Here is a 108,147-nt window from a genome sequence, read left to right on the forward strand (position 1 = left end):
AAATTTTCTTAACACTTTTCTCAGCAACTACAAATCACAACTGCTTAATATTTGGTACCGAGCTTCAGCTTGGGGTTCTATACCGTATATACCGTTTTCAGGTCTGTTGCACATTGACTTCCTGTTTTACCGACTGAATGTATTTATGAAACATTATAGGGTGGATTTCCAAAACTTTCGTTACACTTTTCTCAGCAACTACAAATCACAACTGCTTGATATTTGGTACCGAGCTTCAGCTTGGGGTTCTATGCCGTGTATTTCATTTTCAGGTCTGTTGCACATCGACTTCCTGTTTACCGACTAAATGTATTTACGAAACATATAGGGTGTATTTTGATGCTATTTCAAGAAGCAAAATGCTATTTCAAAATGACAGTTTCCCAGGATGCTTTTTGAAATCCCTGGGAAGAGACACTGGTCTTTACTTACTTGTTTCAGGGTTCATTATTTGTTGAAGTCAACGTTCATAATAAGTGTCGTATTCCTTTGATTGCTTGCATTCTGATATAAGCGAGAGCGGGGGGATACGCAAGTGAGCAGTAGGTCACAGTTGCTCTTGTTTTCACTGATTTACAAATCCGTTCATACAGAGGTATGGTTATAGATTTTACCCAGAGACATGAAAAGCAGGTGACGAGAGCATTCAGTTCCATTTATTCATTTCTGAAATGCTTTTTATCCAAACAAGACGGAATACAATCCACAGTGAGGGGAAGAGACTTGCTCAAGGGCCCAACAGTGGCGTTTTGTCAGTCATGAGATTAAAATGCACAACCTGCCAGTTACAAAGCTCCTAATGTCATTCCTTCCTATCACTGCGCAGCTATCAACAGCGATGATGAGGTCAGATATAGGTGAGTAGTTTTTTCCCCCCCCCCATTCAATTCAGACCTCTCGATATTCAGGCATTGATGATGGGCTTCTGGCCAACAGGAAATGCTTAATATCCTTTGATTTGAATTTTAATTTGACAGATGGAACGGGGGAAGGTGGAAACATGGTGGCGTATGCAGCCATTATTGGGTTTATTCATCAAGGAAAGCTTTGTGGTTGGTGCAAAAGACAGATGGCGAAAGGAATGAATGAATCTGTTGAGAAAAAAACTCTCAGGCTTTGATATTGAAGGGAATCGTGTAACTAAGGTTATTGCTGATGCTGCCGTTATCAATTTTAGCTTTTTGGATGAGATTTTTGGATTTCACCTTGTAATGTGCAAGATTCTTGCCTGTAGATATTTCTCACCTCCTCCAGTTCACATGTTCACTTGATGACACATGAGAAATTCATCTGACCTCCAGAATTATTGGCGCCCTTGGTAGGCTATGCAGGAGGTGTCTTTAGCTTGAGCAATGAAAATATGAGACATTGTACCATTTTATCGCAGTACGCTTATTGTAAGAAAATGGAAAAACCCTTATATCGTAAAAATGTGTCCGTATTTTGGTATTTAGTACTTTGTCAAACCTCGCAAACCGCCAACACAGCAGCACTAAGCCTTCTCCTGGAATGCTTGATGAAATTGGAAAATACAGAGTAAAGACAAAGACACTGAGAAGTCTTCAGTACAGAATCCTCTCCAAATCATCCAGCATCCGAGGTCCTCTCTTGTGGACTGTCCGTCTCGGCTCTCCTCACAAGTTTTAAAGGGGTTTAGCTCTGGATACCGTGATTGCCAAGTCAAAAGCTGTTGTCACTGAATAACTTTTTGTAGTTTGGACATTGTTCTGGACCTTTCAGAAGGATGAAGGTTGAAAAAAATATATATATGGAAGGAATCTGAGACCATTATCCAATACAGAACCTCTCCAAATCCTCCATGGACCTAGGTCTTCGCTTGTGAACTCATCTCTCTTCAGTTTATTCCACAGGTTTTTCAATGGAGTTTCGGTCACGGGACCAGGATGGCAATCTGAAAAGCTTGATTCTGTGGTCGCGGAACCATTTTTAGTGACCCATGTTTCAGATCATTGTCCTGTTATCAGATCCAATACAGAGTAAGGAATCTGACACACCTCAATACTGAATCTCTTCAAATCATTCAGCATGCTATGCGCTACCTTATTGTGACCTTGATTATTCAGCAAAGCTCACAGGTTTTCAGTGGGGTTTATGTCAGGGGACTGGAATGGCCATGCCAGAAGCTTGATTCTGTGGTTGCTAAACATTTTAAGGAGAATTTGGACATATCTTTTGGATTGTCTTGCTGGAAGATCGAGCCGCAAACAAGTACTAACTTCAGAGCAGAGAGAACTAGGTTTTTTGAAGAAAAAGAGGCATTTATTTGTCACATGCACACTCAAGCACAGTGAAATTCGTCCTCTACATTTAAAGGGGAACTGAAGGCAAATTTTTTATCGTCAAAATTCTATTACCTCTCATTTTATTAAATATCGGAATGCATTTCTGATCGCTATTTTGTCGCTGCTATAGCAAGTTCTGAGTGTTTGAAATATGCTCTGTAATATATGTCAAAGCAACGGCCGTAAACGAGATTCGTTAAGACCTGTGCGAGACATCGTAGGACGGAAGTAAAAACGTACAGCGGAAATCAAAGTGACCGACATCTGCCAACGTTGTCAAAAGACGTGCACGCCCTCTTTCGAATGCTGATGTAATCAAGCCGGAAGTTTTGTTTTGTTTTGATAGCAATCAGGAACGTTTGAAAAAAGTAGGCCGTACTCGTCATTTAAACTCGATTTTGTGCAATGTTTCATTTGGAAAGCAGTTTTCAAACTGACATCTGGCTGACACTTCACATTTCGAAGTCTCGCACAAGTCTTGTGAAGATTGCGCGGATAAGCGACGCCTGCCGTGGACCAAACGAACTAAATTCAAACACGGCTAAAAACCGAATAGGCCGATAAGTATAATATTTAATTGCAATTAGTTGCCAATACAAGTCACGATATAAGGTTACTTAAACCAAAAACGTAATTTAACAACACGTTAATTAAGAAATAAAGCAAGTTTAAAAATGACTTCAGTTCTCTTTTAACCCATCTGAAGGAGTGAATACACAGAGCAGTGGGAAGCTATGCTACAGGGCCCAGGGAGCAGTCAGGGGTTCGGTACCTTGCTCAAGGGCACTTCAGCCCAAGGCCGCCCCATGTTAACCTAACCTGCATGTCTTTGGACTGTGGGGGAAACCGGAGCACCCGGAGGAAACCCACGCAGACACGGGGAGAACATGCAAACTCCACACAGAAAGGCCCTCGCCAGCCACGGGGCTCGAACCCAGAACCTTCTTGCTGTGAAGCGACAGTGCTAACCGCTACACTATCGTTTCATTGAACATTTCTTGGTACTTCATGGAGTTCATGTTCCCATGTATCCTAAAGGCCTGGTCCTACAACACCAATAGCTATAACTATACCTGTAACTACACCTCTGCCTGAATTTAGTTCCAGTCTGGAGCAGTCACACCACAACTATAATCCCCACTATAATATCGCTTGGTCCTGCCACTCAGGGAAATAAATGCGTACAACATAGGAATCATCATGGAAGTTTTTTCCACGTCATCCTGTACAGCTTGGTCTTCAAGACAACCCATGTACACACTCTGGTGGTTGACAAAATACGGATAGGTCACGGATTACGGAAATATAATAAAAAAGGATACAAAATACGGAGTGGTTACGGATTTTAATACGGATGCTAATAACTTACGGATTGGTCACGGACCTTTCAGTATATTACAGATTGGTTACCAATTTCATACGGATAATGCATCATGGATAAAACATTAAGAAGTCTAAAACGAATGTTTGGACTGCTGAAGTTATAATTAAAATGTCGTCTTACCTGCATTTAAATTATTAAACAAGTGAGCAAATTCAAATACCTGTGATACATGCTAACATCGGATGGGAAATGTATCTCCGAGGTGAAAAGGAGACTCGCAATGGCAAAGGAAACCTTCAAGAAATTAGAGTCCATAATGACAAACATCTCATCTCATTATCTCTAGCCGCTTTATCCTGTTCTACAGGGTCGCAGGCAAGCTGGAGCCTATCCCAGCTGACTATGGGCGAAAGGCGGGGTACACCCTGGACAAGTCGCCAGGTCATCACAGGGCTGACACATAGACACAGACAACCATTCACACTCACATTCACACCTACGGTCAATTTAGAGTCACCAGTTAACCTAACCTGCATGTCTTTGGACTGTGGGGGAAACCGGAGCACCCGGAGGAAACCCACGCGGACACGGGGAGAACATGCAAACTCCGCACAGAAAGGCCCTCGCCGGCCACGGGGCTTGAACCCGGACCTTCTTGCTGTGAGGCGACAGCGCTAACCACTGCATCACCATGCCGCCCTAATGACAAACAGAAACATCAAAATACGAGTTTTAAAGGCATATGTCTGGTCAGTAGTTCTATATGGATGTGTGTGCTGGACAATTACTAAGGACATCAAAAAGAAATTAGAAGCAGCAGAGATGTGGCTCCTCAGAAGAATCAGGAAAATATCCTGGAAGGACATGAAGACGAACCAAGAAGTCCTTGCAGGAATCAATGAAAAAGGAGCTTAATTGAAACAGTAAGGAAGAGACAAATGAAAAACAGAAAAGGAGGATTAGATTAGAACAACTCAGTGCGGCGGGTAAGATCCATGGAAAGAAAAGCAGAACAAGGCAAAGAATAAAATATATCCAGAGTCTTAACAATAGCATCGACACGAACACATTCATCAGGACCTCAAATGACCTAGAAAAATGGAGGATCACGACCACCAATGTCCGCTCCAGACAAGGCAAACAAAGAAGAAGAAGAGACCTGCATTTATATGTTGACTTTTTTTAATTTACTATTGATATTTCATGGAAAATCACGTATCCGTGAATAAAAGATCCGTGCTTTGTATTATATATATTTTTTTATTTTCCGTGAATCCGTATTCCGTGACTTCATGATGCAACAAGGATGAAGAAAGATGCCCAGGAAATATAGCACGTGCTCCGACAACGTCACATTGGTCAGATGTTTTATCGGATCAGATTTTTCCAGGCCTGGAAAAATTGCTCCAGAAACAATCTCGGCGATATGGATAAACCCAGGCCTGGGCTATAGGAATCATTATCGGGCTGGTGTGAGCACCGACCACATAAACTGCAGGAGACCGATTTATTTACAGTTATCATTATGGTTGTAGTTATATGTATTGTGAGACTGGGCCTTAACAAGGTTCCAAGGACATTTGGAAGAAAAACAGCACCATAACTAACAATATCGATTAGGTTCTTTTTTTTTCTTTTCTTTTTATGTCAAATTCACATTGTTTGAATCCAAACTGCTGTACATTATTGGATATATTCTCTTATCTCACCATGAAACCCAGTCTCCAAAAGGGCTGACTGATATTTTAAAAAAGTTTGTTGTTGTTGTTGTTTTCCTTTGAGGGAACCGTGACAACAAACACAAAGTTGAACCTCTTTTGAAACCTATTACACCTTCAAAGATCCTCCAAACAACCCATTTTCTTTTCCTAAAAGCGTGACCTGTCTGAAAATTTGATGGTCATACTAACGATCAAACACGAGTGGGACAACATCCTGTTAAAGCATGCTGGGAATTTTCCACCACGCTGATGTTCTTTTACAGTTTACGCTTGTTATGGTCTTTTTCACGCATCAATGAAAAAATAACTTTCCGCGCGTGTGAATCAATATGCCAGTGCGTTTCAAGGAGTCGGTCAAATTGAGCAATTTATGCTTGAATCACTTGTCTTCATCATCAGTGCGAGAGCTTACTGGTGCCCCAAGTTCTAAAGTAATGATTCAGCATTAAGCAGATAGAGGAGGAAGTGTCCTTGTACAGGAGGAGCCTCATTAAAATTAGCTCATACAGATATCACAGTCTGTCACAGTACCAAACCCTGAGCCAGCATAACAATATACTCACTCATTATAGCGCATGTGGCCTCTTACAGAACTCAAGCAAATAATGTTTCGGTCAAATCCAGTAACAAAGGTTAATTATATTTCATACTTCTGGTGTCTTTTAGGGCGGCACGGTGGTGTAGTGGTTAGCGCTGTCGCCTCACAGCAAGAAGGTCTGGGTTCGAGCCCCGTGGCCGGCGAGGGCCTTTCTGTGTGGAGTTTGCATGTTCTCCCCATGTCCGTGTGGGTTTCCTCCGGGTGCTCCGGTTTCCCCCACAGTCCAAAGACATGCAGGTTAGGTTAACTGGTGACTCTAAATTGACCGTAGGTGTGAATGTGAGTGTGAATGGTTGTCTGTGTCTATGTGTCAGCCCTGTGATGACCTGGCGACTTGTCCAGGGTGTACCCCGCCTTTCGCCCGTAGTCAGCTGGGATAGGCTCCAGCTTGCCTGCGACCCTGTAGAAGGATAAAGCGGCTAGAGATAATGAGATGAGATGAGATATTTATATCTACATAAATTTTTGTACTAATTTCGTGTAAGAGTATCACACCTGCGCACCTTGGGGTGTGCATCAGATAGACTCTCACGCCGTAAACGACTCGCACCTGCACGGGATTAAGGCACAATCAGTGTGCATATATAAAATCTCTGAAAACACACTTGTCTTGCGAAGTATTGAGTTGCATCGCTGATACATTACCGAGCCGTATTTCCTTGTTTGGTTTCCTGATCCCTGATTTCCTGTTTCTCATCTTTGATTCTGTCGAGTCTACGATAGCCTGTTTGTGCCTCGCTCGACCTATTGCTTGTTTTACGGTTTTGGCTGACACACCTTCGGCACTTCCATCCGTCTCCCAACTATCTCTGACAGAATACTTCACACTCCCTGATAAAGAGGAGCACATTCACCTGTTCAGGAACAAACTAATGTTAATGGCGCTAAAACAGCCACCGTCAAATGGTGTAGTTGGAGTCTTGTTCTCGGACTCGACTCGAAAATTTTTTAATGACTTGGACTTGACTCGGATTTGAACACTGGGGACTCGAGACTGGACTTGGACTCGAGGTTTAGTGACTCGACTACAACACTGCCTTAACACATTTCACATAATGACCCTATTACTGTGAAAAGATCTCTCTTCTTGTCCTGTCCGTTTAAAATGGACATACATTAAAGTAGACAGACGTAGAAAAGAAATAACCCCCCTCCCATCTTTAGATCAGAGATTTGTACTGTTCAGACGCCTTACATGCAATTTTAATGTCTTCAATCTGAAAACAATGAAAGCGCATACGGTGCTTTGAACTTTTGTAAAAGAACTGCTCAGTCTCATTATTGAATATTTTGGGGGCTTTTTTTCTGTCGATTAATGAAAAGGAACATAAAATGTGTATGAAGGCATGGGTCAAATTGTCTGGTTTTATGATCAGAGTCTACAAATGAGCCAGGGCCTGAATATTGTGTGTATATATTGTTTACGTTGTATATACATTCTCTGGTCGCATACACTAATATTTAATTAGACCATCTTTAGCTTTGATTATGGCATGCGTTTTCTGAGGGATTGTTTTGCCAACCTTATGGAATGGAATGTCACAACATTTTATTTCCATCCAGAGTTGCATTAATTTTTCACCGAGATCTTGTATTGATGATGGGAATAGCAGAGATGTCCACAAGCGCCGACGACTGGCAGTTTTCTCCGCCTACGCAGACGGTCTGCGCCGGCTACTCGATCCCAGAAAAATATAACAACTTGCCTTTCAATGTTCAAGCGATTTATATCTGCTGCCCATAATTTGTTGCAAATCCAATTACACTACCGTTCAAAAGTTTGGGGTCACCCAGACAATTTTGTGTTTTCCATGAAAAGTCACACTTTTATTTCCCACCATAAGTTGTAAAATGAATAGAAAATATAGTCGAGACATTTTTCTGGCCATTTTGAGCATTTAATCGACCCCACAAATGTGATGCTCCAGAAACTCAATCTGCTCAAAGGAAGGTCAGTTTTATAGCTTCTCTAAAGAGCTCAACTGTTTTCAGCTGTGCTAACATGATTGTACAAGGGTTTTCTAATCATCCATTAGCCTTCTGAGGCAATGAGCAAACACATTGTACCATTAGAACACTGGAGTGATAGTTGCTGGAAATGGGCCTCTATACACCTATGGAGATATTGCACCAAAAACCAGACATTTGCAGCTAGAATAGTCATTTACCACATTAGCAATGTATAGAGTGGATTTCTGATTAGTTTAAAGTGATCTTCATTGAAAAGAACAGCGCTTTTCTTTCAAAAATAAGGACATTTCAAAGTGACCCCAAACTTTTGAACGGTAGTGTATTTCACCAAGAAATTGTGTTCGATGTGGGGTCTAGCATGACTGGAAACGACGCCATATTTGTTGATTGATTCTGGTGCTCTGATTGGCTGAGCCAGACCACGTGACCACGCCGTTGTGTATGTAGTTATGTTACACCATGTAGTTATGCTACAGAGTCAGGCAGCGGACTACAGATGGTAACTGAGAAAGCCAAGCGCGCACACACATCCGGAGGGAAATTTCGTACATATTTTGCAAAGGAAATGTTAGTAATTTTTTTCGCTGGGAATGCACCCGCAGGCATGTAAATTTCAAAAATTTCTAGGGGGCATGCCCCCAAACCCCTCTACCATTAATGCACCTTTGGCGTGCCGCTGCAAATTCCAGAGCTGCCTACTACTTTTTTAGCCGGCTACTTCAGATTTTCTGGAGAATCCTTGACTAGTCGAACCACTCCATAAAGTCTTCTCCAGCACTTCACAAAGACTTTCAACAGGGTTAAGGTTGGGACTCTGTAGTGGCCAGTTCATGTGTGAAAATAATTCCTCATGCTCCCTGAACCACTCTTTCACAATTTAAGCCTGAATAACCCTGGCATTATGGTCTTGGAATACACTTGCTCCATCAGGGAGGAAAAAAATCCATTGATGTGATGATAACCTGGTCATTCAGTCCATTCAGGTTGTCAGCTGACTTCATTTTATTGCCCCATAATGTTGCTGAGTCTCGACCTGACCAACTGAAGCAACCACAGATCATAACCCTGCCTCCAGAGGCTTGTACAGTGGCCACTATGGATGATGGATGCATCACTTCATGCGCTTCCCTTCTTACCCTGACACGCCCATCACTCAGGAATAGGGTCAGTCTGAGATCATCAGACCACATGACCTTTTCTCATTGCTCCAGAGTCCAATCTTTTTATGCTTCAGATTTGTTTTTCTGATTTCCACACAGCTGTTTAGTCCTAATCCTTTGAGTTTTCATCACACCGTGCATGTGGAAATACTTTTACTTCCACCATGAAACATAACTCTGAGTTTTGTCAAGTTTTTTAATGATTCGACTTCAAGTGTTTAAGTGATCACGGTCAGTTGGGAGTTTTTTAGGGGTTTTTTTTCTGCCTGTATTTCTTCCTTGAAGTTGATGATCCACTACTATCCTTCCAGGTTTTAATAATGCGTTGAACAGTTCTGAAAGGTGACACGTTGTACCCCTTTTCTACAAGTTGACACCGTTCCCTGAGGTCTTAATGAAATGTCTGTGACATTCTTTAGTCAGGATGCACCTAGGATAAAGCAGCACAGCACCGTCTTATCCTGTCTAAACAGCCATGTTCAAAACGCCTGATTTGAGTTCCTGTTCCTTTAAACGATGATCGCTAGTAGGTATTGCCCGTGAACCTGATTTCCTCCGGATGGTGCTCTTCACAAGGGCTGTGTTGGTCGGAGGATTTGGTCATACAGCTGCTTGGAATTGGGCAGTCTACCCGAGCACTTTAGGTCTCGCACAATCAAAACTGTCAGGCTAGTCGGGGAGGGGATTCCCTGCTGAGGCTGCGCGCAGTGTGTTATTGTGAGCATGTAGCCTACGGGAAATGGTATCTGTTTTTTTAGCACAAAGTCTTTTTGCACAAATCTAAAGTCTCTTAGCATAACTCTATATTCTTTAGCATAACTCTGGATTATGGTCACCAGTAATCGGAAAAAAACAAACAAAAAAAACCCTCATCTTGATATCGGAAGGGGGATATTATGAGTGCTTAGGGACCGGAAGCTGGAATTTCTGCTGCTGTCCATGTTAAGGATCAGTTGTTGATCCCTGAAACATGGACTGGAAATCCGATTCTTTGGTGTCTTTGGATATTTGCAGAGGTGGACAAAGTACCCAACTTCATTACTTAAGTCAAAGTACAGATCCCACTGGTCAAATGTTACTCCGATACAAGTGAAAGTTGTCCAGTCAAGTTTTTACTTAAGTTAAAGTACTGAAGTATTTGCTTTTAAAACTACTTAAGTATTAAAAGTACATTTTCTGTCAACGTATCCACTGGCGCAGGAACCGGGGGTGCGGGGGGTGCGGCAGCACCCCCTGGTGGTGGACCCTCAAAACTGACATGAACATAAAACAAAACTTACGTGAAAATATATTTGTTTATTTATTTGTTTTCATTTGGCTCTGCTGATTTTATATGCCATGTTTTAGATGTAGGATGATGAGGGCTACATTTTAGTTATTTAAAAAAGGATTTAATTAAAACTTATAACTTAATATGTAGCCTAGTGGACCATCAGAATTTTTTTTGTCGTGACGTTGACGTTCAGCTTTTCAGCGCGCGAAATTACAACAGGAAGCGAGTACAAGTCGACCGTCTGTAGAGAAGAGTAAGAGTTAGTTAGTTAGTTAGTTAGTTAGTTAGTTAGTTAGTTAGTTAGTTAGTTAGTTGATACTTAATAGTTACTATGTCTCAGAAGAGAATTACATCCTTTTTTCAATCCCCCCCTCCCAAACACCTGAGGATTGATACTAGCCCTCACGATCAGGCCTATAAGTAGTAGGCAGTTTAACGAAATATTGCAATTGCAAGCTTAAAAGGATTTCAGACGCCTGATTGGTTAAAATTCAGGAAATTGCATCTAAGAAATACAAAATTTTCTGGGGGAGGACCCCCAGACCCCCCTTCAAAAAAATGTCCCAGGTCATGTCACAGCACCCCCTGCCGACAATGTCTTCCCACGCCGCTGAACGTATCGTTGTATTATTGCCGCAACGCTTACAAAACCTAATGCCGTTACCAACGTGAATTCACAAAATGAACAAATGCTGTGCCATCATGGTGGTTTAACATTAAGCTAGCTAGTCAGTGAAGCTCCATCTGACATGCCAGCAAACTCTTTTCAAACTCAAAATCATATTGAGTAGCTAACGCTACTAGAAAAGAAAGATTTCTACATTCTGTTTATTTGGCAAGATTATGCTAAAACATATTTCTGAAAGGACTTCAGATAAGTTAACGTTATTCATGTTAGCGTAACTCTGTTTTTACATGCTAACTAACACCGTCCAAGTTAACTAGCTATGTGTAAACGTTAGCCATGGACAAAGCGATGGCAACTTGGCGGGCAAATCCATAAAGTCATTTGACTAACCGGACTGCATAGCTATTGCAACGTTATCGCTAGCTCTAAAAGCACAAACAACTTCGTTGCAAGCTTTCTCTCGGAATAAAACGTTTATATTCCTCAATATGCCTCCGCAGGTTGGATGGCGAGTTTTTGTAGGCTGTGATGTGGTTTGTTTTTGGCAAACATTTAAAACGAAACGAATCTTTAATCCTTTCAGAAAACTGAAACATGGGTTCTAGCTATAGCCATGGGTGCATTCATTCCCCAGAAGAACCGCCTCCTTCCATTCTGATCGTGTTAAATAACACTGCTGAGAAATTGAACTTGATTTTATACAGTCTGTGGATGAGACGTGACCCTAATGATTACTGATCGGCTGTCTCAGTGTCACCTGCGAAAAAAACAATCACGTTTTAGAAAAAAAATCCACTTTCAAAGCTGCTTCATAGCAGCTTAGAAAGTGATGACCTTGATAGAAATGTAGTGGAGTAAAAAGCATTATATTTGCCTTTCAAATGTAGTGAAGTTAAAGTCATAAGTTTAAAAAAAAAAATACTCAAGTAAAGTACAGATACTCAAAAAGTGTAGTTAAAGTAGATACACAGAACCTTTATTTTTAAATAAATTTCTGAGTGGATAGTATCTCCATCCTTGACTCTTGTATGCTGCATAAATGGGAATTAAAAAATATATTTTTGAGAGTTAAAATCGACTGCAAAGTTGGCATTCGAGCTGCCCCGCTGAGCCAGCCAGCCCTGAGCGCGTGACGTCACAGCAGGAACCGGTTTTAAGGCCGAGGCCTTTTACAGCTATAGACCCAAGTCATATAAATAAAAATTTATGGTGAAAGTAAGAAATACCATGACCGATTTGCTCAACTAAGACTGATTTGAGTTCACTGATTGTGGGTTGACTCTCATTAAAACAGGATAGGTCAAGTCAAGTCGATTTCTATAGCGCTTTTAATAAATAACATTGTCGCAAAGCAGCTTTACAGAATTTGAACGACTTAAAACATGAGCTAATTTTATCCCTAATCTATCCCCGATGAGCAAGCCTGTGGCGATGGTGGCAAGGAAAAACTCCGTCAGACGACATGAGGAAGAAACCTCGAGAGGAACCAGACTCAAAAGGGAACCCATCCTCATTTGGGCAACAACAGACAGCCTGACTATAACATTAACAGTTTTAACATGAAGTCAGTTTTGTTGATGTTATAAACTCTTCACTGATGGAAACTTGAGTGCAAAACTGTTCATGACAACTGCAGTCCTAAAGTTAGCAAGTCAACTGTAGTCCTCAGCCATAAAAGCATTACTGTAAGAGTCCAGAGCGTCCTCCAGGTGTGACTTTCAACTGTCCTCATGGGGCCGTCCTCTACAGGGGCGATGCGATGAGACTCCAACCAGACACAGGGCACCAGGATGGATCAGGCAGGTTTGAGGAGCAGAAGAGGTCAGCATCTCAATCCCAGGACCGACATGTAACTCAGAGGGACAGATTTGGGGGGAGGGGGGAGAGAGAGAGGGAGAGAAAACACAGGTGGTTAGGTATGCCCAATGTCACCTGAATAAGTAGGAACAGTATACATATTGCACTGAGTACAAGCAGGGACTCCAGCAACTAACTATGACAGCATAACTAAAAGGGGAGAGTCAGAAGGTAACACAGGCATGAGGGAGCCCCGGGACATAAAGCAGCAGCCACTACACCATCAACAAACTCGAGTGAGCAAGCGAGTGGGGACTGACAGCATCCATACATCCCAGTTTACCAAAACACTCTATGTCTGAGGACCCTCCAGATCTACACCTTTACCTCATAAACACCATTAACAAAAGGCTTGACTAAACAAGTTAGTGCTATAACTTATGTACATGCATGCGTTTTCACTGATAAAACGTAAAAGGCTAATTAAATAATCAGATGAACTGAGACAATCACATTCTGAAGCAAATTAAATAATCTTATACCAGTAACTTAAACACACAATACAAGTTACATGTATTACTCTAAATGCAGGTAAACAACGTGTTTTTGTTATTTTATATCCAAATGAGAGCAAGAACACCCGTCTGTGTTCTCGCTTCTTGAAGGCCGATCTTGTGGCCGATTGTTTTGAAACAATCTGACTTTCAGTTGTTCGTTCAGTTCTCCGTTCATTCATTTCTTCCACGTAAGGGCGAGATGGCAGCAATATCCAGTTTAGAAATCAGATGGCTGCTCCACTCGTTCTCTCCATACTGTGTACTCCGCCATTACTGCTCGGCTCAGGCAATTACTAAAACCCGGGACGGAACGGGATGTCACTGGTTTTAGCAACAACCGCGGGGAGGTCACTGCCTGAGCGATATGTCCCGTCCCATTCCGTCCTGGGTTCTACCGACAACCCTCGGCTCACTCTCTGGGAGGACTGGTGCAACTGAACTTACTTTCCTTTTAAAAAATAAATAAAATAAATGCTTTCCTTTTCTTGTAGGTTAATTTAATTGTTGATACTGCACCCTCTTTCAATACGGGCTTATAGCCAACGCTCCTCAACAGATCAGAGGTTTCGTACAAGTCTTCAGTAAAATGTGCAGAGCAGAGGAGAGACCACTTCATAGCTGCCCAATGTGTCCGTGAACTTCGACCAAAACACGTCCAAATCTTTGCAGTTTGAACATTCTTGGGCCATGAATGCAACGTAAATCCACCTTCTGTCGTGTTGCTGGCACATCTACGTGGCATGGCGATAAATTAGCTCAAAATGGAGGATTGGTGTTGCAGTCAGCTTTGTGTTTTAGTATAGCGGAAATAGCGATGAGACCAATAGACTTCCTGCTGTGACGTTACGGACGTCAAGGTCATTCACTCAGACCGCTACCTATATAAATTACTTTAATCGGAAAAATTACTATATTAGTTATTGTTAGCGCTTAAAACTATTCCTGTGCCATTCTTGAGGTCTCAAGGCATCTATAAACGAAAGTGAGGCCATGGTTCTGCGTACATGCTTTAAGTACAGTACTCAAGTAAATGTACTTCGATCCTGTCCACCTCTGAATATTTGTAGTTAAGCCATAACAAACCTTGAATTGTGGAACTTTCATCGATAACTTCAGTCACTTCTGATCGTATCACAAATTCAACTGACCGTCAATAATTGCGCATTTGCCGAATTAATTAACCGGAGGATTATGTCTCTTGTCCTGCTTGACAACGTGTTTTGCCAACTAAGAATGAGATCGTTTCCAAAAAAAAAGAAATTAATGTCTTCCGACTTCTTAAATCGTGTCCATTTTTAGTGGCACCTGCAGTTTAATTGATTATCAAAGTTTTTTTTCTGTTTCAAGTTTAATTATTTCACTTTCTTGCATTTAGAAGTCACAGCAATTATTGGAAATGTAAATAGCTTAATAAAATAATCGAAATAGCTCTACGTAGTTTTCCTTTCTTTTGACCTTTTTTCTTTTGTAAAAAATGAAAAGACCGAACAAAAAGCTTTCTTTAAACTCTTATCATCTTGTAAATTTCAAGTGACTTTTCATTCTTTATCGAATTAGCAAGTTGTAAATAATGAATATGATATAATTTAAGCTTGGCGCTTTCATAAAGACAAGACAAACCTCGGAGTTGGCTGTCGCGGTGTACTGTGTCAGGGTACGTGCTGTGTTTAAATAATTTGGATGGAGGATTGGTGACTAACATATGGGCTACATCAAACATGGCGGTTTCAAGATGGCGGAGTGGAGGAATCCAATCAGAATCTCGGCAACTTTCATAAAAAAAATCCACCAAACGTCTTTAAACATGATCAGTAAGTATTCATAATAAAAATGAAGTGTTCTTGGATCTTGTGCTAAAGAACTTGGAGTTGTGCTAAGAGACTTTCGAACTTGTGCTAAAAGATTTTGGATTTGTGCTAAAAGACTTTTGTGCTAAATAACCGTAAACCGTTTTGGGCCCCTCTGGGGTGCCACCAATTCATGTGCAAAGTATGGAGTATGTGCGTCCAGCCGTGTCAATTTTCACAGGTGAACAGACAGTCAGACAGCCTTCCTTTAGTCGTATACAGTAAATGAACCACTGCTCACCCCACCCATCTCTTCTGCTGGCCAATCAGGTAGCAATTTCTTCATGAATTTTAATTCACAAAGGCAATTCTCAAGCCATGAGTGAAGATGAGGGGCGGTATGATTCTATCAAGCTCTCTTTGTGACATAGAAAGAGGAACCAAATCTGAACAGTTTGTTGACGCGCATGTTTTCTGAAATGGGCAGAACAAAAGAAACTGACTGAATTTTTCCTAATATTAAATTCCTTTAACCCAATTCCAGTAATTTCAGCAATCTTTTAAGTTGTTTTCTTTGCTTGATCCAGGCCAATAATTTGACTCTTCTGTAACACAGTAACATCTTTTCCACATCCACGGGATACCTCTTCCGACATGTTTGTTGAAGAGATGTGAAGCTACTCACTGCATCAGTTAGGGTTAAAAGAAGCTTTGCCAGCTGAAGCATACTGTATTAATCACTGCAGTAATTTTCCAATCAAGGGCTCTTCAGTATGGGTGGCATAGTGGTTAGCACTGTCGCCTCACAGCAAGAAGGTCCTGGGTTCGAGCCCAGTGGCCAACGAGGGCCTTTCTCTGTGGAGTTTACATGTTCTCCCCGTGTCTGCATGGGTTTCCACTGGGTGCTCTGGTTTCCCCCACAGTCCAAAGGCATGCAGGTTAGGCTAATTGGTGGCTCTAAATTGACCGTAGGTGTGAGGGTGTGTGAGTGGTCGTTTGTTTCTATGTGTCAGCCCTGTGATGATCTGGTGACTTGTCCAGGGTGTACCCCATCTCTCACCCATAGTCAGCTGGGATAGGCTCCAGCTTGCCTGCGACCCTGCACAGGATAAGCAGTTATGGATAATGGATGGATATCATTATATCAAAAATGTCCTATATAGGACATGCAATTAAAATGTCGTTAAATCAAGAATATAACTAAATGCAATTTAATTTCATATTTGCACAATGTGTCACTAGTAAGATTCATTTATGGTGCTCTTAAACTTGATTATAGAATCAAGATGTCTCGGTTCTGTAGGTACACTGTTCCACATCTGAGTCACCAGATACGTAAATGATATGTGAGTCCATTTGCTGTTCAATGTTGGTTGTGCTAGTCTGAGGTTACCCCTCTTAAACTGTAATGGCTTTGTTGTATTTGAAAGAGTTCCTTTATGCAGTTCGGACCACAGGTAGAAACTAAGGCTTGATAAACCAGTGTACTAATGTACAAAGTAGACACAGATGTACTTTTCGTATACATGAAGAAAAACAAAATTGTATGGAAATAGTTTATAGAAATATACCCTCATCTCATCTCATTATCTGTAGCCGCTTTATCCTGTTCTACAGGGTCGCAGGCAAGCTGGAGCCTATCCCAGCTGACTACGGGCGAAAGGCGGGGTACACCCTGGACAAGTCGCCAGGTCATCACAGGGCTGACACATAGACACAGACAACCATTCACACTCACATTCACACCTACGCTCAATTTAGAGTCACCAGTTAACCTAACCTGCATGTCTTTGGACTGTGGGGGAAACCGGAGCACTCGGAGGAAACCCACACGGACACGGGGAGAACATGCAAACTCTGCACAGAAAGGCCCTCGTCGGCCCCGGGGCTCGAACCCAGAACCTTCTTGCTGTGAGGCGACAGCGCTAACCACTACACCACCGTGCCGCCCCAATATAATGATATATATCTGATATTTACCTATATATTTTTAACCCTTTGATGCAAAACATATGCACACCCCTTCTAATGCACAACATGGGTCAAAAATGACCCGCATTCATTTCCCAGGTTATTTCATGCTGACTGAGTTTTTCTTTGCTCTGTCTTTTGAAATCAATTTATTTTATGATTGAATATTCCAAGTATTCTTTAAATATCTTGTTTTTAATTACCACAAATCGTTAATTTAATTTTTTCTTTCCTACTTTATGAACAAAATTACTTTTTATATTACTACACATGGGTCATCCAAGTGTGATTTAAAATTAAATGTCTTAATACTATAATAATAATTTGTTTCAAGTAATTACTTTAGCAGTGAACGGGGCCAGTTATTTATTTATTAACTATGTCGTTAGCTAAGCCAACTACAATAAAATTAGCTAACTAAAGTAGAATATGTCAACAGCTCGGTAGCTAATAGTAATTACTTGTAACTTTCTGACAAGTAATCTACTCACTCTCAAGGGAACCTAAACATAATCAATTTTTTTCTAAGGTAATGTTAGAACAATTGAAAAACATTACTTGCATGTATTAGATGGGCAAAGGGTGCTGTGCTGAGCTGTGAAATGTCTGACACAAGCACAATTCACAGTTCCCACCAAACGCTGGAGTAAATGCATGCGGCTCGGTTCTGACCCATGTGTGTAAACTTGATGTAGAATTACAAAAGCTGTGCTTGTTCATAACTTAAGAAAGGAAAAATAAAAATGATGATTTGTGCAAAACAAAAACAAGATATTTACTGCATATTTGGAAAAGTAAATGACAAAATAAATTTATTTCAAAAGTATATCATAGAAACACTCAGCCATACATGAAATAACCTGGAAAATAAATGCAGGTCGTTTTTGACCCATGTTGTGCATTAGAAGGGTAGTGATACAAAAAGGGTTTTTATTCAAAAAGTAAGAAAGGAAAAAATAAAATAAGGATGTATGATGATCAAAAACAAGTTAATTGAGGAATACCTTGAATACTGAATGATGGAATTAATTTATTGCAAAGATATAGAAGATAAAAACTCAGCTGGGTCACTTTTGACCCATGTTTTGCATCAAAGGGTTAATTTACATACAACCCCGATTCCAAAAAAGTTGGGACAAAGTACAAATTGTAAATAAAAACGGAATGCAATAATTTACAAATCTCAAAAACTGATATTGTATTCACAATAGAACATAGACAACATATCAAATGTCGAGAGTGAGACATTTTGAAATTTCATGCCAAATATTGGCTCATTTGAAATTTCATGACAGCAACACATCTCAAAAAAGTTGGGACAGGGGCAATAAGAGGCTGGAAAAGTTAAAGGTACAAAAAAGGAACAGCTGGAGGACCAAATTGCAACTCATTAGGTCAATTGGCAATAGGTCATTAACATGACTGGGTATAAAAAGAGCATCTTGGAGTGGCAGCGGCTCTCAGAAGTAAAGATGGGAAGAGGATCACCAATCCCCCTAATTCTGCGCTGACAAATGGAGCAATATCAGAAAGGAGTTTGACAGTGTAAAATTGCAAAGAGTTTGAGCATATCATCATCTACAGTGCATAATATCATCAAAAGATTCAGAGAATCTGGAAGAATCTCTATGCGTAAGGGTCAAGGCCGGAAAACCATACTGGGTGCCCGTGATCTTCGGGCCCTTAGACGGCACTGCATCACATACAGGCATGCTTCTGTATTGGAAATCACAAAATGGGCTCAGGAATATTTCCAGAGAACATTATCTGTGAACACAATTCACCGTGCCATCCGCCGTTGCCAGCTAAAACTCTATAGTTCAGAGAAGAAGCCGTATCTAAACATGATCCAGAAGCGCAAACGTCTTCTCTGGGCCAAGGCTCATTTAAAATGGACTGTGGCAAAGTGGAAAACTGTTCTGTGGTCAGACGAATCAAAATTTGAAGTTCTTTATGGAAATCAGGGACGCCGTGTCATTCGGACTAAAGAGGAGAAGGACGACCCGAGTTGTTGTCAGCGCTCAGTTCAGAAGCCTGCATCTCTGATGGTATGGGGTTGCATTAGTGCGTGTGGCATGGGCAGCTTACACATCTGGAAAGACACCATCAATGCTGAAAGTATATCCAGGTTCTAGAGCAACATATGCTCCCATCCAGACGACGTCTCTTTCAGGGAAGACCTTGCATTTTCCAACATGACAATGCCAAACCACATACTGCATCAATTACAGCATCATGGCTGCGTAGAAGAAGGGTCAGGGTACTGAACTGGCCAGCCTGCAGTCCAGATCTTTCACCCATAGAAAACATTTGGCGCATCATAAAACGGAAGATACGACAAAAAAGACCTAAGACAGTTGAGCAACTAGAATCCTACATTAGACAAGAATAGGTTAACATTCCTATCCCTAAACTTGAGCAACTTGTCTCCTCAGTCCCCAGACGTTTACAGACTGTTGTAAAGAGAAAAGGGGATGTCTCACAGTGGTGAACATGGCCTTGTCCCAACTTTTTTGAGATGTGTTGTTGTCATGAAATTTAAAATCACCTAATTTTTCTCTTTAAATGATACATTTTCTCAGTTTAAACATTTGATATGTCATCTATGTTCTATTCTGAATAAAATATGGAATTTTGAAACTTCCACATCATTGCATTCTGTATTTATTTACAATTTGTACTTTGTCCCAACTTTTTTGGAATCGGGGTTGTATTTTATTAGTTTGAATAAAGCTTCACAGTGGTGTTGTGGTTAGCACTGTTGCCTTACAGCAAGATGGTTCTGGGTTCGAGCCCAGCACCTGACGAGGGCCTTTCTGTGTGGAGTTTGCATGTTCTCTCCATGTGTGCGTGGGTTTCCTCCGGGTGCTCTGGTTTCCCCCACAGTCCAAAGACATACAGTTTAGGCTAACTGGTGTGTGATGGAGCACCCGTCACTACAGTTGAGTATGTGCTCTGACTGCCATACCAACAAGCCTGGTTCAGGGTGCCGGTTTGATATCCTGTAGACCTGGGTTCAAAGCAGGATAAGGTGACTGTTCTCTCTCCCTTCGCTACAGATGGTGTCAGAAGTGGGATGGCTTGCTGGGAGGCCATCGGAGGTGTGCCCTGTGTGTGAGCTGTACGAGAGACCCCCAGGATAGGTGGCCCCTGTGTGAGGGATCCTAGAGTTGGGTGAAGCACGAGTGTGTGGGGCACCCTAGTATGGGAGAAGTACGGCTGGGGGGATGTGTGAGGGATACCCGTCACACGGTTGCGCTTCCTGAAGGGGAGGGCAATGTGACGGAGTGCCCATCACTACAGTTGAGTACCGGTATGTGCTCTGACGGCCACACCAATGAGCCTGGCTCTTTGGTGTTGTGGTCAGGGTGCAGGTTTGGCATCTTGTAGACCTGGGTTCAAGGCAGGATAAGGTGATTGTTCTCTCGCTTCACTACATGGTGGCTCTAAATTGACTATAGATGTGAATTGTTGTTTGTTTCTATGTGTCAGCCCTGTGATGATCTGGCGACGTGTCCAGGGTGTACCCCGCCTCTCACCCACAGTCAGCTGGGATAGGATCCAGGTTGCATGGGATAAGCAGTCATGGATAATGAATGGATGGATGGATATTAGTTCGAATGTGTCTGTTTATCGAAGATAAATACACTGGCAGTCAATGAAAAAGTCCAGGTCAATAATTCAACATATTATGCAATACGGAGTTGGGGAAATGTTTGTTTTGAGATGTTTCTATTGAATAGCGTGCACAGAAGTCATTAATGAGTTCTCCTCAATCCAAACATTTTTCAATAGTCTTCAGGGAGTGGTCTTTAGGAATCAGCTCAAAGTGCTGTTTTGGAGAAAAACAAAAATTTGTACACCGTTGAAAGGATGGGTTGGATAGCCTTTATTAAGGCCATGAAAAAGCCGACTTTTGTATTCCTTATGTCCAAGATGCCACGGTTAAATCCAGATGACAGATGGCGGGCCCTCGGCATGGTGCAAGCCGGCCTAAGTTTTTCAGAAGTTGGGCGTCGATTGAATGTCCAAACCCTGCCATGGCTTGCGTATTCACCTGATCTCAATCCCATTGAGCATTTATGGGATCACCTTGGTGTTCAGATCCAGAACCGTGTTCCTCGTCCCACGAACAGAGGTCAACTGTTCCAGGCTCTTCAAGAGGAGTGGCAGGCCATTCCACAAGACAGGATTCGCCGTTTGATACGCAGTATGCGTCGCAGACTGACGGCTTGTATTGCTGTTGGTGGGGACAATACTCGGTACTGAAGCTGCAACTTTCCAATTACAGGGTATCCATTTTGTTCAGACTGTACATTATCAAAGCTCACAACAATTGTGATTTTTTTTTTATTCATCTCGAGTTAAATGTCAGTATATTGATCTGTAAGCTTCTAGTACATGATTTCATAGCTTATGAATAAAATTATTTTCATAAATGTCACCTGGACATTTTCATTGACTGTCAGTGTACATCTATGATTGATTGATTTGTAGATTTTCCCCCAAAATGTCCTTTTGCATTTTCTTAAAAGCCAGTCCAGTGTTAGAACTTTAATTATCACTTGTGAACGCCTCATCAGTGTCCAACGTCATCAACAAATCTCAGTTCCCCATCCAAGAAGCTACTTATGTTTTGTAAGAATGAATGTTTCTGGCTTATGTGTCACCCTGAACCAATAAACCCCAGTGATTTAATGCTGATTCTGAAATATGCCATAAAATGGGACTCCGAGCAGAAATGTACAGTTCTGTTCATTATTTTGACAGCTACTCCAGGCTTGCCACAAGCAGTTATGGGAACCATTAAACCTTCAGCAACAAAATAAATGCCCTAACATACCTCTTCCTTCAAAAAAAAAATATTTCATGCACTAAAAACGGCATAAGATTTAGATGCTGTGTGTGTGTGTGTGTCAAAATATCTGATATCTTCTCCTCCTGGAAAAAAAAAAAGACATAAAGCTTTGATTCACTTCTCAAACAGGCTTTCCTCCTCCTTTGACTCATTTCCAAGAGTGCTGCGGCACAAAGACGCTGACATCAATAAAAGTGCAAAGAGAAGTGGGGAAAATTAATTTGCTGTGAACTCTCCGCACCAGGCTTTCCCAAGGAAGCTGTTATTGTACCTTGTGCCCATTGATATCAGCACTTCATGGACTGAATTATTCAGGGGTCACAGACGGTAGGCACCGAAAATTGGGAGATACCGGCTTCTTAAAGCACTTCCTGCTGATTCATCTCCAACACACCTGCTCTGAAATAACCCAAGAGTGATTTCACCCTATTTTTGTATTAAATGGGAAACCGTATTCAAATTAACGTTCGGGTTCACAATGGCATATTTAAAGTTTATTTCCTTTTCAGTACTGAAATGGCAACAAGGCAAAAGTAATCTCGGAGAAACACCATGTGGAAATAGGAAACATCTGACATAAGCACTTCATGGCATCCCATATGACTAAGAAAGTAATGCCTTCCTCAGGGAAAGAAAAAAAAAACAAAAACGCACAGTTAGTTATTGTAAGAGTCCTATCTCTTCGGTTATTTTTGAAATTTCAGTTTTACAGTGACTTCGGAGAAAAAAACAAAACACTTGAGAACAGTTCACCCGTGAGATAAACCATTTTTGACCTGTAAACGTTCAGACTGTACAGTGGTTCAATACAGAATGTTGACAGAAGGGACATGAGGCCTGCCGTGTCAGCATTTCATGAGCCGCTCCCCTGCTGCCCGGACTTTCTCACTGACATGGTGTGGATGGACACATGGTGTGGTCACATTTACAGATAAATGAATTAAACATGAAGGTCAATGTGTGACAGGTTGACTCAGAGACAAAGCTGTATTGTAAAGGTACAGATAATTTTTTTTTTTTTTTTTAGTATCTGCAATATTGCAGCAAATTCTCATTATAGCTATCAATTGTTATCAACAATCCGATCCAGATTTCGTCCTATGCACCAAAACAGAAATTGTGCTTTTCTTCCAGTCAGACAAGACCATTAAAACATTGACGCTTTGTGCTTTTTGACCTTCCAAGTCCACGTTGATAAGGCAGCTCATGTCATTTTGCTCATACAGTGGTTACTCTCATGACCAGTTCTCTGGGCTGATGGCTGCTGGTGTTGCTGGTGTTTCCTGACTGGCTGCGTAGCTCGTTTGGCCGAAGGTGACTGAAGAGATGAAAAAAGCTATAAGGACAGTGATGGTCAGTCCCTGTAGTGTCATTACTGTGGTTGTGTGAAGAGTCCTCTGTAGTGAGACCTGCTGCTGCTCCTGCTGCTGCTCCTGCTGCTGTGGTGTTTGGTGTATCGGGAGCTGCTGCAGCAGCCATTAACGAGGAGGTTGACGGTGATATACCGGCTCCCGCCTGTTCCTGCTGGTGGAGCAGAGAGAGAGTCCACTCGCCTTCACTGGCCTTAAGCTCCTCGCTGTCTCTCTTTTTATCATAGTTCAGAACTTTCCACTTCTGGTTTACCGCCTGCCAGCGATTGAATATGCGGAAGACGGAAGGGCCCTCGTGGACAATCAGAGCTGAGAGCACAGAAAACAGAGCTGTGATGTTATTTCATTGTTTTTGGTTACTTTAAAGTGTAGCCTGCAAAATGAAGGTACAGGCAAGCATGTCACGTTTTAGCCAAAGAAATAAGGATATAACAGTTTTCACAAATATATTCCAAAACTAATTGACAACATATATTCATTCCACGCTTAAAGGAGAACTGAAGGCAAATTTCCTATCATCAGAATTCTATTTCTCATTTTATTAAATATCGGAATGCATTTTTGATCGCTATTTTGTCGCTGCTATAGCAAGTTATGAGTGTTTGAAATATGCTCTGTAATATATCAGTCCATATGTCAAAGCGATGGCCGTAAACGAGATTCGTTGAGACCTGTGCGAGACATCGCAGGACGGAAGTAAAACGTACAGCGGAAATCAAAGTGACCGACATCTGCCAACGTTGTGAAAAGACGCGCACGCCCTCTTTCGAATGCTGATGTAATCAAGCTGGAAGATTTGTTTGTTTTGATAGCAATCAGGAAAGTTTGAAAAAAGTAGGCAGTAATCGTCATTTAAACTCATTTTTGCGCGATATTTAGTTTGGAAAACAGTTTTCAAAATGGCGGCACTGACACCTGGCCGACACGTCACATTTCGAAGTCTCGCACAAGTCTCGTGAAGATCGCGCGGATAAGCGACGCCTGCCGTGGACCAAATGAACTAAATTCAACATGGCTAAAAACCGAAAAGGTTGATAAGTATAATATTTAATTGCAATTAGTTGCTCACGATATAAGGTAACTAAAACTGAAAACGTAATTGAATAACACGTTAATTAAGAAATAAAGCAAGTTTAAAAATAACTTCAGTTCTCCTTTAAATAACAGGTCTGAAACTGCAAAACAACACTACTGACATTTATCATTTTGCAGCATGAGAATGTCATGTCAATCACTTTTTTTTTTTCAAAATCCAATACATGAACTCACACAATGTTGACTGTTTTTACATCGACATATATTTCAGTGTGACCAATGGAAGGGTGGCACTAATCACTGGAAGAGGATCTTCATTCCAAACACAGATTTGTTCAATTCTGCCCGGTAACATTGAAAATAAAGGCCAACATCCACTGACTGTTTCTCTAACCCAAACACCCAGATGCTAATTTAATTATACTTGATGTGTTGGTGTCAGTTTGATGTATGAAATCAACTGCAAAGCTTTGGGGTTTACTGCTAGTTTTTAATTCCTAAAATCAGGGAATCAACATTTTGGGTTCGACTCCCAGCAACCTTGGATTTGATGACTTGACACCTAGCAAATATTTAAATAATATTGGCTGGCGTTGAGTGGTATATCAGATATATTCCATTCAGCTAGCATGATACTGTCTGTGTGTTACTGAGAGTCCTTATATGTATGCGCTGTGATTGCACTCTAATCAGGAACAGGTGCAAGGTAATTAGTCCTAATGGCGCCGTGTGCGTGTTGTAGTCTGTGTCTATGTGCTCTTATTATTCTATTTAGGTTGATTTTGTGCCCTTGCAAATACATGTATTTTGTTCATGCACTCATCAGGAGCTCCGCTTTTAGACAGTTCCTAAATATATATAAAAACTTTTCCGGATTACTCAGGCCTAGGAATGTAATAACTTACAACACTGATCAAATTCAACAACAAAAATAACTTACAACAAATGTCATTGACAGTTAATAATTGGACGCTAACTGAACCAATTTTCCTCACACAATAATGCAATATCATTTTATTATTATTCATACAGGACACTTTTTCAATGGAATAAAAACATGTTCTATTCCCTTCTAGTGGATTTCATTAATTTGGTTTGACAGCATGCAATATTGTGAGCATATAGCTTATCCTACATGTATTACGTCACTCTACCCAATGGAGAATGAGCGTTGAATATGGTTTACGATCTTGCATGTGGATGGCATGGTGGTGTAGTGGTTAGCGCTGTCGTCTCACAGCAAGAAGGTCCGGGTTCGAGCCCCGGGGCCGACGAGGGCCTTTCTGTGCGGAGTTTGCATGTTCTCCCCGTGTCCACGTGGGTTTCCTCCGGGTGCTCCGGTTTCCCCCACAGTCCAAAGACATGCAGGTTAGGTTAACTGGTGACTCTAAATTGACCGTAGGTGTGAATGTGAGTGTGAATGGTTGTCTGTGTCTATGTGTCAGCCCTGTGATGACCTGGCGACTTGTCCAGGGTGTACCCCGCCTTTCGCCCGTAGTCAGCTGGGATAGGCTCCAGCTTGCCTGCGACCCTGTAGAACAGGATAAAGCGGCTAGAGATAATGAGATGAGATCTTGCATGGTTGTCAAGAAAACATGACGTCACATGTCAGAGGTGTAAAACTTCCGTGCTAGCGAGTGACTGGGACAATTTGTAAACAAACATGGCCGCCAGGTTTGCGTCGTTAAATACAGAAGATTTTGAGAGAATTTTGAAAGAGAAAGACGCGTTGAACACCCGAAAGGAATGTGTATGTGTAATAATATTGGCTGGATTTTTTTTGTGATATATCAGATATTATATTCCATTCAACTACTCATCTTCGACTCATTCAGTATCATGCTAGCTGAATGGAATCTCATCTCATCTCATCTCATTATCTCTAGCCACTTTATCCTTCTACAGGGTCGCAGGCAAGCTGGATCCTATCCCAGCTGACTACGGGTGAAAGGCGGGGTACACCCTGGACAAGTCGCCAGGTCATCACAGGGCTGACACATAGACACAGACAACCATTCACACTCACATTCACACCTACGGTCAATTTAGAGTCACCAGTTAACCTAACCTGCATGTCTTTGGACTGTGGGGGAAACCGGAGCACCCGGAGGAAACCCACGTGGACACGGGGAGAACATGCAAACTCCACACAGAAAGGCCCTCGCCGGCCCCGGGGCTCGAACCTGGACCTTCTTGCTGTGAGGCGACAGCGCTAACCACTACACCACCGTGCCGCCCGCTGAATGGAATATATCTGATATACCACTCATTCATTCATTATCTCTAGCCGCTTTATCCTTCTACAGGGTCGCAGGCAAGCTGGAGCCTATCCCAGCTGACTACGGGCGAAAGGCGGGGTACACCCTGGACAAGTCGCCAGGTCATCACAGGGCTGACACATAGACACAGACAACCATTCACACTCATATTCACACCTACGGTCAATTTAGAGTCACCAGTTAACCTAACCTGCATGTCTTTGGACTGTGGGGGAAACCGGAGCACCCGGAGGAAACCCACGCGGACACAGGGAGAACATGCAAACTCCGCACAGAAAGGCCCTCGCCGGCCCCGGGGCTCGAACCCAGGACCTTCTTGCTGTGAGGCGACAGCGCTAACCACTACACCACCGTGCTGCCATATACCACTCAATGCCAGCCAATATTATTTAAATATTTGCTATGTGTCAAGTCATCAAATCCAAGGTTGCTGAGAGTCGAACCCAAAATGTTGATTCCCTGATTCTAGGAATTAAAAACTAGCAGTAAACCCCAAAGCTTTGCAGTTGATTTCATACATGAAACTGACACCAACACATCAAGTATAATTAAATTAGCATCTGGGTGTTTGGGTTAGAGAAACAGTCAGTGGATGTTGGCCTTTATTTTCAATGTTACCGGGCAGAATTGAACAAATCTGCGTTTGGAATGAAGATCCTATTCCAGTGATTAGTGCCACCCTTCCGTTGGTCACACTGAAATATATGTCGATGTAAAAACAGTTAACATTGTGAGAGTTCATGTATTGGATTTTGAAAAAAAAAAAAAAGATCGACATGACATTCTCATGCCACAAAATGATAAATGTCAGTAGTGTTGTTTTGCAGTTTCGGACCTGTTATTTAAAGGAGAACTGAAGTTATTTTTAAACTTGCTTTATTTCTTAATTAACGCGTTATTCAGTTACGTTTTCGGTTTTAGTAACCTTATATCGTGACTCGTATTGGCAACTAATTGCAATTAAATATTATACTTATCGGCCTATTCGGTTTTTAGCCATGTTGAATTTAGTTTGTTTGGTCCACGGCAGGCGTCGCTTATCCGCGCGATCTTCACGAGACTTGTGCGAGACTTCGAAGTGTGACGTGTCAGTGCCGCCATTTTGAAAACTGTTTTCCAAACGAAATATTGCACAAAAATGAGTTTAAATGACGATTACTGCCTACTCTTTTCAAACTTTCCTGATTGCTATCAAAACAAACAAAACTTCCGGCTTGATTACGTCAGCATTCAAAAGAGGGCGCGTGCGTCTTTTCACAACGTTGGCAGATGTTGGTCACTTTGATTTCCGCTGTATGTTTTACTTCCGTCCTACAATGTCTCGCACAGGTCTCAACGAATCTCGTTTACGGTCGTCGCTTTGACATATGGACTGATATATTACAGAGCATATTTCAAACACTCGTAACTTGCTATAGCAGCGACAAAATAGCGATCAAAAATGCATTCCGATATTTAATAAAATGAGATAAATAGAATTTTGATAATAAAAAATTTGCCTTCAGTTCTCCTTTAATTAGCCGTAGTTAAGAGTTCTTCAAGTATTTTCTTAAAGTGTTACTGTATTTTCACCTGGAATGCTTTTCAGTTAACAGGTCTGCCTTGTCGAAAGTTAATTAGTGGAAATTCTTGCCTTCTTAATGTAGTTGAGATCAAACAGTAAACAGTAAATAACAAAAAATACTGTAAATGGCCCTATTCAACACCACAACTGTAGTAATCCATATTATGTCAACAACTGCTCAACTACGTAAAGAGAAACGACATCCATCATTACTTTAATATATGAAGTGTCTTTAAATTGATAAAAAATACAAAAAACCCCATTGAAAAGCTGTGTCCAAACATTTGATTGGTACTGTAAGTATTTAGTATATATTTTTAAGTAGAACCGACGTAATTGATTGACAATCAGATTAGTCAATTATCAAAACGAGACTGTCAATGATGGCGTAGCTCAATCCGGCCCCATCTAGTCCAGAAGGAATGATCTAAAGTGGGCCACCTTGAGCAATAAATGTTGCAAGCTATTGTATATATAGAAGGTATATCCACCCTAGGACTACCGATCTATTTGCCAGAAAGAATCCAAAATGGCAAGGAATTGACTGAGAAGAAGCGATTTTTGTTGAACTGCTGTTGAACATTAAAGCTTAATTAGTCCATAACTTCATTAATAATTGTAATTAAGCAAATCTGGGTAGAAGTTATATGCACCCTAGGTACCCTTACCTTCATGCCAGAAAGAATCAAAATCAGTGAAGAACTGAGGGCAAAGAAGCAATTTGTGTAGAAACTGCTCGTTAGGGATTGATTAATTACTCCATATCTTCATTATTAATTGCAATTATGCAAATTTGGGTAGAAGCTACAGTATATGCACCCCAGGCAGACCTACCTTCCTGCCAAAAAGGATAAAAATCAGTGAAGAATTGAGAGAGACGAAGCAATTTTCGTGAAATGTGGACAACGCCGGATGGACGACGGACAACACATGATGATGGCATAAACTCATCACCTGTCGGGCAGATGAGCTAATAGTCTTTCATTCCAGGCCTTATTTGAGTCATAGATAGATAGATTGATTGATTTGCTTCATTGATCCCAAGCTGGGAAAGAGTCATCATTACAGGATTGTTTCAGACTATCATATTCACTCTAAATTAAAGCTTGATTAATGATATCCTGCCTTCTTCTATGTGCGTAGAGTTTCACATATTCTTGCTGTGTCATTTTTGTGGCTACTGCCTCATAGAGGCGGAGCCACTATGTCATCGTGTTGTAAGAATGAGTGTAACAATAGCGAAACTTCGTAACCAATCAGCACTTAACCTGATCAAGAATACGTCTACTCGCCCCAAGACCAAACAATCCCAATCTTATCTGCTTTTGGCTCCCTCAGACAGCACTGGCCTTGGCCAAGGCTGTTGCTGGAACAAAAACTCCCCCTGAAGATCACTGCAGTGAGACGCTCTTGGATTCCTTCCCCCACTTCCCGCGGTCGCCGCTTTTACCCCCAGTGTGACAAGCGGGTGCGCGACCAGCGCCGTTATGGCTGCAGGAACGGACGGCTGCTTGCTTGCGCTGGGTTACCTTAACCTTCCCCCCCCAGTCCCGAGTTTTCATGTTGTAAAGTGTACTTGTGTATTTTGTGCTTATGTGCTGAGGTGTTTTTTTTTAATGTTCCCACACTGTACTCCTCAAGGAGCATAGTGTGGGGGTTGCTTTTTTTCCTCCTCCCCTCTCCTCATGTTACTCTGTATTTTTTTTCTTTTTCATCCCTGTCTTCCTGTCCTGTCTACTCCCCCCTCTGTCAATTGTATGTACCGTATGTGTATATCAGTGGCGGCTGCTGGTTTTTAAAACAGGGGAAGCCCATTTTACGCATTCATCATAAAACCTGTAGGCCGGATATCAAAGCATAGAAAGGTGTGCCCCATTAGCATAGTGAACTAGACAACCCTACCTAGTGGCAGAAAGTATTTTTGCTTGTACATTTCATGTTGTAGTCTGGCTTGCCAGGCTAGTGCCTCATATCCTTAATCAAAAATATCAAACATCCAAAAATCACTGGCTATTCAACGAAGAGCCTTGAACATCATACCCTGATATGCAACACAGAGTCTTTAACACAACACCCAGCTGTGCAACACATCCTTGAACATCTTCTGCAACACAGTCTGGAAATTCATAACCAGGTAGGCTATGCAACACACAGAACCTTGAATATTATACCCAGGTATAACCTATAACACAGAGCCCACCATTCTCTTAACATTACTGAACAATATACACACTTCAGATTCATGAACATTATATGATGCACACTATTTATACACAAATTCTGCCCTCCGCTCCTTTTCCAGAAAATGGTCTGTGACCCTGTCATACTAGCTGGTTGTGCTTTCCAGAGACTTCACCAATTTCTGTTAGCAGCTAGCACTGCAGATCCCAATCAGGCTCAAGCTAGCCTACAACCAGATTGAACTACAAATGAAATAAACGAGTGAATTCACGAATGATCAAACTGATAGAATGGATGAAAGTTAACGGAGCACAACGAGTAATATTTACATTTATTTACAGAGTAATGTACAGAGACATCAATGAGAAGAAATGTTTATATGAAAAGAAAGTTGGACAGCACTTTGGCACATGACTACACTTTCTCGACATCCGCTGGGGACTGACTGATCATACTTCCGTGTTCCTCGCCGACGCCGAAGTACAGAGCCCGCCCTCCTCACTACCTCCAATAATCCTTCATCAGCCCGGCTTCTTGTCCCTCCCACTGTCTCGTTTAGTCCCAGAGAAGCCCGGCTTCCCTGGAAGTGACGATTTTGTCGATTTTAACCAATAACAACTAGCCAAAATTGGCTGTTCAGAGCCCTCTCATAGACTGCAACGGATACCCGGCTGCCAGCCATAGAGCCCATTGAAATAAGAAAGGTTACAGCCAGTGTTGCCAGATTGGGCGGTTTTAAGTGCATTTTGGCGGGTTTTGAACATATTTTGGCTGGAAAACGTCAGCAGTATCTGGCAACGCTGGTTACAGCCTGGCAGCAAAGGTGATTCTCGTCTGCAAGTTCGTCAGACATCACTCAAATAAGTTACAGGATAGTTATGAATGTAAATACAATCTTGGGCATATATTATGTTATGCAAGTTATTGTTTTAATGAGAATTCAACGTCGTAGATGCCGCAGTTTGGGGAGAGAATTTTAGGGGAAGCTCGGCTTCCCTTGTTGTCTCTGAGAAATCGCCCCTGGTGTATATGTAAGGACGGGTTGATGGTCAATTTCGCTGGCACTTGTGGCTAGTGACAATAAAGGGTTCATTCATTCATTCATTCATTCATTCATTCATCAAGTTTGATTACCCATTCTACTTCTTGATAAACTTCGGAACCAATCAGAACCAGAAACAAAATAAGAGAAACCTCGTTATAACTTCATAGTATCAGAAGATAATTGGCAGATAAAAAGATAAATGAAATTCACCTCGTGGTTCGCCAAGGCTATGGTGTTTATTTTAAGAAAATTGACCTTTTGATGATCACAGCTTTTGTTTAGTCCTTCTGAAAGGTCAAATGATAGGTTTTGTAGTTTTTTTTTTTTTAGCTTTTTGGCAGATATTTGAGCCAAGAATTCCAGCCGTTCAACAAAAACTCAAGAAGGCAGCGAAGACAACATTGGAATCTTCTGAGCAATCCGCTCGGTTTGCAATTACGAAAGTCCCATGTGAGAATAAATCAGCTCCTTTGTGAAAACTAAAAGTTAAAAGTATAATCGGTCAAATTTCTCCTATTTGCTTTAATTTTTAAATTTTATTTTTTATTTTATTGTCTTTACACTACACTTGTGAAACAAAATGTGCTCATTACTACTAAATAATGCTTCTAAGACGATTCATGAACAAGTGCTTTCTTACCATTTTGAAAATGGATATAGTTCACAGCACTGTATTTTGAACAAAACACAGTAAACAAAATTGATAACCAAAATACTACAAGCCCTGATGCTTGCAAGAGATGAGACTAATATAATTGATAATATATACAGTTATGGTCAGAAGTTTACATACAGTGACATGAATGTCATCTTGGATATGAATGTCATGGCAATATTTGCACTTTCAGTAATTTCTTTGAACTGTTTTTTTCTGTGGCAGAATGATTGTACAGCATACGTCTTTAATATAAAAAGAAAACACGAGAATTTAGTGCACAAGTTTTAATTTTCTTTAGGTTTTCTGAAATTAACACAGGGCCAAAATTATACATACAGGGTCAAAAATTTACATATGCTCACTTAGATTATTCATTCAGAGGTGCTGAAACTTCCAAACCGTCTCTTATCTTGCCAAGACTGAGGTCTCTTAACTTCCTGTTAGTGATCATGATTGACTACAGTTGGTAGCTTCTCTGTGCCTTCATACAAAGGGTTTGTTTACAGCACTCATCGGATTGACAACACACAGTAAAATGGGAAAGTCCAAGGAGCTCAGTGCAGATCTGAGAAAGAGGATCACAGATGTATACAACTCCGGAATGTCTCTTGGAGCCATTTCTAAACAACTGCAAATTCCAAGATCAGTTCAACCAATTGTATCCAAGTTATTGTGTTATTAAACAAATTTAATTGAACTCTACCAATTCTACTATAAAGAGTTATGAAATATCCAACCAGAATTCTGCCAGAAGCTTGTTCATGGTAAACAAAAAATGTTTGGTCAAGGTGACTCTTGCAAAGAGACATTTTACCCAAATTTTAGGTGTGCTGTATGTATATTTTTGATCCTGTACGTATAATTTTGACCGTGTTGATTTCAGAAAACCCAAAGAAAATTAAAACTTGTGCACCAAATTCTAATTTTATTATTTTTTAATTAAAGATATATGCTGTACAATCTGCCACAGAAAAGGAACAGTTCAAAGATATCACTGAAAGCCCAAATATTGCCATGACATTCATATCCAAGATGAAATTCATGTCACTGTATGTAAACTTCTGACCACAACTGTATATATGCTATATTTACTGCATGGACATGGTACCAGAAAACAATTTTATTTATAAGCAGTAGCCACATGTACCCATAGGGTACCTATTTTTCCAAAGAGTTGTAGTCTCGGGCGGCACGGTGGTGTAGTGGTTAGCGCTGTCGCCTCACAGCAAGAAGGTCCGGGTTCGAGCCCCGTGGCCGGTGAGGGTCTTTCTGTGTGGAGTTTGCATGTTCTCCCCGTGTCCGCGTGGGTTTCCTCCGGGTGCTCCGGTTTCCCCCACAGTCCAAAGACATGCAGGTTAGGTTAACTGGTGACTCTAAATTGACCGTAGGTGTGAATGTGAGTGTGAATGGTTTTCTGTGTCTATGTGTCAGCCCTGTGATGACCTGGCGACTTGTCCAGGGTGTACCCCGCCTTTCGCCCGTAGTCAGCTGGGATAGGCTCCAGCTTGCCTGCGACCCTGTAGAACAGGGGTCACCAAACTTTTTTCTCTGGGGGCCACATTGTCGTTCCTGACTGTCATGGGGGCCGGGGTCAGGTCAGCTATATCACATAGAATTGTATGACCCAGACAAATATGACCACCAGCAGGCCTCATTGTGTAGTAGAGATTACTAGCCTGGCACGGCCATCTCCACTACTATATCCACACTACTATATCAACACTTGATTCCTGGCACATATTTGTTTATCTTTACTACTGGTTTGCAAAAGTAGTAATCGAGTCTTCACACTTTGTTTTAATTTGAAATACCACTGATATTCCATTTATTTATTTTCTAATAAAAATAATATCAAAGCTGTCAAGGTAAGAAACATCTGCCTATTTGAGGTGACTGACACTGGCAAAGGTGAGTGGAAAATTATAAATTGTAGGTAGGCCTGTTGATATTATTAATAATATAAATAATAATTGTATGCAGCACTTAATAAAGGTCAAATAAATAGGCCTATAAAATAAATACATTTTAAAAGACAGTGAAATTATAATAATATGAGCAATAGATCAATAGATCACAGCAGTTGTGCTGTGTCCTGCACGTCATTGCTCTCATCCATGGCCAAAGCAAAAAACTCGAATTCTGACGCTCTCTCATTCAGCTGGTCATACACGTTGTCCCCCAAATCTTCGGTTCGCCTGGTCATAGTAGGTGCGGAGAGACTCACCGCGTCGAGCACATCCTTCTTGTCGGGACACACCTCCTCGGCCACAGCAAGCATGCATACTTTAACAAAGTCCCCATCAGTAAACGGCTTTCCATGGGCAGCTAGTAGGTGAGCTACCTTATAGCGAGCTCGGACAGCAGCCTGGTTGATCTGGGTTTGGGGAAGGAATACATTCTGTTGTGCAGCCAGTCCGCATTTCATCCTCCGAATCCTATCTTCTCTTGTTTGCCCTCGCAAACTAGCATACTCTTTGTGGTGGGTTTCATAGTGACGATGCAGATTATATTCTTTGAAAACCGGCACACTTTCTTTACATACAAGATAAACTGCACGGTCCTTACACTGAACGAAAAAATAATCGGTGGTCCACTGTTCTTTAAAAACTCTGCACTCTCCGTCAGCTTTTCACTTACCGCTAGCCATTTTGCTGTCCTGAACACTGACAGTTCTCTGCGCGTGCGCTGCCTGTCACTGCTTGATCGCGAGCATATGACGAAAATTCGGAAAATATGAATAGTTCATTTTATAACTAAATATCAATTTTAATTGATAAAATCAACAAAATACAAGATGCAGACATGTTATTATTTGCCAAAAAGCAATTAAAAAAAAATAGGCCATGACCACTTTTGGGGATTGCCTCATAGGGCCGGTTCAAGTGATGGGGGGCAGAGGGGCTGGGGGGCCGGTCAAAGGGGGGTGGCGGGCCGGATATGGCCCGCGGGCCGTAGTTTGGTGACCCCTGCTGTAGAAGGATAAAGCGGCTAGAGATAATGAGATGAGATGAGTTGTAGTCTCCTGCGTTTGAATGTTGTTGTTGCTCCATATACTGAGAAGCCACGACAGTACATCTCTTCTGCAGAGCATTACATGACTTTCCTTTCTCTGTCATTGTAAAACTTGAAACAGGAAGTCACATGACAAGTTTGGCCAATCGTGTTACAATATTTTGTTGCACAGAGTTCACTTAAATAAACCGGAGATCGGTCTTCTGGTGTGTGCTTATATGAGGAACTAGCTTTCAGTTTTCTCAACAAGCTGAGATTCAGAAAAAGAAAAAAAAAACTTCAGTGTTAAAACGTGCTAACCCTAAACCGTTTAACTAGAACAACTGATGAAATAAGACCCGTAGTTCAGCTCGAATACAATTCACTTTATCGGCTAATATTCAAGGCTGGGAGTTGAATCAGATACAGTGGGGCAAAAAAGTATTTAGTCAGTCACCAATTGTGCAAGTTCTCCCACTTAAAAAGATGAAAGAGGCCTGCAATTTTCATCATAGGTATACCTCGACTATGAGAGACAAAATGAGAAAAAAAATCCAGAAAATCACATTGTCTGATTTTTAAAGAATTTATTTGCAAATTATGGTGGAAAATAAGTATTTGGTCAATAACAAAAGTTCATCTCAATACTTTGTTATATACCCTTTGTTGGCAATGACAGAGGTCAAACGTTTTCTGTAAGTCTTCACAAGGTTTTCACACACTGTTGCTGGTATTTTGGCCCATTCCTCCATGCAGATCTCCTCTAGAGCAGTGATGTTTTGGGGCTGTCGCTGGGCAACATGGACTTTCAACTCCTTCCAAAGATTTTCTATGGGGTTGAGATCTGGAGACTGGCTAGGCCACTCCAGGACCTTAAAATGCTTCTTACGAAGCCACTCCTTCGTTGCCCGGGCGGTGTGTTTGGGATCATTGTCATGCTGAAAGACCCAGCCACGTTTCATCTTCAATGCCCTTGCTGATGGAAGGAGGTTTTCACTCAAAATCTCACGAAACATGGCCCCATTCATTCTTTCCTTTACACAGATCAGTCGTCCTGGTCCCTTTGCAGAAAAACAGCCCCAAAGCATGATGTTTCCACCCCCATGCTTCACAGTAGGTATGGTGTTCTTTGGATGCAACTCAGCATTCTTTCTCCTCCAAACACGACAAGTTGAGTTTTTACCAAAAAGTTCTATTTTGGTTTCATCTGATCATATGACATTCTCCCAATCCTCTTCTGGATCATCCAAATGCTCTCTAGCAAACTTCAGACGGGCCTGGACATGTACTGGCTTAAGCAGGGGGACACGTCTGGCACTGCAGGATTTGAGTCCCTGGCAGCGTAGTGTGTTACTGATGGTAGCCTTTGTTACTTTGGTCCCAGCTCTCTGTAGGTCATTCACTGGGTCCCCCCGTGTGGTTCTGGGATTTTTGCTCACCGTTCTTGTGATCATTTTGACCCAACGGGGTGAGATCTTGCGTGGAGCCCCAGATCGAGGGAGATTATCAGTGGTCTTGTATGTCTTCCATTTTCTAATAATTGCTCCCACAGTTGATTTCTTCACACCAAACTGCTTACCTATTGCAGATTCAGTCTTCCCAGCCTGGTGCAGGTTTACAATTTTGTTTCTGGTGTCCTTTGACAGCTCTTTGGTCTTGGCCATAGTGGAGTTTGGAGTGTGACTGTTTGAGGTTGTGGACAGGTGTCTTTTATACTGATAACCAGTTCAAACAGGTGCCATTAATACAGGTAACGAGTGGAGGACAGAGGAGCCTCTTAAAGAAGAAGTTACAGGTCTGTGAGAGCGAGAAATATTGCTTGTTTGTAGGTGACCAAATACTTATTTTACAGAGGAATTTGCCAATTAATTCATTAAAAATCCTACAATGTGATTTCCTGGATTCTTTCCCCCCATTCTGTCTCTCATAGTTGAAGTGTACCTATGATGAAAATTATAGGCCTCTCTCATCTTTTTAAGTGGGAGAACTTGCACAATTGGTGGCTGACTAAATACTTTTTTGCCCCACTGTATATACAGTAAGAGCAGAAACCTGATCCAGTGCAGGCACGTTCGCTGAGCTAGAGTGCTCGATCTCCTGCTGCTCTCCATTAAGCTTTCCACAAAGCAGAAATATTTGGGTTGTTTCGAGGAACCTTTCAGTTGGAGTTGGATAAGAGCTGATGTTTATGATCTCAAACATACTTTGATACCCAAAGTTGAGTTCACTAATATATATATATATTTAGGTGCTGCCTAAATGCAGAGCTCCTGATGAGTGTATGAGGAAAATATTTGCAAGGCACAAAATCATCCTGAATAGAACAATTGTCAATAAATTGCTGCATTGTTTTGTCACAGTGAGACCAATAATGACACACACATCGCGGTTGCGATACACATTTATTCTTTTCTTTGACACGGCACGCCGTGCACCAGAAACAATACCACAACATTTATTATGGTTTGACTACTGGGTGCCTGGTGGACAGCAAGGACAAGCACTTTCACGTTATAGCATTACTATATAGTTACGATAGAATATTATCAGACTTAAGAACTAACCGATATCGATACGCGGCAGTTTTAGATTATCTACAACGAAGGAAAGATGCTCATAACTGCTATTGAACTATACAATAATTATGTTTATACGAGTGTGCACAGCAGAATAAGAAACTGTTCAGGAAAAAAAGTATTCAGTGCAAAGATAGAGTGGTGTTTGAAAGTTTGTGAACCCTTTAGATTTTTCTATCTTTCTGCATAAATTTGACCTAAAACATCATCAGATTTTCACACAAGTCCTAAAAGTAGATAAAGAGAACCAAGTTAAACAAATGAGACAAAAATATTATACTTGCTCATTTATTTATTGAGGAAAATGATCCAATATTACATATCTGTGAGTGGCAAAAGTATGTGAACCTCTAGGATTAGCAGTTAATTTGAAGGTGAAATTAGAGTCAGGTGTTTCCAATCAATGGGATGACAATCAGGTGTGAGTGGGCACCCTGTTTTATTTAAAGAACAGGGATCTATCAAAGTCTGATCTTCACAACACATGTTTGTGGAAGTGTATCATGCCACGAACAAAGGAGATTTCTGAGGACCTCAAAAAAAGCGTTGTTGATGCTAATCAGGCTGGAAAAGGTTACAAAACCATCTCTAAAGAGTTTGGACTCCACCAATCCACAGTTAGACAGATTGTGTACAAATGGAGGAAATCCAAGACCATTGTTACCCTCCCCAGGAGTGGTCGACCAACAAAGATCACTCCAAGAGCAAGGCATGTAATAGTCGATGAGGTCACAAAGGACCCCAGGGTAACTTCTAAGCAACTGAAGGCCTCTCTTGCATTGGCTAATGTTAATGTTCATGAGTCCACCATCAGGAGAACACTGAACAACAATGGTGTGCATGGCAGGGTTGCAAGGAGAAAGCCACTGCTCTCCAAAAAGAACATTGCTGCTCATCTGCAGTTTGCTAAAGATCACGTGGACAAGCCAGAAGGCTATTGGAAAAATGTTTTGTGGACGGATGAGACCAAAATAGAACTTTTTGGTATAAATGAGAAGCATTATGTTTGGAGAAAGGAAAACACTGCATTCCAGCATGAGAACCTTATCCCATCTGTGAAACATGGTGGTGGTAGTATCATGGTTTGGGCCTGTTTTGCTGCATCTGGGCCAGGACGGTTTGCCATCATTGATGGAACAATGAATTCTGAATGATACCAGCGAATTCTAAAGGAAAATGTCAGGACATCTGTCCATGAACTGAATCTCAAGAGAAGGTGGGTCATGCAGCAAGACAACGACCCTAAGCACACAAGTCGTTCTATCAAAGAATGGTTAAAGAAGAATAAAGTTAATGTTTTGGAATGGCCAAGTCAAACTCCTGACCTTAATCCAATCGAAATGTTGTGGAAGGACCTGAAGCGAGCAGTTCATGTGAGGAAACCCACCAACACCCCAGAGTTGAAGCTGTTCTGTACGGAGGAATGGGCTAAAATTCCTCCAAGCCGGTGTGCAGGACTGATCAACAGTTACCGGAAACGTTTAGTTGCAGTTATTGCTGCACAAGGGGGTCACACCAGATACTGAATGCAAAGGTTCACATACTTTTGCCACTCACAGATATGTAATATTGGATCATTTTCCTCAATAAATAAATGACCAAGTATAATATTTTTGTCTCATTTGTTTAACTGGGTTCTCTTTATCTACTTTTAGGACTTGTGTGAAAATCTGATGATGTTTTAGGTCCTATTTATGCAGAAATATTGAAAATTCTAAAGGGTTCACAAAATTTCAAGCACCACTGTACATTGCCTGCTATGAAAAAAACAGTAGGATAAAAACCTTCAGGGGAAAAAAACGACTGGAAAACAAACTCCTCAACCGAATGCAGCGTGTGAGCTCCGAGGGTTCGAGCTGCGAACTTGATATTTCAAACTTGATGTCAAACAGTTGTCTGGTTCCAACAAGTTAGTGGACGAAGAAAACTGTTTTAACTAGTTTTATAGGAAACTGTCGTGAATATTTTCTGTAAAACGTGTTTGTAAATAATCCCATATTATTTTTTCAAAAGCAAATTAAAAATAAGTGCTGGATAAAAACCTATCTATCTTATGTAAATAAATATATGTATTTCATTGTCTGGTGGTCGAGTGTTTATGAGATACGGTGCCTTGCATTCACAATCGGTTTTCCTGTGGTGGTACATGGACATCGTTCATACGGTCACTAAAGCCATCAAAAATCAGGTCGATGTATTACCATATTCTCTGAAGTATGAAGGTTTGCTTTGCATGCTTCGTGCACATGGAGTCCCGCTAAAAGAGTGTTCCTAGGAAACCATTTTAAACAGCGTATAATTTTGTAAACCTGCTCAAGGGTAAAATTAGGCATTGTTCTGACAGGGAGGCACTCCTTTTTCCCCTACTGTCATGCTGCAAAAATGGCATCTTAGCAAGGGACAAAGCTTGAGAAATTTATCTCAAATTTCCAAACCAAATATAACATTATGAAACCTATTTCTAGACATTTATTTGTACTAATTTCAAGTTTGAAACAGTCTTGTTCGATTGGCAGATATTTGAGTTAATTTTACGCATTTGATGAAAGTACAGTTGTGATCAGAAGTTTACATACAGTGACCTGAATGTCATCTTGGATATGAATGTCATGGCAGTATTTGAGCTTTCAGTAATTTCTTTGAACTGTTCTTTTTCTGTGGCAGAATGATTGTACAGCGTACAGCTTTAATAAAAAAAAAAAACACTAGAATTTGGTGCACAAGTTTTAATTTTCTTTGGGTTTTCTGAAATCAACACACGGTCAAAATTATACATACAGGGTCAAAGATTTACATATGCTCACTTAGATTATTCATTCAGAGGTGCTGAAACTTCCAAACCGTCTCTTATCTTGCCAAGGCCAAGGTCTCTTAACTTCCTGTTAGTGATCATTATTGACTACTGCTGGTAGCTTCTCTGTGCCTTCATAAAAAGGGTTTGTTTACAGCACTCACTGGATTGACCAACACACAGTAAAATGGGAAAGTCCAAGGAGCTCAGTGCAGATCTGAGAAAAAGGATCACAGATATATACAACTCTGGAATGTCTCTTGGAGCCATTTCTAAACAACTGCAAATTCCAAGATCAGTTCAAACAATTGTATGCAAGTTATTGTAAGGTGTAGTCACTTTGCCAAGCCACTTTGCTTCAAGAAAACCCAAATTGTCACCCTCAGCTGAAAAGAAATTGGTTTGAATGGTCAGGAACAACCCGGGAACCACCATGGCACAGCCCTGCCATGAACTGGAAGCTGATGGATCACTGTCTACAGTTCAGATCACCATGGACTAAGAGGCTGCTATCCAAGAAATAATCCCCTGCTCCAAAATTGACACCTTCAAGCTTAACTAAAGTTTGAAGCTGGCCACACAGACAAAGAAAAAGCCTTCGGGAGGAAAGCTGTATGGTCAGATGAGACAAAGATTGAGTTGTTTGGCCACAATGACCACAATGTACAGAGAGGCACTGTACCAGCTGGTGGTGGTGGTAGGATCATCATGCTCTGGGGCTGTTTTGCTGCCAGTGGAACTGGTTCATTGCACAAAGTGGATAGAATAATGAAGGAGGACTACCTCAGAATTCTTCAGCATAAACCATCAGAAACTTGAACACGACTTGGGACTTGAGAGTTACAACAGGACAATGAAACCAAACATGCATCAGAGCTGGTTGTGGAGGATAAAGCAGGCTAACATTAGGCTTAAAACAAGTCCTGACTTCAACCCTATTGAAAATATATGGCCCGTGCTTATAAGTCGAGTCCATGCCAAGAAAAAAAAATTAATTGAACTCTACCAATTCTACCATGAAGTGTTGTGAAATATCCAACCAGAATTTTGCCAGAAGCTTGTTCATGGTAAACAAAAACATTTGGTCAAAGTGAATCTTGCGAAGAGACATTTTACCTAAATATTAGGTGTGCTGTATGCACAATTTTGACCCTGTATGTATAATTTTGACCCTGTGTTGATTTCAGAAAGCCCAAAGAAAATTAAAACTTGTGCACCAAATTTTAGAGTTTTTTTTTTTTTAAATTAAAGATATATCCTGTAAAATCTACCACGGAAAAAGAACAGTTCAAAGAAATTACTGAAAGCCCAAATATTGCCATGACATTCATATCCAACATGACATTCATGTCACTGTATGCAAACTTCTGACCACAACTGTATATTCAAGATATACCATATAGCTCAAACCAAAACGTGGTTACAAAAAAAGGGAAAATTACTTAAAGGTAGGCTACTTTTCAGATTTTTTTAAGTGTAGGTCATAAAAAAGAATTTTCCACGACACCCAATTATTTTTCTTTAGTGGACCAAAAGCTACTGAATTCGAATCACAGTCTTCCAATTTTATTATTATTTTTTAAAGTAGAACAATTAATGAATTTAGAGCCATGTGGCCCTAAATACTCCGCTATTTTTTCCTGCTTCACCATGACGCAATACAAGATATTACATCATGCATCACGTGATGGGCTTTCCCCGTTCGTGCAAGGCATTGTGGGATACAAATTTGAAACAGGAGAGAAAAATGGAGGACGTGAGTGTACGAATGAAATGTGAAAGACCGACTACAGTAACGGAAAGTGAGAAGAAAAGATGTTAGGTTATGTACAAAGGAAAGGAAACGCAGGACCAAACTAATAAATATCGGCGCTCAGCGAGCATCTCGGTGCGATCGATTGTTCATTTAGCGACAGAATGATGGAACTGTCAGTGTACGGTCAAAGGTAAACCTGCGCATGCGCGCGCACACGGACTTCCTCTGTCTGCGCGAAACGAGTGATTTCTTGCACATTATTTGCTTTAATCCCCTCAAATGAAATAACTTTCCAGCCACAGAATGGCCTGATATTTTGTGAGCTATTACAGAAATAAGCATATTTCACAATGACCAAATTTCAAAGGGAACTAAATTTCACCGATTTTATGAAATCGAAAGGCTGGCTAGCTTTAAACTTAAAAGAGGTGGAGAATAAGTGATTGACAAATAAGTATTTTAGGCAGACTTTCTGAAGTATTTTGAGTAATAAAATTCAGGCAGGGGCGGCACGGTGGTGTAGTGGTTAGCGCTGTCGCCTCACAGCAAGAAGGTCTGGGTTCGAGCCCTGTGGCCGGCGAGGGCCTTTCTGTGTGGAGTTTGCATGTTCTCCCCGTGTCTGCGTGGGTTTCCTCCGGGTGCTCCGGTTTCCCCCACAGTCCAAAGACATGCAGGTTAGGTTAACTGGTGACTCTAAATTGAGCGTAGGTGTGAATGTGAGTGTGAATGGTTGTCTGTGTCTATGTGTCAGCCCTGTGATGACCTGGTGACTTGTCCAGGGTGTACCCCGCCTTTCGCCCGTAGTCAGCTGGGATAGGCTCCAGCTTGCCTGCGACCCTGTAGAACAGGATAAAGTGGCTAGAGATAATGAGATAAGATGAAAATTCAGGCACGAAACATTAAAGTCATTCTCACCCCCCCAAAAATCCGTTAAAGTGAAAGAGTCAAGTCGAGAATTCGCCATTCACTCTTTTTGGCTCAGCCTTTTGGTTGAAGCCTCTAGAGGCGCCTGTCTGTATGTGTTTGTTTAACTGAGTTTGAGCGTGTTTAAGAATGTAATTAGTGTGCCAGCCTCAGGTAGTAACTCCACAGTTGCGGTGTGGTGCCACTGCATACTGACTATGTAAGTGCCATATTACATAACCTCCATTTCTGATGTAATTGTCTGTGGCTGAATGGTCTGGAGCACTGCTTGGAAAAGATGTATATTTTGCAACATCGGTTCAAATCCTGGTATTGATGTTTTTCATTGCAGGCTATTTTTTCTATTTATGTACCGTAGCTTCTATCTCCCAGTCAGACAAAGGCTGAGCTCAGACTTGCACAGGTCTCTAGTTCCTTTACTTGATGGAATAAATAAAATGTTTTGGTTTTTTTTCAAAAAAGAAAGAAGAGAGTCTTGGATATCATTAGTCAATTAATCAGAAATATTAACACACATCTTATTATCTCATCTCATCTCATTATCTCTAGCCGCTTTATCCTGTTCTACAGGGTCGCAGGCAAGCTGGAGCCTATCCCAGCTGACTATGGGCGAAAGGCAGGGTACACCCTGGACAAGTCGCCAGGTCATCACAGGGCTGACACATAGACACAGACAACCATTCACACTCACACCTACGCTCAATTTAGAGTCACCAGTTAACCTAACCTTCAATTTCTTTGGACTGTGGGGGAAACCGGAGCACCCGGAGGAAACCCACGCAGACACGGGGAGAACATGCAAACTCCACACAAAAAGGCCCTCGCCAGCCCCGGGGCTCGAACCCAGGACCTTCTTGCTGTGAGGCGACAGCGCTAACCACTACACCACCGTGCCGCCCCACATCTTATTATTTTTTTTTAAATTGGCCCGAATAATTAAGGAAGCAAAAAAGTTTAAGATTAAAAGAAGTAGTCGTCTTTGTCACATGTACACTCAAGCACAGCAAAATTCATCCTCTGCATTTAACCCATCTGAAGCAGTGAACACACACATGCACACACAAGTGAGCAATGAGCACACACCAGTGTTGTAGTCGAGTCACTAAACCTTGAGTCCGAGTCCAGTCTCAAGGCCCCAGTGTTCAAGTCCAAGTCATTTAAAGAACATTTCGAGTCGAGTCCGAGTCAGGTCCGAGAACAAGACTCCATCCGCACCATGTGACGGTGGCTGTTGCTGCCTTTATCGCTCAGCAAGCCCCGCCCACTATCAACAGGGCAAATAACATGAGAGAGGGTTAACACTAGCTAGTTCATCGCTTAGCAAGCAAACCCCGCCCACTATCAACAGAGCAATGAACATAGCGTGTCACTTCCTTCTCTGGGTGGAGTCTTGCCAAATGACGATTGAAGTTCGAGGTTGTCTCTGTCGTCTCCTCGATAGTTCTTCTACATATGGAACACATAGCAGTGCATTTTTTTCCCACTGCACGAGAAGTCTGTATAAGCAAAGCGGACAATCCCAATCCTAGGGGCGTTCTCTCCAGGCATTTTAGCGCCATTAAAGTTAGTTTGTTCCTGAACATGACGTATTAACAGGTGAATGTGCATTCTCTTGCATGAAATTAGTATAAAAATTAATGTAGATATAAATATCTTATGCCAAATTATTATGGCATGTTACAAAAAATAAAGAAAAATCCGAGTCCTCGTCTCCAATTTATGAGTCCGAATGCAGTTAATACACGAGTCCGAGTCATCAGTGCTCAAGTCCAAGTCAAGTCAAGTCAAGTCACGAATCCTTAAAATTAGGGCACGAGTCGGACTCAAGTACTACAAGCCTGGCACACACACATACCCAGAGCAGTGGGCAGCTATACTACAGCACCCAGGGAGCAGTTGGGGGTTTGGTGCCTTGCTCAAGGGCACTTCAGCCATGATACAGAGGGAGGGGTAAGTGCTGTTCATTCACTCAACTCCCCTCACATTTTTCACAGAAGGTCCAGATTCATTGATGTTTATGTTAATGCATTAAATTCCTCTACCAATTAACTACCTCTTTACCAGAGAAATAATCCAAAAAAAAACCCAGGCTCCTCCCTGATCCTGATCCAGTCTGCAGTTTAACAAGATGGAAGTAGAATTTTATCCAACGAAAAGCCCCTTTTATTTGGTTGCCAGAAATTTACAAAGTTATTCTTCAAATGATGGTTCTATCCACAGTGGCTTGGACAAAAGCAGTGAAGATTATTTACAATTCCTTCACTGCATACCCTCTCTGAACGTCCATTTTCCTCTGAGCCGTCTTGCCCTTTTTTTTTTTTTTAAACATTGTGCCGGCAGTCTGCAAAGTTGATCCCAGCAGACTAACATTAATGATCATCCACCGTCAGGCATATCACTGCTGATATTTCAACACTCGTCTTCTTGTTTGCTCTCTCACTCTCCTTTCTTCTCAATCCTTGTTTATTCTGAGAATTAGCCTGCTACTACAGTGTCTTGCAAAAGTATTCATCCCCCTTGGTGTTTGTCCTGTTTTGTTGCATTACAAGCTGGAATAAAAATGGATTTTTGGAGGGTTAGCACCATTTGATTTACACCACATGCCTACCACTTTAAAGGTGCAAATTGTTGTTTTATTGGGACACAAACAATAATTTAGATGAAAAAACAGAAATCACAAGTGCATAAGTATTCACCCCCTTTCGTATGAAATCCCTAAATAAGAGCTGGTCCAACCAATTCACTTCGTAAGTCATATAATTAGTTGATTAAGATCCATCTGTGTGCAATCAAAGTATCACATGATCTGTCACATGATGTCTGTATAAATCAACCTGTTCTGGAAGGACCCTGATTCTGCTACACTACTAAGCAAGCAACATGAAACCCAAGGAGCCTCCAAACAGGTCAGAGACAAAGTTGTGGAGAAGCATAGATCAGGGTTGGGTTATAAAAAATATCCCAAACTTTTAATATCCCACGGAGCACCATTAAATCCATTATAGCAAAATGGAAAGAATATGTCACCACTACAAACCTGACAAGAGAAGACCGCCCACCAAAACTCACAGACCAGGCAAGGAGGGCATTAATCAGAGATGCAACAAAGATACCAAAGATAACACTGAAGGAGCTGCAAAGATCCACAGTGGAGATGGGAGTATCTGTCCATAGGACCACTTTAAGCTGTTCATGCCACAGAGCGGGGCTTTATGGAAAAGTGGCCAGAAAAAAGCCATTGCTTAAGAAAACACGTTTGGAGTTTGCCCAACAGCATGTGGCAGACTCCCCAAACACATGGAAGAAGATTCTCTGGTCAAATAAGACTAAAACTGATCTCTTTGGCCATCATGGGAAATACCACTTGTGGCGCAAACCCAACACCCTGAGAACACCGTTCCTACAGTGAAGCATGGTGGTGGCAGCATCATGCTGTGGGGATATTTTTCATCTGCAGGGATAGGAAAGCTGGTCAGGACTGAAGGAAAGATGGATTGCACTAAATACAGGGCAATTCTGGAGGAAAACCTGTTTGAGTCAGCCAGAGGTTTGAGATTGGGACAAAGGTTCACGTTCCAGCAGGACAATGACTCTAAACATACTGCTAAAGCTACACTGGAGTGGTTTAAAGGGAAACATTTAAATGTCTTGGAATGGCCTAATCAAAGCCCAGACCTCAATCCAATTGAGAATCTGTGGCATAACTTGAAGATTGCTGAACACCGACACAACCCATCTAACTTGAAGGAGTTGGAGCAGTTTTGCCTTGAGGAATGGGCAAAAATCCCAGTGGCTAGATGTGCTAAGCTAATAGAGACATACCCCAAGAGACTTGCAGCTGCAATTGTAGCAAAAGGTGGCTCTACAAAGTATTGACTTGGGGGGGTTTGAATACCTATGCACACTCCAGATTTCTGGTTTTTCATCTTAATTATTGTTTGCGTCACAATAAAACAATTTGCACCTTTAAAGTGGTAGGCATGTTGTGTAAATGAAATGGTGCTAACCCTCAAAAAATCCATTTTAATTCCAGCTTGTAATGTGACAAAACAGGACAAACACCAAGGGGGATGAATACTTTTGCAAGACACTGTACATAGCATCATATCATCTCAATCCTTCTTTCTGGTTTGCTTGACTAAATAACTATGTCTCTTTCCCTCTATTTGTGTTTGTATTTGGGAACAGCAAGAATCCCCACCTCTTATCCATTTATGCAAGTGTGTATATGTGTGTGTGTGTATTTAGTATTCTGTGAAATTGGTATTTGGCTTGAGCCGAATATATCAAGAGCCTGGAGACTCTCCGAGCTCATTTCTAATTTACGCCACTGGTTCAGAATCATTGGAGTGAGTCTGTTCGGTGATGATGCAGATGTTATATCAATTAGGTTTCAATTCTGGGTTTGTCACTGTTACCTTTTTTTTATGATAACTGATTTGGTTAACTTGTAATTAATGTTTTATAGATTCAGAAGAAGCCAGGTTGCATTAAGGATTTGTAATATCTCTCTCTCTCTCTCTCTCTCTCTCTGCTTATGCACAGCTGAGTACAGCTGAACGCCAACCTCAACCTCATTTAGCTGTTTCATTCCACATCCACACACATATTTATGGATGACACAAAATTGTGTCAAAACACTCCATTTTCAAATTCTTTGCTTACGCACACTGCAAACATCCCCCATGTTCATTCACACTTACTGTCTTGACATAACGCCAGCTGGGAACAAGACATTAATTCAGTAATGAATTCAATATCTCTGTGTTTTAAAATATGACAGAGGAATCAGAGCTACATCCTTGTTTCACTATTTTCACATCCCGACAGTGACTCAGGATTGGGCTCTGCTGGTGGTATCACTTTACCTCTAACCTCAATTTCTTCCTAATGTTCTCTTTGCTGAAATTCAATTTTACTCTTTGACCCAAGGTCCCTCACACATAATCTATCTCTGTCTCTGTACACACACACACACACACACACACACACACACACACACACACACACACACGATCTCTCATGTTGTCTCTCTACTCTTTACACACACACACTCTTTCTCTGTAGAAGAAACGAGTGATGTAGTACTTGAGCCCTTGGCATTTTTCATAAATCGCTTATCGATTACTTGAACTTGACTCCAGATCTTAGAGCAGATCTGGAGGGTCCTCAGGCATAGAGTGTTTTGGTAAACTGGGATGTATGGATGCTGTCAGTCCCCCACTCACTTGCTCATTCGGGTTTGGTGATGGTGTCCTTACTAGAACTCGAAGATATGACCACATCACCCCTGTCTTATCCACAATGCATTGACTCCCAATCAAATTTCGTATTGATTATAAAATACTACTCCTGACCTTTAAAGTACTAAATGGTCTCGCGCCACAGTACCTGAACAAAATTCTATCCTTTATGATCCACCACGGCTACTTAGATCAAAAGGTGCAGGCTATCTATTGGTACCTCATATAGTGAAGGCTACATCAGGGGGCAGAGCCTTTTCTTACAAAGCCCCACAGTTATGGAACAGCCTTCCAAGTAGTGTTCGGGAATCAGACATAGTCTCAGCGTTTACGTCTTGGCTGAAAACATATCTGTTTAGTCAAGCTTTTTGTTAATAGTTTTATTAGGTAAAGGTGTAGATCTGGAGGGTCCTCAGACATAGTGTGTTGGTAAACTGGGATGTATGGATGCCGTCGCCCCCCATTCACTCGCTCACTCGGGTTTGTTGACAGTGTAGTAGGTGGCTGCTTTATGTCCCGGGGCGCCCTCATGCCTGTGTTACCTTCTGGCTCTCCCCTTTTAGTTATGCTTTCATAGTTAGTTTTGCCAGAGTCCCTGCTTGCACTCAGCGCAAAATGTATACCATTCCTACTCATCAGGTGACATTGGGCATACCTAACAACCTGTGTTTTCTCTCTCTTTCTCTTTTTCTCCCCTCCCCCACTCTGTCTGTCCCTCTGAGTTACATGTCAATCCTGAGATCGAGATGCTGACCTCTTCTGCTCCTCAGACCTGCCTGATCCATCCTGGTGCCCTACATCTGGCTGGAGTCTCATCACATTGCTCCTGTGGAGGACGGCCCCATATGGACAGTCGAAAGTCACACCTGGAGGACGCTCTGGACACTTACAGTAATGCTTTTATGGCTGAGGACTACAGCTGACTTGCGAACTTTAGGACTGCAGTTGTCATGAACAGTTTTGCTCTCAAGTTTCCATCAGTGAAGAGTTATAACATCAGCGAAACAGACTTCATGTTAAAACTGTTAAAAATGTTATAATCACATTGTCTGTCTGTTATCACCCAAATGAGGATGGGTTCCCTTTTGAGTCTGGTTCCTCTCGAGGTTTCTTCCTCATATTGTCTGAAGGAGTTTTCCTTGCCACCGTCGCCACAGGCTTGCTCATTGGGGATAGATTAGGGATAAAATTAGCACTTGTTTAAAGTCATTAAAATTCTGCAAAGCTGCTTTGCGACAATGTGTATTGTTAAAAGTGCTATAAAAATAAACCTGACTCGAAGTATGAATCTCAGATTTTGACTTGGATTTGGAGTTTCTCCAGACCAAAAAAAAAAAAAGTCACATAATTTCTTTCCTAATACTTACTTACTTACACCATCCCTGACCATATTAGCAGCATCGTTCCTGTCAGAAAAAGATGGCAAGATTGTTCTGAGGTCCTGTCAATTTTAGCCCGTTATTCCGCTGACTGGGTGCAATTCAGCCAGAGTTTGTGGTGTTTCACCAGCTGTTCCAAATTATCCCACAAACTTTTTTTTTTTGAACTGTCTCAGTTCCATCCTGCTTGTCAAACAAGTCACACACACATTCAGGACTATACACTCTACACTTGTCATCCTGGAAAGTATTGTATTCTGCTTGGACATGAAGCTCAGAGATCGAACTGAACACCTGGCCAACGACTGACCATCTGGTTTTATACCAAGTTAAATCTGCCCTGGTGCATCACCTATGACATTGTACAATAAGGCACTGCCTTATTTATTTACAGACATTTTTTTGTCTAATGAGCTTATTATCCAAAATAACATGAATAAAAAAAGCTACATTTCATGAAATAGCATTCCTCAAACGACACAATGATGCCCTCGCTCAGTTTCCAAGGACATCGTAAGGTAATGTTCATCTCATTTGGATTCAGATGACTAATAGCACATTTCCACCAAAGAGTGTATCAAATGTGATTTCAGATTTTGCTCTTTCCATAATATAAACCAAGTCAAAGTCCCTCCCATGCCAGGGCCTGGTCTTCCCAGGCTTCCTGTCCCAGTACTAACCAGTCCCTTAAAGCGATTAACCAGGAAATTTAGAAATGACGGGGTTATGAAATGTCATCATTATACATTAATATGTACAGTGGGGCAAAAAAGTATTTAGTCAGCCACCATTTGTGCAAGTTCTCCCACTTAAAAAGATGAGAGAGGCCTGTAATTTTCATCATAGGTATACCTCAACTATGAGAGACAGAATGGGGGAAAGAATCCAGGAAATCACATTGTAGGATTTTTAATGAATTAATTGGTAAATTCCTCGGTAAAATAAGTATTTGGTCACCTACAAACAAGCAAGATTTCTGGCTCTCACAGACCTGTAACTTCTTCTTTAAGAGGCTCCTCTGTCCTCCACTCATTACCTGTATTAATGGCACCTGTTTGAACTCGTTATCAGTATAAAAGACACCTGTCCACAACCTCAAACAGTCACACTCCAAACTCCACTATGGCCAAGACCAAAGAGCTGTCAAAGGACACCAGAAACAAAATTGTAAACCTGCACCAGGCTGGGAAGACTGAATCTGCAATAGGTAAGCAGCTTGGTGTGAAGAAATCAACTGTGGGAGCAATTATTAGAAAATGGAAAGACATACAAGACCACTGATAATCTCCCTCGATCTGGGGCTCCACGCAAGATCTCACCCCGTGGGGTCAAAATGATCACAAGAACGGTGAGCAAAAATCCCAGAATCACACGGGGGGACCTAGTGAATGACCTGCAGAGAGCTGGGACCAAAGTAACAAAGGCTACCATCAGTAACACACTACGCTGCCAGGGACTCAAATCCTGCAGTGCCAGACGTGTCCCCCTGCTTAAGCCAGTACATGTCCAGGCCCGTCTGAAGTTTGCTAGAGAGCATTTGGATGATCCAGAAGAGGATTGGGAGAATGTCATATGGTCAGATGAAACCAAAATAGAACTTTTTGGTAAAAACTCAACTTGTCGTGTTTGGAGGAGAAAGAATGCTGAGTTGCATCCAAAGAACACCATACCTACTGTGAAGCATGGGGGTGGAAACATCATGCTTTGGGGCTGTTTTTCTGCAAAGGGACCAGGACGACTGATCCGTGTAAAGGAAAGAATGAATGGGGCCATGTATCGTGAGATTTTGAGTGAAAACCTCCTTCCATCAGCAAGGGCATTGAAGATGAAACGTGGCTGGGTCTTTCAGCATGACAATGATCCCAAACACACCGCCCGGGCAACGAAGGAGTGGCTTCGTAAGAATCATTTCAAGGTCCTGGAGTGGCCTAGCCAGTCTACAGATCTCAACCCCAGAGAAAATCTTTGGAGGGAGTTGAAAGTCCGTGTTGCCCAGCGACAGCCCCAAAACATCACTGCTCTAGAGGAGATCTGCATGGAGGAATGGGCCAAAATACCAGCAACAGTGTGTGAAAACCTTGTGAAGACTTACAGAAAACGTTTGACCTCTGTCATTGCCAACAAAGGGTATATAACAAAGTATTGAGATGAACTTTTGTTATTGACCAAATACTTATTTTCCACCATAATTTGCAAATAAATTCTTTAAAAATCAGACAATGTGATTTTCTGGATTTTTTTTCTCATTCTGTCTCTCATAGTTGAGGTATACCTATGATGAAAATTACAGGCCTCTCTCATCTTTTTAAGTGGGAGACCTTGCACAATCGGTGACTGACTAAATACTTTTTTTTGCCCCACTGTATAATATGAACAAGATGTTCCAGATGAAAAAAATTCAGTGGACTTTAGCTTAAAAAACATGTTAAAGTTGTAACATCAGTCCGTTGGGCCATTTCCTTAGGTGCGGTCACACTGGATTAGCCAGATATATGGATGTGTTAGGAGACGAAAATGAGCATGGCGCTGTGTGACATAGGATTTCGCACGACAGCACAGTGTGTCATGCATCAAACAAATAGAAGATAAGCAGGTAAATATCTATATTTTTTAAATAAACAGGCAATAAACTAGCCACTACTTTATTTGGGTTCCTTTTCTAATCCTGCATTGGCATAATTTTGTTGAAGAAATGCAAACAAATTGACTGAGAAGTCACGCCAGACCATATTATTATACTATAGTCTAGCTGTCACAACAGAAGGACTCTCAGGCTCGCTCTGGACAGTGTGCGCTCTGAACTGACTCACGTGCTCACTGTGAATGACACACACCTGCACAGGATTAAGGCGCAATCAGCACTCCTATATAAAGGACTCAGAATGCAGACTTACTTTGCGAAGTATTGTGTTGTTGTGACACATTACCGAGCCGTGTTTCCTGACTCATTTCCTGATTCCTGTTCCTCGCTTTTTGACCCTGCTTCTGTCTACGATATTCTGTTTGTACCTCACTTGACCTTTTGCCTGTTTTACTGTTCACGATATACTGTACGCCTGCCGATTTGGACCGTTTGCCTGTTTGCACTTTTCTTTATAATAAAGATATTCTGCACTTACATCCGTCTCCAACCATCCCTGATAGAATACTTCGCCCCGCTGTACTATACTATAGTCGAGTACAGCATGCACTCGTACACCTCTGTTGTGCTCGTGGAAAATGACATTACGTGCGATGGAGTTATGGCGGCCTCCCTGACAAAAAAATAGACCCGTCAGTTTTCATCACTTTAGTGGTTATATCGTTAAGAACAAATTCAACATGCAGCTTTTTTATAAAGGACTGACATAAAGACTGACTTTTAGCTCAATTTGTTTACTCATCTCATCTCATTATCTCTAGCTGCTTTATCCTGTTCTACAGGGTCGCAGGCAAGCTGGAGCCTATCCCAGCTGACTACGGGCGAAAGGCGGGGTACATCCTGGACAAGTCGCCAGGTCATCACAGGGCTGACACATAGACACAGACAACCATTCACACCCACATTCACACCTACGGTCAATTTAGAGTCACCAGTTAACCTAACCTGCATGTCTTTGGACTGTGGGGGAAACCGGAGCACCCGGAGGAAACCCACGCGGACACGGGGAGAACATGCAAACTCCGCACAGAAAGGCCCTCGCCGGCCACGGGGCTCGAACCCGGACCTTCTTGCTGTGAGGTGACAGCGCTAACCACTACACCACCGTGCCGCCCCCAATTTGTTTACTTGCGTGATATTTTCTTTAAGGTGCACTGGGTGGCGCCACTCTACATTTCAATAGCCCTCGGCCTCTCGCCTATTACATAGCTAGGGTTACAGTGGGGGGGGGCAGTCCTCCAGTAACCACAACAATTTGACTCCTTACTCACATCTGTATTACGGTGTGCCTCACCAGATGGCAGTAGATACCATTTTTATGATGACCTGACCTCGAGTAGAACTCACAAGCTCCTGGTTGAGAGGCGGACACACTAACCACTAAGCCAACTCGTGAACATAACCAAATACTCATGTCGAATTTGCTTACACTTCTTGCCATAGTATCAACCATTCTGAACAGGGAAGCGTTGGCTGAGCTAGAAACAGTAACATCACTATTCATCATTCGAACCCAACAACCTCTAAAAGAATCCAACCAGGGACGCATCCCAATGTGCATACTATCATATTTAACAGTTATTCCACAAACTCGTGTCGTACATGAGCTGAAAGCTGATGAGGCGCATAGCACCGAGTCAGCTATAAGCCATGTACGATGAGATTGAGTGGAATAACTGTTTTATTCTATCCACATTCACTGGATTTTGAGAAACAGAGCATTTTTATTTTATTTATTTTTTTGCAAATTCGATAAATAAAAACTTCATACAAAATGTCCGACAAAATCATTTCCGCTTAGAATACAAAACAAACCAGCGAAATGACAGTAGCAATTTGTGAAAAAAGCTCTGAAAATAATTCCTGAAAGAAAAAGATATGTTCTTACCATCAAATAGTTTCATTCCATATTTTGTTGCTTTTTTTTTGTATTTTTTGGGGTTTTGTTTTCGAGTAGAGTTTTTATTTCATCCTCGGTTGGTTCAGCAACACGTGCCACCATTTTGTTTTTCTCTACTCACGGTGTCCGTAATAGCGCTGAAAATCCGGGTTCGGTGCGGCCTCCAAATATGGCTGCTTTACATTTCCCAAATGCCACAGCACCCCTCATCTCCTGAATTCTAGGAAGTGCACCTGTTATCCAACATCTCACTAATCACTGCTCTATATAAGCCCAGCATTGACAAATGGTCACTGCGAAGTATTGTTCTATGTCTCGTACCTGAATATACCGAGCCTTCTGACTTCCTGTCTGACTTCTAGCGCCTGTTGACTTTGTTTACGTTTATTTTGACTTTGATTCCTCACTTGCCCTTTGACATACTGCTTGCTGATTGACCGACTCTCACCCGAACCGGATTACAGCTTTCGTTTGCCGATTTGGATTTCGTTTCCAGTTTGCGACACACCTGCTCTCACCTGTGCTGGTAACTGTAAGTGCCTGCACCCTGACACATGGTATATGAGCTGATAGCCTAGTAGTAGAGTAGCCAATCAGAGCGCACAATTGCTCATATCCAGTGACTGTGGATAGAATAATCAATATTATGAGAAATGAGTACTGCACCAAATGTGTTGTTAATATTTTGACACTTTTTAGTAGATACAGTTGTAGTTTTGTACTGGAATTTTTTTTTCTACTCGACAGCATGTCACAGCGATCTTCGGTAGTCTGATAACATTCCCAACAAATGTTGCCAGGCAAAACAGACCTCGCCCGGGAGCACTTATGATGAATATGAAGGAAGATATCGCGAAAAAATTATTTTGACCTTTTTGGTGACCTTGATTTTGACCTTGTGTGTGAACATACTTGGCCAATAAACATGATTCTGATTCTCATTCGCACACCATACTGCTCTAAGGCCCTGTCCACACGGCAACGGATTCAGGTGAATCCGATAAAATTTTTTAGCATTTCGGCCTGGCGTCCACACGGCACCGGCGTTTTGGGTGCCCCAAAATGATATTTTTTGAGAACGGGTTCCAGAGTGGAAAAATCTGGCAACGGCGCCGTTGCGAAGTCGTCTGGATGAGTAGAACGGATTTGTTTACGATGACGTCACAACCACATGACTAGAACAAGCAGCACTCACTCATTCACGCCGGGTAGAAAAAGGGGTTTATGCGCATGCGTCTACTTCTTCTATTGTTCTGGTGTCTCCGATGGGACTGTCTTAGGCTACGTTTACATTAGACCGTATCTGTCTCGTTTTCTTCGCGGATGCACTGTCCATTTACATTAAACCACCTGGAAAAGCCGGGAAACGGGAATCCACCAGCGTCCACGTATTCAATCTAGATCGTATCTGGTCCGGTGCTGTGTAAACATTGAGATACGCGAATACGCTGTGCTGAGCTCTAGCTGGCGTTGTCATTGGACAACGTCACTGTGACATCCACCTTCCTGATTCGCTGACGTTGGTCATGTGATGCGACTGCTGAAAAATGGCGCGGACTTCCGCCTTGTATCACCTTTCATTAAAGAGTATAAAAGTATGAAAATACTGCAAATACTGATGCAAATACTGCCCATTGTGTAGTTATGATTGTCTTTAGGCTTGCCATCCTTCCACTTGCAAGTAGTAAGTGATATGCGCTGGGATCACACACACAGCGGCTCAGTCCCGAATCGTGGCTTGTGCACTTCACTCGCGTGCTCTGTGAACTGCGCAGGGCCGGAGTGCGCACCCTCCAGAGGGCACTCGCTGTTCAGGGCGGAGTGATTTGGAGCGCAGGATGCCTGCGGAGCCGAGCGTATCCGTGTATTGGTGTTGCTGTGTGCACGGCTAACGGTTTTAGTGTAAACGCAAATCGTTTTAAGAACGTTAATCTGATGATCCGCTGATTTGACGTAATGTAAACGTAGCCTTACAGCGCACGTAGAGGTGTGGCATGTGTATTGCATCGTTTTCAGCAAGCGTTGCGTTGCCATATGTACCTGATATTTTACTGATCCGTTGCCCATGTGGACGCGATATTTTTTTTTACCCGCTAAAAAAAAAATCTCGTTGCCATTGTCGTGTGGATGTAGCCTTTCAGAACAAACCATCCTGCTCTCAGCCAATCAGAACACATCTGAATGAATATGAAGGAAAATATCACAAAAAACCAATTTTGACCTTTTTGGTGACCTTGACCTTGATTTTGACCTTGTGTGTGAACATACTTGGCCAATAAACACGGTTCTGATTCTCATTTGCACACCGTATTGCTCTCAGCCAGTCAGAACACACCGTACTGCTCTCAGCCAATCAGAACACATCTGAATGAATGTGAAGGAAGATATCACGAAAAAAATGATTTTGACCTTTTTGGTGACCTTGACCTTGATTTTGTGTTTGTGTGTGAACATACTTGGCCAATAAACATGATTCTGATTCACATTCGTGCACCATACTGCTCTCAGCCAACCAGAACACACCGTACTGCTCTCAGCCAATCAGAACACATCTGAATGAATATGAAAGAAGGTATCGTGAAAAAACGATTTTGACCTTTTTGGTGACCTTGACCGGATGACCCTCAAAATGTTGGAGGTTCTATTTGAGACCAACGCCCATCTATCCTGAAAGTTTCATGAAGATTGGTCCAGCTGTTTTCCCATAATATAATTAACAAAAATAAACAAACAAACCCCACCGGAAACAATACCTCGCCCCCTGGTGGACTCTGTCCCGGGCGAGGTAATAAGTACAATATAAAATCTGGAAAATTCTGTCACCAAAAAAACCAAACACTAAGAATGAAACCCGTCTATCGTTATCACTGATGTTAGTGTTGAATATTAACGTGAGCATTAAATGCGAAGTGATGTTCCCACCGCAAAAGCTCCAGAGAACTCGTACTTTTACAGGGACGATGTGATCGGAAACTCAACCAGTGTACAACTCATAGTTCTGGATTCGGATTAGAATTCATACCATGTCTTATTGCACTATCCACTATTTGAATTGATCTGGACATGAAGGGACGTGATATGACGACAACACAAGGAGAGATCCCAGGGAAAGATACTCACCGATACACACCACATCCATGAAGCCGTACATGCCATAGCAGATCTGAAAGAGCAGGTCCTGGCGCTGCCACTTAGCTGAAGGACTGAGTGAAGACCACACCAGCCATGATATACTGGCAATGAGAAACAGCGAGCCCAAGATGGCTGCTGCAATCTGAACCTTCTCTATTACAGTCAGTGAGATGGCCTGCCACTTTGAGAAGTGAAGAAGGAAAATGGTTACATAAGTGACATTTTTCTTACTTTGTAAAGAAAAAAAAAACGTGTCATAACTTTTCAGCAGACTATCATCATTAATCGTGAGAGGTCTGAAGATACGTTTAAACCATCTCCAGGCAAACAGCCTCTAAAGACTGAAAAATGTTGTTGACTTTGTAATCCTTTTGCTCAGATTCCATTTCTGTGAAGGCTGACGCAGATTTAGATTTAGGACATGTTGGCGGAGCTGAGTTTTTGTACAAATACAGAGGCTGAGAGAGAGTGTGAGAGTGGAAACTTACTTGTAAGGGATTCTTTGTGCTTATGGCGATGACCTGGTACTTATAGTAGCAAAGCTCACATGTCCAGGAGCCTCTCTCACTGATCCACTTAATTAGACAGGGCTGATGAGTGCTGCGGACAGAGCCACTACAGCGACATGGACTCAGCAACTCCCCCTGATTTTACACACACACACACACACACACACACACACACACACACACACACACACACACACACACACACACAGTTACATGGGTCAGCCATTTCATTCTCAACACATTAGAATCCTAAAACCAGTCAATTTATTCAGGAGAGGACATATACATAATTATTCTATCCACATTCACTGGATATGAGCAATCGCATGCTCTGATTGGCTACCCTACTACTAGGATATCAGCTCATATACCGTGAGTAGAGAAAAACAAAATGGCCAAGTGTTTTGCTGAACCAACCGAGGACGAAATAAAAACTCTACTCGAAAAGTTTGAAGCTTAATTTTTTTTTCCACAAAATGTGTTTTCATTGATCGACTGTTGATATAAATCTTGTCAAATTTAAATATTTTACTATGCATGTATGCAATTTGTCACGTGCCTGTGAAGCGGAAATGATTTTGTCGGACGTTTTATATAAAGTTTTTATTTATCGAATTTGCAGAAAATAAAAATAAAAATGCTCTGTTTCTCAAAATCCAGTGAATATGGATAGAATAAAACAGTTATTCCACTCAATCTTGTCGTACACGGTTTATAGCCGACTCAGTGCTATGCGCCTCGTTGGCTATCAGCTCATGTACAACTTGATTTCGTGGAATAATTGTTAAGTAGGCCAGGACAAGCAGATGTCATGGCTGGGTCATTGGTTTTTAGTTGTAGTTGCCCACTGGACAAGTTGGTTGAACAACTGGAAAAAGAAAAAAAAACCTTACTGTTAATTGACTTTTGCAAACTAAAGTTTTCTTTTGGCATATACATTTAAATCTGATGAGCCTCAGAGTATACAGAGAGTGCATGCTTGAATCCCGGCGATACCACAGCTAAAATCCAGATTCATATATCAGTAATATCACCTGTAAAATATCTGAACACTTATACCGTCATTCTGTGCACACTGTATACTTTATATTTATTTAACTATTCCATACTTGACTTACCTGGATTACTTTGCACTATGCACCTATTTTTGTTGTTGTTGTTTGCTTGTTTGTTTGTTTTGTGTTTACGCTTTCTTATCTGTTTTTGTACTATGAGAGTTAAGTGAACCGGAGTCAAATTCCTCGTGTGTGTCCACACACCTGGCAATAAAAGTGTTTTCTATTCTATTTTCTATTCTATTCTATTTTCTATTCTATATTTTGTTGATTTTCGAAATGAAAGGTAAACACAACCTCACAGCAACTACTTTTAAAAATGTCATTTTCTGCAAATGTTAATGGATAGTTACGTTATATTTGATCAACTTAAAAACCAGAAAACACAATCAGTAGTAATTATGGCATGTGTTAAAGTTTGGACATCTTTCCAGCTATAAAGTCTCAGAACTTAGTTTACTTGTTAAACCTGAATTGACTCTTTCGAACTCTTTACTCATGTCAAGAATTCTCATCTCATCTCATTATCTGTCGCCGCTTTATCCTTCTACAGGGTCGCAGGCAAGCTGGAGCCTATCCCAGCTGACTACGGGGAAAGGCGGGGTACACCCTGGACAAGTCACCAGGTCATCACAGGGCTGACACATAGACACAGACAACCATTCACACTCACATTCACACCTACGGTCAATTTAGAGTCACCAGTTAACCTAACCTGCATGTCTTTGGACTGTGGGGGAAACCGGAGCACCCGGAGGAAACCCACGCGGACACAGGGAGAACATGCAAACTCCGCACAGAAAGGCCCTCGCCGGCCACGGGGCTCGAACCCAGACCTTCTTGCTGTGAGGCGACAGCGCTAACCACTACACCACCGTGCCGCCCCCCAAGTCAAGAATTACTATTAGGAATTATTCTATCCACATTCACTGGATCTGAGCAATCGCGTGCTCTGATTGGCTACTCTACCACTAGGATATCAGCTCATATACCGTGAGCAGAGAAAAACAAAATGGCAGAGCGTGTTGCTGAACCAACCGAGAACAAAATAAAAACTCTACTCGAAAACAAAACCCTGAAAAACACACAAAAAAGCAACAAAATATGGAATAAAAGTATTTGATGGTAAGAACGCTTCTTTTTAAAAAAATAATTTTTCAAGAATTATTATTATAGCATTTTTATTTTTTTTTATTATTATAGCATTGCTCCTGTCATTTCGCTGGTTTGTTTATATTCTCAATGGAAATTATTTTGTTGGACATTTGTATAAAGTTTTTATTTATCGAATTTGCAAAAAATAAAAATAAAAATGCTCGGTGCGATGCACCTCGTTGGCTCTCAGCTTATGCGCAACTTAATTTCATGGAATAACTGTTAATTGCCATCAGAATGGGTGGCACGGTGGTGTAGTGGTTAGCACTGTCGCCTCACAGCAAGAAGGTTCTGGGTTTGAGCCCCGTGGCCGGTGAGGGCCTTTCTGCATGGAGTTTGCATGTTCTCCCCGTGTCCGCGTGGGTTTCCTCCGGGTGCTCCGGTTTCCCCCACAGTCCAAAGACATGCAGGTTAGGTTAACTGGTGACTCTAAATTGACCGTAGGTGTGAATGGTTGTTTGGCTCTTTGTGTCAGCCCTGCGATTATCTGGTGACTTGTCCAGGGTGTACCCCGCCTCTCACCCATAGTCAGCTGGGATAGGCTCCAGCTTGCCTGCGACCCTGTAGAACAGGATAAGTGGTTATGGATGGATGGATGGATGTCATCAGAGCATAATACATTCTCTGACTCATAAGAAGTCTGTAAAAAAGATATTAAAGTGCTTCCATCTTGCAATTTATACTGTCCAAAATGTCATTAAGAAAGGGGGCACTGTCAAAATCAAATCTGGTTGACCAAGGAAACTCTCAAATATGCTGGCCACACTCGCAAAGCAATACCCACATACGAGAGCAAAGACCTGCAGGAAGGTTTAGCTGACACTGCAGTGGTGGTACACTGTTCTGGTATGCAGCATTGCTTGCATAAAAATGGTCTGCATGGAAGAGTCATCAGAAGGAAACCTTACCTGTGACACAAAACTCAACATCTGAAGAATGCAAAACAACCAGATAAGCCAGAGATACACTATATTGCCAAAAGTATTTGCTCACCCATCCAAATTATCGGAATCGGGTGTTCCAATCACTTCCATGGCCACAGGTGTATAAAATCAAGCACCTAGGCATGCAGACTGTTTTTACAGTTTGGAGCTGGCCCCTTCCTCTTCCAACATGACTGTGCACCAGTGCACAAAGCAAGGTCAATAAAGACATGGATGACAGAGTCTGGTGTGGATGAACTTGACTGGCCTGCACAGAGTCCTGACCTCAACCTGACAGAACACCTTTGGGATGAATTAGAGTGGAGACTGAGAGCCAGGCCTTCTCATCCAACATCAGTGTGTGACCTCACAAATGCGCTTCTGGCAGAATGATCAAAAATTCCCATAAACACACTCCTAAACCTTGTGGACAGCCTTCCCAGAAGAGTTGAATCTGTTCTAGCTGCAAAGGGTGGACCGACGTCATATTGAACCCTATGGATTAGGAATGGGATGTCACTTAAGCTCATATGCGAGTCAAGGCAGGTGAGCAAATACTTTTGGCAATATAGTGTACTTTGGATAAAAGTGAAATGAACTGTTGTGATAAAAATGGGATTTGTTCCATTTGACAGAATTACCAAAAGTATGTTTGGAGAAAGAAAAGAGTTAGTCAAGAAATTGAAATTGACAAGAAACTGGATTTGGGCAATTCCATGTAAATGTCAACCTCACCATGCAAAAATAAAGCAACATGTAATACATTAAAACCACTCCCAGAGATATCACCTAGGCCTGTATTTTACAGATGTGAACAAGCTGAACCAATTTGTAACCAACCTAATACGTCACTGTCAGTCTTTCTTTCTTATAATGTAAACCCCAAGCTAAAATCAACTTTGATCATGTACAATTCTATATTATTGCCACAAGCCACAGAAATGTATGCTAAAATCCACAAAACAGCAAAACAATAGCCATCCTAAATATTATTTAAGAACTTTGATAGTTTTAGCTGATATTTAGAGAGTTTTTCAAAGGGTTATGGTGGTTAAATTGCTGATTTTCTAAACATACGCCATGTCTATTTCAGACGCGTCACATCCATAACGGAATTTCGTCACATCCATAACGCTGACTTTTCCTTCCAAAACTCTGCATGAAATACAAAATATTTTAAACAAAGATTTTTTAATATTCACCTTGGACCCCTCTATCAAATGGATATCTCCATTTCGACATTAGGTTTACGATTTCACAGAGTTTGATAAAAATGTACAGTCACCCAAGAAAAGTGATACTTTTTCTGTCACATCCATAACGCATCTTTTATTGGCATTTTCTGGCATGCCCTAGATGTACTATGGGAATTGTTCTTGTTCTATCACTTCTCCAGTATGGTACAGCCTTAAAATATGCAACACCTGTTTAAATACTGGGAGACAATAAAACATGCACTGGGTCATTTGTTGCCATTTTGAGTTCAAGTGTCACGTCCATAACGCTGGAATTGCTCATTTATAGCAAGACAATGGTCCAAAAACATACCTCAAAATCCACCATGAACTACTAAGAAATGCAAGCTGGAGTTTTTGGACTTGCCATCACAATCTCTTAACTTGTACATCAGTGAAATCTTGTGCATGCAGGATAGACCAAGAATATCTCAACGACATGCGTTCAGCAATGAATAGTGGTTGGAAATGCCTTAAAAATAACAGAAATACCCCTCACTGGCTACAAAAAGCATTTGAAAGCTATATTATCTGCCACTGTGATATGCTGTGATAGGTTAGCTACCACTTTTTAGCCTAGGCAGGTCTCTGGGCAACCAAAGATGGGACTTGACAACAGACGGAGCTTTTACTTGCCCAGTGTTAGCTAATGGTTTTACAATTTCTCCACCTCAATCCAGTATTAGTTTTAATGTAGTTACAAATAAATAACTACATTATAATAAATAAATAAATATATATAAATATATAAATTATATATTATTTTATATATATAAAATATAATATATAATATATATAATATATTTATACAATATATATAATTATATATTATAAACATATAAAGATCTCATCTCATTATCTCTAGCCGCTTTATCCTGTTCTACAGGGTCGCAGGCAAGCTGGAGCCTATCCCAGCTGACTACGGGCGAAAGGCGGGGTACACCCTGGACAAGTCGCCAGGTCATCACAGGGCTGACACATAGACACAGACAACCATTCACACTCACATTCACACCTACGGTCAATTTAGAGTCACCAGTTAACCTAACCTGCATGTCTTTGGACTGTGGGGGAAACCGGAGCATCCGGAGGAAACCCACGCGGACACGGGGAGAACATGCAAACTCCACACAGAAAGGCCCTCGCCGGCCACGGGGCTCGAACCCAGGACCTTCTTGCTGTGAGGCGACAGTGCTAACCACTACACCACCGTGCCGCCCGCAGGTAAATATATTTTTTTAAATAAACAGGCAAAAAACTAGCCACTACTTTATTTTGATTCCTTTTCTTATCCTACATTGGCATAATTTTTGTGGAGAAATGCAAACAAATTGACCGAGACCACAATACACTAGAGCATAATACAACCCCGATTCCAAAAAAGTTGGGACAAAGTACAAATTGTAAATAAAAACGGAATGCAATGATGTGGACGTTTCAAAATTCCATATTTTATTCAGAATACAACATAGATGACATATCAAATGTTTAAACTGAGAAAATGTATCATTTAAAGAGAAAAATTAGGTGATTTTTAAATTTCATGACAACAACACGTCTCAAAAAAGTTGGGACAAGGCCATGTTTACCACTGTGAGACATCCCCTTTTCTCTTTACAACAGTCTGTAAACGTCTGGGGACTGAGGAGACAAGTTGCTCAAGTTTAGGGAGAGGAATGTTAACCCATTCTTGTCTAATGTAGGATTCTAGTTGCTCAACTGTCTTAGGTCTTTATTGTCGTATCTTCCGTTTTATGATGCGCCAAATGTTTTCTATGGGTGAAAGATCTGGACTGCAGGCTGGCCAGTTCAGTACCCGGACCCTTCTTCTACACAGCCATGATGCTGTAATTGACGCAGTATGTGGTTTGGCATTGTCATGTTGGAAAATGCAAGGCCTTCCCTGAAAGAGACGTCGTCTGGATGGGAGCCTGTATGTGATGCAGTGCCGTCTAAGGGCCCGAAGATCACGGGCACCCAGTATGGTTTTCCAGCCTTGACCCTTACGCACAGAGATTCTTCCAGATTCTCTGAATCTTTTGATGATATTATGCACTGTAGATGATGATATGTTCAAACTCTTTGCAATTTTACACTGTCGAACTCCTTTCTGATATTGCTCCACTATTTGTCGGCGCAGAATTAGGGGGATTGGTGATCCTCTTCCCATCTTTACTTCTGAGAGCCGCTGCCACTCCAAGATGCTCTTTTTATACCCAGTCATGTTAATGACCTATTGCCAATTGACCTAATGAGTTGCAATTTGGTCCTCCAGCTGTTCCTTTTTTGTACCTTTAACTTTTCCAGCCTCTTATTGCCCCTGTCCCAACTTTTTTGAGATGTGTTGCTGTCATGAAATTTCAAATGAGCCAATATTTGGCATGAAATTTCAAAATGTCTCACTTTTGACATTTGATATGTTGTCTATGTTCTATAGTGAATACAGTATCAGTTTTTGAGATTTGTAAATTATTGCATTCTGTTTTTATTTACAATTTGTACTTTTTCCCAACTTTTTTGGAATCGGGGTTGTATTATACTATAGTCTAGTACAGCATGCACTCGTACACCACCGCTGTGCTTGCGGAAAATGACATCATGCACGATGGAGTTATGGCGGCCTCCCTGACAAAAAATAGTCCCATCTATTTTCATCACTTTAGTGGTTATATCATTCAGAACAAATTCAGCATGCAGCTTTTTTATAAAGGACGGACATAAAGACTGACTTTTAGCTCAATTTGTTTATTTGCGAGCTATTTTCTTTAATATAAATTCAGAGTTTAAAAGGTTACCAACTAAAGTCAGCAAGATTTTTTATACATGGTATCAGGCTTGTAGTATTCAAGTCCAGGACTTGGACTCCAGTCCAACTCATGCCCTAATTTTAAGAACTTGTGACTTGACTTGGACTTGAGCACTGATGACTCGGACTCATGCATTAACTGCATTCAGACCCATAAATTGGAGACGAGGACTCAGATTTTTCTTGATTTTTTGTAACATGCCATAATAATTTGACATAAGATTTTTATATCTACAGTAATTTTTATACTAATTTTGTGCACGAGTGTCACACCTTTGCGCCTTGGCGTGTGCATCAGATAGACTTTCGGGTGCGCTCCGGACAGCATGCGTGTGCCAAGCGGACTCTCGCACCGTAAATGACTCGCACCTGCACAGGATTAAGGCGCAATCAAATCAACGCGCCTATATAAAAACTGTGAAAACACACTTACTTTGCGAAGTATTGAGTTGCGTTGCTGATACATTACCGAGCCTTATTTTCTTGTTTGGTTTCCTGATTTCCTGTTTCTCGTCTTTGATTCTGCTGAGTCTACGATAACCTGTTTGTGCCTCGCTCGACCTATTGCCTGTTTCACTGTTTTATGGTTTTGCCTGCCGTTCTGGATTGTTTACCGTCTTCACTTTGTATTAATAAACACACATCTTCTGCACTTACAGTGGTGCTTGAAAGTTTGTGAACCCTTTAGAATTTTCTATATTTCTGCATAAATATGACTTAAAACATCATCAGATTTTCACACAAGTCCTAAAAGTAGATAAAGAGAACCCAGTTAAACAAATGTGACAAATATATTATACTTGGTCATTTATTTATTGAGGAAAATGATCCAATATTACGGGGTGGCATGGTGGTGTAGTGGTTAGCACTGTCGCCTCACAGCATGAAGGTCCTGGGTTTGAGCCCAGTGGCTGGCGAGGACCTTTCTGTGCGGAGTTTGCATGTTCTCCCCATATCTGCGTGGGTTTCCTCCGGGTGCTCCAGTTTCCCCCACAGTCCAAAGACATGCAGGTTAGGTTAATTGGTGGCTCTAAATTGACTGTAGGTGTGAATGTGAATGGTTGTTTGTCTCTGTGTCAGCTCTGCGATGACCTGGCGACTTCTCCAGGGTGTACCTCGCCTCTCACCCATAGAATAGAATAGAATAGAATGCCTTTATTGTCACTATACATATGTACAATGAGATTAAAAGCAACTCCAATCACAGTGCAAACAGCATAAAAATATGCAATATAAACACAGAACAAAGAATATAGTGAGAAAAAAGGGGTGCTATGTACAGTGTTGTGTTCCACGTTATGGAGTGGGGTATTGCACATTATAAGTATTGCACAGAGAGACTCCACGTATTGCACATTATAAGTATTGCACAGGGAGAGTCCGGGGGCTGGGGGGGTTAGACTTTCAAGTCAGTGCATATTCGTGTTCGGGGTGGTTATGGCTTTTGGAAAGAAGCTGTTTTTGAATCTATTTGTTTTTGTCCTGATGCACCTGTAGCACCTCCCTGAGGGCAACAGGTAAAACAGATCAAAGCCAGGGTGGGAGCTGTCCTTGGTAATGTTCTTAGCTCTGCTGAGGTAGCGGGAGGTGTAAATGTCCATCAGAGAGGGGAGAGGGCAGCCAATGATCTTCTGTGCTGCCTTTACTACTCTCTGGAGCCTCTCCCTGTCTGCAGCAGTGCAACTGCCATACCATACTGTGATACAGTACATCGGCAGGCTCTCAATGGATGAGCGGTAGAAGGTCAGCAGCAGATTGGAGTCTAGGTTGTACTTCCTGAGGACTCTCAGGAAGTGTAGCTGCTGCTGAGCCTTCTTGATGACTGCCATGATGTTCTCTGTCCAGGAGATGTCGGAGGAGATGAGAATGCCGAGAAACCGGAAGGTGTGGACCCTCTCCACACATTCGCCGTTGATATGAAGGGGGGCTAGGTCAGTGGTGTGCTTCCTGAAGTCAACGATGATCTCTTTGGTTTTCTTGGTGTTCAGAGCAAGGTTATTCTCCGAACACCAGGCTGCCAACTTCAGGACCTCCTCTCTGTAGGCTGCCTCATCTCCCTTTGAGATGAGTCCGACCACAGTGGTGTCGTCAGCAAACTTGACGATGAGGTTGTTGTTGTGGGTCGAACTGCAGTTGTGGGTGTAGAGGCAGTACAGGAGGGGGCTCAGCACACAGCCCTGTGGAGAGCCGGTGCTCAACGTGCGGGTGGAGGAGAAGTGGGGGCCAAGTCTCACAGTCTGGGGCCGGTTGGTGAGAAAGTCCTCTATCCAGGCACATGTGAGATGGGGGAGGCCGAGAGTGTCCAGTTTTCTGATGAGGATGTCTGGGATTATATGGGATAGGCTCCAGCTTGCCTGCGACCCAGTAGAACAGGATAAGCAGCTTACAGATAATGGATGGATGGATCCAATATTACAGATCTGTAAGTGGCAAAAGTATGTGAACCTTTGCTTTCAGTGTCTGGTGTGGCCCCCTTGTGCAACAATAACTGCAACTAAACGTTTCCGGTAACTGTTGATCAGTCCTCCACACCGGCTTGGAGGAATTTTAGCCCATTCCTCCATACAGAACAGCTTCAACTCTGGGATGTTGGTGGGTTTCCTCACATGAACTGCTCGCTTCAGGTCCTTCCACAACATTTTGATTGGATTAAGGTCAGGACTTTGACTTGGCCATTCCAAAACATTAACTTTATTCTTCTTTAACCATTCTTTGGTAGAACGACTTGTGTGCTTTGGGTCATTGTCTTACTGCATGACCCACCTTCTGTTGAGATTCAGTTCATGGACAGATATCCTGACATTTTCCTTTAGAATTCGCTGGTATAATTCAGAATTCATTGTTCCATCAATGACGGCAAGCTGTCATGGCCCAGATGTAGCAAAACAGGCCCAAACCATGATACTACCACCACCATGTTTCACAGATGGGATAAGGTTCTCATGCTGGAATGCAGTGTTTTCCTTTCTCCAAACATAACACTTCTCATTTAAACCAAAAAGTTCTATTTTGGTCTCATACGTCCACAAAACATTTTTCCAATAGCCTTCTGGCTTGTCTACGTGATCTTTAGCAAACTGCAGACGGGCAGCAATGTTCTTTTTGGAGAGCAGTGGCTTTCTTCTTGCAACCCTGCCATGCACAACATTGTTGTTCAGTGTTCTCCTGATGGTGCACTCATGAACATTAACATTAGCCAATGTGAGAGAGGCCTTCAGTTGCTTAGAAGTTACCCTGGTGTCCTTTGTGACCTTGCCGACTATTACATGCCTTGCTCTTGGAGTGATCTTTGTTGGTCGACCACTCCTGGGGAGGGTAACAATGGTCTTGAAGTTCCTCCATTTGTACACAATCTGTCTGACTGTGGATTGGTGGAGTCCAAACTCTTTAGAGATGGTTTTGTAACTTTTTCCAGCCTGATGAGCATCAACAACGCTTTTTCTGAGGTTCTCAGAAATCTCCTTTGTTCATACCATGATACACTTCCACAAAAGTGTTGTGAAGATCAGACTTTGATAGATCCCTGTTCTTTAAATAAAACAGGGTGCCCACTCTCACCTGATTGTCATCCCATTGATTGAAAACACCTGACTCTAATTTCACCTTCAAATTAACTGCTAATCCTAGAGGTTCACATACTTTTGCCACTCACAGATATGTAATATTGGATCGTTTTCCTCAATAAATAAATGAGCAAGTATAATATTTTTGTTTCATTTGTTTAACTGGGTTCTCTTTATCTACTTTTAGGATTTGTGTGAAAATCTGATGATGTTTTAGGTCATGTTTCCAACCCCGATTCCAAAAAAGTTGGGACAAAGTACAAATTATAAATAAAAACGGAATGCAATGATGTGGAAGTTTCAAAATTCCATATTTCATTCAGAATAGAACATAGATGACATATCAAATTTTTAAACTGAGAAAATGTATCATTTAAAGAGAAAAATTAGGTGATTTTAAATTTCATGACAACAACACATCTCAAAAAAGTTGGGACAAGGCCATGTTTACCACTGTGAGACATCCCCTTTTCTCTTTACAACAGTCTGTAAACGTCTGGGGACTGAGGAGACAAGTTGCTCAAGTTTAGGGATAGGAATGTTAACCCATTCTTGTCTAATGTAGGATTCTAGTTGCTCAACTGTCTTAGGTCTTTTTTGTCGTATCTTCCATTTTATGATGCGCCAAATGTTTTCTATGGGTGAAAGATCTGGACTGCAGACTGGCCAGTTCAGTACCCGGACCCTTCTTCTACGCAGCCATGATGCTGTAATTGATGCAGTATGTGGTTTGGCATTGTCATGTTGGAAAATGAAAGTTCTTCCCTGAAAGAGATGTTGTCTGGATGGGAGCATATGTTGCTCTAGAACCTGGATATACCTTTCAGCATTGATGGTGTCTTTCCAGATGTGTAAGCTGCCCATGCCACACGCACTAATGCAACCCCATACCATCAGAGATGCAGGCTTCTGAACTGAGCGCTGATAACAACTTGGGTCGTCCTTCTCCTCTTTAGTCTGAATGACACGGCGTCCCTGATTTCCATAAAGAACTTCAAATTTTGATTCGTCTGACCACAGAACAGTTTTCCACTTTGCCACAGTCCATTTTAAATGAGCCTTGGCCCAGAGAAGACGTCTGCGCTTCTGGATCATGTTTAGATACGGCTTCTTCTTTGAACTGTAGAGTTTTAGCTGGCAACGGCGGATGGCACGGTGAATTGTGTTCACAGATAATGTTCTCTGGAAATATTCCTGAGCCCATTTTGTGATTTCCAGTACAGAAGCATGCCTGTATGTGATGCAGTGCCGTCTAAGGGCCCGAAGATCACGGGCACCCAGTATGGTTTTCCGGCCTTGACCCTTACGCACAGAGATTCTTCCAGTTTCTCTGAATCTTTTGATGATATTATGCACTGTAGATGATGATATGCTCAAACTCTTTGCAATTTTACATTGTCGAACTCCTTTCTGATATTGCTCCACTATTTGTCGGCGCAGAATTAGGGGGATTGGTGATCCTCTTCCCATCTTTACTTCTGAGAGCCGTTGCCACTCCAAGATGCTCTTTTTATACCCAGTCATGTTAATGACCTATTGCCATTTGACCTAATGAGTTGCAATTTGATCCTCCAGCTGTTCCTTTTTTGTACCTTTAACTTTTCCAGCCTCTTATTGCCCCTGTCTCAACTTTTTTGAGATGTGTTGCTGTCATGAAATTTCAAATGAGCCAATATTTGGCATGAAATTTCAAAATGTCTCACTTTCGACATTTGATATGTTGTCTATGTTCTATTGTGAATACAATATCAGTTTTTGAGATTTGTAAATTATTGCATTCCATTTTTATTTACAATTTGTACTTTGTCCCAACTTTTTTGGAATCAGGGTTGTATTCAGAAATATAGAAAATTCTAAAGGGTTCACAAACTTTCAAGCACCCCTGTACATCCGTCTCCCAGCCATCTCTGACAGAACACTTCACACTCCCTGATAAAGAGAAGCACATTCACCTGTTCATATGGCATGTTCAGGAACAAACTAATGTTAATGGCACTAAAACAGCCACCGTCAAATGGTGTGGTTGGAGTCTTGTTCTCGGACTCGACTCGAATTTTTTTAATGACTTGGACTTGAACACCGGGGACTCGAGACTGGACTCAGACTTGAGGTTTAGTGACTCGACCACAACACTACTGTACATGGTGTACATTACGTTATGTATTATAATATGGTGATGGTGTATGGAGAGATTTTTCAGTTTGTGTTATTCAACTCAGTTCGGTTGGAAATGTAATGTACCGGTAGTCTGTCCCCATTATGCAGTTGAAAATGGTGGAAAGTACAAATAGTTCTCTCCCCTAAAGTTCCTGCCTGGCCTGTAAAAACCAACTAGTCCTTTAGCCCACTCGCTTCCTCCCACCAGAAAAACTGCACATATTTTATGTATTTTCCTGCAAAATTCCTGACGGACACATTGCTGTCTTCCATTAAAATCCATCCAGTTTCTCTGTAAATGAACACAATCTGCATCATAAGCATTGAATAATGTCCTGGCCAAATTACTTTCCTCCCACTACAATAATTTTGTTCGGAAAGTATTTTTGTTTCAAGCGCATTTTCATATTCCGATGGTTTTGTGAGTGTTTTCTTCACTATAGCTGTTTAAATCATGTAATATGCCTCTAATGCATTCGTCTTGTTGGCATTCATCACCATATACCTTAGAAATATTGGCATATAAGAAGTGATCCAGGAAGAAAGCCAAGTGTTGTCAGATTTACACATTTATACCAATTGGATTTCTGTCTGCTCTGTTTAATAGCCATGATTTAAATTATTGATTATAGGCTTGCAGACACTGGAAATGCTTGAAATGGAAACACACACACACACACATACAAGTTGTGCTCTGCAATGCCGAACACCAACGAGGACAGCGAATTAATGAATCGCTTGTGATGCACACTAAGCATCACTGACCAAATATATAGCAATGAAAACATCAGCGAAGTAAGAACACGGTTTCTGGTATTTAGAAAAGCAGTCAGTTGAATTACACAGATTTTTTTTTCACACTTTAATAATTCATGTCAAGTGAATTACAAAGGTAACTACGTTTCTAGTTTTATTGTGGAGGTTTTTCATTTTTAAACCTCACCGAAAATCATTCTCTTGAAACCAAGGAATGTCCTGATGCACTTTTTAAATTTTCCATACAATAGTAATGTCAAAGCTCAGAGAAACATCCTCAAAAGCCACAGGGATGATAGCAACATGCATTCAGACGTATGAGGTAACACACACACACACACACACACACACACACACACACACACACACACACACACACACACTCTTGTGGTTAATTTGGATGAAAGAATCTGCTCAAGAAGTAAATATAAATCAGATCAGAAAGTATGTTATATCCAATCTGATACTAATCCTGGGCGGCACGGTGGTGTAGTGGTTAGCGCTGTCGCCTCACAGCAAGAAGGTCCTGGGTTCGAGCCCCGTGGCCGGCAAGGGCCTTTCTGTGTGGAGTTTGCATGTTCTCCCCATGTCCGCGTGGGTTTCCTCCGGGTGCTCCGGTTTCCCCCACAGTCCAAAGACATGCAGGTTAGGTTAACTGGTGACTCTAAATTGACCGTAGGTGTGAATGTGAGTGTGAATGGTTGTCTGTGTCTATGTGTCAGCCCTGTGATGACCTGGCGACTTGTCCAGGGTGTACCCCGCCTTTCGCCCGTAGTCAGCTGGGATAGGCTCCAGCTTGCCTGCGACCCTGTAGAAGGATAAAGCGGCTAGAGATAATGAAATGAGATGAGATGAGATACTAATCCTAATCCTGATAATCAGTCCAATAGCATTTAAGATCAAGATTGAACCCAAAAATAATGCGCAGTATCACACTGGTGTGTCTCTAATTGTAGCACAATACATAGCAAAACATAGTCAGACTGAACAAACCAATGAGCGCCACTGAAGAATACAATTTATTCGATCTACATTCACTGGATATGAGCAATTGCGTGCTCTGATTGGCTACTCTACTACAAGCTTGTCGTACTCGAGTCTGACTCACGCCCTAATTTTAAGGACACGTGATTCGACTTGGACTTGAGCACCGATGACTCAGACTCGTACACTAACTGCATTCAGACTCGTAAATTGGAGACGAGGACTCTGATTTTTTTCTTCATTTTTTGTAACACGCCATAATAATTTGGCACAAGATATTTATATCTACGTTAATTTTTGTACAAATTTCGTGCAAGTGTCACACCTGCGCGCCTTAGTGCGTGCATCAGATAGACTCTCGGGCGCGCTCCAGACAGCGCGTGCACCAAGCAGACTCTCATGCGCACGCCGTAAACGGTTTCACATAAAGGCAACAACAGCCACCGTCAAATGGCGCAGTTGGAGTCTTGTTCTCGGACTCGACTCAAAATTTTCTTCAGTGACTTGGACCTGAACACTGGACTCAGACTCGAGGTTTAGTGACTCGACTACAACACTACTCTACTACTAGAATATCAGTTCATATATTGTGAGTAGAGAAAAACAAAATGGCGGCGCGTGTTGCTGAACCAGCCGAAGATGAAATAAAAACTCTACTCGAAAACAAAACCACAAAAAAGTATTTGATGATAAGAACGTATTTTTCAAGAATTATTATTATAGCATTTTTCACAAATTGGTCCTGTCATTTCGCCTATCTGTTTACATTCTCAGCGGAAATGATTTTGTCGGACGTTTTGTATAAAGTTTTTAGTTATCGAATTTGCAAAAAAAAAAGATCTGTTTCTCAAAATCCAGTGAATGTGAATAGAATAAAACAGTTATTCTATGAAATCGAGTCATACATTGCTTATAGCCAACTCGGTGCTACGCGCCTCATCGGCTATCAGCTCATGTACGACTCGATTTCGTGGAATAACTTAATTGTACAACAAATCTACAAATGAATATCAGGCAGTGCTAAAATATCCACTGTCTCTAAAATGCTAAGTTAATGAAGATATGAAGGATCTGTAATATTATACATTATTGTGCCTAATTGCGCAAGGCAATTAAAAAAAAAAAAATATATATATATATATATAATAGAAAAATTTTACTCTGACACCCAACTTTTGAACATTATTAAAAATTTATTCTCAACAAACGTTTCGGCTTTCAGCCTTCTTCAGTGTCAAAAAACCAACATGGTGCTATGGGCGTGGTCTTATATATACAAATTTGTGAATTCTATACACTTCAAAATAAAAGACAAAGAAAAAATAAACTATTAATTACACAATTTAATAATTCAATATTATTAAAATTTATTATAAAGAATGCAATTTTTAGATTTATATTCTTTTCGCTTGTTTAACCCATAAGGGGCTAAAGTAAACAATTGCGACATCCAGTACGCTTCCCTATTTAGAAGCACGTTGTCTAAACTATCTTGAGCAGCGTTAACTATTGTTTCTATACAAATGAATTCAAAATCATTCAAATTATGGGGAGACTGATTAAAATGTTCGGCTACTTCACATGTTTTTTTGTTGTTTTTCATACTAGATTTATGGTTACGAAAATGTACTTTAAACTCTGTAGTACAAGAGTCAACATAGTGGAGATTACATTGACGGCAAGTTGCTAAATATACTGTATTGCGGGAAGTACAAGAAAGATGTTGTCGAATTTTGTATTTCCTTCCGGTGATGGAGCTGACAAAAAAAATTTGACTCTGCGAAAAAGTTATTACATAAATCGCATTTTTTGCTACACCTAAAGCAACCTTGTTCACGCCCTTGATTATTATTATATTTACATTTATTATTATTTAATATATTATTTATTTATATTTATTTATATTTAATATATTATTATTATCATATTTTTTAAATATTTTTTATTATATAAACAAACATACGGAGAAAATGTGTTGTTTGTAAATTTGTAAATGACTCTGTTATAGAAATAAGTCTCAGGCTGAAATCTCCAGGCCATTCTGGCTGAAAGCTCTGAGTGGAGACCAGACTTAGGAACAGGTGCTGCGCAGTCGGAGTGGTCATCTCAGCGCAAACGCTCCACCTTCCCACAGAGCGACATGAACACTCAAAAACACAGTGTGCTTTCCCTATGCTCTCAGAGAGATATGCACAAAATGAACAGTCCTACGTCCAAGCAATCATTCCATCATCATGCTGAAAGCACAGTTCCATGCTGATGGATGTGATCCTGGCAAGTAAGGTGGAAATGGTACATCATTAAACCCGAACCTGTAATCACTGTAGCTCGTACACTGATTACAGGCACCCTGAGACCATTAAAGAACAAAAAAGAATCCGAGCTGTTCCCATTAGGATGTATATGTAGCTCTGTAGGTAAAACAGGATTACAGAGGCTTTGGTGGCTTGTACTATTTACTGAAAAATACTGCAGTCCATAAACTTAGAAATTGAATGTAGTGATGTTTGGTAGGTTTAAAACCTCAGAGTGCTTTCAGTTATCTAGGAGCAGCATTATGGAACAGCATCATGTTCTGCTCATAAGAAGTTCTGGTCATACTTGATCTCATAAAAAAAAAAAAAATGCTGCGGACAGCAATGTGGATTTCTTTCAATCTTATATGAATGAATTAATCTCGCCCCAACTTTAAACTTAAACTTTAAACTTTTTCATATCGTACATTAACTCGAATTGTGAATTGATCCATGTTTGTTCTGGCATACTCCAGTGTTCTGATCCTGATCTGCCTGACCCATCTTCATGCTCTACTTCTGCTTGGACTTTTCAACACTTGTAACTCATGTCCTGCTCCTGTGGATGGTCCCACATGGATTTCCTTAAAGCACCATATAAATAAACTTTAATTGAATTCAATATGGGCGGCATGGTGGTGTAGTGGTTAGCGCTGTTGCCTCACAGCAAGAAGGTCCGGGTTCGAGCCCCGTGGCCGGCGAGGGCCTTTCTGTGCGGAGTTTGCATGTTCTCCCCATGTCCGCGTGGGTTTCCTCCGGGTGCTCCGGTTTCCCCCACAGTCCAAAGACATGCAGGTTAGGTTAACTGGTGACTCTAAATTGAGCGTAGGTGTGAATGTGAGTGTGAATGGTTGTCTGTGTCTATGTGTCAGCCCTGTGATGACCTGGCGACTTGTCCAGGGTGTACCCCGCCTTTCGCCCGTAGTCAGCTGGGATAGGCTCCAGCTTGCCTGCGACCCTGTAGAACAGGATAAAGAGGCTAGAGATAATGAGATGAGATGAATTCAATATAGAGTGATGACCCAAACGTTTCCAAAAATGATCAGAAACACACCGATCAATCGTAACATTAAAACCACTGACAGGTGAAGAAGTGAATAACATTGATTATCTCATTATAATGGCGCCTAACAAGGGGTGAGATATGTTAGGCAGCAAGAGAACAGTCAGTTCTCGAAGTTGATGTGTTGGAAGCAGGAAAAATGGGCAAGTGTAAGGATCTGAGCGACTTTGACAAGGGCCAAATTGTGATGGCGAGATGACTGGGTCTGAGCATCTCTGAAAAAAAATGGCACATCTTGTGTGGTGTTCCCACTATGCAGTGGTTAGTGCCTACCAAAAGTGGTCCAAGGATCTGAAGGACAACCGGTGAACCGGCGACAGGGTCATGGGTGTCGAAGGCTCACTGATTCGCATGGGACACAAAGGCCCAATTAAGGGTCACATATTTAATCTTCGACCCCCTGAGGTTGTATGGCACAGCTTCCTGCGTCGAATGGTAAAGGGTGACTTCAAGCGAAAGAATGCTGCTGACTCACGAGACGCTGATATCGAGGGGGACGTAGACTGGAGCTTCAGACTATCAAATGCAGACCTACGTGAGATGACCAACACCCCATCTATTAAGCTGACATAATACGAACAGCAACTTAAATATATAGCGCACATCTGTAGGATGGGCAATGACTGCTTGCAAAAACAACTTCTCTTTGTGGTTAGATCACCAAGATGGACTAAGGTTGAGAATCTGTTGGGTATGGATGCCCAGCAGATAAGACGGACAATGATGGATAAAAGTGACTTTTTGCAACTGTTGGACAGAGTGCTAACAGGAGCACCCTGAGGGTTTTTAAACCCAAATGGGGAAGATGATGATGATGATGATGATGATGATGATAGCCATATGGTCCAATCCCACAGAAGAGCTACTGTAGGACAAAGTGCTGAAAAAGCTAATGCTGGCTAAAACAGAAAGGTGTCAGGATTAACTTTTTCAGCAGTTTGTCCTACAGTAGTTCTTCTGTTGGATTGGACCATATGGGCTAGCCTTTGTGTCCCATGCGAATCAATGAGCCTTCAACACCCATGACCCTGTCGCCGCTTCACTGGTTGTCCTTCAGATCCTTGGACCACTTTTGGTAGGTACTAACCACTGCGTACCAGGAACACCCCACAAGATGTGCCTTTATTTTTTTAGAGATGCTCAGACCAAGTCATCTAGCCATCACAATTTGGCCCTTGTCAAAGTCACTCAGTTTGCCCATTTTTCCTGCTTCCAACACATCAACTTCAAGAACTCACTGTTCTCTTGCTGCCTAATATACCCCACCCCTTGACAGGTGCCACTGTAATGAGATAATCAATGTCATTCACTTCACCTGTGAGAATTATGGAATTAAATTAAATATATACTCTATCTGTCCCAATTAAGGGTCACATATAATCTTTGACCCCCTGGGTTACAATCTGCACAGCTTTACTCTGCACATTCCAACATTAATTTTGGTCTCAGACTAAACCCAAGTATTAGATAAAGAGGTGACACCTGATTTGCAGTAGTAAGAGGAAACAGAGAGCGAGTATGAGTACATGAACAGGCTCTTGTGCAGATGGACACGGTGGGAGAACGATGGCCGGAGGATGTGAGGAGAGCTGAACTGACCAATGGGAGTAAGGAAGCACAGGAGGAAAGAGGGAGCCCGGCCAGATTCCCAAGTTAATCCACCTCCATCGACCGGCATTGGGGCAGAGGGTGAGCAGCAACAGCCATCTCGTTCTCACAGCAACACGAAAAAATTACTCCACATCCACACAATCTCTCTCACCATGATATCTCTGACAAGTTAGTTAATGGCCAACTGCAAGTAAGTGCAATTTCAGTGCAAAGCTTCCAAGAGACATTTCAGTCACCTGATACAGCTGTGATATTTCAAGAATCTCATGAGAAGGAAAAATCTCTTCATAAAGACCATCAGTGGTACAGCTTCATAAATTATGCATTATCACAAATAAATACTCCTTTATGTTGGAAGGTGGACGCTCAAGTATGGATTAAAATTCATGGAAATCACTGACTCTGCCTGACTCGACACATTGCGAATCTGTTTAAGTCGAGCTTAATTAAAAGCCGTAGTTTTCAAAAGAAATTTGGGATGCTTGTGGGTATTAGATATGAGTCACATAATATAAGCTTTTCTTGCTATCTAAATGCAGATGAAGATGTGAAAATAAATGAGCAAGTGAGTAAAATAGATGCTAAAAATATCAGATGCATGCAGTCATATACTCCCAAAGAGAAAGTTCACACACACACACACACACACACACACACACACACACACACACATATATATATATATATATATATATATATATATATATATATATATATATATATATATATATATATATATATATATATATGCAGTTATTCCACAAAATCGAGTCGTACATAGCCGACGAGGCACATAGCACTGAGTCGGCTATAAGCTATGTACGACGAGATTGAGTGAAATAGTGAAATAACCATTTTATTCTATCCACATTCACTGGATTTTGAGAAACAGAGCATTTTTATTTTTTGCAAATTTGATAAATAAAAACTTTATACAAAACGTCCCACAAAATCACTTCCCCTTAGAATGTAAACAAACTGGCGAAATGAAAGGAGCAATTTGTGAAAAATGTGATAATAATAATAATTCTTGAAAAATAAAAAAAGATACGTTATTGCCATCAAATACTTTTATTCCATATCTTTGTTGCTTTTTTTGTGTATTTTTTTGTGTTTTCTTCTTCTTTAGTTTTTTTGGCAGTTGGCAAACCAAATTAAAGGAGAACTGAAGGCAAATTTTCTCATCTCATCTCATTATCTCTAGCCGCTTTATCCTTCTACAGGGTCGCAGGCAAGCTGGAGCCTATCCCAGCTGACTACGGGTGAAAGGCGGGGTACACCCTGGACAAGTCGCCAGGTCATCACAGGGCTGACACATAGACACAGACAACCATTCACACTCACATTCACACCTACGGTCAATTTAGAGTCACCAGTTAACCTAACCTGCATGTCTTTGGACTGTGGGGGAAACCGGAGCACCCGGAGGAAACCCACGCGGACACGGGGAGAACATGCAAACTCTGCACAGAAAGGCCCTCGCCGGCCACGGGGCTCGAACCCGGACCTTCTTATTGTGAGGTGACAGCGCTAACCACTACACCACAGTGCCGCCGCTATGTAATTTATCAGTCCATATGTCAAAGCGATGGCCATAAACGAGATTCATTAAGACCTGTGCAAGAAGTAAAATGTACAGCGGAAATCAAAGTGACCAACATCTGCCAAAATTGTCAAAAGACACGCACACCCTCTTTCGAATGCTGATGTAATCAAGCCGGAAGTTTTGTTTGTTTTGATAGCAATCAGGAAAGTTTGAAAAAAGTAGGCAGTAATCGTCATTTAAACTCGTTTTTGTGCAATAATTTGCTTGGAAAACAGTTTTCAAAATGGTGGCACTGACACCTGGCTGACACTTCACGTTTCGAAGTCTCGCACAAGTCTCGTGAAGATCGCGCGGATAAGCGACGCCTGCCGTGGACCAAACGAACTAAATTCAACATGGCTAAAAACCGAATAGGCCGATAAGTATTATATTTAACTGCAATTAGTTGCCAATACGAGTCATGATATAAGGTTACTAAAACCAAAAACATAATTGAATAACACGTTAATTAAGAAATAAAGCAAGTTTAAAAATCATTTCAGTTCCCCTTTAAAGGTGCATTACCACCACTGACTGGGCTGGAGTGTGGAACGAGCAATTGAGGTATTTCACCTGACGTCACAGGGTCACGTGACGCCCCGGTGTCCGCCATTTTGAAGGTCAAGCTAGCTAATGTCAACAATATAGTAGCTAGTATGTTACTGTAGCAATGTTTACGTTCAGTCATTTGGATGACTGTTAAAACCTTTCAGTCTCAAGTTTTTCCTTTACTGTATTTACTAGTTTACTGTAATTATGATCCGGCAGCTATTTACACCAGATCCAGTGTAAATAGCTGCCAGAGCGCGCTCCGGCTTGCTCCCCCTCAAATTAAGCAGCGTGCTCCGGCTTGCTCCCGGAGTGCTCCGGCCGAGGTTCCGGAGCGCGCTCCGGCAGCTATTTACACTGGATCCGGTGTAAATAGCTGCCGGATCATAATTACAGTAAACTAGTAAATACAGTAAAGGAAAAACTTGAGACTGAAAGGTTTTAACAGTCATCCAAATGACTGAACGTAAACATTGCTACAGTAACATACTAGCTACTATGTAGTTGACATTAGCTAGTGCTAACAGCTAGCTGCTAGTACACTGCTACAACACAGACACCGACCCTAATAATACAGTTCTTGGTCATTGCCTGGTAACAGCAAATTTATAACGGGCCATGTCTCAACAGACTAAGAAGTTATTTCAATGACATTTAATAACATTTTGTTTATCCTGAGGACCGAAAGTAAATGAAAATGTGAACAAACCTTAGCTGTAATAAGATGGCGACCACCGGCTCCAGGGACGACCCGCTGATGTAGGCATGTTACCCAGCCTGACACAAAATATTTGTAGGCATCCAAACTCTTATACGCTTTCAGATCAATACCTGTGTATGGCGATGGGTTTTTAACGACATAGGTATACAGATCATGTGGGCCGAAGTCAGGTAAAGACGAAGGCTTCGTGTACTTCCGTACGTCAGTGAACAATCCTGGTGGAAGCAGGTAAACGTCGTTCTCTAAGCCTGCTAACCTCAATTTTTGCGAATACCTCTCCCTCTGCTCGCCCTGTAAATGCCCTACGTCGCTGGATAGTGAAGGTGTTTTCTGCATCTCGCTCCTTTTTCTTTTATGTTTTTCGTTTGTCGCCTTCCTCGCATTCAAACTGATTCGAGCCGTGACGTCCAAAATGGCAGCCTAACGATGCATCACATGACTTGGTCACGTGGGTGAAAAACCTCAATATTGGGGGTGAAAAAACAAAAACTATATTCTTTTAGCGACAGTATTTCTGTTTCTTTTAAATTCCTGATAATAATTTTTGGGGTTTTGTTTTCGAGTAGAGTTTTTATTTCGTCCTCAGTTGGTTCAGCAACATGCTCTGCCATTTTGTTTTTCTCTACTCATGGTATATGAGCTGATATCCTAGTAGTAGAGTAGCCAGTCAGAGAGCCTGATTGCTCATATCCAGTGAATATGGATAGAATAACTGGATTTATTTTGGGCTTATTTTAATAACAATTGGTGTTTTTCTTTCGCTTGTACATATCGTAGAGAAGATTATGATATGACAGTATGATGTTCCAGCCAAAAGAAATCCTTTAAACTTTTATATTTACCCATTTGGCAGATGCTTCTATCCAAAGTGACCTGCTCAAGGGTTCAGATGTGGCAGTCTGGAAGTTATAGGATTTGAACTCACTTCTGATTACTAGCTTTGAACCGTACATGCTGAGTTGCCACAGCTATTAACTATGAAAATCTCACAGAAAATTAGTCAGTGTGCTGTTTGCTGTCTATCCTTTTTTATTCTATCTACAGTCACTGGATATGAACAATCGCGCTCTCTGATTGGCTACTCTACTACTAGGATATCAGCTCATATACCATGAGTAGAGAAAAACAAAATGGCGGAGCGTCTTGTTGAACCAACCGAGGACGAAATAAAAACTCTACTTGAAAACAAATCCTCAAAAATACAAAAAAAGTAACAAAATATGGAATGAAAGTATTTGATGGTAAGAACATATCTTTTTTATTATTTTCCAAGATGTATTATTATTATAGCATTTTTCACAAATTGCTCCTGTCATTTCGCCGGATTGTTTATATTCTAAGCGGAAATGATTTTGGTGGATGTTTTGTGGAAAGTTTTTCTTAATCAAATTTGCAAAAAATAAAAATGCTCTTTCTTAAAATCCAGTGAATGTGGATAGAATAAAACAGTTATTCCACTCAAGCCTGTCGTACATGGCTTATAGCCAACTCGGTGCTACGTGCCTCGTCGGCTATCAGCTCATGTACGACTCAATTTCGTGGAATCACTGTTAAATATCCCAGCACTATGGAATTCTCAAATCTGATTTGTCAGAAGGTGTTGATGTAATAATCTAAAACAACAGCTGGAGCCAGCTGTAACTCAAATCACAGGTTTAATCAAAGCACTCGTTTTATTACATTATTATTTCTATAATAACTGCTCATTCACAGGAACTGGTATGAAGGATGCTCCACATAATCTAAACTTAACAAATTATAACCGAGGTCTTTTTGTGTTTTATGGTGTCTGGGTAAAAAGATGTGCTACATTTTTGAGGCAACAGAAAATTTAGCAATTTGCAAGAGAAAAAAGAGGCAAGTGATGGATGTTTATAGCTACTATAAAATAAGTGATAACAGGTGAGCACTTGTTTTCTAGATGTTCCACAATGTTCAGTGTAGCATTATGTTCGTTAATGGGCAGCAAGAAGGTGCCAGGTTTGAACCTCATAGCCGACAGGGGCCTTTCTGTGTGGGGTTTGCCGGTCCCAAGCCCAGATAGATAGGGGAGGGTTGCGTCAGGAAGAGTATCCGGTCTAAAACCTATGCCAAATCAAATATGCAGAACAGATCTGCTGTAGTGATCCCTCACTGGAGCAGCCGAAAGAAGTAGGACGTTATGTTCATTTATAAATAAAAACATTAAGCTTTTGTTATACCCCGTTGTAGCAAAAGACGAATTGGAAAATAATCGACTTCAGGGAGGTAACAGCAATTTTGCTTTGTGTCAAGCCGCATCACACCACCCTGTAGTAGAATATTTTCCTTTAATTTCACTCGCCGTTGTGTTTTATTCCTTACATATACAGTAGGAGCCCTAACATTACAAAGAGTTTCAGGAACTTGATTTAACCACTGAGCCAAGAGTCACAAAATAAAGAACTCCCTCCTGATATTACAACCCCGATTCCAAAAAAGTTGGGACAAAGTACAAATTGTAAATAAAAATGGAATGCAATAATTTACAAATTTCAAAAACTGATATTGTATTCACAATAGAACATAGACAACATATCAAATGTCGAAAGTGAGACATTTTGAAATTTCATGCCAAATATTGGCTCATTTGAAATTTCATGACAGCAACACATCTCAAAAAAGTTGGGACAGGGGCAATAAGAGGCTGGAAAAGTTAAAGGTACAAAAAAGGAACAGCTGGAGGACCAAATTGCAACTCATTAGGTCAATTGGCAATAGGTCATTAACATGACTGGGTATAAAAAGAGCATCTTGGAGTGGCAGCGGCTCTCAGAAGTAAAGATGGGAAGAGGATCACCAATCCCCCTAATTCTGCGCCGACAAATAGTGGAGCAATATCAGAAAGGAGTTTGACAGTGTAAAATTGCAAAGAGTTTGAACATATCATCATCTACAGTGCATAATATCATCAAAAGATTCAGAGAAACTGGAAGAATCTCTGTGCGTAAGGGTCAAGGCCGGAAAACCATACTGGGTGCCCGTGATCTTCGGGCCCTTAGACGGCACTGCATCACATACAGGCATGCTTCTGTATTGGAAATCACAAAATGGGCTCAGGAATATTTCCAGAGAACATTATCTGTGAACACAATTCACCGTGCCATCCGCCGTTGCCAGCTAAAACTCTATAGTTCAAAGAAGAAGCCGTATCTAAACATGATCCAGAAGCGCAGACGTCTTCTCTGGGCCAACGCTCATTTAAAATGGACTGTGGCAAAGTGGAAAACTGTTCTGTGGTCAGAAAAATCAAAATTTGAAGTTCTTTATGGAAATCAGGGACGCCGTGTCATTCGGACTAAAGAGGAGAAAGACGACCCAAGTTGTTATCAGCGCTCAGTTCAGAAGCCTGCATCTCTGATGGTATGGGGTTGCATTAGTGCGTGTGGCATGGGCAGCTTACACATCTGGAAAGACACCATCAATGCTGAAAGGTATATCCAGGTTCTAGAGCAACATATGCTCCCATCCAGACGACGTCTCTTTCAGGGAAGACCTTGCATTTTCTAACATGACAATGCCAAACCACATACTGCATCAATTACAGCATCATGGCTGTGTAGAAGAAGGGTCTGGGTACTGAACTGGCCAGCCTACAGTCCAGATCTTTCACCCATAGAAAACATTTGGCGCATCATAAAACGGAAGATACGACAAAAAAGACCTAAGACAGTTGAGCAACTAGAATCCTACATTAGACAAGAATGGGTTAACATTCCTATCCCTAAACTTGAGCAACTTGTCTCCTCAGTCCCCAGACGTTTACAGACTGTTGTAAAGAGAAAAGGGGATGTCTCACAGTGGTAAACATGGCCTTGTCCCAACTTTTTTGAGATGTGGTGTTGTCATGAAATTTAAAATCACCTAATTTTTCTCTTTAAATGATACATTTTCTCAGTTTAAAAATTTGATATGTCATCTATGTTGTATTCTGAATAAAATATGGAATTTTGAAACTTTCACATCATTGCATTCCGTTTTTATTTACAATTTGTACTTTGTCCCAACTTTTTTGGACTCGAGGTTTTATGATGGCACAGTGTAGAAGTCATGTCAGGGTCAGTCATGTTATCTGGTACTTAAACATTTCCACATATGGGTCGAAATGTGTTGTAACCAGCAAACCAAGAGTCAGACACTATTAGAAAAATCAATAGTCATGTAATGATGGTACAGTGTAGAAGTCATGGCTGTGTCAGTGTCACTCTCGTTTGTGCCACTGCAAAGAGGAGCTACGACTTACATGCGTCATCAATGACAAAAAATATATATATCAACAAAGAGAGACCTTTGGCACATAATAGCTCAAAAATGTGCTCAGCAGCCAAAGGGCCATATGAGAAGAGCCCTGAGCTGTAGTGAAATCAATTTTTCCATCACTGATTTGCTGGGAGGGCAGAGGGCACTGTATGGGGAATTTAATGTAGCGGTGGAGTGGAATGCGGACTCGTGTTATTATGAGAGCTGGAGTGTAGACATGCTGCTGTTATGACCGCAGGACACATCACGCACACTCAACATGTGCGCTGAACACTATTATTATTCTGTTTCTGACATGCAGTTGATACTGACCGTCTTCTGGTTTATAATAAACAGAATCATTTCTTCACCATTATTCCTGTATTCACTGAAAATATATCGGCGAATATTTACAGTGGATATAAAAAGTCGACACACCCCGATAAAATGATCGTTTTTTCTGACGTAAAAAAAATGAGATCACGACAAATAATTTCAAATATTTTCCCACCTTTAATGTGACCTATAACCTGTACAATTCAATGGAAAAACAAACAAATCTGTTCGGGGGAAAAAAAAAACGTACAATAAGCTGGTTGCATAAGTTTGCACACCCTTAAACTAATATTTTGTTGAAGCACCTTTTGATTTAATTACAGCATTCAGTCTTTCTGGGTTGGAGTCTATCAGCCTGCCACATCTAGACTTGGCAATATTTGCCCACTCTTCCTTGCAAAAGCGCTCCAAATCTGTTAGATTGCGAGGGCGTCTCTTGTGCACAGCCCTCTTCAGGTCACCCCACAGATTTTCAATTGGATTTAGGTCTGGGCTCTGGCTGGGCCATTCCAAAACTTTTTTGGGGTCATTGTCATGCTGAAAGATCAAATTCCTCTTCATCTCCAGCTTTCTAGCAGACACCTGAAGGTTTTGGGCCAAAATTGACTGGTATTTAGAACTGTTCATAATTCTCTCCACCTTGACTAAAGCCCCTGTTCCAGCTGAAGAAAAACAACCCCAAAACATGATGCTGCCACCACCATGCTTCACTGTGGGTATGGTGTTCTTTTGGTGATGCGCAGTGGTGTTTTTGCACCAAACATACCTTTTGGAATTGTGGCCAAAAAGTTCAACCTTGGTTTCATCAGACCATAACACATTTTCCCACATGCTTTTGGGAGAGTTGATGTATTTTTTTTTGCAAAATTTAGCCGGGCCTGGATGTTTTTCTTTGACCCTACCTCATAGTCCAGAGATACAGTGCGTACGGAAAGTATTCAGACCCCTTTAAAATTTTCACTCTTTGTTTCATTGCAGCCATTTGCTAAAATCAAAAAAGTTCATTTTATTTCTCATTAATGTACACTCAGCACCCCATCTTGACAGAAAAAAACAGAAATGTAGAAATTTTTGCAAATTTATTAAAAAAGAAAAACTGAAATATCACATGGTCATAAGTATTCAGACCCTTTGCTGTGACACTCATATTTAACTCACATGCTGTCCATTTCTTCTGATCCTCCTTGAAATGGTTCTACTCCTTCATTGGAGTCCAGCTGTGTTTAATTAAACTGATTGGACTTGATTAGGAAAGGCACACACCTGTCTTATACCTGTGTATAAGACCTTACAGCTCACAGTGCATGTTAGAGCAAATGAGAATCATGAGGTCGAAGGAACTGCCCAAGGAGCTCAGAGACAGAATTGTGGCAAGGCACAGATCTGGCCAAGGTTACAAAAGAATTTCTGCAGCACTCAAGGTTCCTAAGAGCACAGTGGCCTCCCTAATCCTTAAATGGAAGAAGTTTGGGACGACCAGAACTCTTCCTAGACCTGGCCATCCAGCCAAACTGAGCAATCGTGGGAGAAGAGCCTTGGTGAGAGAGGTAAAGAAGAACCCAAAGATCACTGTGGCTGAGCTCCACAGATGCAGTAGGGAGATGGGAGAAAGTTCCACAAAGTCAACTATCACTGCAGCCCTCCACCAGTTGGGGCTTTATGGCAGAGTGGCCCAACGGAAGCCCCTCCTCAGTGCAAGACATATGAAAGCCTGCATAGAGTTTGCCAAAAAACACATGAAGGACTCTCAGACTATGAGAAATAAGATTCTCTGGTCTGATGAGACAAAGATTGAACTTTTTGGCGTTAATTCTAAGTGGTATGTGTGGAGAAAACCAGGCACTGCTCATCACCTGCCCAATACAATCCCAACAGTGAAACATGGTGGTGGCAGCATCATGCTATGGGGGTGTTTTTCAGCTGCAGGGACAGGACGACTGGTTGCAATTGAAGGAAAGATGAATGCGGCCAAGTACAGAGATATCCTGGAAGAAAATCAGAGTGCTCAGGACCTCAGACTGGGCCAAAGGTTCACCTTCCAACAAGACAATGACCCTAAGCACACAGCTAAAATAACAAAGGAGTGGCTTCGGAACAACTCTGTGACCATTCTTGACTGGCCCAGCCAGAGCCCTGACCTAAACCCAATTGAGCATCTCTGGAGAGACCTGAAAATGGCTGTCCACCAACGTTCACCATCCAACCTGACAGAACTGGAGAGGATCTGCAAGGAAGAATGGCAGAGGATCCCCAAATCCAGGTGTGAAAAACTTGTTGCATCGTTCCCAAGAAGACTCATGGCTGTGCTAGCTCAAAAGGGTGCTTCTACTCAATATTGAGCAAAGGGTCTGAATACTTATGACCATGTGATATTTCAGTTTTTCTTTTTTAATAAATTTGCAAAAATTTCTACATTTCTGTTTTTTTTTCTGTCAAGATGGGGTGCTGAGTATACATTAATGAGAAATAAAATGAACTTTTTTGATTTTAGCAAATGGGTGCAATGAAACAAAGAGTGAAAAATTTAAAGGGGTCTGAATACTTTCCGTACCCACTGTATGGAGAATACGGGAGATTGTTGTCACATGTAGTACACAATCAGTACTTGCCAGACATTCCTGCAGCTCCTTCAGTGTTGCTGTAGGCCTCTTGGCAGCCTCCCTGACCAGTTTTCGTCTTGTCTTTTCATCAATTTTGGAGGGACGTCCAGTTCTCGGTAATGTCACTGTCGTCCCATATTTTCTCCACTTCTTCTTGATGATGGTCTTCACTGTGCTCCATGGTATATCTAATGCCGTGGAGATGTTTTTGTACCCTTCTCCTGACTGATACCTTTCGACAATGAGACCCCTTTGACGCTTTGTAAGCTCTCTGAGAACCCTGGCTTTTGCTGGAGGAGGCGACTGAGTAAATGTCTGAACTTTATTTGGGGTTAATCAGAGTCATTTTAATTGATGGCAGGTGTGAACCCAAAAAGACTGAATGCTGTAATTAAATTAAAAGGTGCTTCAACAAAGTATTAGTTTAAGGGTGTGCACACTTATGCAACCACCTTATTGTACGTTTTTTATTTTTTATATTTTTCCCCTGAACAGATTTGTTGGTTTTTCAATTGAATTGTACAGGTTATAGGTCACATTAAAGGTGGGGAAAGTTTTGAAATTATTTATCGTGATCTCATTTTTTTAACGGGGTGTGTAGACTTTTTATATCCACTGTAAATCAACGTCTGTGTGACATTCTGATCCAGTGTCGATTATTAAAAGCGCTGTACAAATAAAACTGACTTGAATGGAATTAAATGTGCGCTGACTTGGAAATTATGTTGCCAAGAAGTTCAGCATTATACTTATACTGCTTATAGATACTTATAATACAATATTAACATAATACAAAAACATATGAAGAAAATATGAATAAAATGAGACTGTCAATGACGGCGTAGCTCATTGACAGAAGGAACAATCTAAACTGGACCACCTTGCACAATACATGTTGCAAGTGATATACACTATATACAAGCGACATACTGTATATAGAAGGTATATCCACCCTAGGAATACTGACTTATTTGCCAGAAAGAATCCAAAACGGCGAGGAATTTTTGTTCTGAGAAGAAGCGATTTTGATTGAACTGCTGTTGAACATGAAGTCCATAACTTCATTAATATTTGTAATTAAGCAAATCTGGGTAGACGTTATATGCACCCTAGGTCCCCCTACCTTCATGCCAGAAAGACTCAAAATCGGTGAAGAATTGAGGGAGAAGAAGTGATTTGTGTAGAAAATGCTCATTAGGGATTGATTTAATTACTCCATCTCTTCATTATTAATTGCAATTATGCAAATGTGGGTAGAAGCTACGTATATGCAACCCAGGCAGACCTACCTTCCTGCCAAAAAGAATAAAAATCAGTGAAGAACTGAGAAAGAACAAGTGATTTTCATGAAATGTGGATGACACCGGATGGACGACGGACAAAACATGATGGCATAAACTCATCACCTGTCGGCCGGATGAGCTAATAATCAATGATAGAGCTGTTCAGATACGGTACCAGTCACAGATTTGTACGTCTACTCATTCATAGATTTTTCTGTATCTTGTATTTTCTACATTGTAGAACAACACTGAAGACATCAAAACTATGAAATAACATCTGGAACATATCTGGAATTATGTGGTAAATAAAAAAGTGTTAAACAAATTATGCTTGATATTTTAGATTCTTCAAAGTAGCCAGTGTTTACCTTGATGATGCTTTGTACACTATTGGCATTATCTTAACCAGCTTCATGAAGTAGTCATCTGGAATGCTTTTCAATTAACAGATGTGCCTCGTTAAAAGTAAATTAGTGCAATTTCTTGCCATCTTAATGTATTTGAGATCAAACAGTCTCATCTCATTCATCTCATCTCATTATCTGTAGCCGCTTTATCCTGTTCTACAGGGTCGCGGGCAAGCTGGAGCCTATCCCAGCTGACTACGGGCGAAAGGCGGGGTCACCCTGGACAAGTCGCCAGGTCATCACAGGGCTGACACATAGACACAGACAACCATTCACACTCACATTCACACCTACCATCAATTTAGAGTCACCAGTTAACCTAACCTGCATGTCTTTGGACTGTGGGGGAAACCGGAGCACCCGGAGGAAACTCACGTGGACACGGGGAGAACATGCAAACTCCACACAGAAAGGCCCTTGCCGGCCACGGGGCTCGAACCCGGACCTTCTTGCTGTGAGGCGACAGCGCTAACCACTACACCACCGTGCCGCCCCAATTGTGCTCATGTACTTCTCAATACCTCTGATACTGGTACTTATTAACCAGGCTTGTAGTACTTGAGTCCAGGACTCGCGCCCTAATTTTAAGGACTCGTGACTTGAGCACTGATGATTCGGACTCGTGCATTAACTGCATTCGGACTCATAAATTTTAGACGAGGACTCAGATTTTTTTCTTTATTTTTTGTAACATGCCATAATAATTTGGCATAAGATATTTATATCTACGTTAATTTTTATACTAATTTCGTGCAAAAGAATGCACATTCACCTGTTCAGGAACAAACTAACGTTAATGGCGCTAAAATGCCTGAAGAGACGCCCCTAGGATTGTCCGGTTTGCTTATACAGACTTCTCATGCAGTGGGAAAAAATGCACTGCTATGTGTTCCATATGTAGAAGAACTATCGAGGAGACGATGGGGACAACCTCGAACTTCAATCGTCATTTGGCAAGACTCCACCCAGAGAAGGAAGTGACACGCTATGTTCATTGCTCTGTTGATAGTGGGCAGGGCTTGCTTGCTGAGCGATGAACTAGCTAGTGTTAACCCTCTCTCATGTTATTTGCCCTGTTGATAGTGGGTGGGGTTTGCTGAGCAATAAACAAGCTTTTTATCTGTAGCCTGTTAACTAAAATGGGGCAGTCGAGCAGTAACGTTAGTCCCACACAGTAGCAGAGACAGTTTTACATAAAGGCAGCAACAGCCACTGTCAAATGCTGCGGTTGGAGTCTTGTTCTCGGACTCGACTCGAAAGTTTCTTTAAAGACTCGGACTTGACTCGGACTTGAACACTAGGGACTCGAGACTGGACTCGGACTCGAGGTTGAGTGACTCGAATACAACACTGTTATTAACTAGTACACTCATACCTGAGTCCACACACATACTCGTATGCGCACACATAACGTTTCAGAGATCTTGGCAACAATATTGCTCCATATTCAGAGTGCTACCATGGCAGAATAATAGCATAAGACGTCATACAGGACTTTATATGTGGTTCCGATATTATGGTTCATGTTTGATCTTCACATAGGTTCAGGTGAGCATAATGTATTAAAGAAGCTACTATAACCTGATGTGAAATAAGTAGAGTTGAAATTGAAAAATGGGATCTGGAAGACAAAGAGCAGGAAAAATACTGTGCACTGTGTATTGGGTCATATAGCTAATGACTGACACAATATACTCAGGTGCCAGTTTATTTATCATTTAATTTGTGCAATCAACTGGGGACTCAGTGGTGACATTAGGACTTTAACTACATATGAATAGGATGTGCGTACTATTCTTGTTTTGCTTTGTTTTTGTTAGAAACCATGCCAGGAAGGTTCAGAGAAGTGCATTAGGACTGAGATCCAGAGGGATGCAGCAAACAATTTCCACAAGCAGGAGCCATTTACTTTCATGTGGGTTCAACCAAGCATGGAGATATTCATTCATGCAGATATGAAGCTCATGAGACCAAGAAAGACCACATTTCGGTGATTCATTACAGCATTCATTCATTCATTCATTCATTCATCCTTAGTAACTACGTGGTGGTTTACATTAGAGCGCGTTTATTTTTGGTTAAACAGAACCAGGTAAAGTTGTTAGAAAATACAGCGGGAAAGCACAAAGAACATAACTGTCTGATTTAAGTCCAGTGCAGTACACATCTCTAGTTGAGACAAATTATGAAATAAGCATGTCTGGATTGGTTTAAATTGGTTTTATGGAGTAAATCTGAATACATATGAACATTATGTTTGGCTGTTTTTTTCATGGTATATCAGATATATTCCATTCAGCTACCATGATACTGAACGAGTCGAAGACGAATTCAATATCACGCTAGCCGAATAGAACATATCCAAACATACACACTCCTTTCGGGTGTTTAACGTGTCTTTCTCTTTCAAAATTCTCTCAAAATCTTCCGTATTTAACGCAGCAAACCTGGAGGCCATATTTGTTTACAAATTGTCCCAGTCGCTCGCTAGCATGGAAGTTTTACGTCTCTGACATGTCATGTCATGTTGTCTTGACAACCATGCAATATTGTAAACCATATTCAATGCTCATTCTCTATTAGGTAGAGTGATGTAATACACGTAGGATAAGTGATATGCTAACAATATTGAATGAAACAATGAATGAAACCTGCTAGAAGGTAATAGAACACGTGTTTGTATTCCATCGAAAAAGTGTCCTGTATGTATAATAATGACCGATATGTCACTGGTGAGGAAATTGATTAATTGTTTTGATAAATTTGGGTACTTTTTGTTTGTGAACGTGTCGATATAATAAAAAAAATGACACATTGGCTTGAAGATATGAAGTTTATCTTCTCGTGTTGAAAAACTTGTATTTTTCATCTGACATACGTTGCAGATCTGAGTGACGTATTAATCAAGTATACCTTGCACTGAGGGGCTGGGGTTGAAATTATGGATTCTCTGAGGTGACTGGTATCGTAGTATTTTCTGAGGGGTGAAGAAAATCAGAGGTGGACAAAGTACCCAACTCCATTACTTAAGTCAAAGTACAGATCCCACTGGTCAAATGTTACTCCAATACAAGTGAAAGTTGTCCAGTCAAATTTTTACTTAAGTTAAAGTACTGAAGTATTTGCTTTTAAAAATACTTAAGTATTAAAAGTACAGCCCTGTGATGACCTGGCGACTTGTCCAGGGTGTACCCCGCCTTTCGCCCGTAGTCAGCTGGGATAGGCTCCAGCTCGCCTGCGACCCTGTAGAACAGGATAAAGCAGCTAGAGATAATGAGATGAGATGAGATTAAAAGTATATTTTCTGTCAACGTATCGTTGCATTATTGCCACAACGCTTACAAAACCTAACGCTGTTACCAAGATAGAAATGTGAATTCACAAAATGAATGCATGCTGTGCCATCATGGTGGTTTAACATTAAGCTAGCTAGTCAGTGAAGCTCCATCTGACATGCTAGCAAACTCTTTTCAAACTCAAAATCATAGTAGCTAACGTTACTAGAAAAGAAAAATTTCTACATTCTGTTTATTTGGCAAGATGATGCTAAAATATATTTCTGAAAGGACTTCAGATAAGTTAATGTTATTCATGTTAGCGTAACTCCATGTTTACATGCTAACTAAAAGTGTCCAAGTTAACTAGCTATGTGTTAACGTTAGCCGTGGACAAAGCAATGGCAACTTGGCGGGCAAATCCATAGAAAGTCATTTGACTAACCAGGCTGCATAGCTATTGCAACGTTATCACTAGCTCTAAAGCACAGACAACTTCATTGCAAGCTTTCTCTTGGAATAAAATGTTTATATACCTCAATATGCCTCCGCAGGTTGGACGGCGAGTTTTTATAGGCCGTGATGTGCTCTATTTTCGGCAAACAGATCAAAAATTTTAAATGAAACGAATCTTTAATCCTTTCTGAAAACTGAAACATGGTTCTAGGTATGGCCATGAGTGTGTGCATTCCCCAGAAGAACCGCTTCCTTCTATTCTGCCATCAACTGATGGTGTTAAATAACGCTGCTGAGAAATCATTGAACTTGATTTTATACAGTCTATGGACGAGACGTGACCCTAGTGATTACTGATCGGCTGTCTCAGGCCATGTACACACGTAGCCGGGTATTTTTAAAACCGAACATTTTCCCCCCCTCCGTTTATAAAAATGTTTTATCCACACCACCTCGTCTTCGAAAAAAATCCCTTCCACACATAACTGAACATCTGCGTTTTCAATCACATTCATAAGCATTCTAAACCTGTAGATGGCATTATTTCCCCAAATCCTACCCCCTAATCACATCAGAATAGCCCTCTGTTGGCGTCACTTCTGCCTAAACATAAAACATGACACCAAGCTCGTTCGTCTGGACAGACTCGGGGACAGAATTGCTTCTAAACACAATTTTGGAGTATAAACTTCAAAAGACGCAAGAAAACGTTGATTGGGAATCTTATCAGTAGTTGGGCTTCTAAAATTAAACATGTAAATAGCACCTGCACAATAATTAACGCTTTCAAGGCACTACTCCGATCCATTACTCTTTGTCCATGCTTAATCTGGCTTCTGCAGTAAACAAAGGTCGCACGTTTGACGTCAGGGCAGATTTGTTGTCATTTTTTGGCGCAGATTGTGACGTTCTAAAACGCAAAACTCCGGTTATCTCTGTCTACACGAAAAGGCATACACGGAGTTTTCAAAAATCTTCACTTTGCCTGGAGTTTTTTTAAATATTCGTTTCTGATGTGTTTTCATGTGGATGACAGGCCAAAACATAAAAAAATATCTTCGATTTAGCAGATACCCGGCTACGTGTGGACGGGGTCTCAGTGTCACCTGCGAAAAAAACAATCACGTTTTAGAAAAGAAAAGAAAAAGCATCCACTTTCAAAGCTGCTTCATAGCAACAAGTAACGAGGACCTTGATAGAAATGTAGTGGAGTAAAAAGTACAATCTTTCAAATGTAGTGAAGTTAAAGTCATAAGTTTCCAAAAAAAATAATACTCAAGTAAAGTACAGATACTCAAAAAGTGTACTTAAGTACAGTACTCAAGAAAATGTACTTTGTTACTGTCCACCTCTGAAGAAAATAGTTCTATGCCAGTCACCAAAGAGAACCCATAATTTCAACCAGTGCCTCTCAGTGCGTAGTATATTTGATTTATATCCCTCATCAAAAAATTTCAAATTAAAAGTGTTGAGATTGAATCTCAGCATAAACTCACTGGAGGCAGCCATATTTGCTGTTTACGTCAGAGTGACCTTCGACCTGTGCATATGTAACGTACCATGCTATCGCCTGCCTCGCTAGGCATGATCATGATATGTCGAACTACACACACAGAAATGCTCACGGAGCCACAGCTGTGACTCGAGTCAGCTGTATAGCTTGAATTTGTGATGTCAGTTCATGGTATATCCAGGATATACCATGCCTGACTCACACCATATCCTTTTTTTTTTTAAATTTTGACGTCACACGATACATTCCTTAATCAATGGTGGTACTATTTTATGTCACATGAGCCATCCTTGGCCAAACCCTGCCAGGGAATTTTTTGATGAGGGATATAATTAACAGTTATTCCATGAAATCAAGTCGTACATTTGCTGATAAGGCTCAAGCCAGACTATAAGCCGTGTACGACGAGATTGAGTGGAATAACCGCTTATCATTTCTGCTTAGAATGCAAACAAACTGGCAAAATGACAGTCGCAATTTGTTAAAAATGTGATAATAATAATAATAATAATAATAATAATAATAATAATAATTCTTGAAAAATAGAAAAGACACTGATCATCAAATACTTTCATTCCATATTTTGTTGCTTTTTTTTGGGGGGGGTTTGTTTTTGAGTAGAGTTTTTATTTTGTCCTCGGTTGGTTCAGCAACACGCTCCGCCATTTTGTTTTTCTCTACTCACGGTATATGAGCTGATATCCTAGTAGTAGAGTAGCCAATCAGAACATGCGATTGCTCATATTCAGTGAATGTGGATAGAATAATTCCTGATATTTCAATCTGATTATGTCACTCCCAGTGTTTTCCTGCTGACTTGAGATGCGTGTTGTCAAAATGGCGAACTGGTTCAAAATGAAAATTCTTTTGATTCTCATCTCATCTCATTATCTCTAGCTGCTTTATCCTGTTCTACAGGGTCGCGGGCAAGCTGGAGCCTATCCCAGCTGACTACGGGCGAAAGGCGGGGTACACCCTGGACGAGTCGCCAGGTCATCACAGGGCTGACACATAGACACAGACAACCATTCACACTCACATTCACACCTACGGTCAATTTAGAGTCACCAGTTAACCTAACCTGCATGTCTTTGGACTGTGGGGGAAACCGGAGCACCCGGAGGAAACCCACGCGGACAACATGCAAACTCCGCACAGAAAGGCCCTCGCCGGCCACGGGGCTCGAACCCGGACCTTCTTGCTGTGAGGCGACAGCGCTAACCACTACACCACCTTGCCGCCCAAATTCTTTTGATTAACTTGCGTATTTCTTTGTGGATGTGTCCATATAATATAAAGAACGTTACAGGGTGGTGCGAAGATATGAAGTTTATCTTCTCGTGTTGAAAATGTTTGCTCACTCGTGAAATATTTTCAACACGAGAAGATAAACTTCATATCTTCATGCCACCGTGCAATATCCTTTCTCTATGTATATACACACACAAGTTCAATATCCATACTGGTATACTTTGAATTTGTTATTTCGGATCCCAGTCCAAGGATGATACTCATTATACAAGTGTTTCCCGAGAAATACTCTTCATCTCAGCCTTCTCTCTGTCAATTTATTATCCCCAAACAGACTCTGCTCTGCTCTATTCCTCTATACCAGCAGCAACAATAGCACAATTACTATGCTGGTTTTTTTTTTTTTGTTGGGCTTTTTTTTTTTTTTTTTTTGTATTCCTCTGTAACCAGAACAGCAGTGTGATTGATTATATTTTGCAGGGCGACCTAATATCTATGGGTTGTGTTCTGTGCAGTAGACAGCTCCCATTTGTATTTAGTGCTCCAACCAAGAATTTGGCGAGCCTCCAGAATAACACAACCCAGGTGCTTCAGGTTGCGATCTCATAATTGGAGGAGATGGAAGAAAATGATTGGTTTGCTGGATGTGTCACAAAATTTTACTTCCACACTTCTCCTGGGTTCATTTGGTGCATAAATCATCTGTGGAGAATTTGAATATAAGACCCATTTGGATGTTTTCTGACGAAAACAAAATGATATTTTGGAGACGCTGAATCTGTTTTATTTGCCACTGTATGTAACTGCTACCTCATGAAGCATGTGTACCAGCAGAGTAGAGTATCTGTTCCTGCAGAATAGGATCAGGTTCCCTTCTTTCTGTACATGTGAAGCCTGGGATCAAATAACAGAGCCGACACAAAAAAAGCTGCGACTTTCTTTCACATCATATAGCTTCGTTATTCGGTACTCTAAACACACCGGTCCAAATTTTTACATATGACTCAGCCGTAACGAAGCACATTATTAAATCCAGCGAATAATTCATCGATACAGGTGACACATACTGATCGCTGAGTGCCTCCATGAAGGCCTATTGTATACACATACACAAATACACACCGAGTCAAGCTTGTAGTACTCGAGTCTGACTCATGCCCTAATTTTAAGGACTCGTGACTTGGACTTGGACTCGTACATTAACTGCATTCAGACTTGTAAATTGGAGACGAGGACTCGGATTTTTTCTTTATTTTTTGCAACATGCTATAATAATTTGGCATCAGATATTTATATTTACATCAACATTATTTTTTATACTAATTTCGTGCAAGAGAATGCACATTCACCTGTTCATACGTCATGTTCAGGAACAAACTAACGTTAATGGCGCTAAAATGCCTGGAGAGAACGCTGCTTGGATTGTCCGCTTTGCTTATACAGACTTCTCGTGCTGTGGGAAAAAAATGCACTGCTATGTGTTCCATATGTAGAAGAACTATCGAGGAGACGACGGGGACGACCTCGAACTTCAATCGTCATTTGGTAAGACTCCACCCAGAGAAGGAAGTGACACACTATGTTCATTGCTCTGTTGATAGTGGGCGGGGCTTGCTTGCTGAGCGATGAACTAGCTAGTGTTAACCCTCTCTCATGTTATTTGCCCTGTTGTTAGTGGGCGGGGCTTGCTGAGCGATGAACAAGCTTTTTATCTGTAGTCTGTTAACTAAAATGGGGCAGTCGAGCAGTAACGTTAGTCCAATACAGTAGCAGAGACGCTTTCATATAAAGGCAGCAACAGCCACCGTCAAATGCTGCGGATGGAGTCTTGTTCTTGGACTCGACTCGAAATTTTCTTTAAAGACTCGGACTTGAACACCGGGGACTTGAGACTGGACTCGGACTTGAGGTTTAATGACTCAACTACAACACTGCACTGAGTTGCCAGGTGTAACAACCTAGTCACGAATAAACTGGCAACTCAGTGTAAGAGTTGCAGAGTTTTAACATTTCTTTTTCAGAATGTTACCAATTCTGACATGGAACTGACTGCAGTAACAGGTTGAATCATCATGACGGTGCCATAAATTATAATTTGTTATGGTACAATCAAGTAATTTTCTCTGAGCATAAACAGACAAATTAAACACTTACATAGGCGATGTGTAAATTTACACTCTTGACTCAATGGAATGCTTTCATGACCATTCTATACCCATAATCCTGGAAGCTGTTTTAACCATTTCTTTATGTTGGCTTATTGTGTAGACCTCATTGCAAAGGTTCTTGAAGCATGACTGCCTTATAAAAGAGCTCATGGAAGCTTCATTTTGTCGTGCTATACAGGTTTTTACCAGGTAATGTTTATCATAAGGTTCCAACACCTTTAGGAAGTTAAGAACCGTCAAATATCCAATTCAGGTGTTAGCTTCCTAAATGGGTTGGGACCTTATTTATTCTTATCGAAAGTCCTACATAGAACCTTACATCAAAAACTCAGCCTTTTTTTAAAAAAAAAAAAAATCTAATAGGGTTGGAATATTATCTGTTAGGGAAACATTGATTTTTTTTAACTTCTATGGAAACAATCGAATCCCCCATATTAGAAAGCAAGAAATTTAAAATAAAAATGACGTGAAAACCTTTTAATGGAGAGTTTATCAAAGAATGTGTCCTTAAAGGCTCTATAGCATGAACCATTTCTTCAGGAGATGCATGCTGGTTCTATGTAGAACTCTACAACACTGAGTCCCTATCAGATAAGGTTCCAGCCCCTTTATGAAGCTAAGAACAATTAGACCTCCATCCAGTCTTTTGGAAACCTAGTTCCTAAAGGGGTTGGAACCTTATATGATAAGGAATCCATGTTGTCCAGTTTTACATAGAATCTTCAAGGGTCTTGTATAGGGTTCTCTGAAGGTTCTATGTAGAACAATGGTGTTTTACCAGAAAAGATTGATCAGGTATGGTTCCAGTACCTAGCTATGAAGCTTTAAATATCTAGCCTGTAATAAGCTCTATTCCTAATGGGGTTGGAGCCTTATATGATCAAGAAACATGTTACAGAGTTCTAGATAGAGCCTTCAAAAGTTTCTCTAAATTTCTACCCTTGTAGAACTCTACAGCAACTTTAGGAAGTTAAAAATCCTCAAACCTCCAGTCTTTATGATCCCTTTTTACTTTTAAAAAAAAGTCTGTGGAATGCTTTGAGGTTGGTCCCAACAACAGCGAGTTTTTGTTTTCGAAATGATCGGAAACGATCGAATCCCCCATATTAGAAAGCAAGAAATTTAAAATAAAAATGACGTGAAAACCTTTTAATGGAGAGTTTATCAAAGAATGTGTCCTTAAAGGCTCTATAGCATGAACCATTTCTTCAGGAGATGTATGTGCACTTGTTTATGAGCTTTAAGACAAGCACCTAGCTATCTCCATGAATGATTTAACACTTGCCCTACATGGTGCGCCATAAGGCATCTGGAGGATTTAATTAAAATGAAATGATGCTCATTTTTTTTTCCTACGTGAGACACTTGACTTTGCATGAACACCCTTAGGAAAAAGATTTCTTTCAGGGTTCTTTGGGTAGTTAGCATTTCTTAGCTTACAAAAATGCTTTTGTATGGAATCTTGTCTAAAAGGGACAAGATTCTCTTGTACACTCGGAAAAAGCATGCTGAACTGTACCATCCCTTGTCATTGTGGTGGTGGTGGTGGTGGTTACCTTAATCACCTTTCACAAGCTCCCTTTAGGCTTTTACCTATCAGAAGGTGCATATGGTGCACCTTTAAATAAAGCTTTAATCTTTTTAAAGGTACACTATGGACCAGCCCGGCAACAAGGACAGGTAGGCTACAGTTTAGTATCCTTTTCTCTGAGACTGTAAGGTTCTTAAGAAATGGTTCTGCATGTTCTAAGAGTGTACCTGCTCGGGTCCTTGGAAACAGATCCTGCACACCGGCGTGCCCTCGGCATAGCTGATAAATGAGAAACGCTCATCCCGTTTGTCTTTGGAGAGCTCTGCCACCGCCGTGTCCAGCACTGAGTCCTCTGTAGACCGGCTCTGAGTGCTGGGAGCCTCGGTGTCTCTGTGTCCGCTCATGTCCCTGAGCAGCAGCACCTGCAGGTCCCGGAACAGCACACAGCAGCAACGGCCCTTCAGCATACCGCGACCACACTGCATCCGTCCCTCACCGTGAGAAGAAAAAGAGATCAGCCTGCAAGGACCCTGGATACTCAGCCTTCCTGGAGATATGGAAAGTTGAACGCTGCTCTCAGTAAAAAAAAAAAAAAAAAGGAACCACAGATATCCTGATATTCCTTAAATCCATTCAACTTTGTGCTCTGTTAAGACTATCTAAAACGTCTACCATGAGACCTTCATTATCATCACAAATGATATCCTATTCCCCCCCTTAAATCCAAGCAAGACTCATCACTTTATAAAATATTCATGAGTATATTTATATTATTATTATTATTATTATTATTAGTCAAAATCGAAATGAAGACTCACCTGTTTTTCCACAAATGATGAAAATTACAAAACAGCACACTCACTTATAAGAAAAATACACATAAATCTGACGTTTGTGTGCATTATGTGATTTGGGCATGCTGCATGAAAGAATTCCCAGGCTGGAATATGAAATGTCTATTTTCCAAGCAATCACTTCATGCAGCCTGGAATCTCAAGCACAGGATGTCTTTATGAGCTAAAAGAGCCCAGTTTTTCCAGCACTCTTTCTTCTGTGTGTAATCTTTGCTCTCTCTCTCTCTCTCTCTCTCTCTTTCTCTCCACGCTCCACACGCCTGGCTTGTCCTGTGCACAGCGTTAATATTCAGGCACAGGCTGTTTCAGGTGTTATTCTGCAGAAGCCGACTTGCAGCTGAAGCTCGACTCAATCCGTGCAGGTCCTCTTCCCTTCTCCAAACCTTGCTTCTCTCTGCAGGGGGTCTCTCCAGGCTTTAATAATCCAGGAACAGAGCGCGCTAGAGGCTCGGCTGGATCACCGGATGGCACCTTTAATGTGCAGGAGGGAAGGAAAGTGCGGCTGGTTGTGATGCTGCTGCAGCCTGTCGCTGCGGATTCAGCACCACGGCTTCCCGGGACAGATCCCGAGCCGAGCAGTGACGTCACACCAACCTCTGTGATGCAAGAGTGAGCCAGCCGGTGGGAGGGAGGGAGGAGGGGGGGGGGGGGGTGTCTCACACACACACACACACACACTGTGTAATTGAGTCGAACTTTATAGAACTATAGATTTGAATACATGAAATGTCCATGTGACATAATCTGGATTACTCCAGCTGTCTAACAGGGCTATTTACTGTATTTTTTATTATTTACTATTTACTCTTTGATCTCAGACGCATCAAGAAGGCAAGAAATTTCACTATAACTTTTGACGAGGCACCTGTTAACTGAAAAGCATTCCAGGTGACGACCTCATGAAGCTGGTGAAGATTGATTGATTGATTGATTGATTGATTGAAGTGTTTATTTCGAATATGAAAAGCAAAAAGAAAAATAAAATAAACATTTAAACATAATACAACCCCGATTCCAAAAAAGTTGGGACAAAGTACAAACTGTAAATAAAAACGGAATGCAATGATGTGGAAGTTTCAAAATTCCATATTTTATTCAGAATAGAACATAGATGACATATCAAATGTTTAAACTGAGAAAATGTATCATTTAAAGAGAAACATTAGGTGATTTTAAATTTCATGACAACAACGCATCTCAAAAAAGTTGGGACAAGGCCATGTTTACCACTGTGAGACATCCCCTTTTCTCTTTACAACAGTCTGTAAACGTCTGGGGACTGAGGAGACAAGTTGCTCAAGTTTAGGGATAGGAATGTTAACCCATTCTTGTCTAATGTAGGATTCTAGTTGCTCAACTGTCTTAGGTCTTTTTTGTTGTATCTTCCGTTTTATGATGCGCCAAATGTTTTCTATGGGTGAAAGATCTGGACTGCAGGCTGGCCAGTTCAGTACCCGGACCCTTCTTCTACGCAGCCATGATGCTGTAATTGATGCAGTATGTGGTTTGGCATTGTCATGTTGGAAAATGCAAGGTCTTCTCTGAAAGAGACGTCGTCTGGATGGGAGCACATGTTGCTCTAGAGCCTGCATATACCTTTCAGCATTGATGGTGTCTTTCCAGATGTGTAAGCTGCCCATGCCACACGCACTAATGCAACCCCATACCATCAGAGATGCAGGCTTCTGAACTGAGCGCTGATAACAACTTGGGTCGTCCTTCTCCTCTTTAGTCCGAATGACACGGCGTCCCTGATTTCCATAAAGAACTTCAAATTTTGATTCGTCTGACCACAGAACAGTTTTCCACTTTGCCACAGTCCATTTTAAATGAGCCTTGGCCCAGAGAAGACGTCTGCACTTCTGGGTCATGTTTAGATACGGCTTCTTCTTTGAACTATAGAGTTTTAGCTGGCAACGGCGGATGGCACAGTGAATTGTGTTCACAGATAATGTTCTCTGGAAATTTTCCTGAGCCCATTTTGTGATTTCCAATACAGAAGCATGCCTGTATGTGATGCAGTGCCGTCTAAGGGCCCAAAGATCACGGGCACCCAGTATACACTGTCGAACTCCTTTCTGATATTGCTCCACTATTTGTCGGCGCAGAATTAGGGGGATTGGTGATCCTCTTCCCATCTTTACTTCTGAGAGCCGCTGCCACTCCAAGATGCTCTTTTTATACCCATGTTAATGACCTCTTGCCAATTGACCTAATGAGTTGAAATTTGGTCCTCCAGCTGTTCCTTTTTTGTACCTTTAACTTTTCCAGCCTCTTATTGCCCCTGTCCCAACTTTTTCTGAGATGTGTTGCTGTCATGAAATTTCAAATGAGCCAATATTTGGCGTGAAATTTCAAAATGTCTCACTTTCGACATTTGATATGTTGTCTATGTTCTATTGTGAATACAATATCAGTTTTTGAGATTTGTAAATTATTGCATTCCGTTTTTATTTACAATTTGTACTTTGTCCCAACTTTTTTGGAATCGGGGTTGTACATAGAAATACACTACCGTTCAAAAGTTTGGGGTCACTTTGAAATGTCCTTATTTTTGAAAGAAAAGCACTGTTCTTTTCAATGAAGATCACTTTAAACTAATCAGAAATACACTCTATACATTGCTAATGTGGTAAATGACTATTCTAGCTGCAAATGTCTGGTTTTTGGTGCAATATCTCCATAGGTGTATAGAGGCCCATTTCCAGCAACTATCACTCCAGTGTTCTAATGGTACAATGTGTTTGCTCATTGCCTCAGAAGGCTAATGGATGATTAGAAAACCCTTGTACAATCATGTTAGCACAGCTGAAAACAGTTTAGCTCTTTCGAGAAGCTATAAAACTGACCTTCCTTTGAGCAGATTGAGTTTCTGGAGCATCACATTTGTGGGGTCGATTAAATGCTCAAAATGGCCAGAAAAATGTCTTGACAATATTTTCTATTCATTTTACAACTTATGGTGGGAAATAAAAGTGTGACTTTTCATGGAAAACACAAAATTGTCTGGGTGACCCCAAACTTTTGAACGGTAGTGTACATATTCGAAAAGGAGTGAGAAGAAGTATAACTTATAAACTCCCACCCCTTCTCCTTAAATAATGAATAACAATAACAAGCTTCCTTGTTACCTGTCTAGACTCTCATGCCTGATACTTATAGATAAATAAAATGCATTTCTGACTTTGTATTTAGAAAAACCGAAATGTAATTTATATATATCCATACCCATATATACAACCCCAATTCCAAACAAGTTGGGACAAAGTACAAATTGTAAATAAAAACAGAATGCAATAATTTACAAATCTCAAAAACTGATATTGTATTCACAATAGAACATAGACAACATATCAAATGTCGAAAGTGAGACATTTTGAAATTTCATGCCAAATATTGGCTCATTTGAAATTTCATGACAGCAACACATCTCAAAAAAGTTGGGACAGGGGCAATAAGAGGCTGGAAAAGTTAAAGGTACAAAAAAGGAACAGCTGGAGGACCAAATTGCAACTCATTAGGTCAATTGGCAATAGGTCATTAACATGACTGGGTATAAAAAGAGCATCTTGGAGTGGCAGCGGCTCTCAGAAGTAAAGATAGGAAGAGGATCACCAATCCCCCTAATTCTGTGCCGACAAATAGTGGAGCAATATCAGAAAGGAGTTTGACAGTGTAAAATTGCAAAGAGTTTGAACATATCATCATCTACAGTGCATAATATCATCAAAAGATTCAGAGAATCTGGAAGAATCTCTGTGCGTAAGGGTCAAGGCCGGAAAACCATACTGGGTGCCCGTGATCTTCGGGCCCTTAGATGGCACTGCATCACATACAGGCATGCTTCTGTATTGGAAATCACAAAATGGGCTCAGGAATATTTCCAGAGAACATTATCTGTGAACACAATTCACCGTGCCATCCGCCGTTGCCAGCTAAAACTCTATAGTTCAAAGAAGAAGCCAGATCTAAACATGATCCAGAAGTGCAGACGCCTTCTCTGGGCCAAGGCTCATCTAAAATGGACTGTGGCAAAGTGGAAAACTGTTCTGTGGTCAGACGAATCAAAATTTGAAGTTCTTTATGGAAATCAGGGACGCCGTGTCATTTGGACTAAAGAGGAGAAGGACGACCCGAGTTGTTATCAGCGCTCAGTTCAGAAGCCTGCACCTCTGATGGTATGGGGTTGCATTAATGCGTGTGGCATAGGCAGCTTACACATCTGGAAAGACACCATCAATGCTGAAAGGTATATCCAGGTTCTAGAGCAACATATGCTCCCATCCAGACGACGTCTCTTTCAGGGAAGACCTTGCATTATCCAACATGACAATGCCAAACCACATACTGCATCAATTACAGCATCATGGCTGCGTAGAAGAAGGGTCCGGGTACTGAACTGGCCAGCCTGCAGTCCAGATCTTTCACCCATAGAAAACATTTGGCGCATCATAAAACGGAAGATACAACAAAAAAGACCTAAGACAGTTGAGCAACTAGAATCCTACATTAGACAAGAATGGGTTAACATTCCTATCCCTAAACTTGAGCAACTTGTTTCCTCAGTCCCCAGACGTTTACAGACTGTTGTAAAGAGAAAAGGGGATGTCTCACAGTGGTGAACATGGCCTTGTCCCAACTTTTTTGAGATGTGTTGTTGTTGTGAAATTTAAAATCACCTAATTTTTCTCTTTAAATGATACATTTTCTCAGTTTAAACATTTGATATGTCATCTATGTTCTATTCTGAATAAAATATGGAATTTTGAAAATTCCACATCATTGCATTCCGTTTTTATTTACAATTCGTACTTTGTCGCAACTTTTTTGGAATCGGGGTTGTATATACACATAAGCATAAACACATATGTATACACATACATACATATCTACAGTTAGGTCCATAAATATTTGGACAGAGACAACATTTTTCTAATTTTGGTTCTGTACATTACCACAATGAATTTTGAACAAAACAATTCAGATGCAGTTGAAGTTCAGATTTTCAGCTTTAATTCAGTGGGTTGAACAAAATGATTGCATAAAAATGTGAGGAACTAAAGCATTTTTTACACACAATCCCTTCATTTCAGGGGCTCAAAAGTAATTGGACAAATTAAATAATTGTAAATAAAATGTTCATTTCTAATACTTGGTTGAAAACCCTTTGTTGGCAATGACTGCCTGAAGTCTTGAACTCATGGACATCACCAGACGCTGTGTTTCCTCCTTTTTAATGCTCTGCCAGGCCTTTACTGCAGCGGTTTTCAGTTGCTGTTTGTTTGTGGGCCTTTCTGTCTGAAGTTTAGTCTTTAACAAGTGAAATGCATGCTCAATTGGGTTTAGATCAGGTGACTGACTTGGCCATTCAAGAATATTCCACTTCTTTGCTTTAATAAACTCCTGGGTTGCTTTGGCTTTATGTTCTGGGTCATTGTCCATCTGTATTATGAAACGCCGACCAATCAGTTTGGCTGCATTTGGCTGGATTTGAGCACACAGTATGTCTCTGAATACCTCAGAATTCATCCGGCTGCTTCTGTCCTGTGTCACATCATCAATAAACACTAGTGGCCCTGTGCCACTGGCAGCCATGCATGCCCAAGCCATCACATTGTTTCTGCCGTGTTTTACAGATGATGTGGTATGCTTTGGATCATGAGCTGTACCACGCCTTCGCCATACTTTTTTCTTTCTATCATTCTGGTAGAGGTTGATCTTGGTTTCATCTGTCCAAAGAATGTTCTTCCAGAACTGTGCTGGCTTTTTTAGATGTTTTTTTAGCAAAGTCCAATCTAGCCTTTTTATTCTTGAGGCTTATGAGTGGCTTGCACCATGCAGTGAACCCTCTGTATTTACTTTCATGCAGTCTTCTCTTTATGGTAGATTTGGATATTGATACGCCTACCTCCTGGAGAGTGTTGTTCACTTGGTTGGCTGTTTTGAAGGGGTTTCTCTTCACCATGGAAATTATTCTGCAATCATCCACCATTGTTGTCTTCTGTGGGCGTCCAGGTCTTTTTGCATTGATGAGTTCACTAGTGCTTTCATTCTTTCTCAGGATGTACCAAACTGTAGATTTTGCCACTCCTAATATTGTAGCAATTTCTCGGCTGGGTTTTTTCTGTTTTCGCAGCTTAAGGATGGCTTGTTTCACCTGCATGGAGAGCTCCTTTGACCGCATGTTTTCTTCACAGCAAAATCTTCCAAATGCAAGCACCACACCTCAAATCAACTCCAGGCCTTTTATCTGCTTAATTGAGAATGACATAACGAAGGAATTTCCCACAGCTGCCCATGAAATAGCCTTTGAGTCATTTGTCCAATTACTTTTGGTCCCTTTAAAAACAGGGTGGCACATGTTAAGGAGCCGAAACTCCTAAACCCTTCATCCAATTTTAATGTGGATACCCTCAAATGAAAGCTGAAAGTCTGGAGTTTATGTCCATGTCCATTACATAACTATAACCTGAATATGTTTCAGTAAACAGGTAAAAAAAAACAAAATTTGTGTCAGTGTCCAAATATATATGGACCTAACTGTACAGACATATACACATACGTATGCATCCCTATATACACACACCTCCCCATACATACATACCCATATAAAATATATCTATTATAAGCATACACCTTCACATACAGTACGCATGCACAACCCACACACACAGACACGAAAAGTAACAGAAAAGTGTTCTCATAACACTTAGTGCTACCCATCACCTCCCTCATCCCTGTACCTCTTGAAAATAGTATCTTTGAACCTCATTTTAAACTGTTTCATGTTTGGACGCTGCTTCAACTCCATGGTGAACCTGTTCCATAGTCTCACCCCGCTAACTGAAACACGAAAACTTTTCCTGTTTTTACGAAATAAAGTTAAATTAAAGTTAATTTTTCCCCTTAAATTATACCTCCCCTCATGGATACTGAATAATTTTTGTATATTTATTGGTAATAGATTATTTTTAGCTTTGAACATTTTTTGAGCTGTTTGATAATCCGCTATGTCTGTAAATTTTAGTAATTTGGACTGTAAAAATAATGAGTTTGTTTGTTCCTGATAGCCAACGTTGTGAATGATCCATATTGCTCTTTTTTGAATAATGGTCAGTGGCCGTATTGATGTTTTGTAATTGTTGCCCCAAACCTCAGCACAGTACTGAAAGTATGGTGAGACTAGGGAACAGTAAAGATAATGCCAATAGTGCGCAAAGTCAAGTCAAGTCAAATTTATTTGTATAGCGCTTTTAACAATAAACATTGTCGCAAAGCAGCTTTACAGAATTTGAACGACTTAAAACATGAGCTAATTTTATCCCTAATCTATCCCCAATGAGCAAGCCTGTGGCGACGGTGGCAAGGAAAAACTCCCTCAGACGACATGAGGAAGAAACCTCGAGAGGAACCAGACTCAAAAGGGAACCCATCCTCATTTGGGCAACAACAGACAGCCTGACTATAATATTAACAGTTTTAACATGAAGTCAGTTTTGTTGATGTTATAAACTCTTCATTGATGGAAACTTGAGTGCAAAACTGTTCATGACAGCTGCAGTCCTAAAGTTCGCAAGTCAACTGTAGTCCTCAGCCATAAAAGCATTACTGTAAGAGTCCAGAGCGTCCTCCAGGTGTGACTTTCAACTGTCCACATGTGGCCGTCCTCTACAGGGGCGATGCGATGAGACTCCAACCAGACACAGGGCACCAGGATGGATCAGGCAGGTACGAGGAGCAGAAGAGGTCAGCACCTCGATCCCAGAACCGACATGTAACTCAGAGGGACAGGTTTGGGGGGGGGAGAGAGAGGGAGAGAAAACACAGGTTGTTAGGT

General features: G+C 41.2%; 1 protein-coding gene across 1 annotated transcript; it reads right to left on the minus strand.

The window, feature by feature from the left end:
* Window positions 1-23,166: 23,166 nt before the first annotated feature.
* On the minus strand, window positions 23,167-99,941 carry marchf4b (membrane associated ring-CH-type finger 4b). The gene is made up of 4 exons (XM_060928873.1): window positions 99,684-99,941; window positions 57,902-58,057; window positions 57,402-57,594; window positions 23,167-23,627 (listed from the first exon to the last, which is right to left on the minus strand). The coding sequence occupies exons 1-4, from the start codon at window positions 99,939-99,941 to the stop codon at window positions 23,167-23,169; spliced, it is 1,068 nt and encodes a 355-aa protein (XP_060784856.1).
* Window positions 99,942-108,147: the final 8,206 nt, after the last annotated feature.

Source organism: Neoarius graeffei, chromosome 9, assembly GCF_027579695.1.
Source record: "Neoarius graeffei isolate fNeoGra1 chromosome 9, fNeoGra1.pri, whole genome shotgun sequence".
In the NCBI taxonomy this organism is placed as follows: domain Eukaryota; kingdom Metazoa; phylum Chordata; class Actinopteri; order Siluriformes; family Ariidae; genus Neoarius; species Neoarius graeffei.

Coding starts and splice junctions, on each gene's coding strand:
- marchf4b (XM_060928873.1), bottom strand. CDS start 99,941: ATGCAGTGTGGTCGCGGTATGCTGAAGGGCCGTTGCTGCTGTGTGCTG. Junction 58,058..99,683: donor GTTTCCAAGGACCCGAGCAG/GTACACTCTTAG, acceptor GTGTAAAATCAG/GGGGAGTTGCTGAGTCCATG. Junction 57,595..57,901: donor GCACAAAGAATCCCTTACAA/GTAAGTTTCCAC, acceptor CACTTCTCAAAG/TGGCAGGCCATCTCACTGAC.